Source organism: Rhinichthys klamathensis, unplaced genomic scaffold, assembly GCF_029890125.1.
Source record: "Rhinichthys klamathensis goyatoka isolate OS25496 unplaced genomic scaffold, OSU_Roscu_1.1 h1tg000011l_1, whole genome shotgun sequence".
Lineage (NCBI taxonomy): Eukaryota > Metazoa > Chordata > Actinopteri > Cypriniformes > Leuciscidae > Rhinichthys > Rhinichthys klamathensis.
The window spans coordinates 569,290-691,790 of record NW_026606564.1 but is presented as its reverse complement, the minus strand read 5'-3'; the positions used below and the strand labels follow the sequence as shown (position 1 = coordinate 691,790).

The window sequence follows — 122,501 nt, the reverse complement described above, 5'->3', positions numbered from 1 at the left end:
CTGTATGTCACCTTTGTGGATCTGACAAAAGCATTTGATACCGTGAGCAGGCAGGGACTTTGGAAAATTCTGAAAAAGCTAGGCTGCCCACCGAAGTTCCTCACCATGATCATCCAGCTTCATGAAGACCAGCTTGGACAAGTCAGACATAGCAACGACCTTCCCTATTGCAAACGGTGTGAAACAGGGCTGTGTTCTTGCTCCCACACTGTTCACCATTTTGTTCAGCATGATGCTCCAGCAGACCACAGAGGACCTCGACGACGCTGATGGCGTATACATCCGTTTTCGTCTCGACAGGAGCGTGTTCAACCTTAGGCATCTGCAGGCCCACACAAAGACCATGGAGCTACTGATCCGGGAGCTGCTGTTTGCTGACGATGCCGCCCTCCTTGCTCACACAGAGGCAGCTATGCAGCGAATCACGTCCTGTTTCGCAAAAACTGCTCAGATCTTCGGGCTTGAAGTCAGCTTGAAGAAGACTGAAGTTCTGCATCAGCCCGCACCACAAAACGAGTACCATCCACCAAGCATCTCCATCGAACAAACAGAACTGAAGGCTGTCCACCATTTCAGCTACTTGGGCTGCGTGATCTTGTCTGATGCCAAGATCGACAAAGAAGTTGACAACAGGCTGGCCAAGGCAAACAGTGCATTCAGCAGACTATACGGACGTGTGTGGAACAACAACAACCACAAGAAAGACACAAAGGTCAGTGTATACAAAGCTGTTGTGCTTACCACTCTCCTGTATGGCGCTGAGTCCTGGGTCACGTACCATCATCACCTGAGACTCCTCGAGCGTTTCCATCAGCGCTGCCTCCGCACAATCCTCAACATTCGTTGGAGTGACTTCGTCGCCAACTCTGAAGTCCTCGTGCCAGTGGAGGTCACAAGCATCGAGGCCATGGTCCTCAAGGTAGAACTTCGCTAGGCAGGGCACGTCTCCAGGATGGAGAACCACCGCCTACCTTTACGGCGAACTGTCCTCTGGCTACAGCAACATCGGGGCACCACGAAAGCGGTACAAAGCGGTACCTGAAGAAGTCCCTCACTGCTTGCTGCATCGATCACCGTCAGTGGGCAACACAAGCAGCTGATCGCGACTCCTGGCGGCGCACAGTCCATCAGGCCACCTCCCTCTTTGAAGATACCCGAAGGGCCAGTATGGAGGACATAAGGAGAAGAAGGAAGAACCGTGTCCCCTCAGCACCCATCCTGGACCAGACCTTTACCTGCAGTCGTTGTGGCAGGACCTGCCTGTCCCGCATAGGCCTCGTGTGAGGGACCAAGCAGTCAAGGGCAAAGGACACAGGATTTCCAACCAAAAAATATTTATTAAATACAAAAAATAAAGTTACAAAATCAAAATCAAATCAAAATAATTGAAAACTGAATCAAAATAAAGTCAGGTCTTGGGCCCATAAAGAAAAAGGGTCAACTAAACAGAACCAGATTTAACAGAAATCAAATCAAACTAACCAAACCAACATGACCTCCCTAATGACACACATGGGGAACTTATATATACAGAGGACTAGTCCATTAAACACACACAGGGGACACCACAATCATCACTTAACACAATTACAATAAAATAAAGTAATTAACTTAAATTATCAATAAAGAGGTCATAAAATAACTTAATTATAAATCAACAAAATGTAAATAGAATAAACAAAACTAACTTCTGTCAGGTCCATAAAGTCAAGAACACACAGACAAAATAATTAAGAATTATTGAATAGATTGCAAACAGGTTGATGTTCCTGAATTGAAATTTGGCGGTATGGCTCTGTTCAGGGAGTCCTCTGACCTTTCATGAGCACCATGAAATAGCAGAGAGTCAGAGGACAGCAGCAGCAGCATTAGGGAACGCTCACACAGTTTTAGACTGTGAGAGCTAGAATATCCCCCTGTGAACAGAGCAGGCAACATGACATAGCAAATGCCACGTTATGCATAAGGAGGAGCTGGGGAGGTGGCGGGCAGCAGAAGCGAGCAGCGAGCCAGCAGAGCGAGCAGCAAGCATGTATGAGCAGGGTGAATGAGCTTTAAATAGGGCGCCTTGTTTGAGCTTTGGCCATTGAACAGCAAGGGGAGTTAACCAGCTAATGCGGCTCAGCTGGAGCAGATCAGCTGACGGGACAGTGTTGATAGCAAATAGCATAAGCAGCTGCTTGACTACCTGGCCTGCCAGAACTGACGCTGACGCTCAATTTCTGTCAGGTCCATAAAGTCAAGAACACACAGACAAAATAATTAAGAATTATTGAATAGATTGCAAACAGGTTGATGTTCCTGAATTGAAATTTGGCGGTATGGCTCTGTTCAGGGAGTCCTCTGACCTTTCATGAGCACCATGAAATAGCAGAGAGTCAGAGGACAGCAGCAGCAGCATTAGGGAACGCTCACACAGTTTTAGACTGTGAGAGCTAGAATATCCCCCCAAACAAAACCACACCTGGCAATCCTCTGTGATACAGAGGATGATTATTTAACCACATGAGCTATTCCCCCCAAAACAAAATTGAGTGTCTCGAACGGTGTCGACTGAGCCGCCCTAATTTAGCGATTTATAATAGTAAAATATTAATTAATTACTGAAATGACTAATCAAGACCGCAATGGCTAAAACATGCTGTTACCTAGATTATCTGTATTTAAACTGTTTGACAGTCTACAGTGTAAGCTCTATGGATAGATGACTAATCCACCTCTGAGAACGAGCTAGATGAATAAATTAACAGCTGATAGCGCATTCAGGGGCGTTAACTGAGCAGAGCGCGAGCAAAATAATGATCAAATGTGTTTTATTAACGAAACAAATCAGAGACTTGAGCTCATGGCTTCTGGTCGTCAAGAATATCCCGAACATCGAGACGGAGGTATCGTTCGTAAGCAGCAGAAACCACCGCCCCATAGCTTAAAGGGTTAAACCGGAGTGAGTGTCGCCGCCGTAGTTGTTTCACAATGCGTAGCTGTATACGGTCCGGAGGCAGTCCGCAGAAGTTAATTCCTATCACAGCAAGCTGTTTGAATCTGCGCTGCATAGTGGTAAAAGCCAGCGTGAGCAACGCGATCAGTTGCCAATGACAACAGATAACGCACGTAGCCAATATGATCGCATAAGCATTTTTATGAAAATGACTAGTTAGATAGCCCAAATGCCACACGGATAGCATTAACAAGAAGCATGTTGCCAACACACTGATAGCTTTTAGCAATGAAAAAGGAACTTAGCTTCGTGAAGATTTTCAGAGATGAATGGAGAATGAATCACGTCGAGTCCTGTGTCAATATTTGCAGCAGAAGCGAGCAGCGAGCCAGCAGAAGCGAGCCAGCAGAGCGAGCAGCAAGCCAGCAGAGCGAGCAGCAAGCATGTATGAGCAGGGTGAATGAGCTTTAAATAGGGCGCCTTGTTTGAGCTTTGGCCATTGAACAGCAAGGGGAGTTAACCAGCTAATGCGGCTCAGCTGGAGCAGATCAGCTGACGGGACAGTGTTGATAGCAAATAGCATAAGCAGCTGCTTGACTACCTGGCCTGCCAGAACTGACGCTGACGCTCAATATATAATCAATCATCCCCCCCCCTGCTAATTGCTAACATCGATTAACCCAACAACATAAAATGGCAGCCACTGACGCCAGCCCGTCCTTTAATGCATACCTGTCAAGTTTTGGATTTGAAAATAAGGGAAATTTTCCGGCACCCACCGCGAGCAGTCCCACCACCCCAACCAAGCTCCAGTATCCCTTACATTTTAAGACAGGTAGCCTAAATGAAAACACACACACACACATATATATATATGTGTGTGTGTGTGTGTGTGTGTGTGTGTGTGTGTGTGTGTGTGTGTGTGTGTGTTTTTTCATTTAGGCTATAACACATGTCTTAATAGGCCTATGTATGGTAACGTTATAGGGTATTAAGAGCATTTATTTAAAGGCTTATTTGCATATTTTCTGTTCATTTAACATTGCTTGTCTTTACATTTACATTTTATTTTCATTCCACACATATTCATTTCATATTGCTTTTCTTTTACAGTTTTTCTTTTCATTTGCAGTTTTACTTTTCATTTCACATAACTTTTCTTTACTCTTTTAGTGAGTTATTGAAAAAAAAAATTGTTGCAGACTTTGTATTAACTGTTTTGGAAGGAGTGTATTTGTGGGCTGGGCCAGAGTGGTTAATTTTACATGAGAGTAGAGCAAACAGTTCTGTGTTGTCTAACGTCATCCTATTCTGTGTAACAATCTTTCGTACCATGCTAAAACACCCTTTCTCGTGCTGATCGACATACATCATTCCTTCCCCGTGTGAGATGCTAAAGTCGCAGTTACAAAACTTACAAAACGCGTGACTGTCCCCCACCCTGCTCCTCTTCAGAAAAGTAAATTCGCTATCCCATTGATGGCGGTATTTAGTACATGAGGGTTTTGTTTTTTTGGCAAGAGTACCTTGCTCTGTCATAGCGTCCATCATCCGTCTCTGTTTTTGTTTGTTTTTTGTTTGCCCCGCGTTGTCACTCATCATCTGACCTCACACACTAACATCGCGACAACTGCCACCTACAGTACCTGGAACGTTAGTTATCGCGAGGCTAGTGACAGAGCTCAGATTGGAATTTTTTTTTTTTTTTTTTTTACTCCGCCCGCGGTATTATTATTTTTCAATAATGCAGGTTAAAATACGGGAGATTTACGGGAAAATCCTAATACGGGAGGACGGCGGGAAAGAAGGGTTAAATACGGGACTTTCCCGGCCAAAACGGGATACTTGACAGGTATGCTTTAATGGAATGGACCTCCACCGGAGCTCTGCGTCCCAGGCAGCACCAAAACTCCACTTTCCACATGCAGGTAACTTAAACTCAAAGAAATAAACATTAACACAATATACCACTGACAACTAGAAAGTGTGCACCCAACCTAGTCATGTATGATACAAGTGTAAATAATAAATAAAGTGAATGTAATGAACAAAATCTGTGTCTGTCGTTATTCTGAAATGAATATAAGGTGATCGGTAACAAAATATTGAAGGATGTAATGTACTAAAAGGTAACCAAAATAACATATAAACAAACAAAAGGAAAAGATGTAAGTGTTTGCATGGGTTAGTTACCGCCTTGATGTGTGGCCACGTTGTCGGCCATCACACTCCCCCCCCCACTTCAGAAATCTCCCCAACACAGCGAGAGAGGAAGTCAGCTGTGACATTGTCTTTTCCAGGAACATACTGGACGATGAATCGGAAGGGCTGCATGGCCAAGTACCACCGAGTAATCCTGCTGTTAGTGTCCTTCATCCTTTTCAACCACTGTAGAGCCTTATGGTCAGTTTCCACAATAAACTCTCTCCCCAGCAGATAATATTTCAGGGAATCCAGAGCCCATTTCACAGCCAAGCACTCTTTTTCGATGGTAGAATACCGGACCTCTCGCGGGAAAAGTTTACGGCTAATACAAGCCACCAATTGTCGTCCGTCACCTGTCCCTTGCAGTAGCACCGCTCCAATGCCTCGTTCGGAAGCATCTATTTGCACAATAAAGGGTTCATTAAAATCAGGATTATGCAACACAGGGTCCTCACCCAGGGCAGTCTGGATGTCTTGGAAAGCCATCTTTGCTCCCTCTGACCACTGAAGTTGACTGGGGCATCTGGAACCCACCATATCCGTCAAGGCTGCTGCTCTGCCAGAGAAATTAGGAATGAATCGGTTATAAAAACCTGCCATACCCAGGAACGACCTCAATTCTTTCCGTGTTTGAGGTAGAATCAATCACTGTTGAATCACTTGAATCTTTTTTACCTGGGGTCTGACCACCCCTTTACCAATGACATAGCCCAGATATTCAATTTCAGTCCGTGCTATAGCACATTTGAGTGGATTGATGGTAAGACCAGCTTGCTGTAGTCGCCGCAGAACTTCTTGTAGATGTTGTAGGTGCTGTTCCCAAGTGTCACTATAGATAACAATGACATCTAGATAAGCCGCCGTAAAAGACAAACCATGTAATATCTGGTCCATGAGCCTCTGAAAAGTGGCTGGAGCCCCATGCAGGCCAAAAGGAAGAACCTTAAAATGGAATAGTCCCCAGGGTGTTCTAAAGGCAGTCAACTCTCTGGATTGAGGAGTGAGAGGAGTTTGCCAATATCCTTTGGCGAGGTCGATGGTGGTCAGATACTGGCTTCGACCTAAACGGTCAATAAGGTCGCTTATATGGGGTGTTGGATAGGAATCAAACTTGGAAACAGAGTTCAAGTATCGGAAATCGATGCAGAACCGTAAGGTTCCATCCTTTTTGGGGACTAAAACCACTGGGTGGCACCACTCACTCTTAGACGGTTCGATGATTCCCAACGTCAGCATCAAATCAATCTCTTCCCTCAAAGAGACTTGTAATCGCTCAGGTATTCGATAACTCATTCTTTTGACAACAGCATCATTTTCCAACACAATCTCATGTTCGATCAATGTTGTGGCTCCTGGATACTCCGAAAAAAGTTCAGAGTGACAAATGGCTCTTACTTGGGATTGGCGATCCTTGGGCAAATGCTCCAGATCAACACATTCCGTGACCGGTTGAGGCAAATATTGCTCCTCTAGTTCCTCCTCCTCCCTCACCTGTTGAATCATCAAGACTTGTGACTCCTTTTCAGGACGAGGAATCCACTCTTTCAGCAAATTAACATGCAAGATTTTACTAGGCTGTCCCAAGCCGGGTGTGGAAATTTCATAGGTGGTGCGTCCCAGCTTCCGTTGGATCTCAAATGGACCTTGCCATTTTGCCAATAATTTGCTTTCTTGACTTGGTAACATCACCAACACTTGCTGGCCAGGGTTAAAACTTCGTTCACAGGCAGACCGATCATACCATGACTTCTGAGATCTCTGTGCCTCAGCCAGGTGACTTTGAGCCAGTTTTGCCATCGTTCCCAACCGTTCCCTCATCTGCAGCACATAAGAGATCACGTTTACCGACTCCTCGTTACCTTGTGTTCCTTCCCACAGCTCCCGAAGCAGGGTTAAAGGGCCTCTCACCTCACGTCCATATAATAGCTCAAAGGGAGAGAACCCCGTCGAGGCCTGGGGAACTTCTGTGTATGCGAACAAGAGATACGGCAACCACTGGTCCCAATCTTTGCCGGACTCACTGACGAACTTGCGAAGCATTTGCTTCAGTGTTTGATTGAAACGTTCTGTGAGGCCATCGGTTTGCGGATGATAAGGAGTGGAACGTAAACTCTCGATACCCAAAAGCTGATATACCTGCTTTAAGAGAGTTGACATAAAGTTAGTGCCCTGATCAGTAAGGATCTGACAGGGGAATCCAACTCGGGAAAAGAGTTGTATTAAGCATGTTGCTACGTACTTGGCTTTAATGGACTTCATCGGGAACACCTCAGGATATCTAGTTGCATAATCAGTGATAAGCATAAATCGATTTCCAGCTCGACTCCTTTCTACAGGACCTACAATATCCATCCCCAGTCTCTCAAAGGGTGTACCCACAACAGGTAGAGGTTGTAATGGAGCTCTGGAAGGACTTCTCATGGAGACTTTCTGACACTCAGGACAACTTTTACAGTATCGAGTCACATCCCTCCTTAATCCTGACCAATAGAAGTGTCTCTTGATGCGGGCCAAGGTCTTGTATTTCCCTAGGTGGCCAGCCCAGGGAATCGAATGACCCAACTGGAGGATTACCTCTCGGACACCTTGTGGCACGACAAGCTGGTTTGTTGACTCGAACTGACGATACAGAATACCTTTTGAAAACAAATATCTTTCGGCAGAGTCAGTGTCATCCGCATTGGCTGTAGCTTCCTGTTCCCCCTTCTTGAGATACGGAGCTAGACTGACGTCCTCCTGCTGTAACTGGACCATGTTAGTAGGCACCTGGAAACTTTGAAACAAGTCACACGAGGGGTTAGTCGGTGTCTTGGAAACATTATATGCAAGTTTGTCTCGTCGTTTTTCACCACGGGACTTCCGTGACTTTGAAGGTTCCACTTCAATATCCACATCAAAGAAAGGCAAAGTACTGAGTGTTTGTGTCGGTTCCTCTTCCTGTTTCTTTTTGGCCCTGGTTACCACAACATTACAAAGCTGTTCTGACTGCAGTAAATCCAAAAGTATGGGTAGGTCATGCCCTAGAATCACAGGATACGGCAAATTATCTGCAACCCCCACGTCCATGAGATAAGTCTGTCCCTGTACTGTGATATAAAGACCCGCAGTAGGTAACAGTTTCTCATCACCATGGACACAGCATATCAATCTCTGGTCAGTAAAATTAATCAAGGCAGGTGAAACAAACCGTCGGTGTACCAACGTCTGGTCGCTGCCAGTATCAACCAGAGCATGAAGTTCCTTACCGTTCACTTCCACAGTGGTCATCTTTACGGACAATCCGGGCTTCACCAGAGCTGCATTACTTCTGGGCACATAACAGACTTGAGAGAGCTTAACAACGTTCTTCGGGCAAACAGGCTTGGTATGGCCCTCTTGGCCACACAGGTAACAAATAGGCACTTTATTAGGTGATTTGAGAAACACCGCTTCAGCTTTTCCTGCTACAGGAGGCTTACCAGAGTGGTAATGCTGGGGCGGCTGAAAGACATGGGGCTTTCCAGAATCTCTCCCACCCCGCCAACTCCATGGCTGGTTCCTTCCTCGTGCAGCAACGAACACATTCGCCAGGGATGCAGCCTCAGCAGCAGTATCAGGTCCCCGCTCCCGGATCCATACCTGAAGCTCAGGAGAGAGCATTCGCAGATACTGCTCCAGAATAATTAGTTCTCCAATTCCCTCAATAGTTTTACCTTTAGGTCGAATCCACTTCCCATACAGCTCCTTCAACCTGGCGTACAATTCATTGGGACTCTCCGATGATTCAACCTCCAGAGAACGAAATCTTTGTCGATAAGTTTCTGAATTAATATCGTACTTTCTCAGAATAGCCGACTTAACACTCTCATAATCCAGCGAATCATCAATGTCCATAAGCACATATGCCGCTCGGGCCTTACCGGTCAGTAGGGGAATCAGGCGGAACGCCCAGTCAGCCTTAGGCCAGCCACATGCTGCAGCAATCCTCTCAAAAGTTATCAGAAAATGTTCTATGTCATCAGAGTCACTTAACTGTTCTAATCTGGGTTCTATGATCCAGGACTGACCTCTGTCTTGGTCCATGTATTGAAGTATTCTTTCCCTCCTTTCCGGAAACGGTCGATCAAGATCAGGGTCACCATCCTGCCCTTCCTCTGGACTTGGATTCATAGAACGTGGATCAGGGGTGGGTGGAGTATGAGTACGAGCTTGTACCTCCATCTGAAGTAAGCCAAACTGGTGCTGCAACGCCTTAAATCGTCGTTCTTGTTCCTGTTGTTCTTGGGCCCTCCCGGCCTCCCGAGCATTCATCTGCACCATGTGGGCCCGGAACAAACTCGCCAAATCTGCCAGCGTTGGCTCCTGCCCTCCAGACTCCTCTGGGACAATCTCCTCACCATCCTCTACGGTCTCCACCTCTCCTTCCTGTACTTCCCTTGGCATCATCCTTTGTGCCCCTCTTCTTCCAGGCCGACTCATGGCTCAAAAAGACACAGGGAGGAGAAAAATGGGGGAAACCAAAAAATAGGAAACCTGTGCCCTCTGCAGATCCCACTTCTGACACCATATGTGAGGGACCAAGCAGTCAAGGGCAAAGGACACAGGATTTCCAACCAAAACATATTTATTAAATACAAAAAATAAAGTTACAAAATCAAAATCAAATCAAAATAATTGAAAACTGAATGAAAATAAAGTCAGGTCTTGGGCCCATAAAGAAAAAGGGTCAACTGAACAGAACCAGACTTAACAGAAATCAAATCAAACTAACCAAACCAACATGACCTCCCTAATGACACACATGGGGAACTGATATATACAGAGGACTAGTCCATTAAACACACACAGGGGACACCACAATCATCACTTAACACAATTACAATAAAATAAAGTAATTAACTCAAATTAACAATAAAGAGGTCATAAAATAACTTAATTATAAATCAACAAAATGTAAATAGAATAAACAAAACTAACATATAATCAATCATCCCCCCCATCATCTTCCCTCCTTCATTTGAGTTATTTATAATTCCTCAAACGCTCTCATTTTATTTTCTGTTTACCAGCAGGTGGCGCCTTTTATTAATGATTCCACATAGTAACCCAGTGAGGCTTTGTCTTAATTAAGAAAAGCAGAAGTATAATCCTTTATTATTTGCAGAGACGTCAACCTCAAGTTAAACATGAAGAACTTTAATTGAGCTAATTGCCTCAGTTTGTAACCTATAGTGTGTTGTAAATGATCCACATGACAAAGGTTACCATTAACGATTGTATAAAAAAAAAATCCGATTAGCTTGAAGAAGGGACTTGATTAATTTATGTATAACTGACAAATGTAAATAACATTACGTTTATTCGTTTAAAACTGTGTCATCCAAATGGATGGAAATATTATGCAATTCAAATACATAAATCTTAAATTTAGGCCCAACTGTTTTTTTATATTGTCATTTTACGTCATTCAGACTGTCTTCCTGTCTAAATGGGCAGTTCCTTGCCACAATAAGCTGTACATGATGGTAGCAGAAAATATAATTAAAAAAAGAAAAAACAGAAACAAAACCCTGACCTTTGTATTGGGGTGTAGCCTACATATCGTTTAACACCACTGTATTTAAATACACATGGTATTAGATCCATTTGTTGATGTTGATATTAAAAGCAAGCTAATTAAAACAACAATAATCAAGTACCTATTAGTAATAAAAAAAAAAAGTGAAAACAGTGTCAAAGACTATAACATGGAACATGAAATAAGACTAGTTCATCACTGTCAGATCAGGGTGTGACATGGACCTTGTTATGGTTGAAGAACACAGTCAGTATAACATGAGTTACCAGAGGCCTCAGGGTGTGCTGTAGTGTTTTTCTGTCCCAGGAAGTTCGAGAGGGTCTTTTAACATCATATACATACGGCCCCCTCCCTGAGATTAAATGAAGATCTGTTGTTAGGCGAATTATTGTCCCCCGCTGTCAAAAGCTCCATTGTTTTCATTTCAAATTGTTTGTGCAGTTAGGTGCGAAAATGCCTTTAATGCACAGAATAAATTATTGTTATTACATCTTGCATAGCTTGCATACCTCCAAAAATACCAACACATCACGGTTATAGTTAACTAAAACTAAAAATATGAAAAAAACCTGTCACTTAATATAAAATAAATTTGAACTGAATTAAATTAAAAAGTAAAAAACCACTTACATTTATTTTATTTCAGCTAATTGCAACATTTCTAGTTTTCATTTAGTTTAAGTTGATGTACTAAAATAATTAAAACCGAAATAATAATTAATAAAAACTATAGACATACCTGTACAAATGACAAAACACAATAAACTTTTAAAATAAAATGAAAACAGAAAACACAATAATAAAAAAATAATTAAAAATATTGATCGAAAGTATAATAGCATCTCAATAAAACTGCAACACATTACCAGAAGAAAAATAAGTTGTGCATCAATTAATGATGTAAAATATTTTATTATTTTTTTTGTAAATGTAAATTCAATTCCTCAAATACCAAACCCTATATCGCTCTGTGTACTTCAAAAAAGCTTCAGTTTCCAAAACAATTTAGACTACTATACAGAGCAAAAAAAACAAAAACAAAAAAAAAACACTAGGAAATTGATGTATTTTACAAGACAAGGAAAATATCCATGAAACAATTTTGTTACAGCTGTTCATTGAGAAAAAATATATACAACGGACTCTTTTGAAAAAATTCATGCCCAGTACAATACAAAGTCTAAACTGTCCATTTTTCAACGTGAAATTGTGCACACAGAAACTCCCAAATTGAAATAACAAGGCATGTGAAGTGTGAAAAACAGTTTTTGGCTACAAAATGAATAGCGCTCTCTTAACAGATGCTTCACTTCAATCAATAAAACTAATACAAGCATATGTTTTTCGTATGTACACATTTTTCAGAGAGTTACGCTGACCCTTCCTCCCACCGATTACACACAAAGCGTCCGACGGCGACGTCTCTTTACGACGCTGCACGTTTATAAAATCCATACGACAGCCTTTATATAAAAAATGAACATGATCTACTTGTGCCGGTTCAGGTTACGCTTGTGATCTCATAATCGGTTTGTGAGGTTTAAAGTTCATTTCACAGTTATCCCTACATCTACAATCCCACCTGATTTACTAGAATGTCTCTCGTTTTGAATTCCGTGTCGCTGCTATCCGTAACATAAAATGGAATAAAATGAAATGAAAACCAACAAAATGGTCAGCAATAATGAATAAACCACAAAGTCACTACAAATACCACATCCTAAGCACAGAGAAAATACTTTTCTTGTGAAATCACCTTTGTAATTCTGTACAGTTTCGTAATTACACGTGTACACGTGGTATTGTGATGTGTCTTTGTTAAATAATTCCGGAAAGGAAAATAAAGGAGAAAAAGAAAAAAAAAGAAAAACAAAACAGAACAAGCACATCTAAAATATCTGAATATCGATATGAATAAGGTAGTGAATAAGGTCGTATTTGGTCAATCATTCTGATATTTCTCTATATTTACACGGTATTTACAGATGTAACAGAATCTCAAACTGCGTGCAAGAATCGCAGTCGGGCATCCTTTTTATCGGCATAAAACCGCTTTTAAAAATAGGCCCCATTCATTCACTCACACAGTAATAAATACAAAACACCTTTATTTTCTTACACTAAACAATGAGAGATATCTAGGATAAAACTGACTCATGGAATCAAGTATTTTTGAGTTTTTTTCGTGAGTTCATTTTCTATTTCTTTTTTTTTTTTTCGTTTTCTTTTTTTTTAGTGCAACATGTTTTTCCCTTTGCGGAAGTCAATTCCGTACATTCTCCATTCAGTGATGTTCTACATTGATTTCTACGGTACAGATCACGTCATACAGATGGGCCTGCCCTCTCCATCGACCTATAAGGCATACCCGGCACAGTGCTCTCGCTCATTCTCCGTCCTCATTCGCTGGTGAAATCTGCCCCGTGTGACGCACACGCATTCGAGCTGGCAAACAAACACTCACACACACACGCACACGCACACAGACTCATGGCACATGCACATAACGGAACCTTTTCCTTTCAAGTCAAGAAAATGATACGAATGGCTCTCACACAATGCTGTATTTCAGCGTTGCGTTTTCCTCTTAGTTTTGCACGTTTTAAAAATGATCGCCCGCTAAAACAACTTCCAGGATTGGCTGTTTCCTTTTTGTATGTCTCCTCTGGTAAATTGGCACCTCAGAGTTGTTCAGTTTATCCACTTGCGGCAGTTGGCGGCTCCACAGTGACATGGGATCTTGCTCTGATCTTCAACCGGGGTGAGCTTGTAATCATAGCAGAGCTGCAACAAAATCATTCAAAGGTGGTTCAAATCTCAAATCATATTAAGCTCTGCAGATAGTTCTTATGAGACTCTCTAAAAATCACATGATTGAGGAGAGCATCATAACCGGGAACATAGTCAAGAGCACTTTCTGACTTTTAAAGGGTCGTTTCAGGTGTCTGAATGAACTGTCACGGCCAAAATTTTGTTTCGTACTGATGTTTGACAGTGTTGTCAAATTCTTAGTGTTTTAGAAATGAACTTTAAAGGTACAATATGTAACTTTTTTTGTTTTGTTCAAAATTAACAAAATTGACAACCTCAATCCTTCTTCTTCTGTATGTGTTTATATATTAGCCCTGTTCGGGATGGTTTTCGTGGGAAATTGTGTACATTTGTCACTCGTCCGTTCGTGTCTCGTCATATCTGTAAATAGAGAACAGTTTCTCCGGCTACGTTGATGTGTGTTAAGTGTAGGAGTGGAATAGGTTAGTTGTCACAGCGTGTGCGAGAAAGGTTGACATGGAGCAGCTAAATCTCGATCCTCCGGGGAATCACCCGTTTAAAACAAACGCCAAACAGAGGAGAATCTGCTTGCAAAAAAAGAATGTGACAAAAAAAATCAACATTGGCTTGGCTTTTCGGAGATGACAAGAACTGAGGGATTTGAAATGTAAAAGCGTCGCAGAGATGGTGTTTTTATTACTCAAAAAGTGAGTAACATTATTGAAAAGATAAAATGCTATTGGTAGCTCTCTAACAGAGTTCATTGTAAAGTATTATCTTTTGTGAAGTGTCATTTCACTACGGTTGTTGTAGCACTGTGCTGGAATTTATTTTCAAGTGAGTGGCGTGTTTATTAATGGCTATAGCTACAGTAACGTCTTCAGCTAGTCAGCTTGATATCTTTTCCATCTAAACTGGTTATATCTCTTAACTCTAGTAGTGTATGGTTTATGAACAGTAGGATAACCATATTAATCTGCACAGTCACACAGAACCGAAGCACAACCAAAACAATGTTCTTTCACAAAATACATGCAGTTTTGTTTTTTTAACAGATAGAGGGCCAAAAGTTCCCTATGAGTCAGTCACGTTCGACATTTCGTCAGAACTGAACTGACGAATTTGGATCCCAATTCATCAGTTCGGATGTAACGTCTCCGTTTCCTCCTTCAGGGATTACATTAGTAACCTAGACGTTACATAGTGTACCTTTAAGTGAGCGTCAGATGACTGTAAAGGAAATCCAAATGTCAAATAGTGGAAATGAGCATGAACAATTAAATATACAATATCGGTCGACACACGTAAATTAAAGAATCTATAATATCAGCCGATAACCGATTTGGTACCCCTAAAAAGTATGCCAGATTGCAAATGTCTGCTGCATCCTTCACAGTCTACCAGAACTGCCCTGAACGATCGTGCTGTGCATTTTGGGCATGTTTGTGCCGTTTATTTAGGTGCATGAAAAATAAATGACACACTTGTACAGTCTTACCTCTTCTCCCCTCTCAATCCTGCGGGCGGCACTGATGATAATCTTGTAGCCCCGCTCAAACGTGACAACCTCAGCCACGCAATTTGGAGAGCATGAATGATTGATGTATCTAAGGGAAACATCCAATTCAAATTAATTATAACTTAATTTCTTCTTGCATCCAAGAGCACGCTTTGAACTTTCCAACAGCAATTTTGTCAAACACTTTGTCATTCACTAGGCAAAACTGTGATTCAAATTTCAGAGAAAAGCAATGACACACTAAGTTTATACGTTTATACGCTTGTTCTGATTCAGTACAATTGTTTCTTGAGCATCAAATCAGGATATTCCAGAAGGATCATGTGACACTGAAGACTGGAGTTCTGAAAATCCAGTTTTTGCATCACAGGTAGGGGTGGGGGAAAAAAATCGATTCTTAGATGCATCGCGATGCGGACGTGGACGATTCTGAATCGATTCACAAATGTCAAAAATCGATTTTCAATTTTTTTTTTTTTTTTTTTATATACATTTATAATAATGTGATATTGACAGAACGCAAAAGATGGAACTCTGAAGCGCGGAAGTGCAGTGGCCGCCTGGCCGGACCGTCTGTGGAGTGCACATAACAGAGACGCGATGGCTGAGCGCGAAATCCAAACACCCTCCTCGTTAAAAGCTGACGTGTGGACATATTTCTTCTATGAAGTTGAAGGTGGAAAGGAGCTGGACAAGAGCCACACTATTTGTAAGCTTTGTAGAATAAAACTAAAATGTTTGTCGGAAACATGACAAATATGAGAAGCCATATGACACGTTTCCACCCAGAGGAGGAAAAACACTCGGCTGTAACGTTAACGTTACCGGTCGTTGTTATATTATTAATTTACTACAAGTATGCTGCTAGTTCAGGCACACATTTATTTTCCTGTTGGTTCTTTGCAATATTAATAAAATATATTGTATGTTAATTCTTTATGGGTCATTACTTGGTACTTTTTTTATAGTATTTATAGTCACCAAAAAAAATAAAAATTCAGATAATCGATAATCGCTTTAGCATCGAATCGCAGCCCTCTGAATCGTAATCGAATCGAATCGTGAGCTGCCTAGAGATTCCCACCCCTAATCACAGGTATAAATGACATTTTTAAATATATTTGAACAGAAAACAGTTATTTTAAATGGTATTAATATTTCACAATATAACAGTTTTTACTGTATTTTTGATTAAATAAATGCAGCCTTAGTGAACACAAGATACTTCTTTCAAAATCCCAAAACTTTGAATATTAGTGCTTCAAACAGTAATCGTAAAACAGCAATATTAAACATTGAGGTCACAGGTGTTCTGAATTGTGCAAAATGTGACTACAAATGACAGTAATATGTCAGGTTTGACATTGCCCATAACGCATCATCAAGTAATGTACACATCTGAAAGCTGAAATGACACGTCAAGTTCATTTTTGTACCTTGCAGGGCTTCCAGAGTGGGTTGCGTCTATAACTCGGTCGCTGCCGATGCGGAACATGTACGCTGGGCGGTTCTGTTGGAGAAATCCACACAGATTTAGACAAACGCATTTAGACAGCATGTCAAGGTAACATTATTCCCAGCACTATTCCCTCATTGGTTGAGCAAGCTTTACCTTAGCCTTGTACAGCAGCTCTTTCCTCATGGCCACCTCAGTGCGCAGAATATCCCCCATGTATTCAATCACCATGGTCTGCTTCTCAATGTCACGTGCTGCAAACAGCCCAAGACCCTGCAGACACAAGACGCATTAGAGATGCATCCTCACCCAAGGCTACAGATCACTCTCTCATGCACACACACACACACACACACACACACACACACACACACACACACACACTGGGGAATGTGGGGATGTTCCATAGACGTCTATTGTGTTTATATACAGCTATATACAAATACTATAATTTAACCCTAACTGAAAACTTTCTGAATTTTTGCAATTTACTTAATTTTTATACTGTTTTTTACACATGAGGACATCCCCAAAATAAGGTTTTGTCAGGTTTAGCTATGAGTATTTGCATTAGAATAGCATTACTCAAGCTATTCCATGCATGTTTACTTGGGACATTCAGTACACTTGTATTGTTTTTGTACAGCTAATTATCAATACAATAAACCTAACCCAAACCCACACCCTAACAGAAAACTTTCTACATTTTTAGATTTAAAAAATTTATATTTACTTGTAAATATTTTGTCAAGTTTAGTTCATTTCTGGATACAATTTGTTTCCCTGAAAATGATTGTCCCCGTTTTCTCAATTAATAATTGAATAAATAAATTCCTTTATGCTGGAGGCAAAAACAAGGACCATGACAACGCCCGGCATGGCACAGCCGGGCCCCTACCCTGGAGCCAGGCCCGGGGTTGGGGCTCGAATGCGAGCGCCTGGCGGCCCGGGCCTCCTTCCTGGGGCCAGGCCAGGCTCAGCCTGAATGAGCGACGTGGGGCCTCGACATCCCGATCCCTGGTCACGGAAACTAGCTTTAGGGACGTGGAACGTCACCTCGCTGGTGAGGAAGGAGCCTGAGATTGTGTGTGAGGTTGAAAGGTACCGACTAGAGATAGTCGGGATCACCTCCACGCACAGCTTAGGCTCTGGAACCACACTCCTTGAGAGAGGATGGACTCTTTACCACTCTGGAGTTGCCCATGGTGAGAGGGCAGGCTGGTGTGGGTTTGCTTATGGCCCCCCAGCTCAGCCGCCATGTGTTGGAGTTCACCCCGGCAAACGAGAGGGTCGCTTCCCTGCGCCTTCGGGTCGGGGATAGGTCTCTCACTGTCGTTTGTGCCTACGGGCCGAACGGCAGTGCAGAGTACCCGGCCTTCTTGGAGTCTCTGGGAGGGATGCTGGAAAGTGCTCCGACTGGGGACTCCGTCGTTCTACTGGGGGACTTCAACGCCCACGTGGGCAGCGACAGTGACATCTGGAGGGGCGTAATTGGGAGGAACCCTGATCTGAACCCGAGCGGTGTTCTGTTATTGGACTTCTGTGCTAGTTACAGCTTGTCCACAACGAACACCATGTTCAAGCATAAGGGTGTCCATCAGTGCACGTGGCACCAGGACACCCTAGCCCTAGGATCGGATTCCGAGGGAGTCTGGAGATATTGAGTTTTAGCGGACCATGTTCTCCACCTCCATTGTCGATGCGGCCGCTTGGAGCTGTGGCCGTAAGGTCTCCGGTGCCTGTCAAGGCGGCAATACCCGAACCCGGTGGTGGACACCGGAAGTAAGGGATGCCGTCAAGCTGAAGAAGGAGTCCTATCGGGCCTGGCTGGCTTGTGGGACTCCTGAGGCAGCTAACGGGTACCGGCAGGCCAAGCGGACTGCAGCTCGGGTGGTTGTGGAGGCAAAAAATCGGGCCTGGGACAAGTTCGGTAAAGCCTTGGAGAAGGACTACCGGTTGGCCTGGCAAACCGTCAGGTGCCTCAGGAGAGGGAAGCAGTGCCCTACCAACACTGTTTACAGTGGAAGTGGGCAGCTGTTGACCTCAACTGGGGATGTTGTCGGACGGTGGAAGGAATACTTCGAGGATCTCCTCAATCCCACCGACACGTCTTCCATTGAGGAAGCAGAGGCTGTTTTGTACCAACTACAGGGGGATCACACTTCTCAGCCTCCCCGGGAAAGTCTATGCCAGGGTACTGGAGAGGAGAATTCGGCCGATAGTAGAACCTCGGATTCAGGAGGAACAGTGCGGTTTTCATCCCGGTCGTGGAACACTGGACCAGCTCTATACCCTCTCCAGGGTGCTGGATGGTTCATGGGAGTTTGCCCAACCAATCCACATGTGCTTTGTGGATTTGAAGAAGGCATTCGACTGTGTCCCTCGCGGCGTCCTGTGGAGGGTGCTCTGGGAGTATGGAGTCCGGGGCCCTTTGCTAAGGGCTGTCCGCTCCCTGTACGACCGGAGTAGGAGCTTGGTTTGCATTGCCGGCAGTAAGTCAGACTTGTTTCAGGTGCATGTTGGACTCCGGCAGGGCTGCCCTTTTTCGCCGGTTCTGTTCATAATTTTTATGGACAGAATTTCTAGGCGCAGCCAGGGGCCGGAGGGTGTCCGGTTTGGGGACCACACGATTTCGTCTCTGCTTTTTGCGGATGATGTTGTCGTGCTGGCCCCATCAGACCAGGACCTTCAGCATGCACTGGGATGGTTTGCAGCCGAGTGTGAAGCGGCTGGGATGAGAATCAGCACCTCCAAATCCGAGGCCATGGTTCTCAGTCGGAAAATTGTGGCTTGCCCACTTCAGGTTGGTGGAGAGTTCCTGCCTCAAGTGGAGGGGTTCAAGTATCTTGGGGTCTTGTCCACGAGTGAGGGAAGGATGGAACGGGAGATTGACAGACGGATCGGTGTAGCTTCTGCAGTAATGCGGACGATGTACCGGTCTGTCGTGGTGAAGAAGGAGCTGAGCTGCAAGGCAAAGCTCTCAATTTACCGGTCAATCTACGTTCTTACTCTCACCTATGGTCATGAGCTGTGGGTCATGACCAAAAGGACAAGATTCCCGGATACAGGCGGCCGAAATGAGCTTTCTCTGTGGGGTGGCTGCGCGATCCCTAAGAGATAGGGTGAGGAGCTCGGTCACTCGGGAGGAGCTCAGAGTAGAGCCGCTGCTCCTCCACATCGAGAGGAGCCAGCTGAGGTGGCTCGGGAATCTGTTCTGGATGCCTCCTGGACTCCTTCCCGGGAAGGTGTTCCGGGCGCATCCCACCGGGAGGAGACCCCGGGGAAGACCTAGGACACGCTTGAGGGACTATGTCTCCCGGCTGGCCTGGGACGCCTCGGTGTCCTCCCGGAAGAGCTGGAGGAAGTGTCTGGGGAGAGGGAAGTCTGGGCATCTCTGCTTAGACTGCTGCCCCCGCGACCCGGCCCCGGATAAGCGGAAAAAGATGTTGATGATGATGATGATGATGAATAAATAAATTCAGCAGTTATATTTTTAAATAGACACAATGATTAAAAGGTCATTTAAAACCATTAAGCTTTTTTTTTACATTATGACATTATTTTTTATGACTATTAAGCTCATTTCCTGCATTATTGTCATTAATGTAATGAATTCAGTTAGATTGAAACAAAAGGTGTGCATGTAAACAATGAATGGCGACTGCAGAAAGCAAAAGCTGAATCCCAGACATTTTGGACGATCTCGAAGATGGTAACCCCTACTACTCAGCTTTCTCCACAGAACAAGAGCCTGCTAGCTTAGCTTCCAAAAAAGATGGCTGACACTGTGTATATTCTGTGAGTGAGATCCCACCCTTTATGGGCGGGTTGAGAGCATGCGGGACACCCCCTACTACTGGCTGTAGTCTTTAGCCTCTGGCCAAAAAATCCTCCGATGACGCAAAATGACGATTTTTGCGTCATCGGAGGATATTTTTCAGACAGAAAATACATAAATCACTCGTCTCAGGGGATATGAGGGTGGAAAGCACGGTAATTCGAAAATACTACAGGTTTTCTACTAATACAAAGCTTAATGCTAAATCCTGAAGTATCCCTTTAATAAATTAAACCTTATTGTAAAGTGTTACCAAATTATTTATCATCATCGTAGTAGTAGTAGTAATTTCTAAATTATTGTAGTACAGTATTTTTAAGGTACAATACAAGAAATATTTTTCCAGTACTGTACAAATATTTATTGTATTGTACCTTAAAAATATACAGTAATGAGAATCACCTTCAGAATTCCTTCACTTTCATATGCAAAATATAATCTAATTTTTGTTCTTTTTTTGGGGAGAAAATATGACCTGGACATAGTTTCGAGAGACTGACCCATGTACATCCCATTCTACTCTGCTTCGATTAGCATACATAGGTTTGTACAGCTGACTGAATGAGACATCAGATATGTCTCAGTGATTTATCTGTTTGTATGCCTGTGTGGTTTTAAAAAGCTCGGCAGGGAACTAGACGAGACACTGGATCAGCTGTGGCTCCTTTAGATGACCACACAACCGTGCCAGAGGGAGAAATGCCAATAACACAAGCTTAAAAGAGACATTTTTTCATTAAGATGCTCTTAGAGGAACAACAGAAACTGTAGTCACTCAAGGCACACTGAGTATTTTAAGGCTTCCTCGAGTTCAATCCAGCGAGGTCCATCTGAATCCCTTTAAAACTTTACATTTTCAAAGGATCAGATGAACCTGGAAATTTCAGCCAGCTTTTTCAAATATGCATCAGATGTTCAGTGAACGGACTCACCTGGATGAGGGAGTGTGCCAGATACACATTAGTCTTCCAGTCGCTGGTCAGCCGGCGGTACTGAGATGACTTAGAGTGCACAAAGTGTTTGCTGTGAGATGATCCACTCTCCGGCATGGAGGAGTTCTGAATGCAGCGAGATGTTCTGGCCCACACGGAGAGGATCTTTAACCTGTGTGAGTATATACGAGTTTGTCGAGTGTATAAGAGAACATGGCAGAAACAGAGAAAGAAAACAGTCTTTCATTAATACTGCTTTTCCAACAAACGCAAAATGTAAAGGTGCGGTCACATTTAAAGGGTTAGTTCACCCATAAACGAAAATTCTGTCAGTAATTACTCAGCCTCATGTCGTTCCAAACCCGTAAGACCTTCGTTCATCTTCAGAACACAAATGAAGATATTTTTAATGAAATCCGAGAGCTTTCCGAGAGATTTTACTTTGTGTTCCGAATACGAACGAAGGTCTTACGGGTTTGGAATGGCTTGAGGGTGAGTAATTAATGACAGAAATTTCATTTTTGGGTGAACTAACCCTTTAAGCCCAGTGCATACTACCAGCGACATGCAGCGACAAAATCTCATTAATTTCAGCGACACAAGCAACAGTGAAAGTTGGCGACAGCATGTAGGTGTGTCCAGCGATGCGACAAAGTTGATACGTTTATGCAACTGAGATATGTGACTTTCGGGAGCAAAAACCAATAGGAGTGAAGTAAGTGGAGTGCGGCAAGATGGAGAGGAAGTTAATTTTAGCAGTCAGCAACTTTCCTATAACTTATGATATGTCTCTGTGTCCATACATGTATACTCGAGTCGATGCTGACTCAGAGTCTGAATGGTTTCTAGAACCCAGATAGACCGGTGCTTGCGCAAAAGATAAATAGCTGCAATGGCAAAGAGCACTCGCTGTTTCTCGATTAATCTTTAATATTAAGCATTTTATGTACTGATTCCATTTATATTTAGTTTTTTCCTTAGTGGGAACGCCCACTAGCATCCCCACTGCCAGCCACTTTCTACATGCAACAACAAAGAAAAATTTTATTTCACAGGGGAAATCTAGTCATTCCAATAGGAATTTGTGCGAGTGGGAGTTTGTTGTGAACGCGGAAAAATTGCCCGCGTATATTTTGCTTGTATTTAAATTGGTCAGGCAAAATTCACCGCTCTGACCAACAGAAAGCTGCTTGGCTTAAAAATGATTTCTGTGTGAGCTGTGCGCCATACATCTCTACGCTAATGACAATGGACAATGAACCTGTTCTTGTACGCAACATTTCACTTAAATTTCATTAATGTGACCACACCATAATTTATCAAAATACTGACCTCTCATGATGGGGGAACGTCTGCAACTCAGAACGAGCGCTGCCCGATGGATTGATCGACAGTGGAAGCACCAACATGGGATTACGGCCATAACGGAATCGATACCTTGAGCATGCCTCCACACCCGGCAGCTACAACAGTGACATTTGACAAAATGAGCGCATCGTAACAAACTGTACATAACTGGGCATTTCACTTTAAAATATGCAGTGAGTGATATTAAGGTTGTTATTATTGTAAATACCGATTCGGCAATGCGGGTAACTGCTGAGATGGTAAGCCCAAACAGGTCCTCTCCCTTCAGATAGACAGGGAAGAGTCTCAGCATGCCCGTCTCAGCCCTCCTCTCAGCCACGGGCCCAAGAACCTTGTCCCAGACTCCTAGAACACATGGGTGAGAATTAGCACACAAGCGAATAAAAAAACATCACACTGCTGTCTGTCAGGCAGTAGGATCGATGAGATTATTTTAAACTGCTTTTAAATGTGGTTTACACAATTAATCGCATTGAAATTTAAATTATTATATGGCATAGTGCAATTATTGAACGTCAAAAAGCTGCAACTGAAATTGTTTAAATAAATATGAGGTCCCTAGGCATATTGGGGCAGCTTTGTTTTGTCCTCTACTACACATTCAGAGCAAATGTGGGGCTCATAATAGCTTTTTCTTTTTTGTCCCCCTTTTTTTGTGGTCTCAGGGTGATTGGCAATATGTGCACAACAAAAAGACATCTGAGTCCACTTGTCAGTTCAGTTACAATATGAATGCACAAAGAACTGGGTTCTTTTACACTAATTGAAAGTGCTTTGATTGGGATCTTTTAAATGGACTTTGTATTGGCAGCAGATTGTGGGCAAAACATGACTTGGTTTGGAGACAAAAGACATTGCTTGCAAGTTTGTAGTTTTTTTACACCCCTGCTGAACATGAAAGCTGCTGTTTCAATGGGATTTTATGTCTTGTTATTCTTTTGGTTTTGCTATTTTAACTGTTATTTTAGGTTGAATGTTTATCATTTCAAGTTTTTTAAATCAAATGTAGGACTTTTGAAGATGTTATTTAAGACCTGCCCAAATACTGTATGTCTATACAGTACCCGCGGGAACCCTGTCTGCTATTATATCAGTGTATGTGATGGAGACTGTGGCAGCTGTACCTTTAGCAGTGGTGTCTGTTAGCACCAAATCCTCATAGCCCTGCTCAATCACACGGATGCTGAATTCAGGACGCCCCTCATGCTCTTCAACAGAGCAGACGTACCGGCAGCGCTTCTGACCGTGCCGCATGCTCCAGTAGAGACGGCTTGCCTCATAGCCTGGTGGATAGATGGCCGTAGACGAGTGGAAGGTGGGTAGCAGGGCAGGTGGCAGCTGACCCATTGTATGGAAAAGCAAACTCCCCACACGGAAAGTATGTCCGCGCTCAGGCTGCTGCACGGCCGACGCTAACTGTCGCAGTTCATCGCGCTGTACGAAGACACGGCGGAACACAGAGAAGCAGCGCAGCTGATGTTCTAAGTGCAAGCCGGCTGCAGCACCGGCTCCCCGTGGCCGGTGCTGGTGGCACAGCATTGTCTTATCCTTAAAAAACGTACAGCCAGCCTGCAGGGCGCAGGTGAAGTGGTAGATGTTGAGGCAACGCAACCGATGGCAGCCACTAGTGGCGCCTAAGCGCTGGCAAAATGCACAAACCACTGTTTGACCACGCTGACGCGCCAGTTCCACATTGATCAGGGCGCCGGCTTGAGTCTCATAGACTTCAGAGGACCAAAGGGCACAGTTGAGGTGCACCCAGGTGTCCAAGTCCAAGTTGAGCAGCCTGGCGGGGCCATCCGTCATCCCATCTCCAATCTGTTGGCAAAAACAGCAGCGGCGCCAGTCACGGGTGGATGAGCATGGTCGCAGAGATGAGTTGAGCTGCTGCAAGAACTCCTCAACTTCCGACTCTTGGGTGGCAACTTTTGGTACTGCAATGTGTATTGTCCATTTTCGCCAGCGCAGGCCTTTCCACCGTTTGCCATGATGCCACGGTTTGTCTTCCACGTGGCCCTCTGAACGCGGTTTCAGCTTAACCGTCACTTTAAGATGGCTCTCCGATATACTTTCAGGTTTGGATTCTGTCTTGATCGCTTGACCAGCTGGGTTAAAAACCGCGTGAAGGTTCGGAGAGGGAGGGGATGGCTTGTGCTGGAGTTGGGCAAGGCAGTGGACATCCAGAGAGGACATGTTGTTGCTATACTGGTGCTGGACTTTAGAAGGACTCTGTTTCAAAGCACTTTCAGAAAGTAGAGCAACAGATGTCTGGAAATACAATACAGAAACATGAAACATATGCATGACATTCATCATGCGTAATCAAGAGGAATTCATCTATCAGTTAAATAAAATTAGCCATGCTCAGTCTCAAAGCTGTTTGCATATGGATTATGACTGAGAAAACAAACCTTGGTGTCGGTGTTCCCATTGGACTGAGTGGATGATGAGTGCAAAATGAGACAGCTATGACTGCAGAACACCAAACCCCCATCAGAACATAACTGGGACTCCTGGGAGAAATCAGAGGATGAGACGTTGTAATAATGTAACTTGCTTCGCCTCTGAAACAACTTTCCTGCTGATGTCACCAAGGCCATTCATTCTATTGGTTAATGTTAACCAATAGCAAAATAACTATTTAGGCATTAGCATTAGTCTGGCCTCATTCTGACATAGAAAGTCCACAATAATCCAATCAATTCCCAATTAATCAAATTAAGTCACACTTTACATTTCACATGGAAATATGTAAAATTTTATAGATAAAATGGGTTGCAAATGCCATTTTTAAATACATTAAGGGCAAACAAAAATCACATATTCCTACCTGTGCTTTGCCTTGCCCATCTTTGGTCATTTTTCTCACGCCATTGCCCAGGACTACCACTTTACATTGTTGACACCATTGTTGCCTCTGTCCTGGGCTGCCCTGTCCCTTCTTATACTGCTCTCTGCCACCTGAAAGAGATCCACAGTTGTCAAAAAACAGAAAAAGTTCCTCCTACCAGCTCTGATTAGCGTAAAAACAGCAATTACACAACAATAAAAGAGAGCGGTGTCATTTCCCTGTGATGAATGAGATGTGATCTTGTACTGAGACGTTTAATCTGATTCAGTACATTCATTAAGTGAGTATCTGACACAGATGAGCAGACTTCAATAGGATAGTTCAGCCCAAGATCACTACTGTGTTTAAGTAGCTTCCCCAATCGTTCGCAAAATCAATAGTGATTTTCCGTCAGTAGCTGAGCCAGACACAAACATAATACTGCACATTTAGCAACTGATGGATAAACAATTAGATCCTGATCTAATTGTTAGATCACAGTAATTTTAGAATGATTTCTGAAAGATCATGTGACACTAAGGAGGTAATTATGACATAAGACCAAAATATGGATAAGCAGGCATTCCTCACCTTTGTTATGGTTGTGCTGTAACTGCAGGTGGTAAGGCGCTTGCCGTGTGGCCCGTGGTCCATTCGGCTCGTGAAGTGCAGAGGCTAGACGTTGTGCATCCACAGAGGTCTTGATGGCCCCCATAGAGCCCGGGCCACTGCTGACCTCATAGCTGCTGGGGATCTTCACACGGATCAGGTCAGCAATGGCTGCGACAACGTCAGTGATGTTCTGAAAGAGTAAAGGAAACCAGACAATGAGTAATGAGAGCGGTATAGATATGTGTTTGCTGATGCAAGCAACACTATGCTTAGTACACATACTTAAGAGTTGAGGCAGCAAGTTTTTTCAATGGCAAAAACAACTCACATTTTCTTCAGAAAATTTACAAATCTAGTTATTTATACCATTTGTACTCACTCCAATCCCACTGACTTCTTGTTCTGGGAATTTAAATTATCTGTCAAATCTTGTGTCAAAGACACCCATCTTTGCACCCATTCTGTAGTATGGAAATTGTTGTACTTGTTATTCCATGTTTTGTTGTACTGTGTTGTTTTTTATGTAGTGTTCTTGTGGTGTCTATCGAAACAAATTCTGCTGGTAACTCTGCTCTCTGGTAAACCAACACTGTTTCTCACCTCAGCAGCAGCTGGCTTCAGTGTGATGGCGATGGACACCAGCCCAGTGTTGGAACCATTTTGCACCGATCCAAATGGAGAGCCGAAGAACACAGATGAAGGCTCCATCTTGACCTCTCTTAACCTGACCTCTGAGCCTTGAAAATAAGAGGAATAAATAAAAATGGCTTAATTGATCAAATCCACTGTGGTCACTCAGCAGCACCCAGCACATTTATAGTGTAATTGTAGGCACAAAAGGGAATGAGCTAGTTACCTTTGCCCCTAAAGACAGGAAACATTGGAATTACTGGAGACAGGGCTGGAGAAGGAGGTTCCTCCTTGACCAATGAGAGATCAGGATAGCGACTGATTTCCATGCCAACGACACTCTCTGGGGAAGAAGATGGGACAAAGCTGTCTGGGGTGTCTCTGTCTTCACAGTGCTCCTGTCCCCTGTGTGTACGAGAGAAATAGATTGGTTACATTTTAACTGAGAAACTGCAAATCGATTAAAGTGTAGAAATGAGAAAATACATAATTCAAGATATTTGTGTGCCATGTTTATACACAATCACATTTCAAAGTACTGTCCACCATTACCTTTATGCACTTTTGATAGCTTTGGAAAATTAAACTCCTTAAAGTTTTCATCTGTGTTAAAACATTTGCTCTGCAATCAAGATCTGATCAAGGCTTTGATAAACCTTCAAGTGGATTTTGGTGTAATGATGATGATACAATTTTACTGATTCTAACACTAAATTTATTTAGAAGATTTAGAAGTTAAAAGGTCTGGGTAAAAGACAAGCCAAAAAATAGAGAAAGTAGAATCATTATCTATAAAATTATCCTAGAGGACAGAAAACGTCCCCTAACTGAGGAATCAACCCTAGGATTTCTTGTTTAGTTTGATAGGTTTAAATATGTTATTTACACTATGGTTTACTTGGAGGGTGAGGTATCCAAGTCGCATCATCTAGCTACTCGGGTGCCTCAGGGCTCAGTGCTTGGACCCCTTCTCTTCTCCATCTACATGATGTCACTAGCCATTCAGAAACATGGCTTTTCCTATCACTGCTATGGTGATGACACACAACTGTCCCTCTCATTGCGGCCAGAGGATCTGAGGGTAGCTGTTGGCATCTCTGCCTGCCTAACAGACATTTCTTGCTGGATGAAGGACCATCACCTTCAACTCAACCTTGCCAAGACAGAACTGCTTGTGGTTTGGACCAACCGCTCATCCACCACAACTCCTTCCAGGACAGCCAGGAACCATGGAGTTGTGATTGATGATCAGCTAAGTTTCACAGACCACATTGCTAGAACTTCCCGGCCCTGCAAATGTGCCTTATACAACATTAGGAAGATCAGGCCCTTCCTATCGGAGTTTGCTACACAACTCCTTGTCCAAGCTCTTGTTCTATTATAATACTCTCTTGGCAGGCCTTCCAGCATGCACTGTCAAACCTCTGCAACTGATTCAGAATGCTGCAGCAAGAGTGGTCTTTAACGAGCTGAAGAGAGCATGTCACGCCTCTCTTCATCAGTTTTCACTGGTTGCCAATAGCCGCTTGCATCAAATTCAAGGCACTGATGTTTGCCTACAGAACAACCACTGGCTCTGCACCTCTATACCTAAACTCACTACATCAGACCTATGTGCCCTCCAGAAGCTTACGTTCTGCAAGTGAACAGCACCTTGTGGTGCCATCCCAAAGAGGCACAAATTTACTTTCACAGACCTTTACCTTGACTGTTCCAAGCTGGCAGAATGACCTGCCTAACTCAACCAGAGCTGCTGAGTCCTTAGGCATCTTTTTCATTAATACTTGTCCCATTAATACTAACACTTTTTATTTCTATTCGATCTATTTTTTCTATTCGTTAAAAAAAACTTGCTACATGGACTGTGCTAGACTAACTGTAATCCCAGTTTTTGGTATCCGTGTACTGACCTGAGCTCTTCCTGGTTGTTATGAGGTGGGGTGGGAAGAGAGGCCGGCACATTCACAGTTTTGGGCCCCTGAGCCAGTGCTCGAGCCAGCAGCTCCTCCTCAGCCTTAAACTGCAGCGGTCGAGAAAGCAACCCTTTGGTGACTGTTGAAACAAACCACCCCCCCAAAAAAAACAACCAGCGTCAGTAGTGTATTTATATTAGCTCTCATTGTGCATTAGAAATATTATGTTGTGTGAACTAAATGTATCTTTATTTTGGGCTATTACTATAAACTGCTAAGTTTCTAAATGGCGGCGTTTTTTGGTAGACTCAATATTGACCAAAAAAAAACGATAACCAGAAAAATATAAATATGTGGTTAATGCTAAAAAAAGTATTGGCCAAACCTATTATCTCTAGTCAAGAGTAAACAGTTCATTGGCCTGTCCATATCTAGTCAAAATTATCACTATCAACATCAAATTCAAAGTTTCCACTCACCATCATGTCCAACAATGCCACCACCTTTGCTGACAAGCTCTTCTGTTGTGGCAAAGCCATTGAGCAACTTCTGCCGTGCCACTGGAGGTGGTGTCGGGGGCAGGGAGGCAGGAGGGGTGGGTGGGTTGCTCAGGTTATTCTGCTGTAGAGAGATACAAATATGAGTGACCATCTGCACAGCTCATAAATGAAATCTAATAAGTGAAGTTTACTGCTGATATCACAAGACTTTATGTAAGTAATAAAAGTGATCGCTTGATGCTTCAGTAGCAAATGTACAGTCATGGAGTATTTTATTAGCTATTCTTAATTACCTTGTAAATCAGTTGGGAGTAATAGTCTGAGACACCGTCCAATGAGGCGCTTCCAAATGTGCCCGAGAGACGGCTCTCTCCATCCAGCTGTCCACCCCCATAGGGCATGAAATGGGCAAAGTTCACCCCCACCAGAGGCTCCATTAGGGGCAAGAGAGAGAGCTGCTGCTGCAATGAAACAATGAGACAAAAAGAGCAACATATGGGAGATAAAGGTCATGTTTAAAAAAGCATTAGAAGAGAGAAACCTGTGCTACTGAGGTCCTATGTAAATGTAAAAAACCTGTCAGAAACCTGACAACTTCTTAAGTGATGAGTATTTATTATGATAAAAGATAAAATACACTTAAAAAATATTTGTTATCAAAAATAGTATTGTTTTTGTTAAGTGTATAGTTAGATCACACAAAATATGGGTGCTTTATCAAGAGGACAGAAATAAATATGTCGTCAAGTATGTGCTCATCAAGGCTGAATTTATTCAATCAAAAATACAGTAAAAACAGCAAATGTGAAAGTTTTCTGTTTCAATATATTTTCAATAAACATTGCTCAATAAACATTTCTGATTATTATAAATGTTGAAAACAGCTTAAAATGTTTGTGGAAATATAAATTTTCTGTCAACTCTTGATGAATATAAAGTTTAGGAGAACAGCCTTTTTAATAAGCATTTAGTCCCCCCCCCCCCTCCCCAAATAAAGCTAGATGTCCTTAAAAGAAGAATAATAATTTAGAATATAAAAATACCTTCGATAATAAGACTTTTAAGAACACACAATGTTTTTTTCAGCAATGACGCATTAAATTGAACAAGTGACAGTAAAGACATTTACAATGTTACAAAATACTTCAGTTTCAAAGAGATGATGTTCTTTTGAATTTACCATTCATCAAAGAAGTATATTAAAAAAATCATGGTTTCCACAAAAAATATTAAGTAGCACAACTGTTTTCAACATTAATAATAATAAGAAAGTTGCTTAATATAATGATTTCTGAAGGATCACGTGACACTGAAGACTGGTAATGATGCTGATGAAAATTCAGCAATCACATTGCTAAAAATGCTAAATCATAACAGTATAAAATTACCTGTTTTAATTGGGTCATTACAGTCTCAGTCGAGGAATACACTGCTTGACTCTCATCCTCCTCTTTCTTCCTCTTTTTACAGCGGGGGGCGGGTCTGTCTCCGCTCTTGGGTGCCCTCTTGTTCCTCTGTTTCTTCTTGTCCTCTGGAAGTAATGGTCCAGGGAAATCAGGGTGGTTTGGATCCGAGAATGTCTGTGGGGAAGGGAAAATAACACAGTCATGTGTTTACATGTTTCATGTTTTAAAATGAAAATTAAGCATCCTCAATCACTCACCCCAGTGCTATCCATGGAGCACTGTCGCAGAAATGCTTTGCTGTCCGTGGATCCCTCTTCCTCTGACCTCAGACTGTCTTCAGACCTCTGGTGAGGTGGAGTCCTCTTATTCTTTAGGAGGTGTTTGAGGAGTTCATTCCCAGCTTCTCCTTTCAAGCTGTTGGCTGGACTTTGAATCGCATGATGAAGCATCATTCCTTCCCTCTCTCCTTCTACCTTGACCATGCCTATTCCTATTTCCATTTCCATTCCCTTATGTCCATGACAGTCACTCGCCTCCACCTTCTCCAATTTGATGTTGGAGAGGATCCTGTCATGCATCTCCTGATGGCTCATGGTCATCTCTGGCCCTCCACCACAGCTGCCTTCAGAGAGCTGGCGCTCCAGCTCAGAGTGCGGCTGGCTGCTCATGGAGCCTGGTGTAGACGATCCAGGTTGGGACATCTCGCAGAACTCATGGTCACCGAAGACCATTGGGTTCCTTGTCGGTGTGGATGACGTATCTGACACGCAGGGTGTTAACGGGGCTGTCAGGTCAGAGTGAGGTGTGGAAGGAGCTCTCAGTGACTCACAATCATCATCTTTCTTCTTCTTGCGGTTCCTTTTCTTCTTACCCTTCTCCTCCGGGATGATGTTGGAGTACAGCTGGATAAGCGATGGACCGGGAACTGGAAAGTTTGGAGGCAAGGGCGTGGGTCCATCCATTGGAAATGGATGCCCTTGAGCTGCATTTTGAGGCATCATATTTGGCCCAGGGTATCTCTGAGGTCTAGCTTGTGCCTGGACAAAGTTAGGCCCATGGGATGCTAGGTTCTCAGAAACAAATCCCGGTCCCATTTCCTGAGGGAATGGACCGTTACCCATCATTGGTCTGGAAGGTCCTCCAATGAACCCTGGTTGCATGCCTTGTTGCTGTGGAAATGGTGGCCCTTGCATCTGCTGCTGCATTCTGGGTGGCTGCAAGAAGTCCTGCGGTAGGTCCTGGTTGTAAAAAGGCATCTGGGACAGGGCCCTCATGGTACCATCTTGGCAGTTAGGAACCTGCTGTTGCTCCATGCAGTGTTTCACACGCTGCCTTTCCACCTCCTTCATGAGCTGAACTCTTTGCCTCTCCTGCTGCTCCCGTAGTCTCTCCTTGCGCTCACGCTCCTGGAAACTTTCGCTAAATGGGTTGGTATCATCGAAATTCACGTGAGGAGACTCGCCACCTGCCTGCCCCTGACTGGGCCTAGCCACTGTCGGCTGTGCCTGCACTACTTGAGCGGGCATTACTCCTGGCATTTGAGGTCCTCCACTAGGAACAGGTGCACCAGGGTGCCAGCCTGCTGTGTTGGACACATTAGCTGCATCTGGTTGGCCAGGGTGAAGCTGAATGGGCATCATGGGACCCATCATAGGTTGGTTCATGGGGGGCCCAACTGGCATCATGCCAGCATGAGGCTGCATTGGTGGCATTCCAGACAGCACTGGGGGTTGCATGCCACCCTGTTGCTGCTGTTTAACTCTGTACTCCTCTATCAGCTCTGCATGCTCCTTCTGCTGCTTTCGAATCTAGAAAAAGCAGAGAAAAATAATTTTAAATTGGACTGAAACATTTACAACATTCATTCCAAAATGTCCTTGAACTTACAAGAAAATGTCACAAAGTTTGAGGGAAATTTGAAAGAACTGGAATGGAAGATTTAAGAATATGTCCTTGTTTCAAGGATTCACCACAATTTATCAAAAAGACAATGTATGATATAAAGTATTGTTGCTAGATAATGACATGACATCTAAACTAATATAATGTTAACAACTGTATATTAGAAATAATACTACTACTCTTCATTAGACATTAATTGTTTGTAAATGTAATAGTATTTCTTACATCAGAAAATGTTTTTTCATAGAATATTACTTTTTCAAATTGTAAAGACCATAGCTGAACCACAGATTTAAATGATTTTTTTTTTTGGAACATGTTCTGTCCTTGAATACTGCAAAAAAATCTTACTTTATTAAAATTCTTTATTTGACTATTACAAAGGGAAATAGTCATACAAATATTTAAGGATTCAAGGAATTTGTATTCACTTATTAAAACATTCTGAAAAACTACTGAAGGGTGCGATGATTAAAGGCCTGTTCACACCAAGGATGATAACTATAACTATATCTATAACTATAAAGTTTTAATAATCGTTCTAATTCTATGATAATAGAGAAGTCCACACAACCACTATAACAATATTGACACACGTTGGAATCACTTCCAGAAATTATTTTTTTTCATCTGATGAACGATAAAAACATTGACGGCTAATCAGAGTCCACCTTACTTTAAAACGCTTGAACATTTAAATTGGCAGGTTATCATGCATTAGCTAGGATGCTAATATATTTATCATTATAGTTGTCTTCATAGATATTGTTATTGGTGAACGGGCCTTAAATCAAATGACAAAGTGAATAGTTCTCTGTTAAAAGGACAGTCATGAAATGCATTTTAAATGTACATTTCAATGCTTTTTGGGATTATCTTATGAACTGAAAAGTGTTTTAATAGGTTTAGTTTTCAGAAAGAGAGGCCAGAGACACCTTTAAACAAATCAGCTCATGAAGATAAAACCATGGATGATTGATATGATGTGTGTGGTTTACCTGTTCCAGCTGTTTCTGAACAACCCCCTGCTGCTCTGTCACATGTTTCAGCTGCTCTGCGTCTTCTTCAGGAAACTCCCGTCCTGCTTTCTTGGCAGTTCTCTGCTTGGCTGACAGGGCCTTTTTTGACTTTCTGTGGGCCCCAATCTGCTCCTCCAAATATTTCTGCTGCATCTGAAGCAGCTGCTGGGTTTCCCTGAGCCAGTCCTCATACTGAACCTTCTGTGTGTCATCTTAATGGGGGAAAGGTTGGAATTATTAATGACTGGTTTAAAGAGTACATTTTTGTGATTAAAGGTAAAATAACATTTAAATATGTTCAGTAAATGCTTAATCTGGAATTACATTACACATTATACATATTCATATTCAGAATGTTTGCCCTATAACTGGAAGATAAACCATATGGACTGTATAATGATATATATAATTATTAAAAACTTACGGGCAAATCCTGTTCCAAAATTTGGGGGATTGGGTAGTGCCATTTGAGGAGCAAGTTTGCCATCCTAAAAGAGAGATTTACGACAAAATTACACAATCATTATGGACTTGATCTGCACACCTTTTATGCATTGATTAAGGAAGAAATTATGAGAAATGCATTGAAATTACAGCTGAGAATATTACACTCTTATTTGTTTCTAAAGGAAAATCAAATTAGCCAAAATATTTAATAAGCAAACACAAAAGGGGTGGAGGATGTGTAGACCAGACATTCTAATCTGCAAAGAGTCTTACCTGTCCAGTCAACTGCATCGGAGATACAACTTCTTCAGGGCCAGGTAGCGCCTGCCCTGTCTGGACACTAATTGGGATTTTGTAAAAGAGGAATAATGGATGAGCCATTAGTGCACATGCACATACACACTGAAATAAATCTAATAATATTTCAGTTAAACAAACAAGACTATTAACTCACTTGTTCACGGCCATTGAAGTCATTCCCATGTTGTTCTGAACCATCATTTTATTGATTCCTTTCAATGCAACCATCTTTGCCTTCATTATGGGGTCAGTGATAGCATCAAAATCTGAATAAATCATTGAAAAAAGTATGCACATTTATGTAAATTATATGTATATAGCCAAAATATGTTTCTTACTAAATATAAAGTACAAATATATAAATTATTTAGCTTGGTTTATGATTTAAATCACAAAAATGCATTTCACAGTAAACACCAGGTCTAGAAAATTGTGCTGGAATAACACTGAACACTGTACTTTGTGTTATTTTAGTTTCATATATGTAATGACATGAAAAATGCTATTTACTCAAAATTACAAATGTAATTACCAACAGACCGAATTTCCAGCCAAGCAGCCGTTCAAAACTGAATTTAGCAGTTTGTAAGTAAGTAGTTCTATGTGTACACTGAAACAGTCAAATGTTGTACAATGAGTTTCTTATCTTTTCAGTTTTTGACCAGCTGTTTACTACATGTAAAACAGAGAAAAGCCTAATCTTGAGGCATTAAGGAAGAACAAAAGTACATCGTTTTATATTATCTAAACCTTACCTATGTTGGGGAAGAATGAGTCACTTGAACGTTGTCTTATCATCGCTTGCATTTGCTTCTGCTGTTGTTGCTCCTGTCTTTCCTGATCCAGGAGATCTTGGAGAAGAAGTGGCTGCTCCTCCAGAAGGAGTGGTCTATTCAGAAGACCTTGCTGTGACAACATTGCCTGTTGTGTAAGAATACTGTGTTGTTCCCCTGAGAGTACAGCATCTTTTTGATCCATGCCGAAAATATGGCTTTGTTGCTGTTCCTGAATGGAGTCCGGGACTTCTAATTCACTTTCGCCATGAGAAGACACCAACGATTGGCCAATACTGAGGCCAGAATCCATCCCCTGCACTGAGAAGTTTCCTTGCCCCAGCATAGAACTACTGAGTGACATTGTAGCTTCCTGATTTGGAGAGTTGCTTTGTGCCGCTGACTGACCACAGTGTTCCTGCTTTAGTGATTCACCTTCTGGTTGTACATTGACCAGCATACTTGAAAGCACTGGAGTAGCATCAGGGTGAATTCCAGTCTTTGAAACCTGTAAACTGGCATCAATATCACTTTCAAAGCCCGCTTGATTAATGGCAGCACTATCATTTATCTGATTCTTACAAGAAGTGTTTTGGGACAAGCAGTCTTTAATTCCATTTTTGCTATCCTCTGTTTTCAGAGAAACCAACACCTGATCCTGAGGAACGTCTTTACTGATGTGACCTTGAGACTGGGCAGTTTTGTCCACCACTTCGCCACTTGTAGAACATGATGATGAGGATGCGTCATCAAAACTTTCTGTCTTTTTCTCAGCTTGGGTCTTTTGGACATCAGACGTCTCAGGGTGGTCTTCCATAGGATCACTGAGATCCAGGTCCTCACTAAGATCTAAATCAGCATCAGCATAAGCAATAATATCAAATTTACCAGATGTTAAGAAGTCATCTAGATGCAGGTCATTTGTTTCAAGATCCAAGTCCTTTCCATCGTCTGGGTCAAGATTTAAGTTCTCTAAATCGGCATCAACAAGGTCCTTCACCTCAACATCTTCAAGGTCCTTCACAGCAGATTCATCAGTATCAATTTTCTCCTCGGGAACTTCATTTGAGGATAAAGGGACCTCATCATTTTGTACAGCAGATGTAGCAATATTTGTGAGTAAAGGAGCACTGAGAGTCTCATTGGAAGCAGGTTGGCTAATAGACCTTGTCAGGGGGATTTGTGGATGTCCAGCTCTCAGCGGAATATTGGCCTGCTGTAAATTCCCCAAGCTCAGAGATGCCTGCATCTGTGTAACAGCTACCTGAGACTGATTCATTGTTGTGTTCATTGTCTTTGGAACCTGATTGAAGGGGAATCCCATTTCTTGGCCCACCAAGAAACCTGGGGGTCGTTGGTGTGAGGGCGATTCCATTCGATTTCCATGCATAACAGGCGGTCCAAAGGGAAGCCGCAGTCTGTTATCTGGTGCTCTGTGTCTCAGTTCTATGAAAGCCCCCATAATGTTATGCTGTTGCATGTGCATGCCACGAGGCGGCAAATGTGAGGTTACTAAAGGGCTGCCACCTATTGATTTTCCCAAGTCCATAGACATGGATCTTCTCATCTGTGGATGAGCTTCAATTATTGAGTCCTGCATCTGATGAGGTCTTGGAGCTCCCATAGGACCTTGGACACTAGAAGTGAGGGGCATCCTAAAATCAACAAAAGAAGATTACCATTTTTGCATTTTTGAAAAAATTTAGTCCCTTCATTAATGCAAAGTGCTACAAGTTTGGTAGTATGCAAATTCACCCACCTTGGCCCAAGCTGCCTTATATTTGAGTCGGCATCCCCAGGAAATTGTGGTCTAGGAAAGTGGCCTTCAGGGAAATGCCCCTGCTGATCCCCTGGGTATGGCCCATGAAATCTCTGAGGGGCTCTTACAGCTCCTGGACCAGGATATGGTGGTGGTGGGCGATTAAAAATTTCATTCTGTTGGCCTGTAGACTCCTGACTCCAGTGTTGAGGGGTTCCTGGAGGCATGGACAGTGGATGATCCTGTACACCCTTGTCTTGACGTATGGCACTTTTCTGCTGTTGCTGTTTGAGGATTAGCTCTCGAATACGCTGACGCTGTGAAAAAATTAATGGTATGTGTTAATTGCTGTTGTACATATTATACATTGTAACTGATATAATGCACCTCATTAGAAATAAAACCATCTTAAAAAGAGTAGCAATAAAATAAAACAACACCTGTCTGAGTCTTTCCTCAGCTTCAGCAAGTGGTACTGTTTGAACTCCGGTGCTGGGCTGCCCCATGGTGTGGGAACTGATACTCTGTACTAATCCTTGTTGCTCCTTATTTTCTCCACACTGAGAATGGGGAATTATGGCGGCCTGCTCAAAGGGGTCATGGATGGGTGTCTGATTAGGTTGACTGGATAGCTGCTGAGATTTGGTATCATCTGTCATACCTAGATGTTTGAGGGTCTGAGGACCATGTTTTTTTGGACTGGCAAATGTGTCTTGCATCAGCACTTGAGGAGGGGAGAATGGATCTTGATTGGACATGGGCCCAGGTCCCAATCCCTGTCCGACACCTCCAGGGTGAGGTGTTTGTGTTAGATGTGCACATGAATCATTAGGTAATAGATGGGACCTTCCCATTGACTGTGCATGATGATCGGGCCCTAGCAAACGTGGCAGTACAGGAGATTGACTAAAAGGATCAGCAGTCCTTTGGTGACTTGGAGACTTGGGGAACCGGTCTGCCATTCCTGAGCGTGGGGTCCCAGGGGGTTGTGCGTAAGGGTCCATTGACATAGGGGACATTATGGGGTTTAGAGTCTGCTGCTGAGAGGGTTGATTCATCATGACTGGATGGCGAGATGCAGGCTGCTGAGAGTAGGGTTCAGGGTCATGTGGTCTAGGTGTGCCTGGCATTCTGGCGTAGGGGTTAGAAAACGGAGATTGGGCAAAAGGGTCACTCGAAGGTCTTGGTGTAACAGGTTGTTGTCCATAGGGATCACACTGAGAATAGTCTGGCCGAGGAGTAGAGGGTGCTCGAGCATATGGATTACAGGAAGGCTGGCGTGCAATTGGTCCAGACTGAGGAAATGGGAGGGTTTGGGGCTGCCGTAAAACCCTCTGATTTGCATAGCCGTCACTTACTGCAGGACGTGGAGTGAGCGGAGGCTGTGCATAAGGATCATTATGTTGATTCTGAGAGAATCCCTCAGAGGAACGAGGGGGCATCATTGATCTTTCAAAAGGATCCCCACTTACTCTCCGTGCATGCATACCTGCATATTGTTCCTGAGCCTGAGGAGGTGGCATAGGGGTTTTAAAGACCTGGACGGACCCCGATTCATTGCTGCCTGGGATAGGAGTGAGTAAAGGACGAGCATAAGGGTCTGAGAGTATCATCCTGCCTTGAGGCATCCTCTGGTAGGCTTCCTTTCTCACAGACACCCTAGAGAAAGGATCATGGCCTGGGGAGCCAACAAGATGTCTTCCTTCCAAAGTTTGATTTGCTCTAGGAGGGCACATAGGCTTGAGAAAAGGATCTGTAGCTCCTGCTGGCCTTGGAGTGTCTGGGGGCTTGGCATAGGGATCATTACATATGGCTGTTGGAGAGCCAATTGGCTCCGAAAGACCCCTGGGAGATTTCCCTGATTCCGAGTTACGGCGTGGAGTTCCCTGCCCAGTTGGTGGTGGTCTGGGTGTGCCTACCATTTTGGTGTAGGGATCCCAGGGTGAGGATGGTCTAGAGCCAGAGGAGCTTGGGGAGAACATCTGAGGGGATTGAGGCTGAGATCCCGAAGATGGGGGTGGAGGATGAGGGCGCAAAAATACATCATCAGGGGAACATGATGTAGGCGTGCCAGGCAGCTGTGACTTTGAAACCCCATTCTTTGAACTGAGCTGCTTGGGAGACATGTTCTCATTATTAGAATGCACAGAGACAGGACTCTTCAGGCCACTGGAAGAGTCTTCCTCAGATTGGCTGATTGATGGGAGTTGTTGCTGCTGCTGTTGAAGTTGTTCATTCTTCACCTGCTCCAGTTTCTGTGTAGCTTCAATCTTAGCTTGCTGCTTACTTTTCTGTCTCATTTGCTGTAACAATAAGCGAAAATATATATATTCTAATGATTAAATAGTAAGAAAATGTACAATTTATGATTCATTTAAAATACACAATAGAGCACAGTAATAATAAAAATCATGGAATAGTAATTAGTTAGAATTAATAAAGTATTTTAGAGTTAATAAAGTTTTTATTTTAGAGTTCAAAACAACTATATTAATCTATATTAGGGCTGTGCCATTAATCGAAATTGATTTTCGATTTCAATTTTGGCTTTTAACGATTATGAAAACAAGATAATTGAGGTAAAAGGATTATTGTGCCGCTGCCACATTCTGACCAGCGCACCATCCTTTCCTTCACAGCCGTGCGCTTTCGTTCCTCCCTAAGCCAAACTTCTTCAAATCAGCCGAATAAGTGAGTGTTGAAATATGCAGTCTACTGTTGCTAAACTGCGGGACGTATTTTAATGTATTAAATATATATAATGTGTACAGTGAAGATTATGCAGAGTTATTTTACATTCGATTATTCAATTTCTGCTGTAGGCTATTACTTATCCGAATACTACTGTTAGTACATCTTCATGAAAAACTTAAAGCACTGTTTATTTCATTTGTATTTTTGTTCGGTTGTATTTATTTGAACACTGCAACTTTGTTTGTAACTAGTTTCTTTGTTCTTATTGTATTACTGACAGTTTACTTGTTTTTTTTTGTAACTGTTTTAGCCTATTGAAAATTGAGAAATTTTACTGATTTACTAAAATTACCACCAATAATTGTGTTAAATAATCGTGATTTCAATATTGACCATAATATTTGTGATTATGATTTTTGCCCCATAATCAAGCAGCCTATATTTTTTACGTCATTTGATCAGTTTATTTATTTCTAGGCAAAAGAGAACATGGATGTAATTAATTTGAAGTTCTGAGGATATCTTGAGATGTGTGGATTTATGCTTGAAGAACATGACGTTTTAAAAAAAAAAATCATATTCTTTTCTGCCCGCTGAAATAAATGCTTTAGTAGAGTTTATTTTGAAGGTCGCTTCTGCAAACATTTCAACAACATTAAAAACTGTAGCTCAAAATGCAGCTGAAAAATGTGTTGCAAACAGTTTAAAATATATATAATATATTATTTTGTAGTCCACAAGAAGAACAGGTATACAGATTTGGAACAACATGAGGGTGAGTAAATTAACATTTTTATTTTTGGGTAAACTATTCCTTTAATTTTTGAAGATCTACCATGACAAACCCAATTTCAGGACATCAGGGTCCAGTGGTATGTTTAGTTTGTTGAGATAACAGTTTCCAAACTGTCATTTAGCCATTTTCCAAACACATACCTATATTAGACTTACCTGTCTAAACTTCCATTCTTGTTCATGTTCTGATTCCTTGTGCTTCAGTGGATCTTTGAACAGTAACTCTGGGTCCAGTGGTGGAATAGCAGGATCAAACTCCTCTAAAGGCTGCTGGGGCTGGGTCGGCTGCCGCTTAATGGTCTCGTTGGACATTTGGACCTTGTTAATGCGTAGGGCTGCCCTGTTATCTCTGGCCTTTTGCTGTGAATGGTAGAGTAGTCGTGCAGGTTTGATATCAAAGAAAGACCATAACAATTCAATGGTTGCATACATTTGCTAAAATTACATGGTTTTAAGATTAATTGTCTAAAAGCTTTTTTATTGTTATATTAAGTCGGCCTAGACTCCTTCATGTCAAGGTAATGTTCCCTTTAATCATATCTTTTTTATTTATCTCTCAGACTGTAATGAGCTCCTTGGGCCCAATTTATTCTTTTGACTTTGAGCAACACTAAAGTGTCCTTATACCCTGCTGAAATAAATTCCATGCTGATTTATGCTGTTTAGTAGTGGTCTGATGCTGCTCTAGCGGGTAGACCATCATAGCCATGTTATTAACCAGCAAAATTTAGCAGGTGAAGCTAGTCGACAAGCCAGCACACCAGCATTCAAAACACTGCATGTGCTGGTTCACCAGCAAACCAGCTTCCCAAAACACAAAAACAATATATGCTGCTCTTTTCTGTAATTTATCCAAAAATTTCTATCTACATTTTGTAGGCCCTTAATAGCCGAAGAGAGAGGCATTTTACAGTGCTGCTAAACTATAAAGTACTTTTTGTCATAGCATAATAATGTGATGACGATGTCCTCGTTGTATTACAGCTGTTACCAGTGTTGTGTACTCGAGACTCGGACTCGGTCTCGAGACCATATTTTAATGGTCTCGGTCTTGTCATGGACTCGTGTGCATTTTGACTCGGAATTGACTCGTACTCGAACATATTAGGACTCGGACTTATTCCCGAGTCCACTCGAGTCCCATTCAAAATATGTCATGATTATTACTGCATGTTAATATTTCTTTAAATTGTTGTTTGATTGAAACGTCCAATGATTGCTGACTTTCTTGTGCGCAACTGAGCATGACTTGAGACTATAACGTTCGCGGCGCGCAAATGCAGCAGGACCCAGGTCAGATGTGATGTGGAGCCTCTAGCTCAACTATGTATTGAAAATGTCTGCCTTATCATCCATAAGTTTGCAAATAAGAGCCACACATAATTCGTGTGCAGTAATGTTATGTGTAAGAGCACTTACTGATTGTAATAATTGGAAGTCATAATTGTAATAAAATTACCTTTACACCACCAACTATGTGGCCTTTTTACCATTACAGTGTACATGATTCCATGGTATATTTGATTTACTGTTTGAGTATGGTGCCAATTTTATTGTTACCACCAAATATTTTACATATTCTTGAAGATATCTTTAGGTCTGGTTTCAGACCCAACCTTAGGTTATCCAACCTCTCTGGTCTCGGTCTCGACTCTCTTTGGTCTCGGTCTCGACTCGGACTCGACCCTCTATAGTCTCGGTCTCGACTCGGACTCGAGTGAGCTGGTCTCGACTACAACACTGGCTGATACTGTCCAACTTACCACATATGGAGCCCGGTCCTGTGAACTTGCTTTTCTCCACAGTTTTGCGATTTGTTTTACTCGTGTTGACCAATCTGTAAGGTTATAACATAAAAATAAAATGATCTATTAGAAGAATAACAATGAGACATTAAGAAGAGATGGTGTAATTTAAGGTCAACATGTAAATCAAAATAGATCTTATTTACTTTAATATATAATATGTCAGATTACATATTAAATATAGTAAAATGGGCTGCTAATGGAAATTCATGTTTATTGTAACATAGTATTTTATTGATTTTCAAATTTTCAATTTGACCGATCACTTTAAATTCTCTTCGCACACCTGGATATTCCTCCTTGAGGTTTGGGAAGTTGACATTAGTGTACAGGACGGGTGCAACAGTGGCAAGTTCTCCGAGCATTTCCTCTTTCTCCCACTTCAGAGTGCTTTTCTGTGCAGTGGACATGGAGTCTCCCTCCACCTCCGAGGCAGCGGCTGGAGCAGATGCAGAAGATGACCCTGTAGCGGACCACGGACCAGCAGTCTCCTGCGCTATCAGATTGAACTTCCTGTCCCTTCACAGTGGATATAATAACAGTCATCTAAAATACTGATTTGATCTAACTAGGCCACAATATTTTTACCTACTGAACAAGAACATGTTACTGCAATTTAGATATGTGTGGGTGTGCATTTGTCTGAAACAAATATACTCATAACTGACCTAAGATTGTCTGAGAAAGGCATGCGCTGCATTGAGGGGATATTTCGAGCCATTTCAGGCCCTGTTCCAGGCCCAATCGCGGACTGTGAAAACTCCTGTTTGGGTTCCATCAAACCATTCATCACCGGCATTCGTGAAGACATTCCTGTACAAAAACATATCAATACTGACCAACAGTGCATAAAACAATGCCTGGCCTTCAAGATTTATCACAACGTATCAACTGAGTTGGTACAAAACCCAGAGTATTCTGGTAAAGGTGAAATGTGTGATTTTTGTACAACTACCACCCCCAACGAATTACAAAAACAATAACTGTTGTCAAACAGGTTTCTTGAACACCCCCCGTCTGCCATTGTCAAAACAGAACGTCCAGCCCCAAACTCAAACCATTGCAAGCCAATGTTGGCTGTGCTGGGCAATGTCCCGTAACTTGCTGCTTAACTACCACAGTAAGATGCATTGCTGGAGAAATTAACTAGTTTGCATTGACTGTTTCCCGAAACTGTATAAACTTTGTCACACATCCATCATTCAAACTATGTTGGTTCAACAATATACACTGTCGTTACCGACGTCATGCAGGTGGTTGAGTTATTAATCTGCTAGTCAATCCATTCAAGATCGAATTAATGTCAGATTATTGCTGTAAATAAAGACCTGTTTACAGCTGTTACAACTGTTTTTCAAATGTTTGATTCATTCACAGGTTCACTATTACATCGCTCTTCAAAAACGGTGCTTTTATTCTCTTGACAAACTAAAAGATGTAGAATGTAATTTGTATATATATGTGAAATGAACAATAAAGATTGTACTGCATGTTTGCTTGCTTATTTTGCTCAAGAGCATGATATACATAAGTCCACATTACCTACAACAAAAAAACTATGCGTCTAAACACACGTTGAGAGCATTAGTTCCAAACGAAAAACTTTGCAATGCTGTTTGCGAATATTCATTGGAACCATGGATTGGGGAATCACTGAAACTTGGTTGGAAACGATGGAACTTGCGACCACAGTTAGCTAACAATGCTTATGGGAAATGCACCCCTGGTGGGGATACTCAAATAATTCAGATTTTTTTTCATACACTTTTAGAAGTCAACTTATGAATGTCACATTTATAGTTGTCTGTGCAAATTCAAATCAATATGGGAATGTTCTAACATGGAAAAGATGACACGCATCACCTTTAAATTACATACTGTAGACTAACATTACTGTCAGTCTCAACCATATCACTCAAGCATAACATTGATTCTTTTCCTACAACAAACCTGAGTTTGGTTGGGAGGGATGTAAACCATGGCCTGGGGGACCATGCAGGGTTTGAGCTCCCTGGATCTGTTGATGCATCTGAGGAGGTTGGCTGGTGCTGGGACTCAGGACAGCTGAGAAGAGATCCTCCACATCCTTCCCACCAAGCTCTGCAAGGAAACAGGTCTGTTATTAACAACACAATGGATTAACATGCTCTCTCTCTTTGAGTATATAACCTACCTGGTATTTTGTAGAGTCTGCTGAGTATTGATTCTGTATGGCAGAAAGATTCAGTGTTTACACTTAGATGTGTCAGGAACGAATATTACTATTCAACAATGAATACATTTGTTAGATACAGACCATCAGTGACCATCTTGTCCAGTTCAGGGCTTAAGATGCCATCCAGTGGCTCCTCGGGCACCTGACGTGAGTAAGTTCGGCCTAGGTGAGTTTGAGATGAGGCAGCTGCATCTTCTGTTAAAGGAGCAACGTCCAGACCTATACAAACACATATACAGAAAAGCACACAAATATTGTCACGCTCATCTCATCAAACAAAACATACCACTGGACCCTGATGTCCTGAAATTGGGTTTGCCATGGTGGATCTTCAAAAATCTAAGGAATAGTTTACCCCAAAATAAAAATGTTAATTTACTCACCCTCATTTTGTATTATTTTCTTCCATTTAACAAAAGTCAGTGGGGTGCAATGTTATTTTGGTTCCCATTGATTTCCATTTTACAAACAAAAACAATTTAAGCATTCTTCAAATATATAGTTTGTGTTCTCTATAAGAAAATTATACAGGTTTGGAATGACAATAAGTGAGAGTGAGTAGGTTATGACATAACTTTTTGGGTAAACTATCCCTCTAAACTGGAAAGGAACAGGTTGTGGATCTTGTTATCTGTCATCATATCTGACATGGACAAAACTGAATAAACAACTTAGTGCTGCAAATAATTCAACTAGAAATATAACTGTGGGCTCTGAGGGAGGTCAGGCCACCTCGTCCTCCAAGGCTGTTTTTACAGCAGGGATGATAGCTCAACATCTTTCACAAATTACTTGGTTGGTTCCTTTTCATCAAACCAAGGACTCAGTGGATCTCAGAGGAACAGAGCACCTATTCTTCACTTATACATTCAGAAAGAGGCCCTGACTGTTGTTCATGGGAGGAAGGCCATTCATCAGTGTCTTCGGTTTTCTGAAATGCCGGTCTATAGAACATCTCAGTTCTGTGCGGGTATAAGAGAAGCGTCCTTGACCACATTCTGTTAATCTAGCACTGGATTGCTGCTGTCCATTATGGGAAGTTTTACTTAGTGAAACTAAATAGACTGCAGATACATAATGGTTGGATTCAGGTGCAGTAAACAATGTGAGTGATGTGTCAATAAAACAGTAATGTGCCAATAAAAGCCAAGCAAAAGGGTGTGAGAGAAGAGAAGAAAAAGAAAATAATCAAAAAACATGATCATGAGCTCTTACCAAATGGTGAAGGAGAGTACTCAACTTGGAAAGGGCAAAAATCAAGACCTACAAAGACCCAAACCAAACACAATGAGGGATCAGCACAGTGAAGAGAAAAAGAAAGATTCTGCAGATGATTCATACACAATGTAAATTAAAATGAGCTAAGAATGAAATATGGAAATGCCAAGAAAATTAACAAAATGAAAAGACAATTTCTTATAGGTTATTCAATATTTAGATATTAAACATTTTATTATATATTTCAAACAAAGTTTATTTTGTGATATGAACATCTGACCGTACACTATAAGACATTAGAGGTGTATTTCTGCGGTAGAGTCACACAAATAATATATTGTATATTTCTCAACCGCAATAAACTCACGGGAAATGCGTACAGAAATTGCAAATCATGGAATAAAACTATTTTATACACACTTTATGGACAAAATCCTACACGTGTACAGTTGTTTTTGCCGCTGACCTGTTCGCATGAACATTTCTATGAATGACAGTGTTTACCTTGTTTATAATAATAAAGTTCCACCATACAATGCAAATTACTTTTGTTAAACGCCCCATTTGGGTTTGATTTATAAATAAATTAAACGCAAGTCTTTCTCCATTTACCGAGAAATGCATACTGCGCTTTATTGTCTGCGTGTGATAAAGGGAGATGTTTATAAATTACACAGAACAAATTAAGAGTTATGATAATGTGCTAACGGCATCAAAAATAATTAACGCTGCTAAATAGATTGCATGTGCCAACGTGCTACGTTTGACAACCCAAGAAAACATAACCTTTGTATGAACATTTATTAACAGGAGTACTTTGTATCTGTCATCTAAGCACATGCCTTTATATCACAGGGTTTTTAAGATTACGAGAACATTATGAACTTATGAAGTTCCCATTTCAAAGGAGATTCCCAGACACTGACAATATTAGAGTTAGAGCTGGACCCCATTGAAGGGGCTCATCAGAACAGCAAACGTGTGCTGTCATTTCTTCTCAAATGTTTAGAGACAGTCATAATGGCCTACCGGGCTCCTCTGTTTGCTTTCCAATGTTATCAGAAAACATTCCCAGCAGCTCTGTGTCTGATTTCAGCTCTTCGGAAAGGTCCACTAGAGGCTCCACAGAGTTTTCTGTGGATGCGGATAAAGCAGGAAAGTAATTATAAGGGCCTAATGATTGTAGTCACGTGTGTGGTACGAAGCGCACGACGCAGGATAATCAGAGAAATAAACCATAAATCCAGGGAGAAATTTAGGAGAACACAACTACGTTAAACCATAGACTATACTGGACAAAGAACTAAAGGGCTTAAATACCCAGGGAGAGTTCATTTACAGGAAAAGAAATTAAGGATTAATCAGAAACTAATGACCAAGGAACGCAGGGCAAAACGGGAGCAGGTAAAACTAAACCAAATTACAATTAATCTAAACAGACATAGACATAACCCTGACTTTTGTACTCCAGCAAAATGGTCTAAATTGTTTAGACAAATTTAAAGTCAACATGAAATTGCACTCTCAACCCATTTTACTTGTGGAGTCAGTGAATCCGCCAGCACCCATGTGTGTAAAGAAAGTAAATGGGGTCTATTTAAATTTCCTATTGACTTCAAGGGAAATATATTTATAAATCAGACTGGGTTTGAATGTCAAATGGAAAAAAAGACACAAACAGAAAGAGACAAAAAGGCTGCATGTGTGTGTGTGTGTGATTGCACCAGTAGCTGTGAGAAACGTACGTGCTGCTACTGCTTTACTGGGCAGCGGTGCCGATGACGCACTGAGTGATGCGTTTGACAATGGCTTCATCTGATTGGCCGTGAGCTGTTTCCTGTCTCGGTCATCTTCTAGCAGCCGTGTGGTTTCCTGCCTGCTCTGTTTGCTCTTGTCCAGCAGGTCTTTCCCAAAAAAGGCCTCCTGTAAGAGAAGAGATTGGAGTGAGAGTCCTTCAGTATAAAATGTGCAAGGCGACTGATTTGTCCGTCTAGTAAAGATGATATGGGTTTTAAAAAAATATGGCTTTCATAAATTGAGCAATAACTGTTCAGACTAGTGGTCAACCATTATGGGTTTTTTAATGTTGAATGCTGATGCCAATATTAGAGAGCATCTCATGGCCCATAAAATGCAGATACTGCATAACAAAAGGAATATACACAAAAATGTAACAAGTCAGTAATCCATTACACTACAGAATATTTCAAAAAGGAAAATGTTTATTACCCATGACCTACTTATGTTAATCAAACAAGTGGATTTTTTTTTGTCAATATGACTTTTTGTATTTTAAAAACGACGTTCAAATTCAGACCAATTTGCTAATGAATCATTCAGACTGATTCATGTGAACTGTTTTTGGCTTTAATTACAAGAAATTCATAATTTCATTCATGAAGGATGCACTAAATTAATCAAAATCAAATTAATAATTAAAGACTTTGAGTAACGATGCTGAAAACTCAGATGTTCCATCGAAAGGAATAAATAACATTTTTAAAAATAGATTAAAACAGAAAACAGTTATTTTAAATTGTAATAATATTTCACAATATTGCTGTTTTTATTGTACTTCTGAACAAATAAATGCAGCCTTGGGGAGCATAGAAGACTTTGACTAGTATTAACATTTAAAATATATATATTTGTAAGTATTTGCATGATTTATTTTCTAAATGTCATATTTTCGGAAAACACAACATCGCTCATGTCAAAGACAACAGTACTGCACTTCGGATGATCATGACATTCAGAGCGAATCTTCTGAAGAGGAATACTCGAATCACATTGTGCTGTTATCATTTGTAATGAAAGCATTATCTTTTCTGGGTACAGAGGAGATTTTCCAGATGGCTCTGTGTTTGTCTGAGCCGACTGTCTGGCTCTCGTATGCCGTTACACTGCACTGACTGTCACGTTATGGGAGCCCCTCAAATGAGCTCATGTTTCATCCCGTCTCGTACCACTCCAGCGCAGTCCCACAGGACGCACAATCTACGAAGACACACGCCGCTGCACGTGTGCACGGCAATAACAGGAACAAGCATGAAAACAACATGCGTGCTGCTGTATCGGCCGTAATACGACTTCCCAACGCACCGCCTGTTCTGTCATTTCAGTTCAGCTGACCTGACAGCCTCCAGCTCTCAGGAACCTGCCTGGCTGAGACATTAAAAGCCTCCATTTTCAATAATTGATTTGAAGTGGCTCTTCTGAGAAGCACCTTTAGGGTGGATTTTCTCAGTGTTGATGCAGGAGCTAGCGTGAACAGCTAGCATTAGCTCAACCATCCAATTACGTCATTCCATCTCATCCGTTCTAGGTTTCTTGAGCTGGTCGATATGATGGTGTAATACAACGTGTGACGGTATCAATTTTGCTAGATCTTTTATACAGTGGTAAATACATTTGTGCAGCTATCAGTGTGCAGACCTGCTTTATGCTATTTACACGTGTGGGTGACAGAAACATGAAGTTATATGAAAATACAAGGCAGGATGTTTTAAAGGGTGTTGATAAGTACAGCAAAAGTTGACTTACATGTGCCGCATTAATAGAGAATTCAACTGATGTGTATATCAGCTTTGTAACTTTGAAAGTGGCTCATTTAATTCAAATTTACAGTCAGAATTATTTGCTTCATAATAGTTTTACTGATTTGAATCTTTTTCTTTTTTTTTACTTGAACAATGGTGGTTTATTCATTATTCAAGTTCATAAATCTTATTCATATTCATAAATCTTTTTTTGTTTGCAAGCATCATCATCCAGATAGAAAGAGGAAATGATCTGACAAGAGGATGTGCCTTTCATTAGTATTTACACAACTGTTCAAGCGTTTGGGGTCGGTAACATTTTGTAAAAAAAAAAAATGTTTTTGAAAGAAGTCTCTTACGTTCACCAAGATTGCATTTATTTGAAATACAAAAATACAGTAAAAACTGTAGTGTGAAAAAAACGTTTAAAACGTAATCCTGTGATGTCAAAGCTGAATTTTCAACATCATTACTCCCGTCTTCAGTGTCACTTGATCCTTCAGAAATCATTCTAATATGATGATTTGATGCTCAAGATACATTTATTATTATTATTATTATCAATGTTGAAAACATTTGTGTTGCCTTTTATTTTTGTGAAAGGATTCTTTTATAAATAGAAGGTAAAGTAAATTTTGTAACATTACAAATGTCTTTACCGCCACTTTTCATCAATTTGACGCATCCTTAGTGTGATGCACAGGATTATCCCAAAATAGGCTTTCCACATGATTAATATACCAATATCCAGCAGAAAATACTGTATCGTGGTTTACAGATTGACCATGATATAAAATGACTCATACTATGATATAGCCCTAACATTTTTATCATACGTTATGCTTCCTGACATAAATTTATAAGTATGCAAGTGAGTGCAAAAGGAGTCTAGGACAAAGTCTTAAGATTAAAAAAAATTGATCTGTTGTAGCTTTCAAACATCAGTTTGAGACTAGCGACAGGAGATTGAGCTGGATAAATGACATCACCTCCCTAAGAGTCCACATGCCAAACTCGGCTAAACAAGCTCCCAGTTCACCTAGCAGAGTGCTCTAAAGTCCACTAAAAGCTGTGGCATCTCCCAGTGCATCTGTAGCAGTTGACATCCCTGGAATTTACTTGAGATAAAGGGAGTATCTGCTGAAAAGTTTCTATTGACTCCAGAGGACTGTGATCTCATATCATGTGGCTTGTTTTGGAGAGATGTGCTATAGCTTTTCTAAGTAGATGTAACTTATGACTTTTCTCTGGTGGATGAAAACCAGGGCGAAAAACACCCCACAAACTTACACTGAATGACCCATATTCTTCTTAAATGAAAGTGTAATTCAGCCATGAGCCGCTTGCGCTATTTACTGTGACACTAAATATGTAATCAAACATTCCCAGTGGTATATAACAACTGTAATAAATCCAAACATAGACCTCGACTATATTGTTTGCGATTGTGGTTGCTGAATTTACGGTTGTTTTAATAGAAAAACATTAATGTAATTTGGAATAATTGGAATTACTTTTAGGAATTCAACTGTTTAATTTTTGTTAAAGTTTCTTGTTTTACTAGTTTTCATAATGTAGACAGAGAGTGTTAATTTAAATGATGGAACTAGATGCGTATGAGTTGAGATTCTCTTGATTTGTGATTATAGGTGCACGATGAAAATGTGACTAAGTTTTCATTGACTAAAACTAGACTAAAATGCCCAGACATGTATACCCCGTTTCACAGACAAGGCTTAAAGGGATAGTTCACTTTGGAATTAATTTTTGGTATGTTTTAGCTGACCTCAAGGGCATCCAAGATGTAGGTGTCTTTGTTTCCGCAGTAGTTTCAATTTTGATATTTTTAGGTCAAACCATTCTTGTCTGTCAGTCATATAATGCAGGTCTATGGTCACCACCTCAAAGAGCATGCACAGAGAAGTCCAAATTAAACATGATTTAATGCCTCGTAAATGTAAGTACACATTGATGGCCTAAGACACGAAACGAGCGGTTTGTGTGAGAAAACGAACAGTATTTATATATCGTTTTTACCTCTTGTAAACACAGCCACGTCCAAGTGATCTGATGGCGCCGGCGCTTCTGTCTTTTCCGGCAAGCGCCGGAAGTGATCTCTCGCGCGTGTACGTCACTCATTCAATTGTTTTTTTTGTTTGTTTTTTTTAATTGATTTCTAGTACCATTTTAATTAGCCGTCTTACCTACAATCTCTGTTCTGTGTAAACAATGAGTGACGTACACGCGCGAGAGATCACTTCCGGCGCTTGCCGGAAAAGACCGAAGCGCCGGCGCCATCAGATCACTTGGACGTGGCTGTGTTTACAAGAGGTAAAAACGATTTATAAATACTGTTCGTTTTCTCACACAAACCGCTCGTTTCGTGTCTTAGGCCATCAATGTGTACTTACATTTACGAGTCATTAAATCATGTTTAATTTGGACTTGTCTGTGCATGCTCTTTGAGGTGGTGACCATAGACCTGCATTATATGACTGACAGACAAGAACGGTTTGACCTAAACATATCAAAATTGAAACTACTGCGGAAACAAAGACACCTACATCTTGGATGCCCTTGAGGTAAGCTAAAACATACCAAAAATTAATTTCAAAGTGAACTAACGTTATCCCTTTAAGCATAGTCCCAGACTAAAACTCAGTTTGAGCTGTTTTAACTGAAAGCAACTTGCACTGACAAATATATCAGTACCATTGTTTTGTCTCAAGATGCACACCAGTAATGTGTTTTTCTAAGGCTGCTTAAATTTCTTTGAACTAAAGCCTAATCCATGTTTAAACTAAGCCCCGTCTGTGAAACCAGGCCTTAGTCGTCTAAAATAGACTAAACAAAAACAGGACAAAGTTGACTAAATATGATAAAAACTAAAAAGTATATTTGACACAAGACTAAATAATAATAACAAATAGCTGACAAAATCCATTACCTGTAGGTAAGTGGGGAAAGCCTCCTCCAGTTTGGTCTTCTTTTTCCTATAGCGTTTCCGTATTTTAACCTCTGGATTGTCGTGAAAATCAGACAAAGGAGGTTTTTCATCAATTGGAGTGTCAGGCGCTTGGTCACCCCAGCCTATCAGGACAGAAAAGAGAAACCATATTCATTCTTTACATCAAAATCGTATATAATCCAAAACAATTATGCAGATGAGTTTTACATCTACAAAGCATCTACATCAACGCAATATATTTTTGTTGTAATAATAACTTTTATCTATATCATTAAATAGATCAGTCTAGATTAGATGCGATCAGGATGAGCCCAATCCAGCATTATGCACTAATGCAGTGGTTGAGGACATTTGACAGCAGTTGATACATTCAAAGATAATAAAGACTGAAGATTGATTTAAGATCCAACATGAGCTACCAGCAAGTCACCTTACTGAAAGTGTCGAATGATACTCACCCTCGTCTTTGCCTTGCAGGGTCTCAGAACCAGTGGAGTCCTTCCTGACCAAGGCAGGTTTGGTTCTGCCTGGACCCATCCGGTTCCTCTGTCTGACCATGAAACCTCCAATACCTGAGTAAAAGCAGAAACTCCTCAATATTGTTTAACATTTCAAATGAAGTGCTTCATCACCTCTGCTGAAATTATCAGCATTTTAAATCAAATCTCGATTCGCTATATGCATAGATTTGATTCTAGTTTACGGTTTTGTGTTACTTTTCATGCTTGACTGCAGGAGACAGTTTAATCTTACTGTAAATTAACTTAATTAACTGTAAACCTTGAAATGTATGGTTTTTTCTTCCCCATTTTAGTCAACCCCGAATATTATTACTAGGTTTATTTAACATGTCTTAAGAAATACTACAGAAACTGAATAATCAAATGTAAAAATAAGACACAGTATAGTCTTCACTGTATGGAATATAAATTGATTGAGTCTTCACTGTTAAAAATAAATTGATTCATAATGAAGATACAAAAGTGATTCAGTCAAAAGCAGTGAGTGATTTTCTGTTTTTTTTTTTGTTGTTGTTTTGCTTTTTGATTAAATTAACAAAACAGACACCAACAGTTTATTAGGCTGCTGTCCCTTTAAGAACAAATTCACGGATCTAATACACTGTTACACATCTGATTTGTTCCCAACTGTTTATGTTCACGTAAGACATAACAGACTGTGTTTATGTGAATACTTCACACGATGTGCATTTTTTACATCGTGTGTGTATTTGACCATTCAAGCGCAATAAGCTGCGAAAGAGAACTGAATTAGGGATCGCATGCATCTGAGAGGCGGCATCTGTGCTCCACATTGAGTCCTTTTTTGCGGCGTATTGTGATTAATAACACTCTACGCGTCAATAACTTTAAGTAGCACAGCGAAGTTAAAGATATGTAAACTGATTTTTTGAAATTTGTGATCGATGCGAATCGGCAGAATACAGAATCGCGATTCATCAAGTCTCTCACCTGGGCGGTAGGGCTTCCTCTTTCTCTTCTTGCAGGCATCTGTGTCTTTAGAGTCATCTTCTGCTGTGGCCTCTCTTTCAGGACTTGAATCTGACTTCCCCTCACCATCCACCATCTCCACTTCTGCTGCAAAACACACACAGGCAAACAAATACACAAAGCTGTCAGGAATCACACACAGGTAAGCAAACTTGAATATGAGACACTTTAATATGTTTTACGCAACATGTTCAGCAAACTGCAGTCCATTTGTGTTCAAAAAATAACATTTTAAATCACTATAATGAGCTGCCTGGCTAGATAACTAGTTTTATGGTATCACAGGTGCACTCCCCATGTGAAGGCTGCTTTATATTGTAGATAGAAAAATTAAGCTGCCTTTTGCGATACCTAATTTTCCTCACAATTGGAGGCACAATCACCTGGATCTTTTATGGATAATTCCACAATGCTTTGCCATGAACTCCCCAAAACATTTAAAAGATGATAGAAATTTTATATTGTTAATATGCATGGCCCTTTTATTTAAAAACTGACTTCGAGATTTGAATGTATAAACGAAAATGTTTATTTTGAATGTTTTATTTTTGTGAACCCCTCAGTACTGCATCTATTATTTCGCTTATCATCCATGGATATAAAACTATTGCAAAAAAAAGAGTAAATGGTGGAGATGTAGGAAGCAGTACTTTTGATGTCGTCAATGTCTCCATCTCTGGAGAGTTCAGTCTGTGGGTCTGGAGGAGTCTGCAGCACGGCCACACTGTTCTGGTTTATGATCTTCAGTTTGAGTTTGGGTTTGGAGCGTCTCCGGCGAGAGGCTGCATTGGCGAGACTTTGTAGCTGGGACAGACCAGACTCCGTGAGACAAACACCGTCCTGGGTGTACGTCCTCGACAGGTCTGTGGAGCAGAAACATTAAGGAACCTCATTGGTATAACGAAGAATCGACTCAAAAAGAACAATTCAGTCTAAAATTGGGCATTAAATGGAGAACATTTTACAAAGAACAATATCTAGTTGATGAAATATTTCATAGCAAAGCATAACCCGAAACATTTATGTTTAATATAGAAATTTCGGCAACACTAGGTTCCATTAGTTATTGCTTTAACTAACAAGAAGCAATTCCTTTGTTAACGTTAGTTAACAAATACAACTCTTGTTCATTCATGTTAGTTCAGGGGGCTGTTCCATAAATGAAGCTTAGAAAAGCGGGGATTAAACTCCAAAACCGGACTTGAATGAGCCTAACAAATAAGTTGGGGCTAAAGTGGTTCCATAAAAGGTAATTGAAGTTCACGCAATCTCACTAATTTGATCCAGGTTTATCTAGTCTAGATAATTGCGTGTGCACGCGTTTCTGAAGCAGCCCTAGAGGTCGATCGTGGATCAAATCGATCCACCATCATACAGCGTATATTTTGTGCTGTTTTATGCATTTGTGACATGTTTTTTTTTTCCCCTCAGTGCACAAATTACATTTTACAGTTATATTCTCCATCTGTAAATGTTAGAAAGTCGTGCAAATGTATCCATTTTGCTGCTAATCTTCATATTGAACGAGCGCTGCTGCGCGCATGCGCGCCAAATAGGAGCGCAATAATTCTGACTAAAATATACATTTTGCTTGGAAAATTAATATGCGATATTTTATAACACTAGAAATATCTTCTAATTATAATAATTTCTCTTTAGGATGTTGGATAAGTTGCAGTGAACTTCTAGCTCATTACACTCATATATTTTATACTTTGAAATTGAACAGAAGTAGCCTAATTCAGGGAAGATTTTTTTTAAAGAAACTAAATAAATAAAGATACAAAATATAGTTTTGGGTATAGGACCTATGCTACTTTATAAAGATGATATATACTTATTTAGAATGCTGAGAATTACAGCTTTTAATGCAATCATTTTTTTTGAGAAAGCAAGAATCCCCAGTTTTAAATGAGTGGTTAGATTTAGTTTCTAAAGTACATTATGGAGAGGATAACATTAAATTAAGAACAAATGTATACATTTTGAAAAGATATGTGCAACTCTAAAATCAAAGAATATTCCATAAAATAAAGGAATATATATTGGCCTACATTAACTACATTTTTATGTAACCTTCCCTTTTATTTCTAGTTATTTGTTATTTTATTTATTTACTTATTTAATATTGAATATTTGATATTTAAATAATATTACTTGAATAACTTTTAGGAATTATGTGTCATTCATTATAAGAGTTTGATATATGTGAATGTTATATTTTTATTAATATTTATTTATTGTTTTATTTATATGTATGTGTTGGTATTATCACAAAAGAAAAAAAAGTAGAAGGAAAAATAAGGAATATTTATTGGGGGAAAATATGATGTCTTTAAAGGAACTGTCCATTTGTATAATTGTGTTAAATGTGTTTGAATTGAAAGACATAATAAAGTACTTAAAAAAAAATATATATATATATATATATATATATAAGAGACAGTGTAGAGAAAGAATTCTCTGATAACCGAGGCATTCCTTAATTAAAATGTCTTTATTACAAAAATGACATGTCCTAAACGGAAAACTTTAAAACGCCTTATATATGTGTCTATATTGTAGCCTTATTTAAGTTGATTTTCTGTATACTGTGTATTTATAAAGTCCAATAATGGTATTAGAGACTGTCAGTGGTAATATCATTGTGTTCTTGTCGGTCAGTGTTGAGGATCTGTGTAACAACTGAGGCTTAGCCTGACAGTTAGCCTGCCGTGGACCAGGCTAGTTTCCCAGCATAAGTTGCCAGGGTAACTGAGTTTGAACTTTTTTAAGTTTGATTTATGAAACCGAATCTACCAAAAATAAGCTTGACTAACCGAAATAAGCCTGGCTTATACTCTAATCTTGGTTTATGGAACAGCCCCCAGGTCCGTTAAATAAAATGATTACACGGCTATGTGGAATACTTGATTCTGATAACAACCGGAAAAAAACGATAACACAGGCTCATCCGGGGTAACTGTCACTGAAGTCGGCGCTTTTCTTTTGCTAGGAGCGTTTTTTCCTCGTGAAAGTTTTTTGTGTTAGTTGAGCTAATAAAATATTAAAACTCGAATCAATATTTTGTGTACAGTTATTTAATTATATCATCCGGTATCACAGACTCGCTCTCTCTTGTTTCATAAAAAAACATTTTGTAATGGATTATAAGATAACAAACAGGTACAATTTTAAAACAGTTTCATCTCAAATCAATATCTTTTATCCCCATAATTATTTACGTTGCGAAATACCGTGTAATAAGTGGTATGACTGTATACCGTATCCCTTAAATGCCGTCTAGTTTGAACTTGCCGCTTGCTAGCAACTGCTCTCTCCATGGAAGCTTTGCGTTTAAAGAGCTAATAAAATATTTTGACTCGGATCAATATTTAATGTCTAATTATTTACGGTGCGGCAAGTTTATGTAGCCGTGTAATAAGTGGGGTCCTGATCATGCTTTGCGTCGGGGTCCTGATCACAACCGGCTGGATGTACATTATCCCTTACTTAACAGATACAACTTTTGATTTTAAAAATTTATTAGTAAATGTTAAAATTAACATTACCTAAGATAAAGACTAAGATTTTTCCTTGTTAGTTCATGTTAACTAATGCAGTTAACTGATTGAACCTTATTGTAAAGTTTTAAATGAAATTCCATTACTTTTAATTATTATAATCTGAAAAATAAACGTTTTAGTAAAATGACATCAACTTTACCAGGATCTCTTGTTTTTGTGAATCTCTGTGGTATGAGAACCGACTCGACAAAATCCAAACTGGACTTGGCCGGCGTTCCAGGCGCTGTGTAATGAACACACAAATACACAATGTCAACCAAAAAAAAAAAAGATTTATAAATGTAAAACAGACTGTTCTAAAGCAGTGCTTATGTGTACCAGGAGAGAGAGGGGTCTGGCCTTGGCACAGACTGCAGTCAAAGCTGGTCTCTGCGATCTTCTCCACCTCCTCCTCCGAGCAGATCCCCTGACACGAGGCATGCATCCACCTGCAGACACGGGAACAGCACGTTTGTGCTACGGATATCAATGATGCCCTTAAACTGTGTACGTATTGAGGAGAGCCGTGCTATTACTTGTCTACATTTCATCATCTTCTACTATTAGGACAATAAACGGGCAAAAAATCCCATTGATTTATGTTGAAGGAGGGATACGAGTTCAGAAAATCATTGGGCCACTTTTCACTTGGGCCAGTAAGCAACCACCCAGAACATCGGAGTAACTGCATATAGTTTGATGGCAGCGATTTGCTGAGTTGAAAGGAATCCAAGCACACCAGCCGGTTCAGGCACAGCCCAGACCCAGAGTGTTGGACCGCAGCTCACCTGTCACACTGGCGGCACTGCAGGATGATCTCCTCCTCATTGTAGTCCTGCTGGCACAGTGGGCATGATGCCAGGCTGGCGCAAGGGGCACACTGAGTGTAATTATTCTGCCACTCACACCTCAGACCCGCAGACGTGGCGCCGCACTGCGTACAGGACACACACCTGTGGGAGGCCCAAGCAGGCACAATGACATTAATCACACACCACACGGCTCCACCAATTTTACCACCCTAATAACTGCTCACATCAATACATGACAAGTAAAATACTTCTCATTAATAAGTCTTTAAAAAATTGTTAATAAAAGGTCCTCCATTGTAACTAGCCACAAGTCTAAAAAACAAAAACAACATTTGAAGCAGTTTTCAAAGCACAGTTGAAGTACGATAATTTTGTAAACCTATTTAAAATTATGATTTTTTTTCTCCATTATATTAATTTAAATATGTATTTTAAAGAGAAAAGTGTAAATTGTGAAACAATGTGGAATACCATTTGCATTTCCAGCTCCCATTGGGCACATTCTGCAGGGGCGGGTCTAAGCAGTAGGTGTGGTAGCTGATGTCACAATCGTCACAGAGCAGCAGACGTCCCGGGTCGCTGGCCTGACCACACGCCTCGCACACGGTACACTCCAAACACCGCCAGCCTTTACTCAACACCACCTTAGTGATCTGACAACCAAGACATTTCATTTAACACGAGGCAGCATGCATATGAAGACTTTCCAAAAAACAAAAGAGCACAGTAGTTTTTAGTATCGTTTTAATTAAAAAATAAAAATGCATTTTAAAAAGACCGCTTCTTTTTGTTTCACAGCATTTTTACTTTTCAGCATCATTCCTCTTCATACATTAGTCTTCAGTGTCACATGATCCTTTAGAAATCATTCTAATATGATGATTTGATGCTCAAGGAACATTTCTTAATACTATCAATGTGGTGCTGCTTAATATTTTTGTGGAAACATTGCTTTTTTGTAGGATTCTTTGATGAATAAAGTTCAAAATAACTTTGAAATAGAAATCTTTTACATTATAAATGTCTTTACTCTCAATCTCTCAATTCAATGCAAGTGTTATACAATGTGCTTATTGCGCTTAAATGGTCAAATACAGTAAATGTCAAGTATTCAGTTAAATAGTCCGTTTTGAAACAGTATATTTGATCTGTGCATAAGCTCTTAAAGTGACAGCAATCTAATATTCCTGCTGCTGTCATGTTAATCAAAGAACAAAAGACAACGAAAATCACTCTCTGCTCCTGACTGAATAACTTTTGTAACTTTAGTTTTAAGCATTAATTAATTATTTATTTTAATGAAAACAATCAAGTGTTATTATTTTACATTTGATTACTTTCATTCCTGTAGTATTTCTCACCTGTATACTGTTAAACCCACATGAAAAACTTAAAGCCATGTTTATTTCATTTGTGTCTTTATTCTATTCTATTTATTTGTGCAATCATTTGCAATTTGTGTTTATTTGTTCTTATTTTATTACTGACTGTTTACTTGACTTTTTTTTAGTAACAAAAAATAAATAAAGCTATTCTGTGTAAGTTATTACAATAAAATGTAATAACTAAATTCAAAAAAAAAAAAAAAAAGAGATAATAACAAATAATCTGTATAGTGCCGCAGTTTTTCCCTGTGGTATCAAATATCGATATTTTTCAAGGTATCATATCGAACATGGAAATTCCAGTATCGTGACAACACTACTATATATGTCTCCTTAAGTAATTTCAGTATTTTTTTTACATTATTTAATTTTCTTACCAGGTCCAGTAATAAAGTTTTTTGTTTTTTTTTGCCCAGTCATAATTAACGCTACAATCATCACCTCAAACACATTTAGAAAAAGGGAAGGATATAATGGCCTCATCCTGTAAAGTGCTGTGGCATTGAAAAGTGCTCACCTTTATGTTAACACAGAAAGGGTGGTAACACTGTCCACACTGAGCACAGGCCAGGAGTCGACCCTCCACACCCTGTCCAAAACTTCCACACACCACACACATATCCTAAGGAAAAGAACACAAACACAGACACGTACCACTGTAAGAGAGCAGCAGACTCCACATATACGGCTGTAAGCAGCACCGACTGCTCAGAAACATTCACTTTTACCTGTTTCAGTGTGAACGTGTCTGTACTAGAGAAAATCACCACTGTACTGTGCATGGCGCTTTCCTCCTCTTCCTTGAATATGCACATTGGTTCCATGATGTTGACCTGCAGAGATACAGACCACGCAAATAAATGGAAAAACAGTCACGCTATAGTTATATATCCACATATCAGAACAAACAAATGTGTTAGCTGACAGTTAATGTGACATACTCCTGGTATTGGGATTGGAGGGACTCCATTTTTCATTCTGGCACGGCCACGTCCTCCCCGGCCTGTGACACCCGAACCCCTGGGCCGCCTCCTGCCGGGGAAGCCAGATCCTCTGCCCTGGTGACATAACAGAGATACCATCAGGGTCATCCTTGCTGGCAGAGAGTGATTCTCATCGAGAAGATGGGGCTAAAGGATTTTGTTAATGCATTGGCTTCTACTTTGCCCACCGGGAGCTTCCTGTAACTAGTAATAGCTTTATAAGTGTGATAAATTACAAAAAAATTCGATTGCATGTGCTTATACATATGTAATTTCACTGTAATAACAACATCAAAGTTTGGGGTCAGTAAAAAAAAAAAAAAAAATCAATGAAATTAATACTTTTATTCAGCAAGGATATATTAAACTGATCAAAAGTGACAGTAAAGTACAAAAAAAAAAAAGCCATCATTTTGATATTTCAATTAATCAAAGAAATCCTGGGAGAAAATTATGGTTTCCACAAAAATATTCAACATTGATAATAATAATAAATGTTTCGTGAGCAGCAAATCGTCACATTAGGATGATTTCTGAAGGATCACAGGAATAAATTACATTTTTAAAACACATTAAAATAGAAAACAGTGAAAACATTGTAATACAATTTCACAATATTACTGGTTTACTATATTTTTTATCAAATAAATGCAGATTTGGTAAACATAAGAGTCTTCTTTCAAAAACTTTAAAAATCTTACCGACCCCAAACCTTTTTTTGTAACTAAATACTTTACAGCTTAGCAGAAGTACAAAAAAATTCTATCGACTATAGAAATTTCCATGATTTTTGTATTAATTTGCATAACATTTCCAACCAAAGTGCATTTTTTAATGACATGAGCGTGGGATGAAGGTGGGAACTCTGTGAAGAGGATTTCTACAAAGCAAAGAAAAGATTTTCAAGACAGTATTGCTATAGCTAACACCAAAATTATGTAATGGTCCAAACCGGTGTAGCCTTCAACTACTTTTCCTGTCATCTCGAAGTTGGTCAAACAAAGGAGAAGACTAACTTCATCTAATTTCTCTATATACCACTCCAAAGAGCCTTTTTCAAACACTCTTGGCAATTTAGGTCTTTTGTATTGACAGGACTGAAGCAATTTTAACTCGAGCAGGAAACAAATGTCCAAAGTTTTCTTTTCTCTTTGTGTTTATATTTAATGAACGGCCTACCAGCTCAACTTTAATGCACTGTGATCAAATAACCAACCAGAAACAAACACGACTCTCCTTCAATATAACTAGCTGTCATAGTGGAGCAACATTCCCCATAATGACACCAATTTTGGAGAGACTGTGACACTGTGTGTGAGATGGCATCTGAGGGAGCTGCCAACACGGCTATCAGGCTGTTGAGAGGCCCCGGCCGTGTTATTCTAGCGATTTCACTTCTATTACGCTGTCAGCACGTTTCCTTTCCTCAGGGGCTGGCATTCTGACTGACACAATGAAAACCCTTTCCAAGAATTACACTCCCTCCCTTCCCTCCCCCATCTACTGTTCTTCTCGCTGGACCGTAATTTCACTCGTTCTTTCAACTTCTGCCTCTGCCACTCAGACTTGATGCTTTTTAAATTGGTCTTTACATCATCTCTTTTATTCTACCTGACTTTACAAAAAAAAGACTGCGGGGGTACCATTGTACAGTGATGGTACTGGATAGTAATGCCGCTGTACTGTGATGTAGCTTTACCCTGAATTAGGGCTAGGCGATTCATTATTTTTCAGCTTCTGTTGCATCGTATTCCAGATATGTGTCAATATCAAGATTTCACTTTCACCTTTATTTTGATTTAATTTCGTAGTAATGTAAATAGTTACAGAATAAAAAAAAATATATATATATCATGTTATAATTTTATTATAATTGATATATTATTATATGGTTAGAAAAAAAGAGAGATGCTTTCAATATAAAAAGAGACCAGAAATATCATGTCCTTATTGTTATAGTCAGGTTTTAAAATATGTTTATTTAGATATTTAAATACATTTCAAATATATTTATATCTATAATATTTGATAACACCTTATTTTACAGTGTCCTTGTTACATGTATTTGCAGTAGTAATTACAGTAAAATATGCATAATTACATGCAACTAACTATAAACCAAACCCTAAAGTACATGTTAATTGATATTACTCAGTATTACTCATTATATAAATCATACTTAGAATGATTCTGAATTAAAAAAAAAAAAAAAAAGGTTTTAAGCACAAATATGTGCATATGTTTAGTTAACAAATGATGCCCATTTTTGCTATATTTCATCACAAGAAAAATCGCTGCAAATATACTGTCAATATTCAATAAAACACTCGCTCCGGTAAAGGCATATAATTACCACCATATTCATATACTATTATATTTACATATTCCATGATCTTCAGTTCAGAAATGCCATTGTACTTTTAAGTAAGTGTTTCCTTTCCATTAAATCCTATTCTTGTTCTTCCTATTTCCCTGCTTCCTCACCATCATAATCTCACAGTAGATGCTATTTTCTTTAAGTGACCCTTCGCATGTGGCAAATACTATCCAACACGCTCGTTGTCAAGACATGATAATAGGACCTGGTCTGGCCCCGTGCCCAGATGATTATCCGTGTGGCTCCAGCGGCTCAGGAACAGATGGACCTGTAGGCCAGCGAGACCCCTACCAGAGCCAACATGGCCACTGCGAAGCCCCTGACCCCTCAACACGCAGCACATCTGCTCCTACCCATGGGCTACGGCTCACAACGTGAAGACATTCAGAACTCATTTTCATTCATTAGCCCAAGTCAAGCCAGGTCATAGAAAGAAAAGCACTGTGCATGCTGGGAAAAAAAACGGTTAGATACAGACCATGTTAGTGACAATCATAAAGTGCTGCGGCTGTTTCTGACATGAACGATGCAACATAGTCAAAATCCAAATCAAATCTTTCCAAGATGAGCATTGTTATGACTACCTTTTCAATGTGTTGGCCCTGCAGCGACTCTCATATTCATATATCCATATGAACTCAAGACTGTCTGCACTGGAAGTGCTGAAGGGGCACAGACCAATCAGCAGGTTTAGATGAAACCCACAGGTAGTTTTGATTTCTGATGGCACTATCAACTTGATGTTAGATTCCAGCCACAGTAAAATGGTTAAATAACTATTAATTAAATATATATTTTTTTTATTTAAAAAAACATTACAAATCTTAATTATTCCAAACTTTTCACCCCAGTGTGTGTGTGTATATATATATATATATATCTGTAACTTTACTAATTCAACGATAAATTACTAAAATATATATATATATATAAGTATAAACAAATGTAATTTGTATACATAATGTATACTACTATTATTTATAATTTATATTATAAAATTGGTAATTTGTTATTATTTAATTTATAAAACTATATTGCAATGTATAAAATAAAAATAAATAAAAATAAATCAAACAAAAACTGATAAAATAAATAAATAAGGGATTTTTTAATTGAAAAAAAAAAACATAAAAAATCTTAATTATTCAAATTGTTTCACCCCAGAGTGTATATATACTAAAATGTATAAAAGAAAAAATCCATCAAAAAAAGAAAGAAACTAAAAATACATAAATAAATGAAGTTTTTTTATTTAAAAAACCATAAAAAATCGTAATTATTCCAAACTTTTCACCCCAGTGTGTGTGTGTGTATATATATATATATATATATATATATATATTTATAATTGGTAATTTTGTATTATTTAATTTATAAAAACTATACTAAAATGTATAATCGAAAAAAAAATCCATCAAATAAATCAAACAAAAACTGTAAATATAAATAAAGGAGGGAAGTCCATCAGCTGAAGTGAGAAGTGTGGTGTGTGGAATCGGCTATTTCCAGTGTAGACAGCTTTATTGACTGACTATAATGAGAATAATTTAGTATCGTCATGTCGTCAAAGTTGTAGCTGAACTCCCAACTGAGGGTCTGTGTAATATTTAGCTGTATTTACCACACGGATTATCCAGGCGGCCATGCTGTGGGGCTGCCTGCTCTTTGGCCCGTCCCAGCCCTCAGTCGGGTCAAGGGACCATGAGGGGGAGCTCGGTCTGCGGGAGGCGCTCCATGCTCCCTGAAGATGGGGTGGGTTAGAGAGAAAGAGGAGGAGGAGATGTGGGCGAGAACATGCAACAACTTAAATACAGCCAGCAAAGAAACATACAGATACATGCATGTACGAAGTACGAACAGACATGGTTAACAGAGAATGTGACATATTAGAGCTGTAAATGAACAACAAAAAATGACATTTAAGACAAAGCATTTCCTGAAAAAAATACATCTGATTAAATTGCTCTCAAGCATGCAAACAAAAAACGTCCTTTTAATTAAAAGTATTGCTTCTAGGGCAAGACTGTTTTCTGAAAGACTGCATGCGCAAATGATGGAAAGGACCAGCGAAACAGAATCCTCTGCTCTAGGAAGATGAGACGTGTTTTCTTTAAATGTCATCAGTGCCTTAACAGACGGTCAAGGTCAAGTGTGTCCAAACACAGTCTTTGTGCCTCAAAAGTTTGGGGTCAGTAAAAATGTTTAAATGTTACAAAAATAAATGCTATTGCTTTGAACTTTCTATCCATTTTAGACTCCTGGAATCCACATATTTTTCAACATTGATAATAAATGTTTCTTCTATCAAATCATCATCTTAGAATGATTTCTGAAGGATCATGTGACACTGAAGACTGGAGTAATGATGCTGAAAATTCAGCTTTAATTACAGGAATAAATTATATTCAAATAGAAAATAGTTATTTTAAATTTCAATTATTTTTTTAACTGTATTTTAAATGCAGCATTGGTGAGCAAATAAGACTTGTCACTTTTGATCAATTTATTAAATATATAATGTATAATGAAATAAATAACAAATCAAAGTATTAATTTCTTTCAAAAAATTTACTGACCTTAATCTTTTTGAATGGTAGACAGTGTATATCTTTTTATTGTCTTTATTTCCTTTATTGCTTGTAATTTTCTACTTTTTTATTTTATTACTGTCTTAGAAATTACTCTTAATTTACATAATTTACTCTTGATTTAATTACTCTTCACTCATAGATGAATTATTTATATGTAATAATATTTAATTGTCTATATACACACATACACATTTAATATTTAATTAATAATTAATTAATATTAATATTTAGTATTTTTGAATAAAGGTGAGTTGCATTTCGCATTAAAGCACTGGAATGACTTTCACTTTTCTCGCTGTCAATAGACCATTCGTCTGCGATTCGTTTCACTTTTGCTTGCGAACAGGCCTTTACTGTTATAGAGAGGCCTGGCATCAGAATGCCTGTGCTACCTTTGTTGCCATGACAACAGAGACACTCTCCGTCTTGTTTACAAACGCATGTGATTATGCCAGAACGACAACACATGACTCGAGCACACAAAGGGTGCAAAAGAGCAGGCCTCTTACAGCCGCCTAATTCCTCTAATTAATCCGTTTGTGACTATAAAGTTAATTAATACTTAGCGATCATCCGGAAATCACGATGATGGCTGTGACTTAAGACTTGCTCAATTAAAACGTAAAGCTGCCTGAAGTGAAATCAACACGTCCGTTTTTAAACAAATATGCAAATGCGTGTATACGCTTGTTGGAATGTAGTTGCTCTGAGGAGCATTCTGGGTGCATCTTTCTCCATGTCTGTCAGGAGAAACGCTGCCTTGTTAGGAAGTATACGTCGGAAGGTTTACAGGAAAACACAATCATAAACAGGATGTGATGCATGAATGATGATCTGATGGCTGAGTATGACATGTATGTGAGAGGTCTGATGCTGAGATAATTCCCTTTGAATTGATATTTGAAGCCTGTGTCATATCTCATAAAATGTTCAATTTATCACACATATTGTCTATAATCAGGCTTACAACCACAGAAGTTCACATTTCCCCATGAGCTGCCTGTTGTTATTGCGTTCCAGCACAAAATTAAACTTTTACATTCACAAATCACCAATATTTCCAGTAGAGAGCATATCTGAGTGTTTAGACTTAAACATGTCGAAACATGCTAAAGAGTAAAACATGAAACGGCTAATCACAATTGTGAGGTGTAGTGTAACAATTACAAGCGATGGTCACAATTATGAAAAAATATGCAATTGTGAAACAATTATGTGAAATAGCTTCACAATTGTGGGATATATTGTGAGATAGTCACGCTTAAAAGAAATAAAGTCTCAAATGTGAGATACCATATCATATTCACAATTACAAGAAATAACATTGCAATTACGAGAAATAATCACAAATGTGAGATATATTGTCTCAATTACAGGGAAACAAATCGCAATTGTGAGATACAACGTCATATTGAGATAAAAGTCGCAATTACGAGACATAACGTAGCAATTATGAGAAATAAAGTCACATTTGTAAGATATATGGTCCCAATTACAGGAAAAAAATCATAATTGTGAGATACAACGTCATATTGAGATAAAAGTCGCAATTATGAGAAATAACGTAGCAATTATGAGAAATAAAGTCACAATTGTAAGATATATGGTCCCAATTACAGGAAAAAAATCATAATTGTGAGATACAACGTCATATTAAGATAAAAGTCGCAATTATGAGAAATAACGTAGCAATTATGAGAAATAAAGTCACAATTGTAAGATATATGGTCCCAATTACAGGAAAAAATTCATAATTGTGAGATACAACGTCATATTGAGATAAAAGTCGCAATTATGAGAAATAACGTAGCAATTATGAGAAATAAAGTCACAATTGTAAGATATATGGTCCCAATTACAGGAAAAAAATCATAATTGTGAGATACAACGTCATATTAAGATAAAAGTCGCAATTATGAGAAATAACGTAGCAATTATGAGAAATAAAGTCACAATTGTAAGATATATGGTCCCAATTACAGGAAAAAATTCATAATTGTGAGATACAACGTCATATTGAGATAAAAGTCGCAATTATGAGAAATAACGTAGCAATTATGAGAAATAAAGTCACAATTGTAAGATATATGGTGCCAATTACAGGAAAAAATTCAAAATTGTGAGATACAACGTCATATTGACTGTAAGATCGCAATTATAAGAAATAACGCTACAGTTACGAGAGTTATAACTACGAGAAATACTTTTGCAATTGTGAGATATAAAATCAAATGATAAGTTATAAACATTTCATGAGATATAAAGTCACATTACTGGATATACAGTCACAATTACAAGAAATTAAGTCGCAGTTGTGGCTTCGGTTTTATTTGCTGTCGAGATCACAAATAACGAATCAGAATCGGACACGGCAAAAACATTGAACTGAACCGAACTGTTGAATTGAACCGAACTGAATTGAATTGAACCGAACTGAATTTAATTGTCTGTTTGAACAGAACCTTATGCTTATTAATGAATCTACAAAAAAAAGAAAAGAATCTGCAGTTAATGAATTGATCATAAAGTATATGACTGACCTGCTTGACTCTGGGCCTTCCAGGTGAGAACTTTCTCTTAGAGATGGCCGGCTTGCCCATGCCGATTTTTGGAGTGAATGGTATGAAGGTGGATGAAGGCACATTGCTAATGGCTTCTCCTGAGACAGCCTGGACCAGGGCATGGAGCTGGGACGCCCCCTGCCCAACCGAGGGCAACCCCTCAGGCTGCCTGCATGGAGTTTGCTGTAAAGACGTCCTCTCCTCCACCAGTGAGCTCAGCTTGGCCAAACATCGCTGATCAACATCCATAGAGATGTCCATTTCCTCCGTGCGCCTCTCAGGAATGATGTCGTGCTGCCGCAACATTACATCCATTTCCTCCTGGCTCTGAACTACTGGCGTAGTCTTATCAGCACTGACCTCAGGCTCTACAGTAACTCCATGCGCCTTTGAGGAAGGTTCCTCTGTGAAGGAAACCTCCATGGGTTCTTCCTCATGGGAAGTACAGGCTGGAGTTGGCTCTTTGGTGGGTGATAGGTTGGATTTCTGCTCCTCCAGGCAGGGCTTGCTGTCATCCTCACTTTTGGAAATGTTTTCCGTGAGCGTAGCTGAAGTCTCTGGAAGCTCCTCTGTTTCAAAGGACGTCACAAGCTGCTGGACCGTGGACGTCTCTGGAGCCGAATCCAGTTTCTGCTCGTGCGGCTCTGAATCTTCAGGATCTTGTGTCTTTTGAGGAGATGTAACTGCAACATGGAACATTCAAAAATCAACATTCATAAAAATGACTTACAAAGATTTACAAAAATACACAGGGATTTTCCACTGCGGGTCACAAGGTAAAATTGAACCATAATGTTATTTTTATAACAATACTGACCATATTGTTAGAATTACATTAAGAAGCAGGCTGTTTGAGCTTATTTTAGAGCTGAAATATTTATGGTATAGAACTGATGCAGAACTAATGGTATATAATGAATGCAGCTTTAATGACAGATTCAAATAAAATATTAATTGAGAGAGTTAATGGATTATTTGTACATTAGACATGTAAAAATGGTCTTGTAAATGTAACCTGGTAAATAGAAATGGTAATAAAAAATAAAAAAAGAAGGAAAAGAAACGAAATGGCGACCTTATACGTTTGGTCAGATACAATAAAATGTATTTTGTTGGCATGTGAAAGCAAAGTGGACTATTTAGCATTAGAGAAAATGTTATGCATTTAAAATACATGCAATTAAAATGATGTTAATGTTCCATTAAATCAACCTTAAATTAAATGTACATTTATTTATTCAGGAGATGTGTTTATCCAAAGTGGAAAAACACAAGCAATTTACCATACAGGAGCCATTAAAAACATACGAATTGTAATACTAAAGCAGGGCAGTACACAGCTAGAGATTTGTTTTCTTTCCAATTTAAAATGTATTTGTAATTGTTTATATATGTATTTGTAATTTATTCATTGTTATAGACTACTTGAACCAAACAAAGGAAGAACGTTTTTCTTCATAATCTTCATCAAAATGTATATTTATCAACCATTCTGATATGCAACATCCACTTTTCACGACCGAATCGCAATGTACAAAATCACATCCGTCCGATTACATTTTCTCTCGGTGAATATCCTGCCCTGAATATGTCAGATTACATAAATACAATGGGATGTGAATGCTGTTTTATGCTGACTTCAATTTTTATTTCAGAATTTATGGTTATGGACTAGTTAATTGCTTGTGGAAGACGAGTGTCTTCGGATGTTATCATCAAATGTTCATTTAACTGTCAAAGGATTTTTTAATATTTCAACAAATTCATTCTCAACCACTTGTTTTGAATAACTAACATGTACAGGATTCTTGGTTATGGTTAAGATAAGGACATCTTCAATAATATTAAATGTATGTATGTATCACTGAAAGCAAACAGAGTAGATGAAGTACCTGAAGTCCTTTCATTTTCTGTGCTCTGGTGTGAGGTCTCGCTGGACTCTGGCTTGGCTAAATCGCCACTAGCGTCTGCACCAATTTCTAGAGGAGGGGGGGGAAAAAATCAATAGAGTAACCCGACTTATGTTATGTAATACAAACTGCTCTAAGCACTAGTGGAAATAATTACAGGACTGGAAAAACAACTCAACAGGATGGGAAAGTGTGAACGCAGGCACATATGGCATGTGTGTTTTTCAGAAAACACTGTGCTCAAGAGAATACAATGGCTTTGAGCAGTGCACAAATACTGACGGTAATCTTCGCCTCCTATTAGGACAATTTATCCAGTGTCTCCTTAGATACACGCTGCACGTTTGATTTGTGCCTCTGACTACACTATAGCATGCTTTATTGTCCTCTTACTGTCTATAACATTGCTCTCTTCTGTTCAATGTATGTCTGGAACAACGCATTTCCATCTCAGGCACTTTAAGTCATTGATCCTGAGGGCCTTATCAGATCAATCACCTCATATCTCCACTAGGAACAGATAACCAGCCATTACAGTAATCACATAATCACAGAAGACTAAATGACTATTGTGCGGAGCGGCTGACATTAGCCGAGCACCATCTGAAGTAATTAGAGGGCAGGTTTCTTTCTAATCAGAAGAGCAGTAGATAGATCATGATTCTGATCTGGACATGTGACTGCTCTAATAGAGAGAAGATACAGGCTTACAATGATGACTCATGCTTTCGGTAATTCAGCACATCTTTTAATTACGGGAAGAAGTGATACTTAATACTTATGGGTTGTTATGTCAGATGAAGTCGGTTCTGGGTAATAGATGACACCGGTTATACACCCAATTCATTCAATGTCAATGTCAATGTCAAGTTAAAGGGCCATTTCATGTATTTTTCTTGAGTTAGAAATTCACAATAGGTACCATATAGGTTAATGACCGATTTTAGAATTGTTTTTAATTTATTGGCATCAGACATTATTGGATATTTAATTGATAATTTCCTCTATTTTTACATTTAGATTGCCTGTACCATTCATCCATCATACCCTTTAAGTTTGTCTTTAAAAACCTTAAATAAGAAAGCTGTTAAAATTGTAATTAATTAGTTAATTAAACAATTACTAAATAAACTGTAACGTTTATTTCATGGAAGGTTTGCTTCTGACATCTCTTATTCTGCTATAAGTCTCTCATTCATAATTCATTAGGCACATATGGGGACTTTCTCTGATGGGTGAACACTGCTAGATCACGACATGTAACGTAATTCAATGTAATGTAATGTAATGGAGAGAGAGAGAGAGAGAGAGAGAGAGAGAGAGAGAGAGAGAGAGAGAGAGAGAGAGAGAGAGAGAGAGAGAGAGAGAGAGAGAGAGAGAGAGAGAGAGAGAGAGAGAAGCAGAGTAAAAGCTAAAGAGAATGAAGAGTCACACTGGACCAAGAGCCATTGGGCATCATCTACAGAGGTGAACAAGGTTAACTCTATGCTGTAAACAAGCCACTCTAAAATCAATGTGAGGGTCAAAGGCCAATGAGCAGAAGCCTTGAAGTCTTTAAAAAACTAGTTGCGGTAAAGGCATCATCTTCATCCAGCATCATCCACACCACCACCACCTATGGCCACGTAACAAATTGAAAAATACCCCCAAAATTTAAAAATATTATTATATTATATAATATTTATAATATTATATTATATATCATAAAGTAGATGGGCGATAAATCGATATCGAAATGTATCAACAAAAATAAATTTGATAAACATTTGATAAAAGATGAAACTAACAACTAACAAACCACCAAAATAAAAGTTTGGTTTAGTTCGAAGAAATTATAACAGAAATAAATTACTATTGTATAGTAAAATGTTCTCAAAGTAAAAATAATAATTTTCAATGTAGTAATCTTTAAATATATTGTATTATTATTTTTTAAGGATTATCATAAAATTAAGATATTTTTATTTTATACATGTTTTATGTCTGTATTATATCATTAATACAGTATGTCATTATGTCAGTATATAAGTTCTGTTGTGCAGCACTGTATTTGACAAAATAATTTTTTTTTAAATTAATTGTTATATTTTCATTTGACTACATTTTTAAAAGATTGATTAAAATCTTAAAGTTTTATGAATTCATTTTATTAGACACCATTTCTGATGATACATTTGTATTAAATCAGTAAACATAGAATTCATGGCCCGGTTTTACAGACAGGGCTTAGATTAAGTCAGGATTAGGCCTTAGCTCAATTAGGGCATTTAAGTAGCTTTTTATAAACGTGCCTTAGAAAAAATCATTACTGTGCATCTTAAGACAAAACAAAGGTACAGACATATACATCAGATAAGTTATGGCAAGTTGTTTTCAGATAAAACAGCTCAAACATACATTTTAGTCTGGGACTAGGCTTTGTCTGTGAAAACGGGGGCATGAGAAATAAAACAGAAAACACAGAATTTAGCAAGAAATAAAAGGGATTTCATATGGCCCAAAACGCCGAGCCTGACTATAAAGTTTGGTCTGTCTGAGTGGTGTAAAAAGCCATCATCTGAAGCCGAAAGTCTATTTGAAAAGGGGCTCTGCTGTTCATTTGATATGAACTGCAATGCAAGTAGCATGTACTGTATGTTAACCCTCTGGGGACGGCAAACGCACCGGTGCGTTTTGGCAGATTTTTTTCACATAGCAGAAAAAATAGAGTTAAACTACTCCATCATTTCTGGTCATACAGAGTTAAGACATATTAAAAAATAAACTGTTAAATGTCTACTTTTTATGTGCCCACCTACAATCGAAATAAAATATTGTGCTTGTAAAATAAAGAAAATAAACAGGGTGTGCGTTCTGCCTCTCCATGTCCGTGAACTTTTTTTCTGGAGCACGTCTCTAAACTTAAACAAAACTCAGCTAATACTATTCACCCAGACATGAGCAATATATGTTTATGATCATTTAAGTTTGTACTTTTAAATTATCTAATTTAAAACTAAAATAAATATTCTCTGTTTATGAAATCTATATAAAAAGAGAGAGGTGTTAGCCGTTCTCATTATCGTTCTCGCATCTCATTATTCCGCTAATGTGACACGCCCATGGAGAGCGTGCGTTATTCAAACGCTAATGACCTGAAGCAACACATTGAGGCGTCTAAACGCCCACATAAACTCGGTAAACACACTATATTTAGTCAGATTAATGTACTGTCGTCTTGCGCGGCTGTGAGGAATAATCCTGGGACATTTACCTACCTCAGAACAAGTGCTGGTTTATTTTCACTTCGAGGAGCGAGCTGAGTTGTAAGTGTTTTTATTCTTGTGCTTTGTTCTAATCGCGATATATAATAACGTTAGTGTCTGTAAACGCAAAAATAGCCTACTGTTTAAATTTGAATCATGTTTATGTGTGTGTGTTTGTGACTAGTTTTGGATAGATTATAAAGTTTTAACTCTAAAATAGACATCAAATAAGCTTTTGTTAGCAGTTTCTGCTCATATGTTAAATATATAGTATGTTTTGTCAATAAACTAATCAACTAAGATGTTATAGTGTTTGTTCCAATGCAAGCTATATCAAAATAATGAATCCTTAACTTTAAAAATATGTATGATAAAATGTATTGGCCTACTAAGACATTTATGGAAAAAGACAATTTTCTTTTCAAGATGTTTCCAACTCTAACTTTGAACCAATTCTGTAGAATGGCCCATATAACCTATTTGAACAGGATTTGTTTCCAGGTATGACTAAAAATGTATATATATATATTAGTGCTGGGCCGTTATCGGCGTTAACGTGCTGCGTTAACGTGAGACTCTTATCGGGCGATAAAAAAAATATCGCCGTTAATCAAAGTTGGGTTGGGATCATAAATAGCTTTTTCGAATATCGTTATATTTTCGCGCAATTCTAATGTGTAGTATGACGCCGCGCCTACTGTCACAGATCGCGCAGTAGGGTATTTTCCTGTCAGGGACACAAGGTGTACTTTTACTTTGTTACGTTGGGCGTCGTTCCTCTCGTTACTTTATTTTAATGCAATACGTTGTTAAATGAGTTTATTCCAAGCGCGCTGTGTCCTTTGTATGGGCATGAGCGATGCTCATTTACAAATGAATCACTCTTTTGAGTCGATTCTGTTCAAAGACTTCATCAAACAAGTTGTCAGATGATCTGTCTAAATCGGTTCGCGAATCAGTTGATCTGTTCAGTTCCTCGCGCACTGAATCGTCTGAAGCGCTTTCAATTCACACTCGGAGTCGAAACAGGAAGATTTAAGAGCATCAAGAGCGTTGGATGAAGTGGTCGATCTACAGTCTAGTCTAGTGAATGCAAAACTGCAAATGCATCATATTTTTGCCAGCGATGAAGATCTTTATTAGTTGAACATCTTCGTAAGCTGTCTGTGAATGAATGATTCCACAGGACGATACATTCGATTTCATTTCATTCAGGTAATACATTGTGTGTGTATTGCGCGTGTATTGCGCAGTGGCATAATCACACGAATAGTTTACATTGATTGAAACTAATTTGTTTAAAAATGAGGCTATTGCAGTAACAAGACAGGTTCACATAAAATTCTTATGACATATGATGACATTATTTTTTGATCTAACGAGCATTGGCGATGCAAAAACGGACTGTCGTGCGTATTGTTTTTTTTCTTCTTCCAATTAGCCTACTATGTTAAAAAAAAGGACGAAAACATGTTACTTGTTCAATTAATAAACAGTTTGTTTGATGACAGATCGCTAAAGATGAAATTGGCCTCCCTTTCTGTCATTGCAGTTTTTGTGTGTGTTTTTTTTTAACGATATTCGACTTTTGCTCCTCGATTGTCGAATGGCATTTTTGGCAGAAATGCACATCCCTACGCGAGGCAAACTATTCTCAAAGACTTACTTTTAGTCATTATTTGGGTAGCACACATATTCTGAATGCCTTCGGGAGAATTCAAATGAGCCATTTTAATCTAGATTAATCTAGATTAATTTCAATATTAATCTAGATTAATCTAGATTAAAAAAATTAATCTATGCCCACCTCTAATATATATATATATATATGTATGTATGTATGTATTATGTGTGTGTGTGTATATTGTCCTTGCATTCTTTCTTGTGTGACACACCTGAATGAAAGGCTCATTAATATGCAGGTCTTTGTCTTCTCAACCACCTAATTATTCACAATGGGGTTGGGCCGTTCAAAAAATGTTTTTCACAATTTAAAATAATCTATTGTGTTATGTGAATAATTAGACAGGATGATTTTCAGATCATTTTGAAGCAAAAACTCTAGGCCACAACTTCCATTAGTCAAAAGTCTTGTGGACACATATTTAGTATGTGTTTTGTGGCTTTATTTCAGAAACTTTAATTTTTAGTTTTTTTCAATAACCATGCATAAAGAATATTCTCTCAAAAATACAAACATGTACATACATGTTGCTCACATATTATGGTAGCCCTGTTTGTGCTAAATAGAGTGTAATTTCACCTGTGCCATTAATATGTTTATAAGCAACTGAAAAAAGCACATATGTCAGTGCATGTCAAAACATCTCAAGGACCCCAAAAACACCTTGGTCCCCAGAGGGTTAAGTTTAAGAGAGAAAAAAAGCCAAATACTTTAATAGCATGGTGCAACTGGTACCCTTCCTCAAAATTAGTTATCTAGATATATTGTTAAACAGCTGCCACTAGTCCTCATTCTGGCACTAAGGGTGCTTTCACACCTGCCTTGTTTAGTTCGGTTGAATCGCACTAGAGTTCGTTTTCCGAATTGGTGCGGTTCGTTTGGGTAGGTGTGAAAGCAGCAATCGCACTCGGGTGCGCACCAAAAGCGGACCAAACAAGCGTACCGAGACCTCCTCGAAGAGGTGGTCTCGGTACGCTTTCAAACGAACTCTGGAGCGGTTCGTTTGTGGTGAGAACGTGATCCGAACTCGAACAGACCCAACTGTCAGAGAACTGCGTATTTTTGGACTAAACCAGCTGCCGTAGTCAGCCGCGCTGTGTTTTATGGGATGAGGAATAATGTTTGTTGACATTTTGCACTAGCATGCAGCTCGCGGACAAACGTGGAGTTCTGAGGAGGTGCGACTTCGCCGCGTGCAGTGCATTAAAACATTTTGTTCAAGCCGCATCCTCGATTCATTATGAAATGTAATTGTTTGCCTAAAGTAATATACTATGACCAGGGATACTATCAGCCCACGCAGTCGTAGACTCTCCATAGTCAAACGCTGTCTGCCGGATTTTCCTCCTCTTTGTTTACTTCCGGGAGCTCTGGAATTTTCCCGCACGTTGATTCTGACCAATCGAAGTGCAGTTACCTCTGGCCAACGAGTGATGTGGATGTTGTCACGTGACTGCATTTTGGTTCGTTTCATCAACTCATCATCTGATTCGGACCAGAGCAATCAGTGTGGTGTGAAAAGGAACCAAAACGCCTGAAAATGATACAAAGTATCATTTTTCGCCCTTAGTCCGGACCAAATGAACCGAACTACAGGTGTGAAAGCACCCTAAGGCTGATGATGGAACCATACTGCGGCTCTAACCCAAATAATGCATTAAAGGGACCTGCTTGGGCACAGGGTGAAATCAAACTTGGATTTGGACCAAGTCTTTATGCTTTATATCACCACCTGTCCGAATTATTTTTTCCACTATTCCACCATTTCAAAGTACAGCTACAACACACAGCATTATACAAGCACACATGTTCAGGTCGCCCTGTGGTACCCTAAATAACCATGAATCCAGCGTGGGATGAGGCCAGATCTCTCACCTCTACACCTAGAGATTTGCACCAGGACGAATAATGCTGTAAAAGGCCCGTGGGCAGCTGCTCTCCTAAAGGTTGAGGAATTGAGTTACTGACACTGTGCTGAGCATTTGTACAGTGACAGCGGGGTGTTAATGTACCGCACACCAAAAGCGGGTTAAACGCAAAGCTGTGATGGAATATTACACATGGAGGAGATTGGCAGGAAAGTAAAACTTCCTGCCGGTCTGTAAAGTGTGACGGTCTTCAGTATATAGGTGGAAAATTGAATTGCGTGCCACGGAAGACATACGGGTTTGGAACGTGATGACATGACTGTCATTTTTTATTTAATAATGGGCTATTTCAATGAACCACTATAGACTTTATCCAGATATCTGAAAGCACATAAGCAGAAAATATCACATAAGCAATTCTTTCATGGAGTCTAAGCCTTCCCCAGGCAAAGTAGGCCCAGGCAAGTTTCAAATACCCCTTTCCTCAAGACCAGTCCAGACTAATCCAGACAGATCTGAGGCATGTGGGCCTATGGGATGCTTTGGTCTACTCTTCCACTTCAGCAACTTCTGGCCTGAAGGACTGGGGTGCTTCAAAGAGCAAGCTCAGTCCTCAAGTTTCAAAGACTCCCAGCTGAACTCACAGTTACTGGACCACTGTGGAAGTAAGTGAACGGTAAAAAGACAACACCAAGCCAATAAGACACTAAAATCGAATAAAAACTTTAAAGATTCCATTCCAACACCACAAAAAGTTTCTCAGAAACCAAGCCAATAAAAATCCTTTACAAAAACGATTCATTTAAATGATTCATGCTAAGGCTAAAAACTGGATTTGTTGGGCCATTCAAAAAGAGGTAATAAAGCAGCCAATCTGTAAATTTAAACAACACATTCTCAAGGAAAAAATTTGTACAAATGCTATCACTGGGGCAGTACTCTATCAAAAGTTATTAAAATATACTATTTAGGCACTAATGTTATCGATTTGACTGCACTGACGCTATCGGATGAGAACCATGGTCGGGAACCTTTTTTGACTGTGTGTATTTGACCGTTTAAGCATGCAACCGAAGACTTGACTTGTATACTTTAGGGCAAGGGTGTCTAATCCTGCTCCTGGAGGGCCACCATCCAGCAAAGCTTATCTCTAAACCCAATTAATCACAGCTGAATCAGCTAATCAATGCCTCCAGGAATACTAGAAACGTCCAGGCAAATGTGTTGGAGGTAAACTACAGGAAAGTGGCAGGAAAGAGAATGATAACTGCAAGCCTTACCAATGCTCATTACATCAAGACACTAAAGTTGGTCTCACCCGTCATTTGTTTTTCATCCATTTGCTTCTCTTCACTCGGCACCTCGCTGACAGGCTGATGAGGTTCTACGTCTTGAACTTTGGCAGGCTCAGGATCGTTGTTTGATGGAACTAGCTGTGCGTCTTCTTCAACGTCCACATGTGATTGAGTCTCCGCCTGGTTTCCTTCTGCATCCGTGCGCACAGGATCTGATTCAAAGCCGGCGTTTCTACAGCTGGAACATATGTGATCTTCTTTGGGCTGGGCATTTGCGTGACCTTCACCTGGTCGCTCACACTCTGGGTGGAACCACCTGAAAAAAAAGAGGGAGCCAATGATTCACATTTTCACTGCATCCAAAATCAGGTTCCAGATATGGAAAATGTTTGGATCTGCTTAAAGCAGGGGTGTCCAAACCTGCTCCTGGAGGGCCGCTGTTCTGCAGAGTTTAGCTCCAACCCCAATTAAATATACCCGAACTAGCTAATCAAGGTCTTCCTAGGCACACTAGAAACTTGGAGCTAAACACCTCAGGACAGTGGCTCTCCAGGTGGACACCATTGGCTTAAAGGTATATTGAACCATCCTGTTCCAGAGTACAGATCTTTAAAGTAAATGTACCTTTTGCACTGATGGCAAGAAAGCAGGTCTTTGTGGGCTTCGGGATCTACGTCGCTGGGACATGAGCAGGGGAGGGTAGTGTCCTGTTGATCACCACAGTTTTGGCACAGTAGGCTGTTGTGGTGCCATTGTTCACTGCTCCGGGTGCCACACTCAACACACATCCGGCAGTTCTACAAAGCACACAGCTATGATTAGCTATACTGCATTAAAGAAATGGGACATATTTTGTCATGACAAAAACAAAGTCTACCAGAGCCGCCCATACCTTACACCTCCAGCCGTTGGTGGGGATAGAGTCCATAGCCGGCTGCATGCAGAAAGTGTGATAGCCTTTGTCGCACATATCGCACACTAGCATTTTAGTGTCTTCTCCAGGCTCCCTGAAAAATACAAGTACACAGTCAATTCTGTACAACTGATTCCAATGGCCCATCATTTCTTAAATTAATGAATCTTCATGGCTGTGTCTACATTAATCCAAATACATTTGAAAACGCTTCTTTGGGCATTCCGTCCAAGCGTCCAGAGCTTTTTAAAGACGCTCTCCCAAATGGATACATTTAAAAATGCACTTTTTGCATTGTAATGTGGACTGAGGTATTCCAAAACAATGACACATTTTTAGTCACGTGATGCATATTGTACCAATAGATATCTATGGTTATACTATGGTGCTATTCACTTGCATGTTGCTTAAGATAAATGTTACTTTGTACAATCTTCATATTACATTTCTGCAAAGATGACAGTTCATTCGCAATTGTTGTCCTACTTCAAAACTTGGGGGTAATTGCGTTTTCAACCATACATAGAATGGCGATTGAGTGTGACCTGGACGCAACAGTAAGTGGTGGGATATTTACATCTGGTCTTTCTGTATCATATGACTCAGTGAGCTTTTATTACATTTTACACATATGCTGTAAGATGATTTAAGCATTTTCCAAACGTGGATTAGAAGCTTTTGGAAAACGACGGATGTCTCCACTCTCCAGATTAACGTAGACATAACCTATGTCACCCATCAGATTTTTATACAGCATATAATTGAATGTGTCTTATTAGGGACTATAAATTAAGAAGACCATCTAAGACAAGAAGAGAAGGTGTCTGTTTATTCCACTGAAAAGCAAACTACTGCAACCTCAAAGGATATATGAACAAATAAAGATGAGCTATTGAGGATAAATCAACAGGAATGAGTAGCAGCACATACACGCACGCCATACAGACTGAGAATAAAAGGCAAAGCTAGGCTGCAACTCACTTGCATGTCTGACAGACTTTACACTCGGGGCACTGCCAGCCTGCCCTCTTCAGAGGAGTGACGCTGATGTCCAGACACATGCCGTGGTAGTGCAACCCACAGCTGGTGCAAAAAAACTGGTCCAGGAGATCCCCGGGGCTGTCGCACAATATACAGTTCGACTCCTCTTCATCTGAGAGAGACAGAGACAAGAAATCAACATGAACCCTACCATCTAAATCCAAGCGTCAAGTCTAATTTTGCACTATATGGTGCACATTAAGCTCACTTTACCTAATCTAATCTAATTGCCAATCATTTATACAATTAAATTAAATATTTAATTATATTACATATCCAATTAAATATCCAATATTGACTGATACGATTAATAAAAACAATGTAATATTGGCCGATAACCAATATGGTATAGTGCATTCCTACTCTAAAGGATTTTTTTATGTTGTCTGGTCACAATGAGATCCTATGGGATTTTAAAAACAACAGAAACATCTAGAATATTCAGACTAAGACTAATTAGATTTCTTTGGCCACGAAAAAGCTAACTTGTAAAAATTAAATGTGGCCAGTCATATACTGTGGGAAATAAAAGTTTGGGGTCAGTAAGATTTTTGTATTTTTTTTATTAAGAAATCAATACTTTCATTCAGCAAGGATGAATTAAATTGATCAAAAGGGAGGATAAAGACTTTTATAATGTCACAAAAGGCTTTTTTTTTTTTAAATACTTTTGTTCCGAACTTTCTATTCATCAATCCTGAAAAAAAAATCTATCACAGATTCCACAAATACATTAAATAACTGTTTTCAACACTGATAATAATAGGAAATATTTATTGATCATCAAATCAGCATGTTTGAATGAGTAATGGAGTAATGAACGCTGAAAATTCAGCTTTGCAATCACAGGAATAAATTTGAAAATATATTAAAATAGTAAACAAAAATATTTCACAATATTACAGTTTTTTTCTGTATTATTTATCAAATAAATCCAGCCTTGAAGCATAAGTGACTTATTTCAAAATCAAAAAATTTGTGCTGTCAATCGATTAAAAACAAAACAAATTAATCACAGATTTTCTGTAATTAATCGCAAATGAATCGCACCTAACCTAATTTAAGTTTTTAATATATTTTTATGTTGTAATACTTTCACATTGAATCTCCAAAATAATGTAGAAACATCTTAAAGACAGAATATTTTAAATATTTGTTTGATGGCATCTTTTTACTAAGCAATATGGTATCTGATATGGTATAATTGAAAGTTATAATTTTTTAACATTTAATAGGCTTTAAAAAATATAACAACTTTTAATTTAAGGGAACTTAAAATAATCTTCAAATAAACCTACTGAAAAAAATGTCACATTTAGCGGTGGCTTTAATATATCAGGGCTCAAATCTAAGGTTTTTTTTCTACTGGCCCAGTCGGACCGGTTCAGACCTGCCTTGCTTCTTTTTTTTTTACCCATGTAACCTTGTAAACAGTGCTTTAAGATTTTCAGGTAGGTCTAACAGATAAATATAAAGAAATAGAATAATTTCTGTATCTGCACACTGCACAGTCTTCACTGCATAAATTATCAATTAAATATACATGAATCCCTTTTTAAGCAACAAAACTTATTCAGTCAAGAGTGATTTTCTTTTGTTCTTTGATTAACATTAATGACACAGACAGCAGCAGGTTCATTCGGCTGCTGTCACTTTAAGACCTGACGCACATGACGCGGATCTGACTATTTACGTTCATTTAACACTTTTTAACTAATTTAAGACCGTGCTTACTAGGATACTCGACAAAACCGGAATTTTGACATAATTTTGAGTGTTTTTGTCCGAAAATTAATGTAATGAAAATTACAGCATGTTTTACATCAAGGCGTTGCTTTACAAGAGTGCATGAATTAATAGTAATAAAGACAGCTCTCACATTTGCTGACGGCCAACTCTATGTGCTCTGTGCACAGGACAGAGCGCCTCCTGAAGTCCTGAAAGGTGCCGGCAGCCCCCGCGCAGGGGTAATGGTACGAGCGATCACACCCCTCCTCACAGCACTTGATGGATGCTCCAAGGCGCTTACAATATGCACAATGCTATAAAAGATGAGACATAATTGATGAGACACTGACAATGCAGACTCCAGTTTTGATGCTAAAACATGTTAAAAGGGGGCATCAATTATTTTAACACAGTCTATAGTCCTTAATTGAAACCTTACATGCATTAACTGCTCATCACAATCAACATTCAAGCTTTCAAGTCTGGCAACTAATATTAAACCAAACAAATCTATACAATGAGACGTGAAAGCTGACAGTGTAATGCCTGTGGTCAGACTAACAGCTAGCGAGAGCTGTGACAAACCACATCGATGACAGACTGACTGAGGTGTAATTATCCTATTATGCCTGTAATCTCCCACAGACCACAGAGGAGAGGGACCAATTCACTAAACAGTCGCATAGCTATTGTGTCCAGTATCTCAGAGGCCTGTGTATTGAAATTAAGTCACTTTGATTTAGATGTGCAGTAAGTCAAGTGCACTGCATTTTAAAGAGCTGATTTGGGTGTTGAATGAGAGTGGTGCAGCTGTATACAGTCAAGAGTAAAGTACGGCAGATTGCAGTAGCCTGCTGCATCCTCCACAGAAATCTGCTTAACAGCCTGCAAGACTGTTGCAATTAGCTATCACAACTTAAAATTTAGCGCTAGAATAACTTTTACTTGTTGAGATAACTCAAATATCCAAGTCACTTAATACAATGTCACATTTCAAGTTGACGACCTAAAAAAAAAAAGAAAAAAAAGATGAAACAACAAATTATCTTTTACAGTGCGACGAGCAAATCGGGGCATTTACTGGATTTGCATAATTCCATTAGTGAACTGGGAGTCCCCTTGTAGTCAATAATTGTATCCCTTAAAACTCATTTTTGATCACCAAAATGACATATTTAAAAGTTTTTTTCCTGTGAAAAAATTCTACATGCCTTAAAACAAAATTGAATGTAACTCTACACCCTTGCATCATGTAGTATATGTGGATCCATGAATATGCTAATTAGCCCCGCCTCCACTCACTCACACCAGCTCACAGATTCACTCGGCCAACTTACTGAGGTAAACGCTGCACAATGGTATCGCTATTCACAACGTCGGACACATAACGGTAATTAATATGATTAGCCTTTTGCTTGACTATGTTATCAAATAGCTAATAATGTGTTGCTAATGTTACACAAATCAAACCCGTTCGCCATCACAGAGTCAGACAGCTGCCTTCTAACAATCATCAGAAACGCTCTGAACAACTCAGAACGTCAGTGGAGAAACACATATAGTTCATCATAACATCGTAACATACATAATACACCCGCTACATTGATAAAAATGTACCCGATTTTTCATGTCAACAGAAAAATATACCGGGATAACCTGGCTTCGCTGATAATGACATGCTAAAGCCCGCCGGCACTGACCTGATTGGTTACAAGGTCATTTGTGACGTCAGAAACACCAGCGATTTTAAACCGCGTTTTTGAGACTGCCTTTGGTTCACCGCAGTTTTAAAGAGAAAATACTCAGCAATGGTATTAACTTATGAATTTTCACATGGTTTGTATTAAACCATAATTAAAAACACCACACAGACATATAAACAGCATTAAAAACTTGATTTTCACCACAGGGGGACTTTAAACAACGCAGTCACCATGTTTAAATAAATCAGCCATGATTTTTTAGTCCATACTCTCGCCATACTTTTATCATACGTAATCTTTTATCATACTTAATGTATGCTCTTAATATGAGGTTTAGTAAATGATGACTAAAATGTTCATTGGCTCAAAGTTCCCTCTCATCATATTTATCACCATTAAAAAAAGTTCTCATCATGTTTATATATGCCATACGTTTCACCATACTTGTCAAACTCTCAGTATTAGTGTTATCGAAAATACTGGAATTTCTCATTTTGATATTATACCTTGAAAAATATCAATATTCAATACCATTTTCAGAACCACAGGGAAAAATTGCCACAACATTAAGCGCATTAAATTTGAACAGTATATACGTTAATTGACTTATATTTAAAGTATTTTCTAATCAACTGAAACTCTGCTGTCTGAAATTCCTTAGACCCAATTGCTCTGAGTGGAATTATAAAGTAGTAATAATAATAATAATCATATTGTTATTATTTATAATACAGAAATAAGTAATATTTTTGAATACAAATGAAAACTCTAAAATAAACAACAATACCCACATCTACCCTCATTAATTGCCTGCAGCACTCAACAACCACTGGCAAAAACCAGCAGCTGGAGCATGCAAGACCTCAGACAACACAAGAATTGTGAAATGATAATGGCTGTTTACAAAAACAATTGTCACTGTGGCCTCGCTGCGAATTACATAACCTTTCAAACCTTTACTATGAGAGTGGTTAGACCATTCCTAATAAATATTCAGGGAGAGCAAAAGAGTATAATTCCTTAGAGGTCACACATCTCAGCTCTACGGTGGCATTTCATTAACTCCTGCCGACATTGCAGGTTGTTTCATGGGCCGGGTGATCCAAGTGTACTCTTCCCTAATGTTAGGCTCCAATTTGCATAAACTATAACTGTAACCCATAACATCTTCCTGAAAACACTTACGTATTTCCCTCTGAAAACCAGCACTAGGCCAATGTTCCTTCTTTTCTATTTGAATCGATCTGTTCTGCGTCTCTGTCCATCGTCCTGCTTAATGAGCTCCTCGGAAACCAGATGTACGCTAAAAGTCAACCAACACCGCGAGATGAGTCCAGACCTGACATGTCCTCAGCCATCATGTTTACAAGCTGCTCTCCGCGTCTAGTTAACTGCACATTTTGTTTCACACCTCAAGTTATTCAGCACCCACAGCAAATGGATTTTGATAAGACATGCCTTCAAATGGAGCGGTGCGCGATTTATGCACATCCATCTAAGGGGGATTCCACTAAAGCATGTCAATCTGGCGAGCCACCCATACAAACGTTCAAATCACACACACCTATTAATTGAGCTCTCAACTGGCATTTACCACTAAATGCAGCATTGATGTTAATTCACAAGATTAAATGGCAGAGCGCTATTAAGGAATGTGATTCGAGGGGGTTGCTGCATGGGGGGTGTTTAGTGATGAAGCTGATGACGCCGCTGCCCCTTTGAGTGCCGTGACCTTTTCTATTTCACAGCTGATCAGCTGCGACCTTTAGCAGCCAGTTAGATCCCTCATCCAGCTCTAGCCTTTCACAGAAACGCAGCAGCATGGCCATAAGAGTCAGCAGGTATATGAAGAACTCGAACAGGTGTCATTAGAGTGATATTAAACAAGAACAAGATATAAACAAAAAATTAGGGCTGGGCAGTAGAATGCAGAAAGAGAAAGAGGTAGAGATAGTCAAGTCTGCAAACTGTTGGAATTTGGATTATATTGGAACTGTAATCTTATTCTTTGGTTTGTGTCCATAAAATAATACATTTAATTCGTTGAATATTAAATGAACTGGATTATCAAAAAAACGTACAAAATGTACACAAAAATCATTAATTACTATAAATTGTTATTCTTTACTAAAACCATTAAAATTGTTTTTGGTAACTGGGATAAAGCTGAAACAAAATAAAATATGAAAATCTGAAATGTTGCCTTTACAACTAAGTAAAATATATAAATTAAATAAGTTAAATGAATAAATTAAATAAGTTGAAATACTAAAATCACTAAACCTGAAATAAAAATAAATTAAAGCTACACAGAAATATATTTATAAAAAATAAAAAGCAGATAATAGGGGCCAGCATCAAAAACCCTACATAATCTGATGTCCAGCTTTGCTGGAAGCCATTAAGGACAAAATCTAAAAACAGTTTCAGGAAAGATAGCTGTCATGAATAAAATTAAAATACAGGCACATTATGGTCAATCAATAAAAGAAGGGGGGGAAAACACCATTAAGAGAGAGCTGAGCATTTTAACCTTCATTTGCATAACCTTTCAAGTACTCCAGTGAGGTGATGTAATATTTGCATGAAGTTTACAGTCATTATTTTATTCAAGAGTTCTTGCATGCTTCAGCCAAGCTGAACATGAACGAGTTATCCCAGCATACCTCTGTGCTCCCTGAGTGGATGGCTTTGTCCACGTTTAGCAGTGATTGATCCTCCGCTTGACACACAAAATTTGACCACAACGCGCAGCTTTGATGGGCCCAGCACTGACCTGCCAACACAAGAAAGTTGGACAAGGAATTAGAAATTTCATCATTTACTCATGTCTTTTCAAATGTTATTATATTCGTTCATCTGTTAAACACAAAAGGAGACATTCTGTCTAACTCTCACTTTGTGTTTGGCAGAAGATAGAAAGTCACCCAAATTTGGAATGATCCCTTTAAGCTTTCTGACCAACGTAGTACAGTTTTTTATTGGCAGAACAGCAGTTCAAGTTCATTTTATTGGACTAGCAATTTCTGGTCCTCACCTCAAATAAGTTTCATGTATCTGACTACACTGTAGTTTTAGGCTGCTTTCTGACAGGCTGTGTTTTTAGTTTTTAGTTACAAATCCTGTTTTCAATCGCTTGAGTGAAACCTTGGTTTCTTTATAGAAACTACACTTTCTTCTATAAATTCTTTATTACTTAAAAGTAACACTCAAAATGAAAGTCTAGGCAACATTCTTTATACAGTTTGCTTTTCTCTGAATGTGCCTTGGTGAAGTTTTTAAACAAGTGCTTACCTGACTCCTCAAAGAGTGTTCGGACTTCAATGCCGTCTGGCAGGCCGACGTGGCGGAGCTCATCCCAGAATCTGCCTCCTGCTTCCTCTGCCCCGACACTGAAGACAGACACAGAGTGATTAGTGGTGATCAGGTTTTATAGTCTTACTCCGTCCTAACCATGATTATCTGTTTGTCCAACCAGGCAGACAGCTAAATCTCCAACCTCAGGGGAATCACCTGTTTTAAACAAACGCCGAACAGAGGAGAGTCTGCTGGCAAGAAAAAAAAAAAAGCGCAACAGAGCTCGTAATAAAACAAGAATCAACATTGGCTTGCAGGGCTCCAGACTAACATTTGAGAACAGGTGCCACTAAGTTCTACAGATGGTGGCACCAGCACCTGATTTGGCATCATAAAATGGCTATTGTTTTGCATTAATAAGCGCAGCAACTAATACTATTACATGTTTATTTCTTAGAAATGCACATTTGACAATAAAGCACTGAGCTAGAGTTGAGATGCACATGAAATTAACTTTTTATAGAGAAAACTTTAAATATTTCTTTATTTTTGATCATCACATTTAGATTTAAATTGGTAAATCCATTTAAATTGGATAATATTTAGAGTTTTGTAGTGCTAGAAAAAGTGGGAAGCACTTGAAAGTCCTAGAAAAGTCCTTGAATTTAACTCTTAAAAGGTTGCACGAACCCTGAAATAAATAACGTCAAAACATTCAAATACTTCTGCCACAATACCATGGTTACAGTTAGCTACATTAAATCTGTTACAGTTAGCTACGTTCACTACATTAAATCCATGGTGAATGTTGGGGATTTGTGGACTGAAAAGCCTTCTATAACTTGTTCGTTCACGGCACAATGCTTCTCCAGTTTTATAACAGAAATCTGAGTCCAATTTCAATGCTTCTCACAAGATGTCACAGCGATAGTATTAATACTGCGACGAATTCAAACGCTTTCTCACTGGATTCCTCAGCGCTGTGTAGTATCGGTGTCACGTGATCAAGATCGGTCGACGAGTAAACCTGTTCTGAACTCGTCTAATATTCATTCGAGCTAATAAGTCATCAGCACTGTGCAGCTCAAACGAGAAGCACGGTTTCGTTTGCCATTTGATGTTTTTCATATACAACAGAAATGGCAGCTCTTATCAGTTGGGCAACGTGGTGATCACACCAGTGCAACCTCTGACAAAATTTACTCGCACCGCCAAGAAAAAGTGTTGCAAAATGCAACCATTTGGTTGCAGTCTGGAGCCCTGGCTTGCCTTTTTGGAGATGGCTTTTTATTTTTGGTGAGTAAAGTATTTTATTGAATAAGCACAACCAAAACAATGTTCTTCCGCAAAATGCAAACGGTTTTGCTTTTTAACGGCTAGAGGGCCAAAAGCTACTTAGTGTATCTTTAAGACATTTCACCTTAATACACAGTGCAGGTATGTTGACCAATATTTTGGACCAATGAGATTTCACTGTGGACGGGCTACCCAGAAAGATGCGACTGAAATGGAAACCATCCGAATGTTCCATTGTTAAAATGCTTGTCACAGTTGTAGCTGGTTTGGACAAAAACTCAGGGTGTGCTTTGTTTTGTCACGCCTTGTTGGGACATGGTATCAGAAGAGAAGGAAGAGCAAATGAAGATGTGTCAAACCAACGATGGTTTTCTAAGTTAATGAAAAGATTCAATATTATATCAAGGAGCAATACAAATGGACAATTTCTGTAATAACATTTAATAATAGTGCAACCACACTGCCACAGAAAACAAGTAACAGCATTTTCCAAAATAAATTCCCTTTAAACGTGGAACATTTACAGAACCATTATTGGTTGGGCACCAGCTTATTTGCAAAATATGCTACAATGTCACTCTGCCAAATATCAAATTAGATCACCTAACTGCATCTAATTCCAAATATTCCCCAAACAATCTGTCTCTGGCTGCTCTGCCTTTAAATTTATGCCACTTATGATGGAATAAGCAGCAACATTTGCATTTCTACATTAGCTTTTACTAACACCTACAAATTATTAGGTCGCTGTACAGTGTTATAGAAATAAAATATTATATATAAGCCACTTTTTATTTGATATTAGTTAAACAGCACATCATGTACTAAATTCAATTAAAAAAAGTTTCACAGCCCTAATTTCTATAGACCATATATAGAGTGAGATGAATGTGTACATGATCTCTAACTGCTGGCCCTCTATCATGAAACACCGGCACAAGGAGAGTGTTAATTTATTCTTGACATTCAGGGACTGGAGGGGTTTGACTCACAGCCATTTTAATTTCGGTATGGGGGGGGGGGGTGTTGCGTGGGATGGTGCTGATTGATTAACCACTTACACAGAAATGACTCATCGTAAACACATCATGGGGCAAAAATGCATCCATCACAGCTCGGAGCATCTCATTATACCCCTCCTCTATCCACCTGCTGGGACGGCTGACATATACGAGGGGTTAACTGTGATTTCAAACGCAGAGTGTGCTGCTGACTGACATTCTGTGTAATCCCATGACAATAGATGAGGATGAAACGAAATATAATTTCTGAGTGCCGTATTATTTTACCTAGTAGTGCTCGTACTGTAAATACAAATGGGGTTTCATGCTATATTACATAACCTAACAAAGCAATTAAATGATGTACACTAGGCAAAATCAATAGCATGAGCATGGAAACCAACACAAACAAACAGGTTTCCATAAATAACACTTTTGATAACATATGCAGTGGTGAAAATTTATAATATATAGAGCTAAATGTGGCTTACTAAATTTTTTTTTCTTTGCACCACAGTGACACAAAACGGAAGTAGGGTGCCCGAATAAAGTATTCGGCTTCAGGCACATACCTATAAATGATTATAATGTTTGTCAAAAAAAAAAAACAGTGGAAAAAACAGTGGGAACATTATTACAAATTTCTACAGAAAAAAAGAGACTAATTGACATACAAAATAATGTCATAATGGAAATAAAAAACTTTTAAAAAAAACCATGCTGCTGTAAATGAACCAAAAAATTCTCTTTAAATTGTGTTTATCCACCATTCCGACTAGCTACTCCACATTCAGACCCGCTGCTCGATACTGCGGGCCACAGATGACAAAGCTCAGCAGGGCTGGCTAACCGCCAACATCAGACTGGCAGCACATTACGTCACACGTGCCCCTGGGAGACGGCTGATTGGCTCCAAAGAGCCAAGACAAATTAGGCAGCTGTGCGAGAGAGCAGGGAGAGGGCCCTTTGTTGGACTGAGCGCATGCTGGGGCCGGCGTCTCACATCTCGCTCTGTGACTCCCAATAGCTGCGGGGTAATGATCAGCTAGGGGAGAACGCTCGCAGAGAGCCACATATGAAAAGCAAATAGCCAACAGCCATGTGCGTGTTTATACCTTTCTGAATGAAGCACAGGCCGCAGGATTTAGATCTATCCGGGTAATGCCAAACCATTGGGGTTGTATAGCAATATGTCATTAAATGTAAATCAAGCATGACAGGCGTTTGCTTACATACACGCATAATACAACCTCGATTATGTGCACAATGTGGAGGACAACATAAATGGTAATTTATGGCAATAATCTTTTATATTCCTTTTATGTACACCTACAGTGACCCTAAAGACTGGAGTAATTGCTAATGAAAATTCAGCCTTGCCATCACAAGAATAAATTACATTTTATAATATATTAAAATGGTAAACAGTTATTTTAATATTTCAGAATATTAGTATTTATCCATTAAATATGCAATTGATAACATACAGTCAGTTGGTCAATTTCGCAAAATAAATAAATGGGCAAGCTCCAATTTCGAATTGACAAGTCGCACATTTATGATATTCATTTAAGTACTCAATTATACACTGGGTGGTGGATTCGGAACATGGTTTAAGTTTCAGGGCTGAGAAAAATAGTATGTGTAACATTGCTAGCACTGTTCTATGTTACAGAGAAATACTAAACCATAGAATCGAGCCTTTAAAGTATAAATTAAGTGCTGTCGAGAAAAACAAAGAAAGAAAGGAGACCATCTGAACATTTTAATATCTTATTAATAAACTAGTGTTTCGGCTGCAAAGATGAATTTGATGACGCTGACTTGCCATCTTCCGCAGTTTAGTGCATGCGCCTATAGAGAGAAATCCACGTTGAGTTAAATGTCATGCAGTAAGTGAAGTATTAATTTAGGTTTATTTAGGTTCATGTTTCAAAAGAAAAAAACATTTTTGAGGTTGATGAATAATAGGCGAACGTTTGGATTTCCCTGTTAATGATCTGTCCGTCACGGACTGCGTGACTTTGCCACTTCCTGTGGAGTTTTTTTCTGCATCCTACCGACTAATTAAAATTTGGCCGACTAGGCCTCTTCTCATCGATTAACGTTTAGTCGACTATTAGGGAGCAGCCTTAATTTCTAAAGGATCATGTGACACTGAAGACTGGAGTAATGGCTGCTAAAAATTCAGCTTAGACACCACAGGAATAAATTACATTTTAAAAATGTATTAAAAAAGAAAACAATGGTTACATTTTTAAATTGTAATAATATTTCACGATATTATTGGTTTTACTGTATTTTTGATCAAATAAATGCAGCTTTGCATAAGAAACGCCTTTAAAAACATTTTTAAAAATCTTACCAACCCTAAACTTGTGAAAGCCAGTATACACTCCTGCTAGAAACATATCCTGGCTTTAAGTGACAATGAACAGATGTGCTTTAAATCAAAGTATGTTGGATAAATAAGCATTGCCATTTGCCAAGACGACACACAGGGTCACTTTAGGACGAATACTCTTTGCTTCACATGAGTCTGTCTCCAGGATATTAAGCAAAAACACACACATACTAGAGCAATGAGTGCAATTTTCAACTGGAATGATCCGTATTCAGTCTTTGCCTTAAATTTCATCCAGATGAGGGTGATTCAACCAGTGACGTCAGGTATCAGCGCCCTGCTGCCTGTAACAGACCTACCGTTCAGAACAGCCCTTACATACACCGTCACAGAGAGTACAAACACACACACACACGCACATCCTTTGGCTCGTGTGACACTTTCCTCCCTCTGACAACGGCCAATACCATCTGATCTATTTCACAGGGGCCGACCAAAAAGAAGAAACGTGAGAGTTGTGTTGTCGTGAGAGAAGCCCCATTTAGCTGAGCTCATTTAAACATTACCGGTACACTACACATCACAGCTGATATCATACGACAGCCCCACTCGCCCCAGCCAATCAGCTTACCTCTCTGGGCCCCTGTGTCTCCCTGATTGGCTGGCAGCCCCACTCTTGTCGTCATGGTCATGGCCCTCTTCTGTGGAGGATTGTCGGAGTGGAGGGTCGTATCCGGGCGTGACCCTGAATGGCTTCAGATCCCCCTGGCCCAACAGGCTTCGACCGCCACAGTAACAGAAGGCACAGAGCTGTTCGCTGTGAGGAGATGAGAGGAATGCGGTTAGCGAATGAAACGAGGTTGCAGTTCTGAACATGTGCAACGTAATGGGTTTAATGGAATGTTTCGGTTAAACGCAGAACGTTCCTTTAAGACCCACTGTAGCAAAATTGCAACACTTTGTTTAAAACAACAAAATATTCACTCAATGTTTAACATACAAACTATATATAACAGCAGCTCACACTTTGGCAGGAAAATATTTACAATTGACCCTTCGCTAAACTCCAACCCCCTCGGTCAGTGCTAATTCAGACTAGCTTTCCATAGGAGTGAACAGGAGACGTTTGAGAAATTTTCAGTAAAATGTGCTCATAAACTTGTGAAATTAAATGGATATTATTTTTAGTTGGGCTGAAATTAATTGTGACATTGCAAAACCATTCTATTCTAACCAATCTGCCATTTCTATTTAAAGAAACTATTAAACTTCACAATAACATGATTAAAAACTCAGTATAGGTATCAAGTCAAATGCGTCTCACTGTCAACCGAAACTTGGAGTAAATGTATCTTTGGAATGAGGATTGATACATTGCTTAATCACACTACGCACTTCTCAGGATTTATTTAAAGATAAGAATAAAAAAATAAAATAAATAAAAAACAGTTATATCCTTTCCGGGTATCTTGTACCACTGTTATAAGTGAGCGTCAACAACAGTTTATTATATTTTAGTTGATTTCCATAAAATTGCTATTAAAAATACCCAAACACAAAGATGTACCATAGACATGCATTAGAAAAGAACACAAGCTCGTCCATGAAAAAGTTTTTAGAGTGGGGCTTATTGAAAGGACAGTTTGAAAATCGTCTAGGTATTTGACCTGTAATAATTCCCAATATTTAATCAATGCTGTGAAACCATGGTTTATAGTAACAGCTGAAGGCCGTTGTCAGGCTTCAATGTGTTTAAAGATGAACGTAATGGGCTGTTAATAACTACAATGATAACTATATTTCTGTCATTCAACTCTTGGGAGATTAGTCTGGTAATAGAGATTGGCATGGTAATGTATATGTCAATGTTAATGTATTTGGTCTTGGTCCACGATAACGTTCTCTTTGCTTTAAATGCTCAAGCTCTTAATACACTGTTGGATTCTGATTGGCTGTCAATGTTTTTATCGTTTAACTGGGAAAAAAAATGTATTGCTGTGAAAGTGATTCCTACGATATCGTTTATCTCTGTCATTCTTTTACATTTATAACGATTTTTTAAATGATATAGTCTTATGTGTTTGGATTCGGAACAATATGAGGGTGAGTAAATTATGACAATTTTCGTTTTTGGATGAAATTCGGCAACCTAGAATGCCCAGTTTTTGTTTTTGTTTTAAAACAAAATATGTATAAAGATTTTTTTTATAACTTGTGGCTTTCTAAAAAAACATTTAAGGAAAAATATCAACAAAAACAATAAAATACCATAAATTTTTAATGAATGAAATACACTGCAATAGATTCATATCTACCTGAGAGTCTCTGACTGTTACAGTCAAAGGAGAAAAAAGCAAGTTGCAAAACCAAAGTTTCTAATACTAAGAAGTATGTGGGAGTGTTAGAATTCACACATGCTGTGTCTAACTGAAAATGGAAAAATTTTCAACAATTAAACCAGAACTCCACTATATCCTCACTGGAATAAAAGTGAGGAGACAGCTTCGCAAAATATAGCTACATAACATTTAGACACAACAGATTCAACAGTAAAATCACTGCCAGCAATATGAGTAATTCCTATTTTACAACTTTCAAATGAAAATGATCACATCATCATGACATTAAAAAACTGCCACAATGTAAAAACAAGCAAATTTGCTACAGACTAATGGACAAAACATTATTTTGTGTTGCAATGTCGCTACATCAAATTTCTTTTGATGACGAGTGCGTGATTTCTGTGTAAAAAGTGTCACTGCAATAATCCTCAAAATTCTGTAGTTTTGTCAGTGAGGCTTGTTGTGTTGACATGACAGCTTAAGGAGGAAAACAGTCAATATTGAGCAGCCCTCAGATATAAAATTGTCCCCACATCATTGGCCCTCATGGGCAGTACAGTCCATCCTAAAAAGCCATCTTTCAGTCTGTTAGCAACCTTTCATGGACTGAAGCCTGGGAGACCTGCGGCCGTGGTGAGTTCACTGTTTGGACAGGGGTTTGCGTGTTTATGTATGTTTGTGCATGTGTGGCAGGGGAACCTTAAATTTGTAGTGTAGCATCAACATTGAGGCACATTCAGCTGAGAGCATAAACAAACAGACACGGCGCATACATACCAACAAACCCAGAGTCGGGACTCCAAGAAAAAGATCTGTCCAGAATTAAATATGTTTAATAGCATACTAACATATTACACTTGCCAAATGTGGAGTATGCAACAGCGCATATGGTATCCCATAATGCAATGCTCTTGACTTGACCATTGATTTCCATTGTAAAAAAAGAAAAGAAAAGAAGTAATTTCAGCTCTCTGTCTCTTTTTTTTTTCTCATGATTTGCCAATGTAGCTCGGTGTTTCTCAGCTGGTGGGTCACAAGACCGTTTTCAGTGGGTCGAGGAGTCAAAGAAATAACAAGAAACGTAATTCTATGTTTTTCTGATGCAAGACCTTTATTTTGAAAGACGTGTGAGAAAGCTGTTGACTCTTCTGTCAGACAGTTTAAGTAAAGAGTGCCTGAGAAAAAACACGGTTGTCCTGATTCAGAATCTGTGGTCAGATAAGATGTTGCCAGGCTATATGTAAGTGTCGCTATTCTAATGCTATTTTCTTTCCTGTCCTGCCAGACGTTATATTGTGTTTGTGGCGTGCACTCTTCAATTGTACGCGCAAATGCGGCGGTGCGTGCTGTATATCACTTCATTATAAATAAAGCGCAAAAGAAATTACGAGCATGTAGGCCTAATGTAATTACTATGTTGTCAATTAGCAATTAGCAAGTCATGAAATTGCAAGAATGTGATTACTGGGAAGGATTTGCATGCAGGTATGAGCTTCATTCTATTTATCAGGAGCAGTTTCCATATGTTTCATTAACAGTTCATGTTTAATATTGTTTATTTACCATGGTAACTGTTGTTTTTGCAACCCCAAAATCACACTTTATTTTAATTTTGTGTTATTTTGTATATTTTTAAATGGCTGTGGTGGCTCATACATACCAACTTACTTTATTGTATCAACAAAAACTAGTTTGGGACAGCTATTTAATAGCCCAAAGTATACTTTGGCCGTCTGTGTCCAAGTACTTTCCGTATGACGTAATTGTTCTCATCAGTAGGGTAAGCGGACGTCCCACACCCCGTCTGCATGCAGCCCAATTTTTGTGACCGTACGGACAGTGCGCATACAACAGAGCATGTGCGAGTGATTTGAGCGGTTGAAAAAAAAACCAAGTATAGGTCTCTGCAGGAGAGTAATAAGAGTTACCAGATCAGTGGGCGAGGCCATAAACAGAGAGGCGTTTACGACCGCGTCACCTGATTTGCCCAAGTCACAGTTAGGGTAGGGTTTAGGGGTGGGGTTTGGTGAAGGGCATCATTTTCATTGCATGATTTATAAACACCCACCAGTTTGAAAACACCCACAAATTTAGAAACGGCCACTTTTTTCCCCATACTCAAAAAAACAACTAGATAGTGTGCAGTGTGCATGCGCGTTAAAAAAAAAAAGGGTCGCGGCTTAGTGGCCATGGAAAATGTGGGTCCCATGATCAAACCAGTTGAGACCCACTGATGTAACATACTTCTGTTTGAAATATTTATTGTACACAATGCCTATGGTTTCTATGCAAAAAATAATAGTCAAGTATACGTAGTAAGCAACTATTCTATTCTGAACAATGAATGACTGAAGTATTCCACTTATAGCCAGTAATGCTAAAAATAGTCAATATTACCTCTCTGTCATGTAACACCAGAAATTAGAGGTCAAATTGAGTAAATTGAGACAGCATATTACACATTTTAGGAATGTAAACAGAAAATTTGCATGAATCCTGAAGTTGGCCTAATGTAGCACCTTTCTGATCTTTGTGCTCCTAGATACACAGTGAACTCTCCAGCTGGAGGGCTGTGCCACGGCAGCACTTACTCCAGGCTTCCTGCACTGCAGTCTTCTTTACCCGGAGTGCTCTTTTATTAAGCTGATCATGTGCCCATCCCCCATGTAAAGACAGAACGGTAGCCAACAGCAACACATACTTCAGCACACGTGTGCTATCGTTTGACCTTCCATTTTGAGATCTTGGTGGATAGGCGCAACAGTCAAAAAGGCTTAAAACACGAAGCCATTCACAAACATTCACACACGTCCACAAGCGCACGCTTCCCACGCCCGGCGGTGACTCAGCCTGGCGAGAGGATGCTGCTCTGACCTGCTTTTAGCTTCTCCAGAGGCTGATGATGTTTGTGCCGCCCCCGTCTCAGAGCTCGCAGGAAGAGGGGATGACGGCTGCTCCTCTTCCTCCCCCTCTGCTGAAACTGCCACGGCAGAGGCGTCCTCCGTCTCCTCCTGCTGCCCTTTAGTGACTAACAAGAGACACAGAAAGAGAGATGCATCCATGTTAATTAAAGCTGCACCAATACCGATATTTTGGCTAAAACTGATCATTAAATGCATGATCGTTTTGCCAACTGAATTCATTTATCTAATAAAAATGAAACTACACACTACAGGTGATAGTGTAAAACTGTCAAGGTATAAATAAAGTATTTACAAATATTTTGTATATTTATATTTTTTACTTGTCATTTATAATAGAATGTGGTTCTACATTGGGGAAAATAACGAAATGCTGTTAAAAACAAACTTCACATAATTTATTTATGTTGCCAATCACTATTTCGCTTGCACTTCGGTAACACAAACACAAACAGCATCAAAGAACATGGATCGCTAATTGCAGTCTGATACTCTGTTGGGTGGAAGAGATGGAGCAAGTTCAGTCCTTTTAGGCAAGTTAGTTCATTCAGCAGCCATCTTGTTGACGCTCTCAGGCAGAAAATCACTTCAGAATAAAAATAAATGATCATTTTATTAGTAAAACAAAATACTGATATGAAAGACACAGTTATGGTCACTTTCGCTTCTATTAAGGTGGGATACGGGTAAGGTTAGGGCAGGTTTGGTGGCAGGGTTAAATTTAATGTCGTGTTTACGGGTAGAGTCAACAATGTAATAATTATACACTCACCTAAAGGATTATTAGGAACACCTGTTCAATTTCTCATTAATGCAATTATCTAATCAACCAATCACATGGCAGTTGCTTCAATGCATTTAGGGGTGTGGTCCTGGTCAAGACAATCTCCTGAACTCCAAACTGAATGTCAGAATGGGAAAGAAAGGTGATTTAAGCAATTTTGAGCGTGGCATGGTTGTTGGTGCCAGACGGGCCGGTCTGAGTATTTCACAATCTGCTCAGTTACTGGGATTTTCACGCACAACCATTTCTAGGGTTTACAAAGAATGGTGTGAAAAGGGAAAAACATCCAGTATGCGGCAGTCCTGTGGGCGGAAATGCCTTGTTGATGTTAGAGGTCAGAGGAGAACGGGCCGACTGATTCAAGCTGATAGAAGAGCAACTTTGACTGAAATAACCACTCGTTACAACCGAGGTATGCAGCAAAGCATTTGTGAAGCCACAACACGCACAACCATGAGGCGGATGGGCTACAACAGCAGAAGACCCCACCGGGTACCACTCATCTCCACTACAAATAGGTATCGTTTAAATGCCACGGCCTACCTGAGCATTGTTTCTGACCATGTCCATCCCTTTATGGCCACCATGTACCCATCCATGTACCCATGGGGTCAAACACAGTATTAGTATAGTGTTCCTAATAATCCTTTAGGTGAGTGTAGATGTAACTACAGAAATGAATTACCAATGTAAAAACATGCAAGTACACAATAAGTGCATTAGATCAAATTATTCATTTAAATGTTAGTTTAGTTATATACACTTAATATAAGGTGGGACTCTGTTCATTTATTTAAATGTAACAAATAATAAACTGATAAATCATTATTGAAATCGCATGACAATTGCATAAATATAGATTAATGTAGTATTTTGTGAAATTTAACTAACATTTTAAACATTAATCAGTTTTAAATATGTCTATTTATGTACATTTTATAAGTGATTTATTAATGTATTATATTATTGTCTATACAGCCTATTTGTCAATTTGAAAAGTTATTAACTTATTTATTATTAAAAAAAATAATAATTATTGGATGTATTTACTATTTTTAAGTTATCCCCTGGGAAAGACAGAAATCATCTTTACCTCAAATTACACCAAAGCACTGTATGTTTTAGGTTGGTCAAGCTAATGCATTTTGGAGTAAACAAACAGACGATGCATCTATCAAAAAGACAACTGGTTCTTTTAAATGAGCGGTGAGATTTACAAGTCAATCTAAGTGTTGCATTGCTCAAAAGGAATGTCACAGAGACTGACACAGTGACAAGCCAGAATGACCTCTGACTGAGTACCTTTGCCTCAAATTAATTTTCATCCATGAAATGTTTATTTATTATGAACCATGCTAATTGTTTCCAGTAAACCAGCCTTTCAGATCCAGGCCAATATCCTTCATTTTTAAAGATCCCGAATGACGTGTGAACAATGGCTGAATTTGTATAATGTCAACAGCAGCCTGCTAAGCAAAAGTGTAGAAAGACCCAGGATCTTTGGTTTCCCTGTTCGAAAAACAAACACGTACCCCTATCCATTTTGATTTATGGGGAAATATGCAGAGCACATGTGCCATGTGTTAATAAAAGAGAAACTGGGAAAACAGTTGTCTCAGAATGTACACAATGTGAACAATTAGAGGTGTGAGTCACCTGTGACTAAGAGCGCCTAGTGAGCCGAGATCTAGTTGTGGTCTAAAATAGGCCGCATTCAACCACAGCTGCAGTCAACCACCTCCTGTAGGCTACTCACTTCAGCCAGTGCAGTCTAATCTTACAGAGCTTCAGTGGAACTACAACAGACACCACAAATCAGGGTCAATTTGGAAAGAAAACGGTGCTTCTTAAGGCAACATTAGCATTGATATAGCTCATATTTACTGTTAGGGATATTTATGTTTTACGCCCAAACGCTTTGTATTAAACTTGCAGCTGCTCATTCCATAATGTTTGTACCTAAGAAGACATGAATTGATTCCTCAAATTGTGCGGGTTTTTGTGGAGAGGTGTGCTATTACTTTTCTAATCAATCAATCTCCATGTGGCAGATGATAAAATGGGTGAACAATCCCCAAAGACTGAATAGCAACATGCTAAAACACTCAGCACACCATAGCAGCTAAACTGCAACATGCTAAAAAACTGAATTAAAATATGCTTCATACACTCAGAACATCCTAGACATGGTGGGAACATGCGAAAAACACTTCATACACCTCAAAGTGCTAAAACACACCATGCAAACGGAATAGCAACATGCTAAAACACTCAGAACACCTCAGCAACTAAATAGCAAACTGCTAAAAAACACTACGAATACCTTAGCATCTTAATAGTGATATGCTACCAATCCTCAGAACATTCTATAAACAGTGAGAATGTGTTAAGACACTCAGAACACCCTATAAACTGAATAGCAACATGCTCCAACTCAGAACACCTTAACAACATGGTGAATAAAACACCACCTTAATATCGGTATAGTAATGGACTACAAATACTCAGAACACCGTAACAAGAAAACAGCAACATGTTACCTTAGCATCTGAATAGCAATTTTCGACACATACTCAGAACACCCTAGAAATAGTAAAAACGTGCTAAAAACACTCAGAACATCTTAGCAACTGAATAGAGGCTATGCACAGGACGTCACAGTAGGTGTGAGTCACTGCGGTTACACCCACTGAGTGGCAAAGAGACTGGTTGATGTTCAGCGTGAATGCAGTGAAAAACCACACAAAACACATCTGAAATGGGAAAGAGCTGTGCGATTGACTGTACAAACAGATTCAACAAGAAATTAAAGCAAATGGATTGCTGCATTTTGCAGAAGCCGCAGCTCATTTGCATTTAAAGGGACACACAAAAACGGCACGTTTCTGCTCACCGCCCAAAAAGTGGCAATTTTAACATGCTATTAAAAAAATTATCTGTGGGATATGTTGAGCTAAAACTTCACATACGCACTCTGGGTACATCAGAGACTTATTTTACATCTTGTAAAAAAAGGGGCATAATAAGTAAGTCCCCTTTAATTTCATCAACAAATCCCGTCTTGAAGTATTGCCAAGCGTCAAGTCAAGCTTATTTCTACTGCCTAGCGCTTCACAATACACATCGTTTCCACACAGCTTTACAGAAAGTCATAATGTTATATTTATGATACCTTAGTTCTTTAACAAGTTTTAGGGCTGGGCGATATATCGATATATAACAATGATATAAGTAATCATGCTGACTTAGATCTACCTGTATCGTATTCAGAGTGTTGTCTAGCAGATAATCTGTTCACTGGCTTTCCTTTATGCATTTCCCCGATGTTAAAATCAGCTCAGAAGCCTGGTTCTTCAGTGAGTTGTGAGGAACACTGTCGAGTCCATCTGCCTTTAGTTTAAGAAGATGATTGTTTGTTTTAGTCCCGTTTTTCGCAGTTATTTCCCCTATTAAAGCCAGTCATGCTGCAGGATGTTTTTCCCCTCAGTCCGGTTGAGGGGTGTGTTTCGGTGGGAAAGTGATGTCAATGCATACCCTCTATAGCGACATGCTAATAAATTCTACCTTAGCATCTGAACTGTAATATGCTACACATACTCAGAACACCCTAGTACGTGCTAAAACACCCTATAAACTGAATAGCAACATGCTAAAACACTCAGAACACCTTGTCAACAAAACAGCAATGCCCTGGCAACCGTCTGCAACATTCTAGCATTGAGTCAGTGAGTTTAGCACAGGCAAACATCACTCAAACTTTCTTTAGAAAATGTCAAAATGTAGTGGACTTAAGAAAAGGATAAAATCGTCTGACAGACAGCTTCCTCCAAGAAGCAGCACTTTAGTAGTGTAGTGGTTCTGTGTACTTTCATAATTATGGTGCCATTTACTTCAGTGGTGACCTTGACACAAAGGTTATTTCTTAGGTTCAGGAGGCTAATCAGTTACTGACAGCACCTTTAATGATGCTAGCTCATATTATTGACTGTGAGGGAGTGTTCCAACCTCCAAGGTGAAAGTGACATTCAAAGCCAGCATCAGTTCTCCTGCAGTGTCAAGACAATTTATCTGGTTATTACAGCTCCATGTAGGCTTCACAGAACGAATGAAGAAACTACTATGACAGTTTCAACTAATTCAACAATGAATAATGACCTATAACCTACTGCAAAAAAAAAAAAAAAAAAAAAGTATCCTTACAGTGTTACTACTTTAACTTTTAGGTGAGTAAAATACCATGCAAAACCCTGCCAGATAGTGTGTATTGCGTAGCTTCTCTAGTAACAAGATACTTTTTCTGGTCATTTTTTTAACTTGCACTGTAGCTTTAGTCAACTTTACAGCTCTTCAAATAATTCTTTAAATAACTTTTTTGTTCTTTTATTCATCAAAGCTAACTGAAATGTTTTTATCACTGTGTTTCCACAAATATATTAAGCAGCACAACTGTTTACAACATTGATAATAATAAGAAATGTTTCTTGAGCATCAAATCATCATATTAGAATGATTTCTGAAGGATCATGTGACACTGAAGACTGGAGTAATGATGATGAAAGTTCAGCTTTGCATCACAGGAATGAAATACATTTTAAAACATATTAAAAAAATATTTACCAATATTACTGTTTTTGTTTTCAACATATGCAGCATGGTGAGCATAAGAGACTTCTTTCAAAAACTATCCCAAACTTTTTAACAGTGATATAAATTTGGTAATATGCAAATGAATGATAAGTTATATAAATGATTCAGTTTGTTGCAGTTAATAATTACAGTATAATTTTAATGCTGTCAAAAAGCCCTATTCGGATGGTAATTGTTTCTCATGTGGAGGTCTGTAAAAAAACATAAAAATAAATTGCATCCTACGAACCCGGAACGCGCTACTAATTTAAAAATGACTCTAAGGTTAAAGGTTCTCTAAGCGATGTCGAGTGACGTCACTTCTTGTTGACTTTTAAAGTATTGTCAAACAAAACGGAGGCTAGCTAGACCCTCCCTCCTCCTCATCCGCCCACTAACCCCCCAAACCCCGCCCCCAAGTCCTTCTTGTCGGTGATTGGCTGGAACTGTTTGTCATGTTTCGTGGAGCGGGTTAGCCCAGTTTGTTTTTGTTGCTGTTTGTGGAGCCTGGGCTGTCGACAGAGATCGTGTTTCTTTACAGTGTGTTCAGGGGACAGGCAGCCAGCGGTTAGTGAGGAGATGTTTGGTGTATGTAACAAAAAATGTGTTGGCCTAAAAAACGCGTGACATCGCTTAGAGCACCTTTAAATGGTATGATCACAACCAAAACAAGTCTTTAAGCTGCTTGTGAACCTGAACGCACATCATACCTTCAACAGAAGGCCGCCAGCCACAAGCAGGCAAAAGGGCCAAGAAAATGAGGGCAAAATGCACAAGATGAGATTTTAAAAGGCTTTCAGTGGGCATTAGCTTCCACTGGCTGCTGCGAACCTCAATCACATGCTTTGAAAGGTGGTGGGGAGACTCCAGAGCAGAAAGGCTGTGGCTAGAGTCAAATCCTTTCAATTAGAGCTAGAGAGCGGAGCCATGTGGAGACGGGCGAAAATCTCATCAATCCTGCTCAAGGAGTGTGGACGGCCGAGCCTCTTGAAAGCTCCTCCTCGGCCGGCCAAGGTTTGAGTTAGATTGACTGCACAGCTGGGAAAGAAAATCAATTCAGGGCTCCACATTGTGATTTTGTTTATCATTGGAACTGCCTCAGAGGAGAAGTAGCCTCGCTCTCTGACTCTTGAGGAAGGGGGATGTGACGGCTGAAAAGAAAAGACTGACACAGGAAACCCAGAGCGGTGGGAAAAGAAGTTTAAAGAGGGTATATGTGGGGGAGGAGAGAAGAAAAGAGAGGAAAGAGTGGGAGAGGAAGCCAGAAGAAAAGGGTGAAAGTAAGAAAAGGAAAAGAGGGCTGCAGTTACCTGTCTCCTGTGTGCTTCCTGTTTCTGCTGTCTCCATTCCATCTGTGCTGTCTTCATCCTCCACCAGAGCTTTTCCTCGCCCCCGATTCCTGAGAAAGAGACATTTATTATTGCCACGCTAGATTCAGGGAAGACTGGTTGATCATGAATAGAGTGCAACGTTCGTACCGGAAGTAAAAACTCATCAATTTTCTCCATAGGGATATTGATTTTTGAACTATAATTTACACATCTCAAAGGCAGACCTTCTGTGAGTTTCGAGGTTGTTAGTTGATTGTTTATAAGACATATACGAGTCGAGATGGTATATAAGACATCTGTTCGTATTATTTCAAATGATAATTTTTTCAATAAAATAATTACATTTAAACTACATTACATTAATCTGCATTACTTTAAATTAAAGAGTTGCTTCACTGCTGGCAAAATGGGCTTTCAATAAAACTTGGCTGCCTATACAGTAGAAAGGCGATTATTTTTATTTATTTGGTGATACCTGACTAGAAAAAACTGAGAATAAAGGCTGTTGTCTTCCCTTTTGTCAAATAGGTTGGAAAACTTCAACACCCATAATGCACTGGACATGTTGCCGTCCAAGGCCACTCCCTTCAGTGTGCTATGGATACGCTTGACCAGAGTCAAATACTGCTTTGCTTTAGTAGGAAATACTTCTTAGCAAACTAAGGGGGTATTCACACCAGGAAAGTCCGCTAGTTCACTTGCTTTGGTCCGGACCAAATACAACGTTGATTTTTTTTGTTTGGTGTGGTTCCCTTTCACACTGCCCTTTTTGCAAGTGAACCAGAATTTGTAAACAAAACCACACGTGTGCTAAGGTCGTCCATTCATTGGACAGAAATTCTAACCGGACCTCTTCAGCTGAGTCTCGGTACGGTTGTTTGGTCCGCACCCGAGTGTGATTGCTGTATTCACACCTGCCCAAAAGATCCGCACCAAGGGGGGAAACAAACTTGAGTTTGATTCAATCATACCAAACAAGACACCCTAAGATAATAATGGTGTTGACGGGTGCAATAATTTAAAGAGTGTAGGAACCAGCTCATTGTAGGCAGTGGTTAAAGGCTGCAAAGAATCATAAACATGGAGAGAACGCCACAACAGAAAATCTGAAAAACCTCTGTGTTTTTGAAAAACCAACATTTCAAACTGACCACAAACCACAACCATTAAACATGTTCATTTACATATACTACAGACATTGTAATAATACAAAGCGGGTTGAAAATTAGCGAAGTTACACTGTAATAGTTTTATGTTTCACCATCGTTTTTAATTTGATTATGTCATTGGCAATGCTTCATGGGATTGTAGTTCTTTCCCTCACTAAATCCTTGTACATTTGTCTTTTTGTTCACCTTTCAAATGCTTTTTTGCTTTCAATAAAAATGTGTAATGTTGTAATTCACCTTGTAACTTACTGGCTTGGATCAATGCTTTAAATAAACGTTTTAAATCCATATGGGAAAAAAGAATGGAAAAAATACCAGCACAGCTGAATAAGTGGATTGACACTAATGCACTATATTATTTAAATACAGCACCACCAGTTGTCTCTGGTTCCCAACTGAGTGTTCGTGGCCCTGAGCAAGGGTGGGACGGCCATGTGAAAACGGTGTTTGTGTTCGGGCACATTTGTTTACATGCACTGAGGGGGAAGTAACGGGTGCGATACCTCTCATTAAAGCTGCCGCTCAATATAGGAGCATCATGAAGATGACATTTCCTCATTTCCCCAGAAGCCCTGAGGGCGGACACACAACCCTGCTCTGGTGTCGCCACTCAAACCTAGATTACACACTGAACAGGGTTTCATCTTCTTGGTGACTCATTCGCACGAGCAGTGTCCAGTCAGATCAGGTTTTGATCACTGCATTTCATCCAATTTGTGCAAATGTGGTCTGTGTGATCTGTTATTTGATATTAATTAGCGTTTTTATTTAAAGCCTAGATGTTTTTTTTTTCATTTAGCCTAGATATCTAAAGCTTTGCCAGTTACATGTGTCTCGAAAGGAAAATAGCCATCCAACTAGAAAAGTGAAAAGTGGTCTCTATATGACAGGTGATTGGATGGGAGGGGATGAAAAATAAGAGGGCATGGAGACTTTGGGTGAAAAGGAAATTCATTTCAGAGGCAGAGTGAGACAAAAATTGTTTAAAGTTTTTGAATGTCTTTATTCTCAACAAGGCTGAATTTATTTAATATGCTGATTTGGTGCTCAGTAAACATCTTCTATTACTATTCTACTAGTTTAACACTACTGCTTAATATTTTCGTAATCATGTTTTTCCCCAGGATTCTTTAATGAACAGAAAGTTCAAAAGAGCAGCATTTATTTATTCATATGCATCCTAGTCGACTAAATGTATTCAAAAAATCGCATTGACCCAAAACTGTACCTTTTATTTATTATTATCATTACTTTTATTAATCTGGAGGCAAAAACAGACTTCCATAGAATTGTGCACAATAAGACCAAAGAACATGTATTTAAAAAAAAGGATTTAAATCGACTTTAACCAGCAAGACTTCCTTAGGGGCCATTCACACAGAACACGTTTTTTGCAGTTAAAAAGACTAGATGGAGGTCAGTGGAACAAAAAACCCTGCAAGGTCTAGAAAATTCTGTCATGATTCACTCACCCTCATGTCATTTCAAACCCATAAGACTTTTGTTCATCTTCGGAACACAAATGGAGATGTTTTTGATGAAATCTGAGAGCTTTCTGTCCCTCCGTTGACAGCTATGCAACTGACACTTTGACACTTAGATGAACAGTTTTAATTTATGCTTTTATTCAGATATAAACATTCATCAACTCACACATGAGTTGTGGTAAACAGAAGCTCAAGCATGTTCGCTTGACGTGCAAGAACCAATGAGGTTCATTCTCGTGTTACGCAGCACGTTTGAGCTTCAGCAAGAACCAATGAGGTTTATTCTCGTGTTACGCAGCACGTTTGAGCTTCATCAAGAACCAATGAGGTTCATTCTCGTGTTACGCAGCACGTTTGAGCTTCTGCAAGAACCAATGAGGTTCATTCTCGTGTTACGCAGCACGTTTGAGCTTCAGCAAGAACCAATGAGGTTTATTCTCGTGTTACGCAGCACGTTTGAGCTTCATCAAGAACCAATGAGGTTCATTCTCATGTTACGTAGCAAATTTGAGCTTCAGCAAGAACCAATGAGATTTATTCTCGTGTTACGCAGCACGTTTGAGCTTCTGCAAGAACCAATGAGGTTTATTCTCGTGTTACGTAGCAAATTTGAGCTTCTGCAAGAACCAATGAGATTTATTCTCGTGTTACGTAGCAAATTTGAGCTTCTGCAAGAACCAATGAGATTTATTCTCGTGTTATACAGCACGTTTGAGCTTCATCAAGAACCAATGAGGTTCATTCTCGTGTTACGCAGCACGTTTGAGCTTCATCAAGAACCAATGAGGTTCATTCTCATGTTACGTAGCAAATTTGAGCTTCTGCAAGAACCAATGAGATTTATTCTCGAGTTACGCGGCACGTTTGAGCTTCTGCAAGAACCAATGAGGTTTATTCTCGTGTTACGCAGCACGTTTGAGCTTCATCAAGAACCAATGAGGTTCATTCTCATGTTACGTAGCAAATTTGAGCTTCTGCAAGAACCAATGAGATTTATTCTCGTGTTATACAGCACGTTTGAGCTTCAGCAAGAACCAATGAGGTTTATTCTCGTGTTACGCAGCACGTTTGAGCTTCATCAAGAACCAATGAGGTTCATTCTCATGTTACGTAGCAAATTTGAGCTTCTGCAAGAACCAATGAGATTTATTCTCGTGTTATACAGCACGTTTGAGCTTCAGCAAGAACCAATGAGGTTCATTCTCGTGTTACGCAGCACGTTTGAGCTTCAGCAAGAACCAATGAGGTTTATTCTCGTGTTACGCAGCACGTTTGAGCTTCTGCAAGAACCAATAAGGTTTATTCTCGTGTTACGCAGCACGTTTGAGCTTCTGCAAGAACCAATGAGGTTTATTCTCGTGTTACGCAGCACGTTTGAGGTTCTGCAAGAACCAATAAGGTTTATTCTCGTGTTATACAGCACGTTTGAGCTTCTGCAAGAACCAATGAGGTTTATTCTCATGTTACGCAGCACGTTTGAACTTCTGCAAGAACTAATGAGGTTTATTCTCGTGTTACGCAGCACGTTTGAGCTTCAGCAAGAACCAATGAGGTTCATTCTCGTGTTTCAGGTGTCAGGCAGGTTCGTTGAGCTTCTGTTTATGTCCGGTGATCAATGTTTAAATTTGAATAAAAGCCTAAATTCAATCTAATCATCATTTAAAGCGATCGAGTCTATTCTGAAAATTTGGACTAAACCGCTCAATTCATATGGATTAGTTTTACGATCCTTTATGAACTTTTTAAAGCTTCAAAGTTGTAGTTGCGTAGCTGTCAGTGGAGGGACTGAAAGCTATCAGATTAAATAAAAAAGATCTTCATTTGTGTTCAGAAGATTTTTAGAAAGACGTTCAATGCATCAAATGCATCCATCTAGTGTGTTTTTCATAGGAAAGATTATTGAAAAGTAGCGCAGTGGAATGGAAAAACGAATTCTGTGTGAATTCCCCATAGTCAACCAACTTCACCAGCTGCATTTTGCTGATAAACCGCATAGGTCCACGAGTAAAAAAAAAAAAAAAATTCAAGGTTTGATTGACTAAGGATCTGTCTGGAACTGGGGATATTAGGAGAACTTAATCACAACTAATACTGGCATTATTTTTACTGTCTTCTGTGTTGTGTCTTTTAGAAAAGCTCATTGTTCTCTATTGTATGATGTTATTGACTTATTGGCTGTATGATGTTTGTTTTCAGAAAGAAAAGATAGAAATGCAAATCTCATTACCTTTATTGAAGCCAATAAAGAATTCTTTTTCCCTTAGCCTTTCAATGGATTCGGTGTCAAAGAAGTGCATGACAGGCTGCCAGTCACATGAGAGAGCCCAGCCTACAGCTGTTGCTATGGTGCTACGTGACGCTCTAGTCTTTCAGAACACACAGTACTCAGAGAACAGTATCTGATGTACAGTATGAACTCCTGCCAAAGAAAATGGGCCAAGCCCAAAATGGCTAAACACTAAGCTTTTAACTGTCTTAACCAAATATTATTGGTCAGGAAATTATCAAAATGTAAGCAAATGCACTACTTAAAAAGCCATTGCTGTCTCAGAAAAACATCAAAGACAGAATTAAGTTTTTTGGCAGAATATGGGATATGTATAATTGTATGTGGAGTGATGAATCACAATGATACATGAGTTGCATGGTGATGCTCCAGAGCGGTGTCTTGGAAAATCTGCAGAGAAATATAATAATAAATGCATCTCTGCCAAAGTGAAGCACGGAAGAAGAGACTGTGTCATTGTGTGAGGAGCTGCTTCACTGTGAACAGTCATTTAATGCTTTGGAGTACAGGAGAATATTGCAGAATGGCTTGCTTCCCACAATTGAAAAGATGCTATCTAAAGAGGAATGGTCAGATTCTCAACAAGAAAATGCTTCTTCCCAAATTGCAAAGACAACCAAGAAGCTCCATCATTTTGGCCAGGTCAGAGTCCTGATTTAAACCCTATAGTGAATATTTGGTCTGACATTAAACTTAAACAAACTGGGAGACATTTTTCAACTACTCATGAACAGTTGAACAGCCATTATCATTGAGTGGAACAACTTCTTCCTGTAAAAAGCCGTCTGCAAGGCTAGTCCGTGCTGAGTTACTTTATCGACAGTATTTGTGCAATTCTTGCTAATTTCCAGACCAGTGATTTGGGAGTAAAGGCCACTAAATATTTTGCCATTTTTGGCCACGTTTATGTTTAGGGGTGGACTTTTATCCTTACTTTTCCCTAAAAAAATCATACATTTCCTTTCAAATCACATTGTACGAAATCACATGAAATCGGCACCCCACGAGATGGTTACGTTTCCTCATGAGATCAGGTTTGGTGGACCAATGCCTCACAGACAGCTACAATAGAACTCACAGACAGCTACAATAGAACAATGGGTAAAATCTGAACCTGGTTATACGTGTCTATATGCAACTTCCCTATAACATTTAGAAACCGTTAGCACATACATTCAGTTAGTTCCTCTTTGTGTTTAGAGTAATAGTAAAGCTTCCCTGTGAGACGTCAAAATCCTTCAACAGAAGACAGTACATTCGGCAGCCATCTTGGTTACAACCCCGCAGCTATTTCCAGCCATGCAAGTACAGCTACTATTTATTTGAATGGAAAGACTAAAATCTCAAGGTATATTTTAACAGGGCCATCACTGGGGGGGTTAAATGTAGTGACAAATCTAGGGGCCCCAGCTGTAGGGGTCCCTCAGTGATTTTACAGAGGATGATATGCATAATCTACAGCATGTTTGCAACAATGATGTTGTAATGCTACGTGTGTGTGTGTGTGTGTGTGTGTGTGTGTGTGTGTGTGTGTTTAGATAGTATTATTTTACTCCAAATTTGACATAAAATTACTGCATTAGTTTTGAGAATCAAACAAAATCATCATTGATAATTATGGGAATCACAAAAAAAACTCTCAAAAGTAAAATGCTTTCTCTAAATCTATTATTTATTTATTTTATATCGAGGTGGAATATGAGCTAGACATGTTTACACAAGATTTATCTAAATATATATAAAATCAGCATATAAATAAGGCACATACAAATTAAACAACCATTAGGATGAATGTTGTCAAGTCTTTCAAATGTACACTTTCAGATGCTGATATTAGACAATGTTAAGTATGAAAAACAGCATCACAAAATTTACTGTGGACTAATAGGGAGGACAAATCAGGTATTTAATCCATAAACTAGTTACTTAAATAAGTTACGTTAATCATTTAAACTCCATGATGGTGATATTTGTTTAGCTCATTAAAACACAGTAATGTGTGCAAAACAACATGACAGCTACATGAACAACATCAAGATGTACAATAACAAAAAGCTCTGAAAGGAATGCCATAGGAGTAAATTTGTGATAAATGGTTACATGGTTAATTTAGTTGAAGATATGCCATTCCAGCATTCAGGGTTCACCAGACTGCCACAAACAAGGTGTAACTGTGAACAGTTATTGGCTTCATTGCATTTTCCTCCCCCCAAAAAGAGAACCCTCTAGTTCAAACTCAAGTGTGTGAAATTAGTTTGACACTTCCTTTTGGCCATGTTGCTCAATTTGTTGTGTTCGTGAACTTGTAGAGCCTTTGTTATTTAAAATTTTGTATGATGCTGTCCTACTGGTTGGGCAGTGTTCTTCGCAATGTGATGGAAAAGGAAATTAGGTCCGACGTCATGCAAATGTTTGTGTCGGTCTGAACGGATGCATTCATTCCGATTAAAATGCTTATCACACCAAATTTTTGTCTTTGTCAAATTTCATCTTGGTGTGAACAGGTCGTAACTGTGTCAATGGCTAGTAGTTTCTGTTTGTAAGTCATTCCTAATTTCCAAGAAATTCGATATCTTATTCTCAATTCACACCCATTCCAATCCTATAACACATACATATGGATGCATAATATTTCCGTAATCATAATCATTATGCATAAATGCATAATCATTTCCCCCTATTGTCAGCGAACTTAACAAAACAGACCTGCGACCCATTCTGGATCACGATCCACCAGTTGAGAACCATTACAGGGTTCTCAAGTTTTATCAAAAGCTTGGAGTGAGATCAACACATTCGGTTAGGGGAGGAGCCCCAATGGAGCCCCGCCCCCGCCCATCCCTGCCCCCCAATTTTACCCATTGTTCATAATTAACCAGCACAAATTCAAATTATAACAATTGGTAAATCTGATAAATGACAGAGCAATTCATCACATCAAATATAGCCTACTCTTTAATGTTATATTTCAAAATTACAAATATACAAAAATTACAAAAATATAACAAATTGCTCTAAACAGTTTGGAAAAACAAATCTTTTTGCATTTTGAATGTGTCGAAATGGTATAATGATTTATTGTGTGGTGGGACATTGTGAACAAATGGACATATTAGAGTATTAAGGTGTGTGTGTGTGTGTGTGTGTGTGTGTGTGTGCGCAAATATCTTTTTGCTTTTTCCCTGACATCTTTGAAAAATAAAAATGCAATGGCAATGATTAATGTATGTTTTGACAGGATATAAAATATTACCCAGAGCACTCTGCTTTAATACATGTAGCCTTAATGTAACTAGAAAGACTATTAATACAGTATAATATATAATTTAAAATAAAATGAAGAAATACATTTTCATTCCTTCCCATACCCACTAACATTTCCCTTATAGTTTCAGGTAATGTAAGCTAGCCAAACTGAGCCAAAGCTTCTGGCCTGGTTGCAAAGTAGTTGTAGAGTTTTTGACTGCATCAATAATATGTACACGATGGGCTATATATTAAATGTTCTAGCCTAAAAATGTTAGACAAGCTTTCTTCCCTTCTCCATCACGACGCGTGTTTGCGTGATGTTGTTGGTTACCTAGTAACGAACGTACAGTGGCCGAGAATGTTCCGTCAACTTCCGTGTGTTCGCGCGTCTATGTTGCCTAACGAACGCAATCTGGCCGAGAGATACGTGCTGGCGGCAGGAAACTTTACTTTGTGTGCCTGCGCCTCGTATACAACGTTATATATAAAGCTTGCAGGACAACTTGGTTGGCATTGCCTTTTCAGCGTGAGATATACACGGTGTGGCGTGTGAGCGTGTGAACTGGTTGAATTGCGTGTGTCTCACGGCCAATGCGTGAGACTTGAGAACCCTGACAACAAAACAAGCACGCATCCATCTACAGCCAAACATCCATTTGCGTTTCTACACATCCGCCCCACAAATGCGCAGTGAAGATCCGTGGCTGTCAGATTCCCACGGGAGCTCTTCTTGTGTGATCTATGTATCACTTCATCAGGGTGATAATTGTTAGGCATTCAAATTAAAGTCACACAGTTTGAAGACGGAGGAGGTACAGTAAGCAGAGTTGAAAGGGAAGCCAGCCCCTCTCTAGGGTTGCCGTAAGGAGGGAGTGTGTGAGGGATGGATGGGTAATTACCAGTGCCACTGGAGAGAGAAATCGCAGTCTGTCCCATGCCAAAAATGACTCCTCCCTGCAAATGACTTCCTATACCAGACAGTTAACAAGGCTGAATGCTGACAAACGGGAGGGATTTCGCCCCAGAGGTTATAGAGACACATGCAGCAAAACCTTCAGAACCATAGACCACATGTCCGGGTTTAAGAAGCTAGTTGAAACTATCAGGTGAATGATGACGATATCTAGAGAATATGTAAAGACATAAAGATTTCATCATCAATAATTTAATAGCTGTGATATTTTTTTTATTTGGAATATGTATATATATAATATATATATATATATATATATATATATATATATATATATATATATATATATATATATATATATATATATATATTAAAACATTAATTACAGCTATTAAATAAAATTATAGATGATTTTGAAAATGTCACTTGTTATGCCACAAAGGTTACATTGTAACCTGAGCACCAAGGTAGTCAGTAGGGACGTGCTCCTTTGTGATTTCAAGAAGAAATAATTTAGTGCACATATAACACAAACATGCTAATTTAGCATACCCTTGTAACACACAATGAAGATGATACTATTCTGACAGGTCATTAATCTGTCATTCATAATGCACTTTAGGATTGATTTGATTGGTTTGGTATGTGTACCTTTAGAGTAAATCTCTTACACCTATTCAAATCGTTTGGATGGAGGTACCATAGAAATGAATTGTGTAAATGCCCAACCCCAAGATGACTTAGTAGGCCTCTGTAGTAGACAGAGGATTAAATATGCATCACAATTCCCAGACAGCCAAACATCATCTCCGTCTGGATGAGGGAACATGAAAAAGTCCTACTTATGAACAGTCTTTACTGATCTAAACGAACGGAACAATAAAGTCAACAGGAAAAGCCATTCACAAACAATATTACTTCCGTACTTCCATATGTGAAACAGCAAATTCAACTAGACAAAGATTTTATTATTAAAATATGACAACATGACAATGCAGATGGCTGATGCAGCAAAATGTAGGTCCAAATTCATAAAACTTGACCTTGGTCTCATTTAGGACCGACAGCTGTGATGTCATCTAGTATCCACTTGCAATTGCCAGTCATGTGTCACTACGTAATGCTGACGTCGTTTGCTTTAAAATCCTGTATTGGCTCTGCAAATCATCAAATGTCAAAGGTAAAATAAAAATCGTCCTGCAACACACGTTTAAGATTAAGTATATTTGTGTAAATATACATACACATTGGTATTGGTCTATGCTTTTGCAAAAAGAAAAAAAGAGAACATAGCAACTGCATGGTCCATTTAGGCATGCTCTGCACCCAACCCCCAAGCCCAGAAACCTATAACTTATCCCCATGATCCCACCATAGAGAGAGAGAGAGCGAGAGAGAGAGAGCGAGAGAGAGAGAGAGAGAGAGAGAGAGAGAGAGAGAGAGAGAGAGAGAGAGAGAGAGAGAGAGAGAGAGAGAGAGAGAGAGAGAGAGAGAGAGAGAGAGAGAGAGTTTTACTGTTTTCGAAAGTAGAGCCAACACACAACTACAGTATAATATCTGGAGTGGAGTTTTATGCAATGGATTTCAAAGACTGGATTCTGTGAAGCAAACCAATCCGATGGTTTCCTTTCAAAAATATGGGACCAAATTCAATTAAATCCTTAGAGAACCACTAAACTGAAGTACGCAACAAAGGAAAATGGAAAACAATAAACTGAAGAATTCCTTTACTTGCGGTGTTTGCCAAGGCAAGCCTCGCTATTTCTATTAGGATTTGAACAAACCAAAAACATTTGTCCCGCATTGTTTGTGGTAGAGACATGGATGATACCTCAAATAATGTGGTTTGTTGAGAAGATTTATGCTATTATTTTTCTAAGTGATCAGACTTCTTGGCGGACGAGTGAAAAACCCCATAGATTTTATTCTTTAGGGTTGGATCTGTTGTCTTGGGCTAGTAAGCAAAGCATCAGCCATCAGTATTACCTTAGCAACTGCATAGTAACCACCCACAATACCATAGCATCATGGTGGCAGCTTTTTCTCAGGTATGAATTAGGGAGTGGGTGGTATGACTGAAACATTATGGCAAAGCAATTTTATATAAGTTAAGGTATATATCACTCGTCACTGAGTTTTTTGTTGGAAATGTAACCCATTTTTTAATGTATTACATAACCATGAATTATAATTTCCTTTAAGTGATCCATTTAATTAAATACTTCGCAAGGCATTAGAGCCATGTTTTTCCCATAAGGCCGCATTTACACTGCAGGTCCTGATGCCCAATGCGCTTTTTCAATGACTTTCTGTAAAAATGTATTGTGAGAAATGCTATATATATACACACCTGACTTTACAAATAAAATGTCCTTATTTTAAATTATCTTTTAGTTTCTTTTATTTTGAAGTTGATGGACATCAAGCACAAGTCTGACATCTTCACATTTATGAAAGACTTTCACAAAAACTATTTATGAACATTTGAAATTAGCCATATTTAAATGTCGATGTAAAATAGTAAAATAACTGTGATGATGTGACCACATGAATTTTATAATAATACACTACCATTTAAAATTTTGTTGCAGAAAACGCTAAATAACTGGAATAAATTACATTTTAAAATATATTAACATAGAAAAACAGTTTGTATTGCGTTCAAATAAATGCAGCCTCAGTGAGCATAAGAGACTTCTTTCAAAAACATTTACAAATCGTATCAACCCCAAACGTTTGAATGGTAGTGTACGTCGCCAAGTTGTGACGTTGGCCAACCATAAACAACCAAAAGATACACGAGCGGACAGTTATGATGCACTAACACTAGCAATGTCTTCAGAAAAAGCTAAAATCTTGTTATTTCATCTGTTTTATGCAAGAACCATAGCAAATCAACAGTTTGCAGACATTTGAATGGTATGGTATTAGGAAGTTTCTTCTTTTGAAGAAGATGATTTTGTGAGATATATTAATGAAAGCATCAGACCGTCCCACTGACATTCGCACCTTACCCAGTCATAGTAAAGCTCCTAAGCTGACAGAGGCACCTGTGCTTTTCATTTCAAAGACTCCTATATAATTAATCCCCTCAGGAAAAATGCCAAGCACCTCCCCTCCATTTAGACGGTTATCGGAGTCAAGAAAGATGCACAAACTCTTCTCAAATGCAGTTGTGAAACAGAGGAAGTCTGCCAGGATTACCGTTCAAAAACTGCTTCTGTACATTCAATGGATTCTGGTTAGCCTAAAGTCCCACCCTGGATCAAGATGCCAGTCAGGCAAACAGGTGCTTCTCTTTAAATGTGTTTTATGGGTAAATAGCTGAAGGGCTTTAAAGGGGTTAATTGAACGCACCGTCATTTAAAGCGGCCTGTCAGAGAGAGATATCAGAGCAGATGAGGAGACCTCCACGGCCATGTGTCCATGAAGCTAAATTGGTCAAATGCATTGCTTGTCGCATAGGAGGAAGGCTTTTCATGAATCAAAATTTAACACCATGCCTACACTGGACATGAGCGGTGCATCAAAACTAGAATGTTCCCATTATAAATCAACAAAGACGTCTATTATGGAAAGCGCCCATCGTGGCGTAAAAACAGTGCATTCTATTTCAGTTTTTCTTTGCGAAGTGCCGCACTGCTAACCCATCTACGTTATTTGTAGCAAACATCTGAAATAAAATGTGTAATGTTTTTTAGGTATGCAGACTATGCATCGATATTGAGAATCTGGCTAATAGCGATTAGCTAAAAATAAAAAATAAACACACATACACACACAAAATCAGTCCATTTAAATGCTACAAGTGAATTTAGGCAACACAAAATTATGTACAGAATGAAAATGTCTTTGTTTTGTGATTAGTTATGTTGTTTATTAAAGATTTTAAGTTTAAGTCAGCATTAGTTGACGCAAAGATCATGTTAATGGAAAAATAATAATTCAATAAAAAATAAATAACGTTAGCAATGTTTTGCCTTTCAACCCCTCCCCTTCAACCACCTTGCTCCATGCTGATACATAACACACACTTTTTATGATTTTTGGTAATTTTTATACTTTAAAATAATTCTATTTTATTTTTACACCAACCGATTTCCTTTTTTTTTTTTTTTTTAAATGGGACACACAAACTCAAAACTGATCCGTGGTTAATAAAAAGTGACACACAGCCTAAATGCCATTAATGTTGACAGCCAAGTTTACGTTGCTTCCAGCATAGACACAGAGTTAGACCAACTGGATGAATTTCATAAGACTCTTATCTTATAGGACCAATAATCAACATTTCTATTCAGATTAATAAAAACAGCACCTCAGAAGTTTAATTAAACTTACTTCTTTCTCTGTCTGGGCACAGATGGAAGTGTTGTTGCCGTGGATAATGCGTCCTTACGAGGGCGGCCCCGGGGCCGCTTATCCGTGGGGGCCGGACTTCCAGTGGGAGTGGCCCCAGAGCTGCTAGGAGGTGGCGAGGGTCCTTTGTCAGAGGGGTCCAGACTTTTCTCCTCTGATGACATTCTGTGAAAGAGATGTGAACACATACTACATTATTTTCACAAATAAGTATATAACATCATAAATGTCTGCTATCCTGTAGGCTGACAAAATTGTACATTTCCAGGAAAGCTTTTAACATAGCACGTTTTCCAGCTTAGCAGCAGATTTACACCTTCAAAACACAACATTCCCCAACCAGTGAGGTTTTAATTCTGATTTTATAAAAAAAAAAAACCTAATGCAGGAGGAGAAAATAATCCCTGAGGTTAATACTAAACCTATATTTTAATAAGCTTGTATAATTTGTTCATAGTGTGGACTGTGCAGTCTAACTCACAACTCAGCAAAAGTTCCATTAAAATTCAAAACAAGTGTTACTTAGCACACTTTATTAATTCCAATAAAATCAATCCACACAATGCTATGAAGTTTTTTGCTACGCTAGACACACTTTTAGTACACACTTCCACCTAAATTTGAGAGTGGCAAATATATATATTTTTTTTAATTAAATCATTATCAGTTATGCCATTTTTAAAAGGAAAGTTTAGCTTAAAAAAGCATCTATCTACCTAATGTTTTTGACTTGTGACATATTAGCACAGCATTGGACTTCACAATCCGATAAAAAGCAAACAGTTGAAAGTGACAGACTGACAGACCAATGTTTTGGTCGTGTTGTTGTATTCTTTCTGAATGTTGTGCATATTGTTATTTGTTGCTCTGCCGGATCCCCAGTGCTGACCCTTGTGCCTGCTCTGCGTGGTGCTTCTGCCAACCTGTCCACACAGCTGACAAGGCATATTGCCAACGGGATGCTGTCTTTTCCGGGAACTACGTGGGATCCCTCCCTGGGTTGCGCTCATTGTATCCTGCCTTGAGTAAACAATTAGACCTCACATGGTTGAGTCAAGCCTTCAATGAGGCCGTGTGCATTACCATTAGTGTGTACGTACACATTGTCCGTGGTGGCCATTTAAAAACCTTATGAAATGGCTTGGCAAGTGATTTTTTTGTTTTTTATATATAGATTTCTGATTTAAACTGGAAGATGGGGGAGGGCATATTGAAGAAAACGTCTCCTAATTGTAAACAGCCAATAGGCTTTAGTTTAAGTCACAGCTGAGAAGCATTATTTGCTACATGCTATTGCTAGCCAAATGTAGGCAATATTAGGGGAGGGACATTATCATTCTAGAGCGCATTTGATTGGACAAACATTTGGATACGCCCTTGTGTGCAAAATGACTCATCAATACTTTTTAATACTTTTTCACAGAAGAAAAACACTAGAAATGCATACATCTGCTAAATGTTTATTTGGTCGACTAGAAGCAAATGAGACATGAAGAAAACTCCATTTACTTTAACAGAAAAGAAAGTATCAACATATGGATCTGAAGTCTGAGTCCATAGTCAACATCAGCCCACGGTTAACATCTGCAAGGGCAAAGGATTTTTTCTTAACCTTCCAGGACAGAGTATGGCGGAGGTAATACAAGGAAATTATAAAGATTAAATAAGAGTACAGTAAATCAAAAGGTTAAAGCTTAAAAAGAGAGAATTAACAGAATGATGCTGCTGCAAAATTATTAATGTCTTTAGATTCATTTTGAGAAATGCAGTTTACAAATGCATCTCTACATGCAAATTAAAGTTTTCTGTTAATCAGAGGTAAGGATGATGAACAGGTGTTTCTGATACACAACATGGTAGCAGCACCAGCTAATGCATTCACATGTGTATTATATTGGGGTCATATAACTGCATTAATGTATACCTGCTGTTTACACTTGATACTCCTGCAATTTAGCAATTTCTCACCAGGGTTAATAGTGACATAACCCTATAAACTATAATGTAAGCATTTTTCTAAGTAGGTAGCATAAAATGTGCTTGATGTGGTAACATCTAATCTAACTAGTTAAATTCAAGCAACAAATTATTTAATATGACTCAACCAACTTGACTACACTGTTACACCAACAATAATCATTTTAAGTGTAAGATAAGGAAAAACAAATAGCCACAATCTATCTGAAATTATGAAAAAAATTCTAAACCTATAGAGGGTTTCCTTTTAAGTTATAGAGTGTATATATGTATTGTATGTATGTGTATATATATCGGCTATATGAGGAAATTATTAAATAACACAACACACACAGGAACCAGGGGATAGCCGTACTGAAACAACAGAAGCACACAAAGCAAGTGCTTCTTCACATGAGGGGGCATGTCCAGCTTTTTGCCTTTGTTCAGTTGTCTCCAGAGCTTTGTGTTTCAGAGCCTTACATACGCAGGGTGCCAATAATAATATCGTGCCATGAAATACTCATACGGTTTCCCTACTTAATACTTTTTTATAGAATGGGAAAAAACAAGGACAAGCCGGCGACTTTAAATGAGAGAGGCGGATTTGCACTCTTTAGGGTAGTCCAAAGGCTAAACCTACCTGCATACAAAGTATCGGTGCTGTCCAAAAATTCTCGCTTGGAAGATGATCATCGCGTGCAATGTAGTGTCAACTTAGATGTGATAGTGTTACAGTGGAAATATGACTGTAAATGCGCAAGAAAGGCTATAAGTGGATACAGTAGAGGCCTTGCAGCCCGGCTGATTAACTTGGAAACATTACTCAAGCTTGGAGTCACCTATCCATGCGGGAATCATATAACGGACCATTAAAGGCAGTGGACAGTAAAGATGCAGGACGTTTTTAAACACCTTTTGATGATTTTAGAGTTAATGTGGAGGCTTAGCGAGAGTACAAGAAGAAAAGCTGCACACTCGGTCGAAATCAAGTGCTCGCATGCAGAAAGGCGACAGAAACGACAAAAGCACTCGCAAATGGTGACGAGAAACACACACAACACACTCGTCGATCGATATTTACTTACCTCTTCGACCCTAGCAATTTTTATTTATTTCCTTCATGACAAGAACCGTCATATACGTGACATATAGTACTTTTGTTTAGTGTTTGTGGATGGCGCTGGGGGGTTGGGGAGGAATACACCACTATTCCTCTGGAAAATAAGCCAGCGTGACAAAGCGATATCTTCGGCGATATTGTACACGTATTCCAGTAAAATCCACAGACAAACTATAATGTTTAATCCATAGGCAGAACGCATCCGATTTCCTTCGGTTTGAACGGATCACTTTTCTTTATTCCGCTTCATCCCACATCGCCAAATCCTCGAGGGTTACATCCCTCATCCGAAAACAAGCCATACCGACCGCTATCTGAGCTCCTGCGAGGCGATGACAGGAGCCGATCTCTGGACACATTCGGAGAAATACAGACAAAAAAATATCCCCAAATGAGGGAAAACCGAAAGCAGATTTCGCTTTCAAGCTTTCAATCCTGACGATTTCGATCAGCTCGCGGAGCAAGCTGCAAATTTCGAGCTATACTTTATTAACGCTAAACCCATCGAGATGGTCTCCTTGCCTGGGTATTCACAATTTGTACACGTATAAGACGACAATTAGACGCGGCTGTAGAACGGGGAATGAAGTAAAACGTTACATTTCTGCATTAGTACAAATATTAAAGTTGTAGCTTGCACTCCATGGTAGCCATATTTGAGTGTAACCGAATCACGCACTGTGAGCGACACCATGCTAAATAGTGCCACAACATTAGGCACGGCACTCAAAGGAACGACACCTTCTCATTTAGAAGTGCACATCATTATCATCCATAATAACGTTAGAGTGTATTTTTAAATAATATATTAGCCTGTTTACAAACGCCAGTGTAAAATAAAAATAATATAAACTGACCCTGCGGAGTGATATGTTGGAGCGCTCAGCAGGTGAGGCGACTTTTTTTTTTTTTTTTTTTTACACGCACAGAATTTCTGCAAAACGCGGAATGGATTCGAGTACAGGGACCGGTCGACTGGTCTACACGTCTACACGGTCTCCTTTCAGGCCATGGGGTCATGTGGTTGTGTTCGACTGACTTAAGATGTAATTTTTTTTTTTTTTTTTTTTTTTTTTTTAAATAACAGTTTTAGCCTACATTATGTATTTTCTTTCAACGTCGTGGTTGACTCTAGGACAGATCAATGTTTAGAGATATTACAATTACAACTTTAGTATTGACTCCTAAATCCGAGGTTTTCAGTAAAAGTTTTTCAGAAATGGTTTTGTTTGAAACCTATATATTCAAAAACGTATGTTCTTAAATTATGTTCTCCAGCGAAAATTCTAATATATTTTCTATAGGACCTGTTTTTTTTTGGGCTGTTTTACTATATTCAGCATAAACATTTATAATTATACTGCAGGTTCCCATTATTTTGGGGCAATAGTGAAAAAGTTTAAATGCCTTTTTGTAGCTTTTGTTGACTTTTTAAAAAAAAATCATGAGAAATATTCACTGCAGTAAAAGGTATGACAACAAACCCTGGTTTCCCTTATGTAATTATTTTTTTTTAAACATTTTAGATATCAGCTGATATTACAATACTATACGTTTATTTTCTTGTGTAAATGCTGCCCTTCCAGTGGCATTTGTAAATTGCTTAACAATAAGTTGTTACCTAAACATGGCTGAGAACAAATGTAGTTCAGGCCAAATTCCCTGCATGATTACAGTGTTTGGAAATTTATTTAAAAACAAAATGATAAACATTTTGAAGTGACATGCAGCTTAAATTCCATCAATGTTGACTGCCAAGTTTACGTTGCTTTCAGCACAGTTAGACCAACTGGATGAATTTCATAACATTATTATCTTATAGGCCCAATAATCAACATTACTTTCTACATTTTCTACATTTGGGAGCAAAAACACTCCTTAAATCCGAAGTTTTATTTATCTTTTCCTTGTGCAAAACTAGAATCTTACAAATAAAAAATGTGCATGTACTTTGAATTAAAAATATACCATCATACATTCAGATTCATATTTATAGACATTAGACAATGGTGTGAAAGAGAACAAATATGAACAGCCTTCACTTCCACATTTTCTCTGGTCAAGTCATTTTTGAACAGTTGTTGATAGAAAACAGTTAATATGGAGCTGCATACTAGTTTTAACACACTTTTAAAGTGCACTATCCTCACCCATATATGTAATAGAAAACATATTTTGTAAAAGAGAATACAACATAGCCTGAATTACAACATTCATCTCACATATGGGAGACTTAGACTTGCTATTTTTTTTTCAGATCAAATTTTTCTCTTTTTATCGGGTTATTGTCTCATGCACGGTTTTTGCCTCTTTACTGTATATGTCTGACTTTAGATCTCAGTAGAGAAGATGATAAATGTTTCAGATGCTCACCAGAGAGGAAGGCTAATGTAAGTCTACCTATGTTTTCTATCATGAGGAAATCTCAATTATGCTGCATAATTATATTGCCACAAAACAGACAATTTCTCCCGTTTTGACTATTGTTTTTTAGTAAAGCTTTTTACAACAGGTTACAAAGCAATGCAGTCCAATTTTAGATTACATCAATCAAAATGCAAACTGCAGAATAAATGGAAACCTAAAAGGCAAAATTTGATTTTATTTTCCAATGTGTTTTTATATCGTATTTAAGACCTCACAATTACCTTTTTTTCTTTTTTACTCTGAAGCGAAAATAAGCTTTCATATATGGTTATAGGGTGTATTGTGGTTTAAATAACTTCCTTCCTAAAGTGTCTGTCAGGGTTTAGTTTTGCTCTGTGTTTCTGTAGGACTTTGAGGGTACATTTTACACGACAACGATGGAAGTGTTTCCTTTCCGTTTTTCACGTAAAGATGACAACGTTGTCAAAACGATCCCCGTTCACACGGATCAGTGAAAAAGACTAAAACGGCTGTATTCTGCTGCCAGGCCAGTAGTTAGCAACGTCACTTTATAAAGAAAAACTACA

General features: G+C 39.1%; 1 protein-coding gene across 6 annotated transcripts; it reads right to left on the bottom strand.

Moving 5' to 3' along the window:
• Positions 1-11,592: 11,592 nt before the first annotated feature.
• Positions 11,593-120,356, bottom strand: kmt2cb (lysine (K)-specific methyltransferase 2Cb). 6 transcript variants are annotated; one of them, XM_056263010.1, is made up of 61 exons: positions 119,513-120,356; positions 116,451-116,633; positions 102,984-103,072; positions 96,217-96,370; positions 91,632-91,817; positions 86,357-86,454; positions 85,729-85,838; positions 81,511-81,673; positions 79,572-79,743; positions 78,570-78,684; positions 78,302-78,474; positions 77,701-77,993; positions 69,568-69,654; positions 67,655-68,358; positions 64,145-64,264; positions 60,105-60,221; positions 59,892-59,996; positions 59,681-59,785; positions 58,250-58,431; positions 57,755-57,919; positions 57,306-57,415; positions 57,127-57,210; positions 54,072-54,284; positions 53,383-53,508; positions 52,369-52,482; positions 51,890-52,032; positions 47,149-47,326; positions 46,433-46,537; positions 45,401-45,448; positions 44,267-44,404; positions 44,144-44,176; positions 43,921-44,070; positions 42,639-42,783; positions 42,257-42,489; positions 41,929-42,002; positions 40,322-40,525; positions 37,117-38,979; positions 36,677-36,993; positions 34,900-36,572; positions 34,299-34,410; positions 34,118-34,184; positions 33,822-33,885; positions 33,377-33,609; positions 30,734-32,284; positions 30,459-30,650; positions 29,364-29,528; positions 29,050-29,191; positions 28,568-28,709; positions 26,884-27,062; positions 26,628-26,764; positions 26,007-26,217; positions 25,416-25,546; positions 24,997-25,098; positions 23,710-24,853; positions 22,794-22,930; positions 22,550-22,680; positions 21,218-21,389; positions 16,604-16,720; positions 16,428-16,501; positions 14,971-15,079; positions 11,593-13,484 (listed from the first exon to the last, which is right to left on the bottom strand). In XM_056263010.1, exons 2-61 carry the CDS (start codon positions 116,630-116,632, stop codon positions 13,392-13,394), a joined length of 14,676 nt encoding a protein of 4,891 aa, XP_056118985.1. In that variant the 5' UTR covers position 116,633; positions 119,513-120,356; the 3' UTR covers positions 11,593-13,391. The 6 variants fall into 6 exon arrangements, with proteins under 6 accessions (XP_056118985.1, XP_056119010.1, XP_056118971.1 ...); XM_056263035.1 differs by having other exon boundaries at positions 53,383-53,505; XM_056262996.1 differs by having other exon boundaries at positions 29,364-29,531; positions 119,513-120,355.
• Positions 120,357-122,501: the final 2,145 nt, after the last annotated feature.

Bases quoted from the DNA above. Each gene is read 5' to 3' on its own strand.
- kmt2cb (XM_056262996.1), bottom strand. From the start codon at position 116,632: ATGTCATCAGAGGAGAAAAGTCTGGACCCCTCTGACAAAGGACCCTCG. The intron at 85,839-86,356 runs GTAAGCACTTGT...TTGTGTTGGCAG, and splicing joins AACACTCTTTGAGGAGTCAG to GTCAGTGCTGGGCCCATCAA. The intron at 36,573-36,676 runs GTGGGTGAATTT...TGTTGATTTTAG, and splicing joins ATAAGGCAGCTTGGGCCAAG to GATGCCCCTCACTTCTAGTG.